The 122,775-nt window shown below is 41.9% G+C and overlaps 2 protein-coding genes across 3 annotated transcripts; one reads left to right on the top strand and one right to left on the bottom strand.

Annotated features, from left to right (window-relative positions):
* Positions 1-15,907: 15,907 nt before the first annotated feature.
* Positions 15,908-98,338, top strand: nfatc1 (nuclear factor of activated T cells 1). Of its 2 annotated transcripts, XM_075449549.1 has the most exons (10): positions 15,908-16,198; positions 18,100-19,144; positions 20,418-20,577; positions 30,681-30,883; positions 34,541-34,713; positions 38,643-38,783; positions 65,178-65,233; positions 74,932-75,064; positions 79,703-80,293; positions 93,612-98,338. In XM_075449549.1, the coding sequence occupies exons 1-10, from the start codon at positions 16,180-16,182 to the stop codon at positions 93,665-93,667; spliced, it is 2,577 nt and encodes an 858-aa protein (XP_075305664.1). In that variant the 5' UTR covers positions 15,908-16,179; the 3' UTR covers positions 93,668-98,338. The 2 variants fall into 2 exon arrangements, with proteins under 2 accessions (XP_075305664.1, XP_075305665.1); XM_075449550.1 differs by lacking the exon at positions 79,703-80,293.
* A 14,340-nt stretch (positions 98,339-112,678) lies between these two features.
* slc52a3-2a (solute carrier family 52 member 3-2a) lies at positions 112,679-119,812 on the bottom strand. The gene is made up of 3 exons (XM_075449774.1): positions 118,809-119,812; positions 112,983-113,106; positions 112,679-112,888 (listed from the first exon to the last, which is right to left on the bottom strand). Exons 1-3 carry the CDS (start codon positions 119,810-119,812, stop codon positions 112,679-112,681), a joined length of 1,338 nt encoding a protein of 445 aa, XP_075305889.1.
* Positions 119,813-122,775: the final 2,963 nt, after the last annotated feature.

The following is a 122,775-nucleotide window of genomic DNA, read 5'->3' as shown; positions in this document are numbered from 1 at the left end:
GCAGTTTGTGGGTGACGCAGTGATGAATGTGATGGTCCGCTGGCTTCAGCGTGTTGGGGAAAAGTTCTCTTTCATGTCCAGCGTTTCGCTGTGGAGCTGCAGAGGAGCAGAGATGCTGCTCCCCATGTCGCCTCCGACTCCTCCTGCAGCACCGGCCGGGTTCGGGTTTGACCCTCCGTAGAGTTAATGCGCCGCGTGAGGAGCTCGGAAGGACCGGATAATGTGATTTTTATTGTGCAGACAGAGAGCCGTTTGTCTTAGAGGGTCTTCCTGATGATGCTAAATCTGTTTAAATGTTCTTTTTCTGGAGTCTGTGCAGAACTTTAAACATTTCAAAGTGCTTCACTGGAAAAAATCTAAATCTTACCAAGTATATTTGTCTCATTGAGTAGCTCATTACACTTAATATAAGACACAACTGCCTAACAAGTACCATTTCAGACAGATATAGGGACTTGTTTTAATACAATACATCGTGAATATCTTGTTAAGTGAAAAAGTCTTGAAAACATCTCGTTTTGAGTCATATTTCATATGAAACAAGCTTTTTTTTTTCATTTGAAGAGGTTTTTAAGCTAATTTCAAGATCACTTTTAACTCAAAAGTCCTAAATATCACATCTTATTTCAAGAAATCTTGACAAGCCGATTTTCACTAGTTCCATTGGCAGATTTTGTTGCTTATTTCAAGCAAAAACGTCTTTTATTTGTTGTTTTTTTTACTTATTTTTGGAGGGACATTTTTTCCAGTGCAGACACAATTAAAATGGAGCTAATCTGACATTTAAAGGCACATAATCACCCACAGAATCATCCGTTTTTCTGCTGGTCTAAAGTTGCTTCGAGGACGATGAAATTCGGGGATGTTTGTTGTACTTTTGGATTTGTTTTTCTCTGATTTTCTTCTTTTTATTTTTCAGATGCGGTCGCTGTGACAAGGCCGTACACGAGAGATTTCCATCGAAAGGCCCAAAGCTGTTTGAAACGAGGCAAGAGAAAGAAAATGCAGACGCACTCCGAGCTGCTGCTCGATGAAGTACTTGGATGTGAAAAAGAACGATGAAACTAAGTGCTCAGGTAGTCTCCCATGAAGCCGGTCGGGAGCATTAAAGTGCTTTTGACAATGAAATGTCGGCTGGAAAAGTTTGAGTTTGAGCAATTGTTGTTGATATTCAGACCAGACGAGTACATTGTGGAGCATTTAAATGTTGTAGAATTCTTTAGTTGTATTCAAAGCTTTCCGTCTGAAGGACCCGAAGAGCTTTGAGCGAGGCAGGAAAACGACAGAAATAGGTTTCTGAATGTTTTTATCGAGAGAAAAATGACCAGAAGTGCTTTTGGTGACGTCCAGGGAACATTGAAGTGCTTTTTGAGAATCTGCTCACAGTTGTAGCCACTGAGCTCAGAGGTGGGAATTATGTCACCCGTGTTGACCGTGTTCCAGTTTGCGAGTCAGAAAACCAGCAGGATTTACAACAGATGCAAACCAATAACAACACAACACTGTGTGTGCAACTGATTTAATGAGATTAAACAGTTTATTACTGCAGCTTTCTGGGATTCACTCTGATCTGGGCTTCACAACAAACGTTTCCAGCTGGAAGGAGAAAAGGGAAGAGGAGGCATTCAGACCCCCAACAGTTTGACAGAAGTCCCAAATCTTAATCAGTTGAGGACACAAATTCCTCCGGCCATTTTGTGAGCAGATACCAGGGCGTCTGAGGTCACCAAAAACACAACCCTGGGCTGTGTTCGAAACCGCCTACTACATACTACATACTTCCATACTTCCATACTTCCATACTACATACTCATCGATTAGACAGTATACAGATCGTTTACCCAAAATGCATTTCGCTCCTGCCCGAGCCGAAATCAGCCGGCCTGAAGCTGATTTCGCTTAAGCTCTAAACTCTGTAAACTTTAGCAACATTTGAAACATTTTCAGGCGAGAAAGTAGTCGTTTAGATCCCCAACGTGTTGAAAATCTGACAAAATACCGGCTATTTACAATTTTGTTCCCACGAATTCGGCGCTACTAAAGCTAGCCGTAGTGAGAAACGCACTTCCGGTTATTTTCACAAAATAAAATACCCGTTGCTTTTTATCATAGGGAAAGCTATAGAGCTTGAAAGTCCCGCCTCCTTGACGTCATTCAACTTCCTCCCCTCGGGACCACGGAAGTGTAATAATTTGCAATTCAAGTCAATGACGGAGCCAAGACGGAATAAAACTATTTTTTGCGCTTGATGGAATTGAGTCTTGCATTTCACATATGTTGTGTAGGACATTTTTTAATATTTTTTCATACCAGTAGTGTAACAGTTTAGCGGGCATAAGTGCTTCATTGTTAAGTTATTTTTCTGAGCATTTCTCGAACTACAGCATGTAGCGTTTGGCACGGAAAATAAACGTCATCACGTTTGGGCGCGCGGAGGAGTGGAAGAATGGCGCTGTCGTTGGCCAGTTTCACTCAGTTTTTCGAGGGCGAACGAAAACTTGTGAGCCGAGGAGAGAACCACTACCAGTCGGGGCACGTGGAGAGCTTCTGCTATGCTGGTGGTGATATGTCTGGCTTCGTCCATGCCAGCCAGCGAGACCGCCGGTATACAGTTAATGTGGGATCAGTGACGTAGCATATGCGACGCAATGTAGTCTTTTTACCCTAACTTTTTTTTACAACGTTTAACCAGGCACTCCTACGACAAATCGCCAATGTTTTTGCATGAACTCATCCATATTTAACCCCAGAACATCATGCGTGTACTGTAAAAAGGCATATAATGACTGGGAACAGAAGACATCATCCTGCCCATGTCAATAGATCCAGGCATGAGGTCCCATGGGGACGACGGAAGTAGGAAGAAGAAGCAAAAAAGGGGGCGGGACTTTCAAGCTCTATTAGGATACAATTGGTGCTTTTGTTTTGAAAACAGGAAGTGAACCTACCCTCGTTGTAGCTAGCTTGAAACTGGAAATGTTCTGCTGTCAGCTCCTCTGAGGAGCATGCATCTTCCATCCAGCAGCAGCCTCAGAGGATATCAGAGCCCAGTGGATAAACTCTGAGGCTAATGTTCCAGCAGAGTTAGCTAAAGACTGTGGATGTGCAGCAGCCACTTTTCATCCCACAGTTTTAACAACTTGGTCCAGTTCAACGCTGGACTGAAGAAGCTGAGCCACAAAGAGGGATCAGCTCCAACTCTCAGAGCCTGAACTTCAGAGCAGGGAAATGGAAGCATCTGAGAAATAACTCCTCATGGTTTATTTACTGATTTATTTTCTCCTTTAGCAGCAGCTAACGCTAACAGCTTAGCTAATGAAGGTGACGTACACCAGCTTCTAAGGAGTTATTGCTGTTCCTTTAGCAGCAGCTAACGCTAACAGCTTAACTAATGAAGGTGACGTACACCAACTTCTAAGGAGTTGTTGCTGCTCCTTTCTGAAAGATGAACATCATTGTTCCCACATTACTTTGTTAACTCTTTGTTAAATCTTGTTAACTGTTAAAAAGGACAGAATATGTCATCTTTAAAGGAGCAATCCAGATGTGGAGGTTGGAAACTCTTTTCTTTTAGTTGTTTGGTTTGGTTTGGTTTAGGCATTAGAAACTACTTGGTTAGGATTAGAAAAGCACATCTTGTGTTGAAACAGACACTTGTACCGTGTAAATAATCTGGTTTTGTTACTGGCTATGTGGCATGTTCTGCCTCTTTATAAATAAACAGTAAATTTGTTGGAACCCTAAACATAACCGCCCATTTCTTGTTGTTTTTTTTTTGTTTAAGGAAATTCTCTTTTTAAGTGGGAGGTTTTGTTCGTGGCTCCAACAAATCTTGTTAAGTGTTAAAAAGGGCAGAATATGTCATCTTAAAGGAGGAATCCAGATGTGGAGGTTGGAAACTCTTTTCTTTTAGTTGATGTTTGGTTTGGTTTGGTTTAGGCATTAGAAACTACTTGGTTAGGATTAGAAACAGACACTTGTACCGTGTAAATAATCTGGTTTTGTCTCTGACTATGTGGCACGTTCTGCCTCTTTAGAAATAAACAGTAAATTTGTTGGAACCACGAACAAAACCTCCCACTTAAAAAGAGAATTTCCTGTCCTTAAACATAAAAAAAACAGGCTTTTGTCAGTCTTCCACACTAATGCAACTCGAACTTTAGAAAATGAACAACAAAAAAACCCAGAAATGGGCGGTTATGTTTAGGCTCAGATGTGTGGTGAACTCATCGCAGCTCAGTGCTTTGTGTTGTCAGCCTCTGCTGCACTTTGACAGTCAAATGTGGTTTAAATGCCGTCGACTTCTCCATGTAAAACATACGGAGATGAGACTGAACCTCTCAGCCTCTCAGGATTTAATTATGGGAGTGCACAAACATGACAACAGGGCTGCTACACTGCGAGAATGGGATCGTGTGATCTAATGTTATGTCTCCGCTTCAACAATTGTCATAAAAAGTGACTCCATAACTTAATTTCAGGCTAAGCAGGATGAGGCGTTTTTGCAAAACACTTCTTCTCTAAACTCAATTTCATCCAGCCCATAATGGGAGATGAAACACTCACGCAGCACAAACTTCTGGCTCGGGGAACATTTGTCAAATCAGTTGTATTTTTGCACAATTTTTTCAGCTTTCTTTTTTTTGTGCTGGAGGGGTAGACCTGCTATTATGCCATTATGCTATCCTGTTACCGAGCGGCTAAGTGGCTTCTGAAGCCAGCGTCTGAGCTTGTTATAAAATTCCACAGCACCATGTTTGAATTAAGAAGCAACCAGCAGAGATAAAGTTACCATTAATGATATCGACCGACTGGCTCGGTGAGGAGTTTAGACGAAGACGAGACCGTTCCACACTCTTAGGGTCAAACTGGGAAAACATTCCTAACATTTAATTATTTATTCCTCCATCAAACGGAATCCTTTTCACATCTTTTCTCTTGTTTGTGATGCTAGCTGTCGCTGGTTTAGGCCAAGAAACACCCCAGACACCCCACAGAAGCGGCTCGGTGCCCAAACGGTCCGACTGTGGCCGAACTGGGCAGCGTCCATATGTGAGAGCGGCATCTGTTTTTTACACAGCAGCTACACTGGAAAAAATGCCCCTCCAAAAATAAGTAAAAAAACAACAAATACAAGACATTTTTTGCTTGAAATAAGCAAAAAAATTGCCAATGGAACTAGTGAAAATCGGCTTGTCAAGATTTCTTGAAATAAGATGTGATATTTAGGACTTTTGAGTTAAAAGTGATCTTGAAATGAGCTTAAAAACCTCTTCAAATGAAAAAAAAAAAGCTTGTTTCATATGAAATATGACTAAAAACCAGATGTTTTCAAGACTTTTTCACTTAAGATATTCCAGATGTATTGTATTAAAACAAGTCCCTATATCTTGCTGAAATGGTACTTGTTAGGCAGTTGTGTCTTATATTAAGTGTAATGAGATACTCAATGAGACAAATATACTTGGTAAATTTTGATTTTTTTCCAGTGTATGAGCAGTGTGCAGACTTCAGCTGCAGTTTCAGTAGCTGTTTGTGTGTTTGTTTATCCTGTTTACTCATACAATTCAAATCGTTGACAATTAGGACACTTCAGAAACCACCATTACAAAACAGAAAGAAATAACTTAAAATCGTCAGGACACTAAGCTACGTATGATAAAAGCCTTTAAGTAACCACTATCTGATAACAGATAGAATTACAAAACAACTATAATCCTCCATTTCTTAAATATGTTCCACAACCAAACGTTAGCACCGACGCTATCTTAGCTAGGTCTGTCGCAGCCATGTAAACAAAGGGGAGATTTCAACATGACAAGCCAAAAGCCCAAGTTTTCAATCCTAAAATGAAACATAACAGCTGGAATCAGTCAAATATTACTTTCTTGAAGGCGTTTAGTTTACTTTCAGGGCACGAATCTGCGGTTATCGACGTATCCATGTTCACGTGTCATGGGCCTTGATTTCTGATCATGAAATCATTTTTCTCTCATTTTTTCAGTCATTTTTTACCTTGATTCACAAAATTAAAGGAGGAGCTTAAACATCCAAAATGGAGAGAACGGGATGAATTGGGTTTGGGTAGAAGTTTTAATTAGGGATGCAACGATACCACTTTTTTTCCAACCGATACAATACTTGGATCTGAGTACCGATGCCGATACTTCTACTGCAAAAAAATGCAATGAATTGGAAGATGGGTTTCGGTCTTACTAGCATCACCACACTGTTCCTGATTAGCTCGACATCTCCACGAGCCGCCAATCTAAAAAAAATACGACAAAAATGACAAGCCACCCTCTGATCACAGTCTTCATGCAATAAATCAGTATCTGTTCATGGTATCGGTTAACTTTAAAGGGATAGTTCGCCTCTTTTGACATGAAGCTGTATGACAATGGCGATTGTGAGGTCTGACTTTTTCCTGGAGAACGATTTTGTGATGCAAATGTATTACTCTTTTGAACGCATATTGTTTTGAGAAGCAAAACACTTTATGTTTTAAACCCCAGCCAACTAGCCGGAACTACCTTCATCAACACCAAAACGAGGCTGGAACTCTGCTCACAGGACGCAGCAGGGGGTAAGGACATGTTCAGAAATGATGTTGCTGATATGGGATGTCATACAGCTTCATGTCAAAAGAGGCGAACTATCCCTTTAAGGAGTGTATCAGAATAGTATCGGCCTGATATCGGTATCGGTGCATCTCTAGTTTTAATGGCTCCATTTGTTAGATTCACCCGGCTGATCAGTTTGCTGATGATCCTTTTGGAGAACAAGCCCACAATTTAATAGATAATAGGCTCGAATTCAGATATATCCTTTTGTCCAAATATAGTCGCAACATTCGGTGACGACAGCTCATCATACCGTCACTACATCGCATCCAAACTGGTCCAAATGGCTGAAGGGATTCCATTTGAACATGTTTTCGGTTCTGAAATCAAGTGATTCTAAACTGTTTTGAGCCCTTTGCTTTATCTTCAACTCAACATCTGGCACGTCGGTCGCATTTTGGGACATTTTGTCCCACTTTTTTTTTTTTTCCAGCTGTAATTTTGTGTGTTTGTGATCAAACCTCTTTCTGCTGGCTTTAATAGAAGAGATTGCTGTTCGCATTCATCAGTGTCACTCAACCAGCGCCCGTAAGACTGTAAACATGGAGAGCCAAGACAAACCAACAATTTAACTCCACGATGTGTAACCGGCACAGCACGGCGGTTTCACCAAATAAGGCTTAAAAAACGGTCAAATTCTGACACTTTGTTGGCTTTAAAAAAGGTTGCTGCCTGCGTCTGTCTCTGAAAATGTCACAGAAGTGAGGCTGCACAACCAGCCTATAGTTGGGATATTTCACCTTTAAAAATGCTGATAAGTAGGTAGAAGGGCTGAATGGTTTGAGTCCCATCTTACCCGATAAACTTTGGAAGTCTTTTGCCCTGGAGGCAGCAGCTCTGGATATCCTGCGTCCTACTTTGCGTCTTCTGGAGCTTTTTTTCTCTGAAAACACAGATTTCTGAGCTGCTGGAAGGACTTTTGTCATGACCGATTACCGTGGTAACGGGGATGTTGTTTGCATTTTATTAATTTATTATTATTTATTTATTTTTATTTAGTCATTTATTATTAGTTAGTAGTAGTAACAGCGGGGATGTTGTTTGCATTTTTTTAATTTATTATTATTTATCTATTTATTTTTATTTTTATTTAGTCATTTATTATTATTATTATTAGTTAGTAGTAGTATTTTTATTAGAATTGGTATTATTATTGTTTTTGTTAATATACAATCATTGTAAATATTAATAATTTTTTGAGCTACTTGACTAATTTGAATTTCCCCCATTGGGGGATGAATAAAGTATTTTTCTATTCTATTTTATTCTATGTTGGAGCAGCTGATTGAGCTTTAAAAGCTCAGGCGTTGCCTGGGATAAGAGTTTTGAATCGAGATGAGATGAAGAGGAGAACAAAATGGAGAAAATTTCCGGAATATCAGGAAGGCAGAAGCAGCTCTGGGACAGAGAGATGCTGGCTGTGAGCTTCTATCCATGTCGTCTGCTGAGAGAGTTCACCTGAGTTACCTGCTGACGCTGTGAGTGACATCATCAGCTCAGCTGTTGCTAAGCTACAGAAACAACAGCCCAACCCACTGATGGAGACCTCTGAAGGTTTCTACCACACCTTCCTCTCTGCTACACTTATATTTAATTTGGTTATTTATCTGTAACAGCAGCTGATTTTTAATCATAATTAGGGCTGGGCCACGATTAAAGTTTTAATCTAATTATCTTATTATCACATGATTTCCCTGATTAATCACGATTAATCGCATTTGTATGCAGAATCCAAAAATGAATCTAAAAGTAGCGTATAGCTTTTAGCATTAGACAGACTTTTACAATAATAAAAGCATGTGAGCGACAGACTTTTACAAAATAAAAGCATGTGAGCGACAAGACTTTTACAAAATAAAAGCATGTGAGCGACAAGACTTTTACAAAATAAAAGCCTGTGATCAACAGACTTTTACGAAATAAAAGCCTGTGAGCAGCAGACTTTTACAAAATAAAAGCCTGTGAGCAACAGACTTTTACAATAATAAAAGCCTGCGAGCAACAGACTTTTACAAAATAAAAGCCTGTGAGCGACAGACTTTTGCAAAAATAAAAGCCTGTGAGCAACAGACTTTTACGAAATAAAAGCCTGTGAGCAGCAGACTTTTACAAAATAAAAGCCTGTGAGCAACAGACTTTTACAATAATAAAAGCCTGCGAGCAACAGACTTTTACAAAATAAAAGCCTGTGAGCAGCAGACTTTTACAAAATAAAACCCTGTGAGCAAGAGACTTTTACAATAATAAAAGCCTGCGAGCAACAGACTTTTACAAAATAAAAGCCTGTGAGCAAGAGACTTTTACAAAATAAAAGCCTGTGAGCAACAGACTTTTACAAAATAAAAGCCTGTGAGCGACAGACTTTTGCAAAATAAAACCCTGTGAGCAAGAGACTTTTACAAAATAAAAGCCTGTGAGCGACAGACTTTTACAAAATAAAAGCCTGTGAGCAGCAGACTTTTACAAAATAAAAGCCTGTGAGTAACAGAATTTTACAATAATAAAATCAATAATAAAACAGGGGTGCTGCGTGTTGTTCCCCCTCTCTCTGCCCCCTGCTTCCTGTCTCTCTGAACTTTCCATTAAAGGCACAAAAGCCCCAAAAAATAATTATAATAAAAAAATATATATATTTTTTTTAAACTGCGTTAATGCGAGATAAAATATTTATCGGCATTAAATAGTTAAGGAGTTAAAGTGATAATAACGAGTTAACTCGCCCAGCCCTAATCATAATTAACACTGCAGGGATATAATTTACCTTCAGGGATTCATAAAATACTAAAGAACTGAGTTTTAAACATGTGGATAAAGGTTTTCTCTTTAAGTTTAAAACAGACTCTCTACTTTCTGTCCTCTTTCTGTCTCTTTTCCTTCAGAAAAAGCTGAACTGCAGCTTGTTGTTATCACAGCAAACACTTCCAGGCCGCCGGCGAGCCGGCCTGGAAGCCAGACTTCCCTGCGTGTTACACAAGCTCCATTCTTCTGTAAGAGGAGGCTGAGACAGTGACGCGCTGTGTGAAGCCTCCGGGGAAGCGTTGCTCAGCGCCGGCCTCAGGGACCGTTAGAGTGGACCTCCCTCCACTCTGACCACGCCTCCCCTTGCCGGTAACCAGGCAACCGGCCTTCACAACAGGAAACAGAGCCGGGGATTCCGTCACAGCGGCCCGAGGAAAAAGGAGAACATTGATGGGAGACAGGAAGTCTGTAAGAAAGAGCGGGGATGGTGTGTGGTGGGGTCACCTCTGAGACGGGCCGAATAACACACTGGAAGAAATGCCCCTACGAAAATAAGTACAAAAAAAACAACAAATAAAAGACGTTTCTGCTTGAAATAGGCCTAAGCAAAAAAATCTGCCAATGGAACTAGTGAAAATCGGCTTGTCAAGATTTCTTGAAATAAGATGTGATATTTAGGACTTTTGAGATAAAAGTGATCTTGAAATTAGCTTAAAAACCTCTTCAAATGTAAAAAAAAAAGCTTGTTTCATATGATACTCAAAACAATTTGTTTTCAAGACTTTTTCATTTAACAAGATATTCCAGATGTATTGTCTTCAAACAAGTCCCTATATCTGGCTGAAATGGTACTTATTAGGCAGTTGTGTCTGATATTAAGAGTAATGAGATATATTGACTTGAAATGAGACAAATATACTTGGTAAAACTTTGATTTTTTTTTCAGTGAAGATGGCTTTCTCAAGGTCATGACGACTTAAAAACATTTTAACTTTGGCCAGGAAACGCAGCTGGAAAAAAAACTAGTCCTGACGACATTGTTGATTTGTTTGTCCAACCTCAGATCAAAGGTCAAAGGTCACTTCCAGATTTCTGACGGTTGAACTAAGCTTTGAAGACGAGTCTCATTTCTAGTCAAAATATCTCATTACACTTAATATAAGACACAATTGCCCAACAAGTTCTATTTCAGCCAGATATAGGGACTTGTTTGAAGACAATACATCTGGAATATCTTGTTAAATGAAAAAGTCTTGAAAACAAATTGTTTTGAGTCAGATATATATGAAACAAGCTTTTTTTTTTTTACATTTGAAGAGGTTTTTAAGCTAATTTCAAGATCACTTTTATCTCAAAAGTCCTAAATATCACATCTTATTTCAAGAAATCTTGACAAGCCGATTTTCACTAGTTCCATTGGCAGATTTTTTTTGCTTATTTCAAGCAAAAACCTCTTTTATTTGTTGTTTTTTTATTTATTTTTGGAGGGGCATTTTTTCCAGTGCTTTTATTGTTTTTATTAGTTTTTACGTCTTCTTCTCTTTATTTATTACCTGCTGTAAAGCATTTTGGTACACCGTAAGGATCGTCTGTAAAGGGATGTAGAAATAAAGCACATTTACATAAATAGAGCTGATTGGTGACTCACCAGGTGGATGGTTGGCGTGGTGATGATGTCATACCTCATGACTTTTCACCCCCCTTCTGTCTCTCAGCTGCGTCCCCTGAAGCCAGTTTTCTGGTCCCAGTCAGAAGTTAATTTGCAGCTATTTTCTTATTTCTCTTCCAGAAACACTTTATAAAGCAGCGGTTCTGGGTGGGGGTGGGGGGCGTGTTCGCAGGCTCACAAAGACGCAGTCAGGATTCTTGGGTTTAGTTTTTTTCCAAAACAAACAGGTGATTCAGCAGCGAGGAGGCCAGCTTTTCTCCGGATAACTCGCATCGCTGTCCAACGTTTCCATCGTGTTTTTCTTCAGACCCAAATAAAGCCAGCCCATGGCTTCTTTTTTTTTAGGGTTTGAGCTGTGGAAAGAGCAGCGAAGTTGAGGTCTTTTCCACCTTTTCTGCATCCAAACCACGTCATGCCGGGCTGAGTGCTCGCAGAGTTTGGCAGCGGCCACACAAGGGGAGGCGGACAACAAAAATGTGTGGGTTTGTGACGAGGGAGACCACCCCCAGCCCCAGATCCTTAACCCCTCCAGGGCTCAGGAAATTCTGATTAACAGGCAGAACTCTGGGAAACGCAGCCAGCAGCCATGAGGCGCGCGGGTTCAGACGTGTTTAAAAGTTTCCTGGACACAGAACGATTAAATCAGCAGTGAGATTGTGTCACTCATCAGCAGAAGAGATGTTCAGTGTGTCGTTGGGGGTTCAGCTCACACCGAATACATCACACATAAACGTTTCCCTTCCTTAAGAACGGCTTCCTGACAGCCACCCTTCCATGGAGCCCATTTCTGATGAGGCTTGGGCCAACAGCAGATGGATCAGCTGAAGGTCCAGATGCATCTCTCAGCTCCTGTGTCAGGTCTTTGCTGGATTTTTTCCTCTTTCTTAAGGACATCACTTTCAGATCCTGTTCATCTGATGTAGATAGTTCTTTAGGCCTCACACTTCTTCTTTTGTCCTCCACTTGTCCAGTTTCCTCAAATGTTTTAAGGACACACTGCACACCATGCTGAGGTATGCCAAGTTTTCAGCTAACAGCTCTTTGGGAATCACCTTGTTGCTGCAGAAATCCTGTTTTCTGTCTGTCAGACTGTGTTATCTTTGCTGTTTTTCACACATGCAGCTAAAGAAATGGGAACAAATCTTAATTCCAGTCTAAAACCCACAAAGAGCTTCTAGATTATTCATTTCTGGTGGCATAAAACAGTTTAATCATTTCATTTATATTAATTGTTCCATAATTAGTCATTAGATTATATCTTATATTCCTTTTTTAAGCTTTAAATTGAATCTTATTTACTTTTTCTTGATGTTGAATAACATATAATTCTTATTATTGTCTGTTTTTTTTCCTACTTTCCTACTTTTAGACGTGATAACGTACATTATTTTGGGATTAGGATTTTTTTAAACTGAATTTGTTATATTAATTTGACTCTTTTGGTAACTGAAAGCAGTTTTAACGTAAATGTACAAAAAAGTTGAAACTATGAAGCTGTTTTTCACAGTTGCAGCTAAAGAAATGGGAACAAATGATGCGTCTCTGTGACAGGCTGCTGGGAACAAAGTGCCTAAAGATCCAGTTTAAAATGGCTTCTTTGCTGAGTTGTCTGTTCTGTGTGGACACAACACTGGTTCATCCCTTGAGTTAGGAGCCTTTTTCCTGCCTGAATGCTTCATAGCTCAGAGTTCAGTGGTTAAACAAAGAAAAAACACATTCGTCTTGGTGAAGAAACAGTTTTAAATTTTATATTGAAGTACTTTGAAAGACCTTCAGACAGTCTGGAGAACTCCTGTCTGGCTGCTTGGAAGGAAACAGAAAGAAATGAGGGCTGGATCAGGAGTTTTGCACAGTACATAAGACAAAAACATTGGCAACCGAGGCTCTAAACTCATAAGAAAATGTTTACTGGGCTCACAAATTAAATGAAAATATATTACTTTCTAACACTTTATTAATCACTTAAGAGTTAAGTGGCTTAACAAAGAAAAGAAACATTCCTCTGAAGATGCTCAGGTACAAGGACTGGACTGAAGATGAGGGAAGAAGCAGAAAATGTCCAAAGAGAAACTCTGAAAGAGCTTCAGAAAGCTGCAGAACTGTTGATCAGGACACTTTAAAGGTTACAGGAAAGTCTGGCTGCTTGGAGGTAAAAAGTAGATTTAAAAGGTTTTGTAATTTAAAAGTGCCACAGGTGGAGTTATAAACGGCTCCATTGTGTTTCTGTAATTATTATTCAGCAGACAGGAGATGCAGCTCCTGTGAATGAGGCAGTGATACGAAGGGAGAGAAAATAGGGCCAAGCGATTGTGAGGTCTGACTTTTTCCTGGAGAACGATTTTGTGATGCAAATGTATTACTCTGTTGCACGCATATTGTTTTGAGAAGCAAAATGCTTTATTTTTTAAACCCCAGCCAACTAGCCGGACTACCTTCATCAACACCAAAACGAGGCTGGAACTCTGCTCACAGGACGCAGCAGGGGGTAAGAAAATGTTCATAAATGATGTTGCTGATATGGGATGTCATACAGCTTCATGTCAAAAGAGGCGAACTATCCCTTTAATCCACATTTGTCTCCGTTGTGCAACAGCACGGCGTGCGTGCCCCCGGTTCCCTCCTCACCCACTGGGAAGTGACGGCTCTTGTGAAACCCGAGCTGAGTGTTTCATCAGTGAGCTGATTTAAAGAGCCCGTCTTGTTTCTTTGACCTCATGGAAATCTCTGGCGCTGGTGGGCCTGAGCCGGGGCGGAGGTGCCGCTCCACAGGTATGTGTAACTGAATAAACTGCTGTATGTGCGCTGCATAAACGCTTCCACCCCGTCTGAAGGTAATAAATAGCTGAGCTACTGATTGACTCGTACGTCAGGGAGCTGGTGGGGCTCGTAGTTTTTCCAGCTGGGCCCGATGCTGCTGGGGCCTGGTACTGATCCAGAACCTGATCCAGAACCTGATCCAGAACCTGAAGCAGTGTGTGATCATGTTGGCAGAGAACGGAACAAAAGGCAGCCCACATCCAAAGAAGAGCTTTGGGATGTCCTTCAAGAAGCCTGGAGAACTATTCCTGAAGACTCCTTAAAGAAAGGACAGAAAGCTCGTCTGAGAGGGTTCAGGCTGTGTTGGAGGAGAAAGGAGCTCAGAGCAGATATTCACTTTAAAGCTGCTCAGAACTGAACTAACTCTGGTTCTGACTCAGATTCTGGGTTTATGTTCATGTTGGAACACGTTTCAGTGAATCTCTGCAGCTGTTACCATGGAAACATCTGCAGATATTCACCTTAAAGCTGCTCAGAACTGAACTAACTCTGGGTCTGCCTCAGATTCTGGGTTTATGTTCATGTTGGAACATGTTTCAGTGAATCTCTGCAGCTGTTTCCAAATAAGTTTTCAAATTATTCAGCCTTGGAGACACTGAATACACTGGAAAAAATCTAAATCTTCCCAAGTATATTTGTCTCATTGAGTATCTCATTACACTTAATATAAGACACAACTGCCTAACAAGCACCATTTCAGCCAGATATAGGGACTTTTTTGAAGACAATACATCTTGAATATCTTGTTAAGGGAAAAAGTCTTGAAAACAAATTGTTTTGAGTCATATTTCACATGAAACAAGCTTTTTTTTTCATTTGAAGAGGTTTTTAAGCTAATTTCAAGATCACTTTTATCTCAAAAGTCCTAAATATCACATCTTATTTCAAGAAATCTTGACAAGCCGATTTTCACTAGTTCCATTGGCAGATTTATTTTGCTTATTTCAAGCAAAAACGTCTTTTATTTGTTGTTTTTCTGACTTATTTTTGGAGGGGCATTTTTTCCAGTGTAGAAACATGTTTAAAGAAACAGAAACATTCTTAAAGCTGTTAAGTTCAGATGGAAATGTGGAGCGAGCTTCAGATGAAGACGCATTTTAACACTTCAGGGTCAGCTGATTGGCGGCTGCTGCTGTCCTGTGAAGCAGCTTCCCAGTTTTCATGTGACCATTGTCATCACAGAAATACCAGGGGCCTGCTGCCAGCAGCTGGAAGCTCCAGACTCTCCAAAGATAGAAGCAACCCGCCTGCATGCGCTGAGGAGACGAGCCCAACAAGTGCGCAGCGCCCGCAGAGCTCGGCCGACGGAAAACTCTGTGAAGAATCCCAGTTCAGCGTGTCAAATGACTGGGTGCACGACCCGATTTTTATATCATGACAGTATGGATAATTATGGCTTGCAGGGGGAAGTGGAAAAGCAGTTATTTGCCTGCGCGACTACTTGAAAAAAAACAAAAAAAAAAAACAATTTGAGATCTGAAGGATTTGAATGTCTCGTGTCCTCTGGAGCGGCTTCATGTTTCTGGCATGTCCACATGCACGAGCATCCAGCTGCAGCCAGCTGATGGATGGTTCTGTGAGGGTGAAAGTGGCAGGAGTTTGATGTAAAATGCTCGTGAGGATTTGTCAGCACATAAATCTTGATTTGCACGCGCAGTCTTGCAGAACTGTGATGACTGCCGCGTAAATGATGACATTTAGGCTACTGCGTAAAAGAAGAACAGATCCCGCAGATTAAGCGGCTGGAAGCTGCAGACTCATGTTATTCCTGCTCATTAGGCTGGTGATGGATGGTGGTGGTGGGGGGGTTATGCTGTCATCCAAGCTGAAGCAGTTCCAGAGGCGCGTTAGCTTTCCCTCTCCCGGCTTATTTCCCTCTACCGGACCCTCCGGGCTTCCCTGATTGGCCTCCCTTTTGCCTCCGGTGTGAGGCAGGATCTCCACTGGAACCCATATGGTGGTCGGATATGCGGATGCGTCAGAGCGCGAGGGGGCGGCGCGTCGCAGCCGGGGTGATCCCCGGGTTTAAAAGCGTCGGACTTCTCAGTGCGCCGGATCAGTGCGTCACGGCGACCTAGCGGAGCCAGGATCCCCAGCAGCCGAAATAACTCACTTCTCTGAGGGCAGAACGTCCGCTCAGTCCTGCGCGCTTTCGCGTTTTTTCTTCATCTGGAATATATACCAAATAAAAACAGCAGCTGAGCGCTTTTTTGTTGTTACTTTAATATTTCTCACAGCGGTGGAGGACAGAGGGAGGACCCTGCGCAACAGCTGGGGGGTATATGGAGAAGGAACCGCGGCCGTCTGCAGCTGCACTCCCAGTTTGAAGAAATGAAATCTGCAGAAGAAGGTGAGCTTCACATTAAAGTCTGTTTTGTTTTTGTTTTGTTTTTAATCTCGGGGGCATTTATTCACCCCCTCCCGTCAGGGTTTGACACCTCACACCCGCACGCGATACTCTGTACAGTTATGATAGTTTTTTATTCGTGTCTCGGCTCCATCTGGAACTGGCTAACTTGTCTGGAGCTCAGTTTTTAGAGGCTGTTTCAGAGGGAACATCTTTGCGCGCGCCCCTCCCTGCTGATTTGGACTGGGAGTGGGCGTGGCTCAGCTGGGGCTGAAAAGTGAGCCCAAAAATAGTCCAAATTGAACCTGCTAATGGCCGACTTGTGGGTGATACTGAGAGTGATTCACAGAACAGTATTGAGTTGCTGCCCGTCGGGATGTCGGCTGATTCAAAGCGGCTAATTTTAGTCCCATTTCGGGGCATCACGCACCGCAAGTTGCGATTTAAAAGCGGGCATCATTTTCTTTTATTACAAAGAGTCACACTGAGCCTCCCTGATGTCATAGTCTTTATGGCGGGGCCCCTAATTCTCCCTAATTTACAGCAGACGGGAGCTGAGGCGGCTGCGTGTGTCTGTCTCCATCTGCGCGCCCCGCTGTGGTCTCGGTCACGCAGCTCCACGCAGCGTCACGCTCACGCAGTTCCACGCAGCTTCACGCAGCCCCCCATCTCCTCCTTTGAACTTAATTGTGACCTCAGCAGAGTTTCACGTGACCCAGCGGGGCGCGTTTGGCACGCAACCGCGAGCATCCCCGGCTGCGCGCATGCCGCCAGCAGCTTTACGGCGCGCAGATAAACGCGCGCGGTGTCCCCGCCGCGTTTATTTTCAGTGGCTGCTGGAACATGAGACCCGGCCAGCCCAAAGCGTGGCTGTGTTTTCAGACTGCTGCAGTTTACAGGCACCATGTGCGCGAGGTGGGAGAAGTGTGGCAGCGCGCGGCGGAAAAAAGTACCTGGTCTTTCTTTCTTTCTCGTGGTTATATTTAGACTCGGGTTATTTTTGGCCGCTCTGCTATTGAGTCCCACCCACCCCGGCTGCTGTGCACACTTTGAGCCTTTCAGAGCGGGTTTGCATCGCTCAGGGATCCCAGCCAGATGAGGCATAGCTCACTCTGTTGTACCACCAGAGCACAGTTTTCCATCAAATATAAAGGTGTAACTTTATGGAACAAGCATATTCAGGAAATTAAAAGATCAAGTGTACTCTATGGGACTGTCTTAATACTTTTTCTTCTCTTTTTTTGTTTATAGTTGCCGCATTGCTATTTAGTCTTTTGATTTATTGTAATTTATTTCTTGATTCATTGCTTGATTATTGATTTTTGTGATGTTATTTTTATTCTTATTCTCTCTCATTAATCCATTTTGTATTTTTTTTCCTGATAATACACATTTAATTTTGTTAATTTATCTTAATGGTGAGGTTCTGGATAAGCCCTCCCAGGGTTTCTGACCTCTCCAGCACCGATTCACTGCAGCTTATCATTTATTATCTATATGTAGGAGCTATTTGTCATAAGTTAGTTTTTGTTTTTTGGTTCCTCAAGTGGTAAAAGGTACATATATGTATCTTTTTGAGGGTCCAAAAGGTACATATATGTCCTCAAGTGGTAAAAGGTACCTATATGTACCTTTTTTCTACATGTTGGGGTACAATAGACAGTCTGTGTTAGGCTACTTCAGTATAAGGGTACAAAATTGCCACCAGAGGTACAAGATTGGTCTCTGTAAGGTACAAACCACAAGGGTACAAACCTATACCTTCTGAGGGTACTGCCCCAGTGACAAGCCATCGTACCCCTAAAGGTACAATTCTGTACTTTATTTTCTGAGAGTGCAGGCAGCTGAGTCGGTGAATGTTTGTCTGATTCTCGCTGTAACGTCTCGTCCTGCTTCCCCTCCAGATGCTTATGGCTACACGCCAAATGTCAGCCTCTCCCTCCCGCTTGGAAACCCTTGCCTCCCCTCCCAGTACCACGGGCTCCAGTCCAGCCCCTCCATATCCGTCTCGGTCACGGAGCCTCATGGCTATGATTCCCAGGACGACATGAGGGCGGCCGGATACTTCTCGTCCTCCGGCGTCCGGCCGAATGGGGCCCCGACCTTGGAGAGTCCTCGCATCGAGATCACAGCCTACGGCCAGTTTCCTGAGGATGAGGTGGAGGAGAGCAACCTTCCTGTGGGCAAGCGGGTCAACTCCATCGTGACGCTGACCCTCCCCAGCGCCGACGGTTACCGCGACCCGAGCTGCCTGAGCCCGGCCAGCAGCATCTCGTCCCGCAGCGGCCTCTCCGACGCCTCCTACGAGTCCAGCTTCTCCTACAACTACGACAACTCCCCCCAGAACTCGCCCTGGCAGTCGCCCTCGGTGTCCCCGAAGGGCTCCACCCTCGCCCTGCCGGGTGAGGGCGGCGCCGGCGGCGGCTCCCCTCGCCACTCCCCCTCCACCTCGCCACGCACGAGCGTCTCGGACGACACCTGGATGGGTCAGCGTGGCTCCAGGCCCAATTCCCCGTGCGGAGCCAAGAGGAAGTACAGCTTCAACGGCGGCGGGGCGGCGCACAAACACTTCCCGTATTCGCCTAATCACTCCCCGGGACCGTCTCCTCAGACCTCCCCCCGCCTCAGCATCACGGAGGAGAGCTGGCTGCCCAACACCAACCAGTACACCAACTCCGCCATCCTGGCCGCCATCAACGCCCTGACCACGGACGGCGTGACCGACCTGGGAGAGGGGATCCCCATGAAGGCCCGTAAGACCAGCATGGAGCACAGCCCGACGGTGAGCCTGAAGGTGGAGCCCGGCGGCGAGGAGCCGAGTCCCAGGGAGCTGAGCCAGGACGAGCACCCCGCCGGCCGCCTGAGCCTGAAGAAGGAGAGCTACTGCGGAGGCTTCCTGGACGTGCCTCAGCACCCGTACTCCTGGTCCAAGCCCAAGCCGTATATGAGGTGAGGATATTTTAAGCTTTGAAGAGTCATATGAAAGCATTAAACTGAAAGTAAATTAGAAGTTGTTTCAGTTTTTGAACGTGGATAAACTGTAGAGGAATGTTTCCTTCTGGGAAGTATGTTAAAGCATATTTACGAGCTTCATCCCGAGGTCTAGCACATCCCTGCCTTCGCATTCTTCACATTCTACCTTGATAAGTGTCTCTAAAATAAGCCCTCCTGCCTCCACGTTAAAGGGATAGTTCGCCTCTTTTGACATGAAGCTGTATGACATCCCATACTAGCAACATCATTTATGAACATCTTCTTACCCCCTGCTGCGTCCTGTGAGCCGAGTTCCAGCCTCGTTTTGGTGTTGACGAAGGTAGTTCGGCTAGTTGGCTGGGGCCACAAAAATAAAGCGTTTTGCTTCTCAAAACAATATGCGTTCAACAGAGTAATACATTTGCATCACAAAATCGTTCTCCAGGAAAAAGTCAGACCTCACAATCTCTTGGCCCTATTTTCTCTCCCTTCGTATCACTGCCTGCTGCCGCCTGCCGACAGCCGCGCCTGTTACGGTGTTTGCTGCTCGGAAGCAGGGACTGCTCGGTCTGCACGGTCTACACAGCACATAAACAAAAGAAAAGGAAACGAAACGAAAGGAAAAGAGAAGGAAAGGAAAGGAAAGGAAAAGAAAAGAAAAGAAAAGGAAAGGAAAGAAAAGAGAAGGAAAGGAAAAAAAGGTAAGGAAACATAAGGAAAGGAAACCAAACGAAAGCAAAGGAAAGGGAAGGACATGAAACAAAAGGAAAGGAAAGGAAGGAAAGGAAACTAAACGAAAGCAAAGGGAAGGAAAGGAAAGGAAACTAAACGAAAGGAAAGGAAACAAAACAAAAGGAAAGGAAAGGAAACTAAACGAAAGGAAAGGAAAGGAAACAAAACAAAAGGAAAGGAAAGGAAAGGAAAGGAAAGAAAATGGAAGAAAAGAGAAGGAAAGGAAAGGTCTGACTTTTTCCTGGAGAACGATTTTGTGATGCAAATGTATTACTCTGTTGAACGCATATTGTTTTGAGAAGCAAAACGCTTTATTTTTTAAACCCCAGCCAACTAGCCGGACTACCTTCATCAACGCCAAAACGAGGCTGGAACTCTGCTCACAGGACGCAGCAGGGGGTAAGAAAATGTTCATAAATGATGTTGCTGATATGGGATGTCATACAGCTTCATGTCAGAAGAGGCGAACTATCCCTTTAAGCTGACATGTTGGACGTGTTTTTTCTGCCTCCGACAGCCCGTCTCTGCCAGCTCTGGACTGGCAGCTGGCCTCCAGCTCGGGTCCGTACAGCCTGCAGATCGAGGTGCAGCCCAAGTCCCACCACCGGGCCCACTATGAGACGGAGGGCAGCCGGGGGGCCGTGAAGGCGCTGGCGGGAGGACACCCAGTCGTTCAGGTCTGCCAGAGCCGCCTTTTTATTGTCTCTACTCTGGTTTCAGGCTCCTCAGGTTGTGTCACATGACTGTCTACAGCAGAGATACTCATTGCGCGGCTCGCACTCGCATAGTAGCTTATAACAATATGCTAACAATAACAATACATTTTTTCAAATAACACACAGCGAATACTGCACAGTATTAAGTATTTTCAGTAAGTTTGCGTTTTTGTAGTATTAAGTATTTTTATTAAGTATTAATTAAGGCTTAATGGTGTTTCCTTAAACCTGGCAACGCAGCCCGCTTAAACCACCTCACACTTGACCGCAGAGCACGCTAGCTCCTTTAGCCAGTGTGAGATGCAGGCACAATGGATCAGTTTTTAATTAAAAAAGGGCAAAAACCAGCACAAAAAACATGCTCATCCTGAATGTCTCACTATGATTACAACAACAAACTACAAATACAACATGAAGAAAGTCGAGGACATGCACGCCAGCTTCCGCTCATCCCAGTATTAAGGTAAATGTGGTCTGAATTGAAAATGTATTGGCTGTGTCGTTTCTTTTTTTGTGGGATGTTTTATATGTAGAAATGCATATTTGCAAAAGGGGACTTTAGTATGTTGCCGTAAAAGTGGCTCTTCCCTTGATTTTGCTCTGCCAACGTGGCTCTTGTGAAAAAAATAGTGAGTATTGATTGATATATTTTTATTTTCGAACATGTATAAAAAAAAGAATATGTATGTAAGTATTTGTACATACAAAAGAAAGAAAAAGAGATCACATAAAGTGCTAATACGTAACAAAACAGCGCACATTGTTCGAAAAAGGAATGGGAAGAAGTACAAAACTTTTTTTAGTTTCCCACCCCTTTTCAACTACTCTTCAGTTTGTAAATATCCTAACTACAATAAACCTATATAAATATATGCCATATATACACTTCCTAAATATCTAAATAAATATATAATCACAAAACTAATATATACTACACACATATCCTTGTAAATATAAATGTAAATATGAATACATATATATATATATATATATATATATATATATATATATATATATATACATATATCAGAATGCCTTTATTGTCATTATACGTGGTATAACGAAACTTAAAGCCACCAAAAACAGTGCAAAGAGTGCAAATATAAAAAATATAAAAATATATAAGTAATGTAAAAAAAAAGGGGGGGGTGTAAGGTGCACAGTTTTTTACGGTAATAAAATAAATAGAATCAAATATGGTGTTAGTGGTAACATATAGAATAAAATAAAATACGATGTTAGTAGGTTCAAGTATGTGAATATATTGCACACAACAGAGTCTGGTCATAATTTGAATATTGCACAAGAATAGGGAATTGTCCAAAGGGATGATCAGTGTGTGTCAGAGTTTAGACTGGTTATGGCTTTAGGGAAAAAGCTGTTTTTAAATCTGCTTGTCCTCGTCCTGATGCACCTGTAGCGCCGCCCTGCGGGCAACAGGTCAAACAGGGCAGAGCCAGGGTGGGAGCTGTCTTTGGAGATTGCCTTGGCTCTGCTGAGGCAGCGGGAGGTGTAAATATCCATCAGGGAGGGGAGAGGGCAGCCGATGATCTTCTGTGCTGCCTTGACGACTCTCTGCAGCCTCCCCCGGTCAGCGGCGGTGGAGCTGCCGAACCATAGTGTGATACAGTATGTCAGCAGGCTCTCGATGGATGAAGGGTAGAAGGTCAGCAGCAGGTTGGAGTTGAGGTTGGGCTTCCTGAGAACTCTCAGGAAGTGTAGCCGCTGCCGAGCCCTCTTGATGATGGCTGTGATGTTCTCTGACCAGGAAATGTTTTTCACTTAACAAGATATTCAAGATGTATTGTCTTCAAACAAGTCCCTATATCTGGCTGAAATGGTACTTGTTAGGCAGTTGTGTCTTATATTAAGTGTAATGAGATACTCAATGAGACAAATATACTTGGTAAGATTTAGATTTTTTCCAGTGTATATTTATCCCTCATCGTCCTCCGTTAACACGCCAACGCTGGTCTACATGGATAAAACACTCCAGCAGGTTTTTAAACAAACACAAATGTTTCTCACCTCCCGACCCCCTGGTGGGCCTGAACCTCGTGTTGGGCCACAGCTTCCTGTGATGTTTGAAGCAACACAACGGGGCAGCCATCGGGCTCCTTTTCGCTCCTGCTCGCCACCTCGTCACTTCTCGCCTCACGTCTTTTGGCTCATGTGGGTTTGGTGACCCGGCTGTTATGTTATTGGGATGTGTCACATTTCTGAATGGAATACCACGGGCAGGCTGTGAGACGGGCCGCTTCCCGTCCAGACGAGGGGTGACTCAGGCTTTTTCCATTGCGTCCACCAGCGCAGAGCAGACGGTTACAGAGTAATGTAGCACGGCCGGTAAGAGCTTAGTCATGAGCTTTAACCACAGGAGCTCTGGTGGTCGAAACGTGGACGGCGGCAGATGTTTTCGCCATCAGCCCGTCTGGTTACCTCAGGTTCTGGATGAATAAAGGCTCTGGGCGTCATTAGAGCTGCATCACAATAAGTGTGTGAGACACATGGAGCAGATCTCACTGTGTTTGGTTAAAACTTAGTCGGCTCACTGTGTCTTACAGTTAGATAATCAAAATCAAATCAAATCAAATTAAATTTATCTGCAGCACATTTCATGTACAAACAGTTCAAACTGCTTCACATAAAATAAAAGCATTGCAGCAGGGAGTGGAAGAAGCTTTAAAAATACACACTGGGAAAAATCTAAATCTTACCAAGTATATTTGTCTCATTGAGTATCTCATTACACTTAATATAAGACACAACTGCCTAACAAGTACTATTTCAGCCAGATATAGGGACTTGTTTTAATACAATAAATCTGGAATATCTTGTTAAGTGAAAAAGTCTTGAAAACAAATTGTTTTGAGTCATATTTCACATGAAACAAGCTTTTTTTTTCATTTGAAGAGGTTTTTAAGCTAATTTCAAGATCACTTTTAACTCAAAAGTCCTAAATATCACATTTTATTTCAAGAAATCTTGTCAAGCCAATTTTCACTAGTTCCATTGGCAGATTTTTTTGCTTATTTCAAGCAAAAACGTCTCATATTTGTTGTTTTTTTTAACTTATTTTTGGAGGGGCATTTTTTCCAGTGCATGAAAGAACATAAAGAGAAACAAATAAAATAATTCAAATGAATTTAAAAACAAGCAACAGTCCAGATAAGTTCAAAGATATCGTGCAGATTTCATTCATAGACACATGAGAAAAGAAACAGTATCAGTGTTGGTCAAGTTACTTTAAAAAAGTAATTAGTTACAGTTACTAGTTACTGCTCACAAAAAGTAATTGAGTTAGTAACTCAGTTACCACATTGTAAAAGTAATTAGTTACTCAGCAAAAGTAACTGTGGCGTTATTTTTTACGTTCTATAACATCTTTAACATCAAATATGTTTAAACACTAGAAAAAATCTAAATCTTACCAAGTATATTTGTCTCATTTCTAGTTAAAATATCTCATTACACTTAATATAAGACACAATTGCCTAACAAGTGCCATTTCAGCCAGATATAGGGACTTGTTTTAATACAATACATCTGGAATATCTTGTTAAATGAAAAAGTCTTGAAAACAAATTGTTTTGAGTCACATATCATATGAAACAAGCTTTTTTTTTTCATTTGAAGAGGTTTTTAAGCTAATTTCAAGATCACTTTTATCTCAAAAGTCCTAAATATCACATCTTATTTCAAGAAATCTCGACAAGCCGATTTTCACTAGTTCCATTGGCAGATTTTTTTTTGCTTATTTCAAGCAAAAACGTCTTGTATTTGTTGTTTTTTTAACTTATTTTTGGAGGGGCATTTTTTCCAGTGTATTAACTGATTGAAGAATAAAAACACTATATGCAGTCATTTAGAACATTCGGTATTTATTTGAACTCAATATATTGCAGCCTGCCATATGATGCATAGCAATAAAAAACATAAATATTGAATATAAAATTCAAGTGCAAAATTAAGACACACAAATGTAAACTTGGGTAAAAAGAACCAAAGGAAAATCTGGCCATTAAGTAGTGCAATTCTCTGTGTATTTTAGGCCTACTGCACAATAAACAGAACACTAAACCTACTCACTGGTCACCTGTTTCTGACCCGAAAAATCGAGAGTTGTTTGTTTTTCGAGTGGCTCCGTCTCCTTCGCTGGGGCTCATGCTAGCTGCATTTGGGCCTGGGGTTGGGTTAGTGTCATATTCGCATGGGTTGATGTAAGGTGTTTCATTAGATTTGAGTTACTTGAGGCAAAAAGTAATTAATTAGATTACTCCGTTACTAGAAAAATAACACCGTTAGTAACGCCGTTATACAAAACAGGGTCCTGAGGTGCCGTGCTGGTTTTAAACAGGCTCGTTCAGGCTGATTCTGCATCTCAGACGCTAACACAAACACTGATATTTGGGCCTAAACAACAGAATAAGAGAGCTCTTCTACTGTCTGATGGCCAACGTCAACATTCAGCAACCGCACCTCTGACATATGTGTGTTGTGTCAGAGTTTTTGAGGTTGTGGTCGCCCCCCCGAAACCCAAATATATGCTCTCAGACACAGAGAAAGTTTGGTTTATGTTTGGTAAAGAGTCTGACTCGCACACAGTCATATTTACAGTGTTTGATTGAAGGAATAACGCATTTCTACTTGTTTCTGTCACATAAAGGTGTCAGTTTGTGAATTACGGCACACTTGTTGCTCCACAACTTCTCTTATTCATCAGCAGACATTTTTGTTTTAGTGGAAACAGCTGTATGACATCCCATATTAGCAACATCATTTATGAACATTTTCTTACCCCCTGCTGCGTCCTGTGAGCAGAGTTCCAGCCTCGTTTTGGTGTTGATGAAGGTAGTCCGGCTAGTTGGCTGGGGTTTAAAAAATAAAGCGGGACAGGTTGGACACATTGGCCAATGATGTTTACTCACAGTTACTTATATCTTGTCTTTTCACTTTATTAAGATCAGATTCTGCAGGTAAAATTGCAATAATAAGGTGACTTGACTTTGACTTGACTTGACTTGCCCAAGAAAAAATTACTTGGGACTTACTTGAGACTTTAAAGCTAATACTTGAGACTTACTTGAGACTTGAAAGCTAAGACTCGAGACTTACTTGAGACTTGAAAGCTAAGACTTGAGACTTACTTGAGACTTGAAAGCTAAGACTTGAGACTTACTTGAGACTTGAAAGCTAAGACTCGAGACTTACTTGAGACTTGAAAGCTAAGACTTGAGACTTACTTGAGACTTGAAAGCTAAGACTCGAGACTTACTTGAGACTTGAAAGCTAAGACTTGGGACTTACTTGAGACTTGAAAGCTAAGACTCGAGACTTACTTGAGACTTGAAAGCTAAGACTCGAGACTTACTTGAGACTTGAAAGCTAAGACTTGAGACTTACTTGAGACTTGAAAGCTAAGACTTGGGACTTACTTGAGACTTGAAAGCTAAGACTTGAGATTTACTTGAGACTTGCACATGTGTGACTTGGTCCCATCTCTGCTAATATGGGATGTCATAGAGCTTCATGTCAAAAGAGGCGAAGTATCCCTTTAAAGCCAAACCCAAACCTCCCCTCCAGACTTTTTTTCTGCCAGCTCCCGCCCCAACCGCACAGACTTCCCTTTGTTTAGGAAAGTTCCTGTGTGTACGGCTGACATCATCGCGTCCTGCGGAGGCGGCAGCCGTTAACCACACACGTTTCTGGCAGGCTGTGCTGGAGATGTCGGAGGCAGCCTCAGACGAGGCAGCCCCATCTCTGCCACTTCCTGATTACACGGTGCATGCTGCGCAGCAGCGTCCCTCCGCCCCTCCGACTGTAACCGGGATCTGAGTTTATTCTGGAAGCTGCTGGTCGTGCTTTCTCTCCTCGCCCAGCATCGGCCCAGCTAAGCTGGCTGTTTTCTGTCCTGCTTCCATGCCACGGCTGCTGCCTGGCTCGACCACAGCCGCCCTCACGCCAGCAGCAGAATGAAGTATGCGCCTCTGAAGTCTCCTGACTGTGGCGCAGTGCTCACCGCAGTCACTGCTAAGAGCTTCATGCTGTTCTTTGGTGTTCACATCTGTGAGGTCCTCTGTTTCACTCCCTTCGTCATCTGCCCTTTTGCTTGAGAACTCAACCAACTTCTGTTTCAGAGCTGCTTTTCTTAGATTTAAATGTCGTCATCTTGGGGTCGTGTGTCGTTTCTCGGATTTCTAGACTAAGGCTGTGTTCGAAACCGCATACTTCTCCCACTACTCCTACTAACTTTTTGAGTTAGTATGCGAGTTTGAGTAAGCGAGAAGTTCCCTGATGCATACTAGATTCTCCGAAATGTTGAGTATGCATCATTGCTGTGTTTGAAACCGCATACTACATACTACATACTCATCGATCAGACAGTATGCAGAGCATTTACCCACAATGCATTTCGCTCCTGCCCGAGCCGAAATCAGCCGGCCTGAAGCTGATTTCACTTAAGCTCTAAACTCTGTAAACTTTAGCAACATTTGAAACATTTTCAGGCAAGAAAGTAGTCGTTGAGATCCCCAACGTGTTGAAAACCTGACAAAATACCGGCTATTTACCATTTTGTTCCCACGAATTCGGCGCTACTAAAGCTAGCCGCAGTGAGCAACGCACTTCCGGTTATTTTCACAAAATAAAATACCCGTTGCCTTTTATCATAGGGAAAGCCATTACTATACAATTGGTGCTTTTGTTTTGAAAACAGGAAGTGAACCTACCCTCATTGTAGCTAGCTTGAAACTGCCGTTTTGACAGGAAATAAAGATCGGCGACGTCACGTTACGTTGCATCTTGGGTAGTTTGAGTATGAGTAGTAACCTCATGATGCATACCCAACATTTCGGAGAATCTAGTATGCATCCGGGAAAAAAGTCAGTATGAGTAGTAGGAGAAGTGTGCGGTTTCGAACACAGCCAAAGTGTAAACGAACAACTATGGTGTGAAAGGAACAGCGTGACAGGATGAGGCTCCTTTATGGAAGTTTTTTTGTGCCATCAGAGTTTGAATACGAATTTCTAATATTGAATTTTTACAGCATCAAAATCAGACTTTGAATTTGAAAAACCAACAGTGTAAAAAAAAAAATCTATTTCTAAAAACAAAAATCACAGGAAAAAAATTCAATGGAAAAAAATTCTTCAACTTCAAAAAATTCAGTGGAAAAAGAACCAGACTCAACATCTGGGTAAACAGGGAGAAGCAATCGATCCCTGTCTCAATTCATTCATCAGATCAGCCATGTCCACCAACGCGGGTGATGGTGCTTCAGTGAGTGAGTTTACTTTATTTGCCATTTGTGTTCATAAAATTGAGTAATAGATATTACTAATATCTATTGAGCTGATCTGTCCAATGGAGCGTAACTTGATTGGCTGCCGTTGGATGAATTGAGACAGGGATCGATTGCTTCTCCCTGTTTACCCGGATGTTGAGTCTGGTTCTTTTTCCACTGAATTTTTTTCCACTGAATTTTTTGAAGTTGAATTTTTTTCCACTGAATTTTTTTAATTTGAATTTTTTTACACTGATTTTTGTTTTTAGAAATGGATATTTTTTTTACACTGTTGGTTTTTCAAATTCAATATTAGAAATTCGTATTTAAACTGATGGCACAGAAAAACTTCCATACTCCTTGTGAAAGTGACACAGACAACTCCATATTTGTACGTGCTGTCAGGCTGCTGCGGCCCTCCGTGCAGCGGGAGCCCCCGCCGGCTGCTTTCTCCTCCTCGGGTTGAGCCTCACGCAGCCGGAGTCTCGGCATTCCTCTCGTGGGTGATAATATGAACGAGGGCGGGAGGCTGCAAGCTGCCAGGGTGGAGGAGCGGCGCATTTACATGACGGTGTTATCTAACTGCACCAACAGATCATCAGTGTTTGCTTCGGCTTCTGGATGAAACATACGATTCAAATCAAAGAGCAAAAAACAGCAACAACAGGACATGTTTCTCAGTTTTAGGATCGCAGTTTAGACGGTTTGATCTGGAGTGATTGATGAGACACAAACTGACACGAGACACAGATGTTTCCGTGCATGCTTTGTGATTAAACCAAACGATAACATCAGGTTCTGATACGTCTATTTGTCTAGACTCTATTTCTGATAATAATTCAATGCAGATCATCAGTAATCTGTAAGTAATTAGATTTTGTGAGTAACGTTGGGAGCAGGCGGCCTCACTTCATGGCGCTCTCCTTCCTGCTCCCTGAATAAACAGCATTGCTAGGCAGCAACCCATTTCCTTACACAAATACACAGGCCCTTAACCCTGACAGGGATCCTCCTCCAAATCACATGTTGTGCCTCCCCGGTCTGAGCCTTTCACTCTCGCTGTGGGCGCTGCTCGCCTCGAGTGCTCCCATTATGTAAGCGAAAGCTGCGGTCTTCGTTTCAACATTTCCACACAGATTGTTTCAGCCAGCTCTCCTTCTCAGAGTGGCTTATAATTAAGTGGGTATGAGTGTCTCCCTCTGACACTTTAACAAGGATGGTGAGACGCACGTATCCTTCATTTTGAGGTATTTCGTCTGCCAACTCGATGCCAGTTTGTCTCCTACAGATTTGGGTTAATTTGTTGCAATTTAGTCCGAACACTGGAAAAAAATCAAAGTCTTACCAAGTATATTTGTCTCATTTCTACTCAAAATATCTCATTACACTTGATAAAAGACACAACTGTCTAACAAGTACCATTTCAGCCAGATATAGGGACTTGTTTGAAGACAATACATCTGGAATATCTTGTTAAATGAAAAAGTCTTGAAAACAAATTGTTTTGAGTCACATATCATATGAAACAAGCTTTTTTTCTACATTTGAAGAGGTTTTTAAGCTAATTTCAAGATCACTTTTATCTCAAAAGTCCTAAATATCACATCTTATTTCAAGAAATCTGGACAAGCCGATTTTCACTAGTTCCATTGGCAGATTTTTTTTGCTTATTTCAAGCAAAAACGTCTTTTATTTGTTGTTTTTTTTACTTATTTTTGGAGGGGCATTTTTTCCAGTGAATAAGTCCACAAAGCGACAATAATCGGTACGTTGGACGCTGCTTTGATTCGTGCCTCATAGCTGGAGACGTTTAGGTTTGCTTTTATGAATTAAAAAGAGAAAATCCAGTTGTGTTTTTGAGTTGTTTGGCTAAAGAAAAGGAGATAAAATGGCTTTAAATTTGAATTGAAGGAAAAACTTTGAGCTGCACTACAACAGCTAAATAATAAATGATGTTGCTAATATGGGATGTCATACAGCTTCATGTCAAAAGGGGCGAACTGTCCCTTTAAGAAAGAGGAAAAAATCCTGAAGACTACTTTAAGATTAGAATTGTCCGAACTCTGTCCCTGCCTTATTTACTGTATTTACAGTTATGTTTGACCGTGTTTCAGTGAATCACTGCAACTAGTTCCTGATTTCCTGGAAACATTAAGTCTGCAGAAACTTTTCTTTCAGGAATGCAAACTTCTGATATATTAATATCCAAATTATTTAGACTCTGTAAAAATGTAAAAATAATCTGGATTATTCAGGCTGTTGCACAGTTCTGCAGATATTTTCATTGCAGTTAGGCTAAGATGTGTTTTCATCGATCTGGGATGATATGCGCCGAAGTTGATTATTAATTAAAAGAACATTTTCCCAGCTGAAAGCAGTCGAAGCGCTGTCGAATGTCGGTTTCAGTCAAATATTTGCGTTAAATCTAAGAACAAACAAACTTTTTAAGAACATTTTCGAATTGAACATGAACATTTTGTTCATTATTACTCCGTATGATGTGTTGGAGGGTCAGGCTGTGCATATTAAAGTCCCTTCAGTATGCATACGTAACTCTATGATGACGTGTCGGTTGTAGCATAGCACCATTTCAGCAGGTCTCACAGGAACTGACGGGGCTCGTGCACACAGACCGCTGCTGGTGAATAAAAAAATTTCCAAAATGGCGACGATTACAAGCTCCAAAATGTGTATTTTCCTCACAAAGCCTGACCTCCCAAAGACCCGCATTTGATTGGCTGCATTGGAGTGACCACAAGCGTTTCCTCTCCCCTTCTCTTAGCTCCATGGCTACATGGAGAGCGAGCCTCTGACCCTGCAGCTGTTCATCGGCACGGCCGACGACCGGCTGCTGAGGCCCCACGCCTTCTACCAGGTGCACCGCATCACGGGCAAGACGGTGTCCACCCCGAGCCACGAGGCCCTGCACAACAACACCAAGGTGCTGGAGATCCCCCTGCTGCCGGAGAACAACATGCGGGCCATGTGAGTTGTGTCAGGGGGATGAGATGGCTCTGAAGTTGGCTTTTCCTGCGAGACTTCAGACTTTTAGGTCACTTTTAAAGACCAAAGACAAAGTCCACGTGAAACCTAAAGTAATTTCAGACAAGTTTGCATCAAGTCGAAGAAATGGTGTTAGAAACCGCATACTTCTCCTACTACTAATACTAACTTTTTGAGTTAGTATGCGAGTTTGAGTAAGCGAGAAGTTCCTGGATGCAGATTCTCCAAAATGTTGGGTATGCATCATGAGGTTACTACTCATACTCAAACTACCCAAGATGCAACGTAACGTGACGTCGCCGATCGTCATTTCCTGTCAAAACGGCAGTTTCAAGCTAGCTACAACGGGGGTAGGTTCACTTCCTGTTTTCAAAACAAAAGCACCAATTGTATCGTAATGGCTTTCCCTATGATAAAAGGCAACGGGTATTTTATTTTGTGAAAATAACCGGAAGTGCGTTGCTCACTGCGGCTAGCTTTAGTAGCGCCGAATTCGTGGGAACAAAATTGTAAATAGCCGGTATTTTGTCAGGTTTTCAACACGTTGGGGATCTAAACGACTACTTTCTCGCCTGAAAATGTTTCAAATGTTGCTAAAGTTTACAGAGTTTAGAGCTTAAGCGAAATCAGCTTCAGGCCGGCTGATTTCAGCTCGGGCAGGAGCGAAATGCATTGTGGGTAAACGCTCTGCATACTTTCTGATCGATGAGTATGCAGTATGTAGTATGCGGTTTCGAACACAGCCTTAGAAAGGAAGAAAATCCCAAGAACAAGGGCAGTTGCTTACATTCCCACCCCAGCAGTTATCAATCCCCTAAAACTGCCATGAATTCGCCATTCATCCTCTGCAGATTCAGAGCAGAAACGCCCTGCAACAGCATTGATGTGACTTAACATAACATCTTAAGGATGTCAACTAGGATAAAATAAAATTAAAATAAGATCTTTAGCAGAAGGGGACTTCCCACCTTCCCCCTAAATCATCATAAGCAGCCACTTCTGTAACATAATGAAGCCTACATCGTCCACTGCTTTATAAAAACATGTACATGTCACACTGAAGCACATGTAAAAATGATTAAAAGCACCACAAACTTCTCACCGTCTGTAAGAAAACAGAAACCATATCCTGAGCTGAAGTGGCTGCATAAAGGAGCTCAGTTTGTGTTACATCCATTAAAAGTCAGAAAGCGCTGATGCTAGCAGGCTGCTGCAGAACCCCCCCCCCCCCCAGTCCCTGTTAGCAGCCCTGCGCTTCCTCAGGAATCTGATCCGAGATGCTTATAAAACTGGAACGTCTGAGCACAGAGGGCAACACTTCCACATCCCGAGGAGTGTGGCGCTCTACATGCTGCGTTGCATCCAGCAGCACAAAGGGAACAAAGTCGGCGTTGACGTTTTAATGTGACAATGAAACACATTTCCTCAGAGCAGCTGGTGTTTACGAGCTGCAGCACGATTTCTGTGTAAATCTATAAGAATAAGCACGTAATTAAGAGGAAGAAGACGTGCAGGCCAACATCCTGACATGCAGAATGGCTGTGTTCCAAACCGCATACTACATACTTCCATACTACATACGCATACTACATACTTCCATACTACATACTGCATACTACATACTCATCGATCAGACGGTATGCAGAGCATTTACCCACAATGCATTTCGCTCCTGCCCGACCCGAAATCAGCCGGCCTGAAGCTGATTTCACTTAAGCTCTAAACTCTGTAAACTTTAGCAACATTTGAAACATTTTCAGGCGAGAAAGTAGTCGTTGAGATCCCCAACGTGTTGAAAACCTGACAAAATACCGGCTATTTACAATTTTGTTCCCACGAATTCGGCGCTACTAAAGCTAGCCGCAGTGAGCAACGCACTTCCGGTTATTTTCACCAAAATAAAATACCCATTGCCTTTTATCATAGGGAAAGCCATTACCGTACAATTGGTGCTTTTGTTTTGAAAACAGGAAGTGAACCTACCCTCTTTAGTTTGAGTATGAGTAGTGACCTCATGATGCATACCCAACATTTCAGAGAATCTAGTATGCATCCGGGAACTTCTCGCTTACTCAAACTCGCATACTAACTCAAAAAGTTAGTAGAAGTAGTAGTAGAAGTAGGAGAAGTATGTAGTTTCTGCATGGGCAGCCGAACAGCTGGGGTCTTTAGCATCCGCACCTGATTGCTTCACCAGTGGGGCAGACCACAGCGTCTGCAGGGAAGAATGTTTGGGAGTGTTCAGATGTGTGCAAAAGTTGACATTAACTGGGCTTCGAGGAATGCGGCGTCGAGGAGCAAAGAGATGGAAAAGCCAGAAACCGATTGGAAAGGCTCAAAGTCAGACAGAGAGGGTCTGGTGAAAACATCTTAGTTCTGGGGGCTTAGATGAGTATCACAGGAACCATTAAAAACAAACTGTTGATCTAATGATTGTTTGCAGCGGGTCGTTTCTGTGCAGTTTTACCCACAGCTGCTCTGAGGTGTGAAAGCTCAGTTCATGGCGTTTATCTTCTGCTGACATGACGGCAGCCTTCATCAGGATCACGCTGATGTATCCCAGAGAGGCTGATCGACTTTTCATTTGCTCCGTTTAATTCCGCAGCCCGATCACATCTGTCATAAATGTGTGCATGGCAGGCTTCAGCACACTCTTTTTGGTGCAATCTGTTGGTTTCCTTAGCTAGGAAATCGTTTTTGAATTGGCTCTGCACTGGAAAAAATGCCTCTCCAAAAATAAGTAAGAAAAACAGCAAATACAAGACGTTTTTGCTTGAAATAAGCAAAAAATCTGCCAATGGAACTAGTGAAAATCGGCTTGTCCAGATTTCTTGAAATAAAATGTGATATTTAGGACTTTTGAGATAAAAGTGATCTTGAAATTAGCTTAAAAACCTCTTCAAATGTAGAAAAAAAAAGCTTGTTTCATATGATATGTGACTCAAAACAATTTGTTTTCAAGACTTTTTCATTTAACAAGATATTCCAGATGGATTGTCTTCAAACAAGTCCCTATATCTGTCTGAAATGGTACTTGTTAGGCAGTTGTGTCTGATATTAAGTGTAATGAGATATTTTGACTAGAAATGAGACAAATATACTTGGTAAGACTTTGATTTTTTCCAGTGTATATGAATGAATTGGATTATTTTATAAATAATTATGTAATTTCAGCCAGATATAGGGACTTGTTTGAAGACAATACATCTGGAATATCTTGTTAAATGAAAAAAGTCTTGAAAACAAATTGTTTTGAGTCGGATTGCATATGAAACAAGCTTTTTTTGACATTTGAAGAGGTTTTTAAGCTAATTTCAAGATCACTTTTATCTCAAAAGTCCTAAATGTCACATTTTATTTCAAGAAATCTTGACAAGCCGATTTTCACTAGTTCCATTGGCAGATTTTTTTGCTTATTTCAAGCAAAAACGTCTTGTATTTGTTGTTTTTCTTACTTAATTTTGCATAAGTAAGCATAAGCATTTTTTACAGTGTGATTGCAATGAATTGAATTCCAATTGGCTTGAATTGGACTTTATTATTTAAGTGCCTTGAGATGACATTTGTTGTATTTGGCGCTGTATAAATAAAAATTAATTGAATGGAATTGAACTCTTCCTCTGGTGTCTCCACAAACAGAATCGACTGCGCGGGAATCCTGAAGCTGCGTAACTCCGACATAGAGCTGAGGAAGGGCGAGACGGACATCGGACGGAAGAACACGCGTGTGCGGATGGTTTTCAGAGTTCACATCAACCCGGCCAGTGGCAGAACCGTGTCTTTGCAGGCTGCTTCTAATCCAATCGAGTGCTGTAAGTCCCCCCCCCAAACACACACACACACACACACACTTAAACACAGCTTTAATGGTTAAATTAGTTATCTCATGAGAACAAATATGGTTATCAAGTCAAAAGACTGGGAACCGGATTAATCCATTAATCCTTGAAGTTTAAAAATATACACTTGAAAAAATGCCCCTCCAAAAATAAGTAAAAAAAACAACAAATTTAAGACGTTTTTGCTTGAAATAAGCAAATAAATCTGCCAATGGAACTAGTGAAAATCGGCTTGTCAAGATTTCTTGAAATAAAATGTGATATTTAGGACTTTTGAGTTAAAAGTGATCTTGAAATTAGCTTAAAAACCTTTTCAAATGAAAGAAAAAGCTTGTTTCATATGAAATATGACTCAAAACAATTTGTTTTCAAGACTTTTTCATTTAACAAGATATTCAAGATGTATCGTATTAAAACTAGTCCCTATATCTGGCTGAAATGGTACTTGTTAGGCAATTGTCTCTTATATCAAGTGTAATGAGATACTCAATGAGACAAATATACTTGGTAAGATTTAGAGTTTTTCCAGTGTAGATATTGATTATGTTTCATAAAACAAAAATCCTGAATATCAGGACAAGAAGCTTTTTTCTTTGGTAATCACATGAAAATGAAATTCTATAAATGAAGGCGATAATCATAAGATGAAGCCGAGCTAAATGTGGTTCATGTGACATTTTGATTTGCCAGTATTTCACTGAGTAAAAGCTATTTAGCTTCACTCAATAAACTCCATTGACTCTGTGCGCTGCACTTGAGCTGACCTTCCAGCGGGCCGGGATAAACTCCGGCACGTCCACCGCTTCATGTGGTTCTGGCGCTGAGGGGTGCCATGGAGATTAAGCCCTGTGAGGTAAATTGAAGACAGTAGTTAAACCATGATCTCAACCCCCTGAAATAAAGCATTGTTAGGCTGCCACAAAACAAAAGTTTTTGACCAGAATTCAGTCTGTGTGCGAGTGAAGCAGAACGACAGAGAAATAGAGAGATGTGGGAACGGCTGATTGTTTCCAAAGACGAGAGAATCAGAGTTTTATCTTCATCAGAGAGCAGCAGAAGAAGCTAAAGCTAAAGCAGAAGCAGCTAAAGAAGCAGCTAAAGCAGCAGCTAAAGAAGCAGCTAAAGAAGCAGCTAAAGAAGCAGCTGAAGCAACAGCTAAAGAAGCAGCAAAAGTAGCAGCTAAAGAAGAAGCTGAAGCAGCAGCAACAGCTAAAGCAGCAGCTAAAGAAGCAGCAACAGCTAAAGAAGCAACAACAGCTAAAAAGGCAGCTAAAGCAACAGCTAAAGAAGCAACAGCTAAAGAAGCAACAGCTAAAGAAGCAGCAGCTAAAGCAGCAGCAGCTAAAGCAGCAGCAGCTAAAGAAGCAGCTGAAGCAACAGCTAAAGAAGCAGCAAAAGTAGCAGCTAAAGAAGAAGCTGAAGCAGCAGCAACAGCTAAAGCAGCAGCTAAAGAAGCAGCAACAGCTAAAGAAGCAACAACAGCTAAAGAAGCAGCTGAAGCAGCAGCTAAAGCAGCAGCAGCTAAAGCAGAAGCAGCCAAAGAAGCAGCTAAAACAGCAGCAGCTAAAGCAGACGCAGCTAAAGCAGCAGCAGCTAAAGCAGCAGCAGCTAAAGCAGCAGCAGCTAAAGAAGCAGCTAACTGAAACAAGATGATCCCAGTGGTTAGAAAAAAAGGTTTTATTAAAACTGTCCAAACTGGTTCCACAGAGAGGGGCCTGATAACCGAAAGCTCTGCCTCCCAAACTGGCAGCTGGTTCCACAGAGAGGGGCCTGATAACTGAAGGCTCTGCCTCCCAAACTGGCAGCTGGTTCCACAGAGAGGGGCCTGATAACTGAAGGCTCTGCCTCCCAAACTGGCAGCTGGTTCCACAGAGAGGGGCCTGATAACTGAAGGCTCTGCCTCTCAAACTGGCAGCTGGTTCCACAGAGAGGGGCCTGATAACTGAAGGCTCTGCCTCCCAAACTGGCAGCTGGTTCCACAGAGAGGGGGAGTAATTGTAGATTACAACTCATTATTTATTATTTATTATCTCATTATTTTGAGATGCAAACAGTTTATTTTGTGGAACTAACTCCTAACTTTCAGATAACCTATTTTTAAACGCTAACTCATTATTTTTGTTTGTCATTAAATCAAATTCGGAACTCGTAATTAGAAAAAAACATCATTATTTATTTTCAGATATCATATAAGTCTTTAATTGGACTTTTATGAACTTTTTCTCCATCACATTCGTTGAAATGAGATTCCATACTTTATGCATCATAGTTGGTTTCAGTGAAATTCCAGATGTCTCTCACAAGACGCACCTGGCCAAGTAATCAGCATCTAGTTGAACGTTTAGTTGAAAAGATGAGATTTGTTTGTCTTTTTATGCTAAGAGATCATTCTGTAAAAACTAAGAGAAAGCAGGGAATGAGAGGAACCTGCCAAAAGCTCAGTGAGGAGTAAGAAAGATAGGGAGATTAAATATGGGAGACAAAACAACCCCCATCATTTAGAGAAAGCACGAGTAAATACAACACGAAGCCTCTGCCTGCTTCCTGCCAAACACAGACTTTGATTTGGACATGAAAAGTGGAGTGTTGCTCTGCACTGGAAAAAATGCCCCTCCGAAATTAAGTAAAAAAACAACAAATAAAAGATGTTTTTGCTTGAAATAAGCAAAAAAATCTGCCAATGGAACTAGTGAAAATCGGCTTGTCAAGATTTCTTGAAATAAGATGTGATATTTAGGACTTTTGAGTTAAACGTTATCTTGAAATTAGCTTAAAAACCTCTTCAAATGTAAAAAAGCTTGTTTCATATGATATGTGACTAAAATAATTTGTTTTCAAGACTTTCCACTTAACAAGATATTCAAGATGTATTGTATTAAAACAAGTCCCTATAACTGGCTGAAATGGTACTTGTTAGGCAGTTGTGTCTCATATCAAGTGTAATGAGATACTCAATGAGACAAATATACTTGGTAAGATTTAGATTTTTTTCCAGTGTGCAATATCAAGTAATACTCACTTGCCATTATCAAGTAAATTTTACTTACCATAAAACATAACAGTTTTGAAGATATTAAGTAACATTTACTTAATTACATATAAGTTTTAAGTTATATTCATTTAAACACATTAAGTAAAGTCTACACTAGAAAAAAATGCCCCTCCAAAAATAAATAAAAAAAACAACAAATACAAGACGTTTTTGCTTGAAATAATAAAACAAAAAAATCTGCCAATGGAACTAGTGAAAATCGGCTTGTCAAGATTTCTTGAAATAAAATGTGATATTTAGGACTTTTGAGTTAAAAGTGATCTTGAAATTAGCTTAAAAACCTCTTCAAATGAAAAAAAAAGCTTGTTTCATATGATATGTGACTCAAAACAATTTGTTTTCAGGACTTTTTCACTTGTTTTAATACAATACATCTTGAATATCTTGTTAAGGGAAAAAGTCTTGAAAACAAATTGTTTTGAGTCATATTTCACATGAAACAAGCTTTTTTTTTCATTTGAAGAGGTTTTTAAGCTAATTTCAAGATCACTTTTATCTCAAAAGTCCCAAATATCACATCTTATTTCAAGAAATCTTGACAAGCTGATTTTCACTAGTTCCATTGGCAGATTGTTTTGCTTATTTCAAGCAAAAACATCTTTTGTTTATTGTTTTTTTTACTTATTTTTGGAGGGGCATTTTTTCCAGTGTAGGCAGTTGTCTTATTTTTTTGTAATGAGATATTTTGACTAGAAATGAGACAAATATACTTGGTAAGACTTTGATTTTTTCCAGTGTGTGGAAGCTGCCTGGGTAGTAACTCAGCCTCGGCCTGGATGCTCAGGTCTGCATGGGGAGTGGGTGTGTATTAGCTGAGCAATGAGGCCGGTTTCTGGTTTCCCTCCCGCAGCCCAGAGATCGGCCCAGGAGCTGCCGCTGGTGGATAAGCAGAGCCTGGAGACCAGCCCCGCCCCCGGGGGCGAGAGGATGCTCCTGGATGGACACAACTTCCAGCACGACTCCAAAGTGGTGTTTGTGGAAAAGGCTCAAGGTATTTGAGCCTTTTATATTCGAGGCGTTTGGTGCATGTGTGTGTTTCCCTCTCTGCTGCTGGAGAAAACCCCAGGACCGTTCCCTCCTCCTCCTCCATCTAAATACCCTCCGCTCTGCCAGAGTGCCACATGTGGTGCACATTAATGCTGTATTTTTAACCCAGTTGATTTACATTTGCAGAAGTTTCCATTGCCTGTTCAGCAGAGGAATGGATCACAAATGCAGCATGTGTTTTGTGTGTGTGTGTGTGTGTGTGGCTGTGCACGTGATGGATGCAAGCGCTTTGTGTGCACTGAAAAAAACAACTCATAAGATTTACTTACGCTGGAAAAAAATGCCCCTCCAAAAATAAATAATAAAACAACAAATAAAAGACGTTTTTGCTTGAAATAAACAAAAAAATCTGCCAATGGAACTAGTGAAAATCGGCTTGTCAAGATTTCTTGAAATAAAATGTGATATTTAGGACTTTTGAGTTAAAAGTGATCTTGAAATTAGCTTAAAAACCTCTTCAAATGTCAAAAAAATCTTGTTTCAACTGATATGTGACTCAAAACAATTTGTTTTCAAGACTTTTTCACTTAACAAGATATTCCAGATGTATTATCTTCATACAAGTCCCTATATCTGGCTGAAATGGAACTTGTTAGGCAATTGTGCCGTATTTCAAGTGTAATGAGATACTCAATGAGACAAATATACTTGGTAAGATTTAGATTTTTTCCAGTGTAAAAAACCCTTTGTAAGTATTTGCACTCAAATGATTTAAGTAATATTTAATGCTGCAATATCAAGTAACACTCACTTGCCAGTATCAAGTAAATTTTAATTACCATAAAACAGTTTCAAAACTGATATTAAGTAACATTTACTTAATTACATCTAAGTTTTAAGTTATATTTATTTAAGCAAATTAAGTAAAGTCTACTTGTTTTTCATAGGCAAGAACATCATTTTACTTAAAATTTTAAGTAAATTTGATATATCTGTAGTATTTGCTGTTATGAAGTAACTTAGTAGATAACGATACACTTTCAGAGTAAAGTTTATGTAGTATTTCTAGGTTTATGTACATACAACTATTAAATATTTAAATTGTATGAGGAAACCTAAGTAAAACTTACTCTTCCCCCATAATTCATGTATTACAGTAATAAAATGTTTAATTTTACTTAAGGCGAGACACTACAGGTGAATAGGGTAATATTTTAAAATAATAGATATCACCATGAAACTTCCTCAGTTGATTACTTATACAAATATGAGAAAAAAATGTATTACAAGTTTTAGAAATGTGTATGTTTAATTATGCAAATTAGGCATTGTCTCATTAAATATGCACACATTTGCATATATTTACGGAAGATAGATCTGAACATATGATAAAGCCAGGTGCAAAATTCGTTTTTCATTTTGTTTACACACAAAATGAAAAGAAAATTATGGAGGGATTTCAGGATATCTGCTTTAATTTCCTAGGAAATCAAAATATACTGTCCATAGCCTAAAAAAATATCGATTTTCGCCATATTGTTTTATAATAATGTCACATAAATCAGGCCAGGAATGATCCATCAACAAATCCTTCTGTAAATATCTTCAGAATACTGCTAAGTGTATAACTGGAAAGTTTGGTATTAGTAGGTGCTCCATAGGCTGAGATATTGATACTGGAAAAATACAAAAAAATGATTTTGAGAAAACAGCATTTAAAGATTTAAATGGGGGGGATTCATTTTGGTAAATTTGGGCGAAACGCACTGCCGCGATTAAACAAAATGTGATGAAATAAACATTTTAATATATGTTTGGAAATAACACATATTGAAGGAGTAGACTGGCCCAAAATCTAAAAATTGACCACTGCATGAAAAGTCCCTGTTTTTGCCTGCCGTGCACTGGAAAAAATGCCCCTCCAAAAATAAGTTAAAAAAAACAACAAATACAAGACGTTTTTGCTTGAAATAAGCAAAAAAAATCTGCCAATGGAACTAGTGAAAATCAGCTTGTCAAGATTTCTTGAAATAAAATGTGATATTTAGGACTTTTGAGTTAAAAGTGATCTTGAAATTAGCTTGAAAACCTCTTTAAATGTTAAAAAAAAAGCTTGTTTAATGTAAAATATGACTCAAAACAAGATGTTTTCAAGACTTTTTCGATTAACAAGATATTCAAGATGTATTGTCTTCAAACAAGTCCCTATATCTGGCTGAAATGGTACTTGTTAGGCAGTTGTGTCTTATATCAAGTGTAATGAGATACTCAATGAGACAAATATACTTGGTAAGATTTAGATTTTTTCCAGTGTGTCTCGTCTTAAGAAGCTCTAGTTCTTACTGAATCTTAAAAATACAAGGTAAAAATGATGACAGTTACTCTAATAGAGTTTACTTCACCAACTAGTCACTTTTTTCAGTGTGAGTGTGTCTCAGTATTCGTCTTTTTCTTGCTCGAAGCTGCTTGGGTTTTTGAGGCTGAGGCGACTGCTCCCAGATGTTGATACGAGGTTTACAAACAGCAATTTCCTTGATTAGCTTTAGCAAAGCAACGTGAGGTGCAGCCGGGGCCAAGGCTGAGCAATGTAAACACGTGTGATACTATCAGACCGGTGACTCATTCAGAAGAAGAGGGAAGCCTTTTCATTGTTCCATCTGTGAAAGGAGGAATTCGAGGCAGGCTGCCACCGGCACCGCACAATGGAGCACTTAGATTGTTTATCACAACAAGACGTTGACCTTTTGGCCCGCTTCACAAACTTTGTTTAGGGCGGGTATCTTCAGAGTCATTAGTAAAATCAGTGGTTGAAATAAATCTGACACAGAACCACTTTTTGAACCTCTGAACATCTGGCAAAAGTTAAGTCTGAGCAAAAAAAAAAGAAAAATGCTTTCTCTGTTGGCTGAAACTCGGAGGGACAGAAGTGGAGATGCAGCAGTTTCCTCTCTAAGAACTTTAATCAACAGTGTACAGGATGTTTTTTTTCTGTTTTAATTTTAAATCTAATTTTGAGTTCACTTTAAAAAAAAAAAACGCTGACTTTAACAAGCTGGAAATAATGTGATGTTTGTACTAATGAAGTCTATCTGAAAAGGACTTTATTTGAGCTACGACGTCCCCCAAATACACTGAATACACTGTTGTAGTTTAACATCTTAGATAATCAGATTTTGTGCTTTCAGAGCCATGAAAAGAACATGTCAGGTCTGTACACTTAACACTAATACACTTTATTTTCAGTTCAGTAAATTAAAGCCCAACTTCACCGTTTAGCAAACTGCTGGAGAAAAAAAATGCATTCAATGTCAGCTGTTATTGAAATGAAGAGATGATTTCCTACAAAAGTTTATCTAATCAAAGAGGCAATCAAAAGGAGTGAAGAAATAAACAAAAAAAGACCATTTCTTCATTGCAAAAAAATCCCTGCCATGCTGTAATTGTTGATACAACCGAGCATCTTCATCTGATTACACCTGATAACCTGTTTGAAGAACTTCTTCCACAGATTACATCAAGCCTCATATTCGCCCTTTTTAAACCAACTTCAATTTTAGATTTATTTTAAACCTTTTTCGGTTGGTTTGTTACTTCCCTAAAAAACTAGTCAGTTACGCAGTGGCAGCTGCTAACACACGTGTTATCATCTTCTGAACACGGATAGCGAGTTTTATTAGTTCCACTTATTATAAAACTAATAAAAATCATAAATCATGTTTTCATTGTTCATGGCATTTTGAAATCTCAAAACGTTTTATGGTTCTGCTTTTGCTGTCTTCTCCACCTAGCTTGTGCTAACGTCTCCTGTAGCTTGTGCTAGCTTTTCATGTAGCTTGTGCTAATGTCTCCTGTAACTTTTCATGAAACTTCTGCTAATGTCTCATGTAGCTTGTGCTAGTTTTCATGTAGCTTCTGCTAGCTTTTAATGCAGCTTGTGCTTGCTTTTCATGTAGCTTGTGCTAACGTCTCATGTTGCTTGTGCTAACGTCTCCTGTAGCTTGTGCTAGCTTTTCATGGAACTTGTGCTAACGTCTCATGTAACTTGTGTTAGCTTTTCATGTAGCTTCTGCTAACGTCTCATGTAGCTTGTGCTAATGTTTTATGTTGCTTGTGCTAACGTCTCCTGTAGCTTGTGCTAGCTTTTCATGGAACTTGTGCTAACGTCTCCTGTAGCTTGTGCTAATGTCTTATGTTGCTTGTGCTAACGTCTCCTGTAGCTTGTGCTAGCTTTTCATGGAACTTGTGGTAACGTCTCCTGTAGCTTGTGCTTTCTTTTCATGGAACTTGTGCTAACGTCTCATGTAACTTGTGTTAGCTTTTCATGTAGCTTCTGCTAACGTCTCATGTAGCTTGTGCTAATGTTTTATGTTGCTTGTGCTAACGTCTCCTGTAGCTTGTGCTAGCTTTTCATGGAACTTGTGCTAACATCTCCTGTAGCTTGTGCTAATGTCTTATGTTGCTTGTGCTAACGCCTCCTGTAGCTTGTGCTAGCTTTTCATGGAACTTGTGGTAACGTCTCCTGTAGCTTGTGCTAGCTTTTCATGGAACTTGTGCTAACGTCTCATGTAGCTTGTGCCAGCTTTTCCTGTAGCTTGTGCTAGCTTCTCATGTAGCTTGTGCTAACGTCTTATGTAGCTTCTCATGTAGCTTGTGCTAGCTTCTCGTGTTATTAGTTCCTCACAGCTCTTAAAAATGAGCTGAAACGCGCCCCCAACTATGTGAACAGGCTTGGTTCTTTCAGTGTTCTTCGCTGAACATTCGTGCAGTCTAATTCCATCTTTTTGAGACTGTAGGTCGTGCTCTACAGGTTCACATCAGAAATCCTCAGTTATAAAATGTATGGCCGGTTTTGCTCACGATAGGATTTGTAGCACATAGAAAACTTCTTATAAACAGGTTAAATAACATAAATTTTACAACTTTAAGAAAAAAAGTACAGCTATAGGCTACTTTAGTTCCATCCTCTGTAGTTAATGTGCGAAACTTTATGCTGTTTGTGTTGATCTTACAAGTTATTTCGTCCCACATGGCCTTATCCTATGTGTTTTTGAAAAATAAATCTCATAGCTGAAAATGAAATGGTGCTCAATATGAGCAAATACTAATCATTTAAACAACACAAAACAAAAAGTATAACTATTCTCCAGCTATGTTTGTGTAAAACTACTGTTTCCAAGTTTATTCTTTTGTACCACCGATCCCAAAAGTGCAGATATTGGATTATTTGTTCACCCCCCTCTCCAGTGTGTCCAGTTTTTCCCGCCCAGTTTTTTGTTAAATCAAAGTGAGAATTTTTTACCTCCAGAGCTGCTCTGACCTGAAAAAGCTTCACATCAACAAAACTTGTGATCTTAAAGGGATAGTTCGCCTCTTTTGACATGAAGCTGTATGACATCCCATACTAGAAATGTCATTTATGAACATTTTCTTACCCCCTGCTGCGTCCTGTGAGCCGAGTTCCAGCCTCGTTTTGGCGTTGACGAAGGTAGTCCGGCTAGTTTGCTAGGGTCCTGAAAATAAAGTGTCTTGCTTCTCAAAACAATATGCGTTCAAAAGAGTAATACATTTGCATCACAAAATCGTTCTCCAGGAAAAAGTCAGACCTCACAATCGCTTGGCCCTATTTTCTCTCCCTTCGTATCACTGCCTGTTGTGTAGACCGTGTTAGACCGAAGCGCAGACCGAAGTGCAGACCGAGCAGTAAACACCGTAACAGGTGCGGCTGTCGCTAGGTGGCTGAACGCATTGATATGAAAGGAGAGAAAATAGGGCCAAGCGATTCTGAGGTCTGATTTTTTTCTGGCTAACGATTTTGTGATGCAAATGTATTACTCTTTTGAACACATATTGTTTTGAGACGCAAAACGCTTTATTTTTTAAACCCCAGCCAACTAGCCGGACTACCTTTATCAACACCAAAACAACACTGGAACTCTGGTCACAGGACGCACCTGGGGGTAAGAAAATGTTCATAAATGATGTTGCTGATATGGGATGTCATACAGCTTCATGTCAAAAGAGGCGAACTATCCCTTTAATGCAAATCCTGGCAGCTGGTTATTTTTGTTTTGTGGTAACAAAGGAAAAGGCAGATGCTCCGGTTCTGTTTGAGCTCTGAATTCGACCTTCTTTAGGGCCATGTGCAGCTCTGAACGGGTGCTTATGGGTGTTGCTCCCTTGTTTTTGATGAGGGTTTCCCCGCGTCTGGCACCAGCTTCGGATTCCTGGGCAATCCTACCATAGAAACACCCTCCAGCCAGGCTTCCACAGAACTGCCCCCCCCTCCTCCTCTTTCCTCCATCCTTCCACCTCTCTATCCAAGTTGCCTGTGTGCCACCAGCTCTCAGTTCATTAACTCCATGAGCTGCAGGTTCCCTACGGATCAGACTGAGTCTTCTTCACAGCTGCTCTCTCTATAAACAGATAGGTAAACAGATACAGTTGAGGCATCATTACTCTCTGGGGTGAAGTCATTCTTCTAATAAGAGGCAATGAGATCAAGCAATGAAATAAAGGAAAATGTTAAACATCAAACTAGAAAGAGCTGTTCCTGTGAAACAGCAGTGAGAATGCTTATGAGCTGAATGGGGACAGCTGACCATGCTAAAAAAGCTGAAAATAGTCCAATTTTAGCAGTAAAAACTGTTGCTAAGGTATTGATTGAAGGGATTTTGTTATTTTTGTGTACTACCAAACTTAACATTGGAGTTAGTCAGAGAATTTGAGAGGTTGATCTCGGTTCAAGGCTCATAGCTGAAATTCTGTAAATGTGAGCTCTTTAGTAGTTACATTGGCTGAAAGAGGACAATTTTTCCTACATTTTGAGGTAAAATTTGTTTCTCTAAGTTAAACTTTATGAAAGTTAGAGGTATTTGTTTGAAAAAAATGAAAAATTTGAAACTGATCCGCACGCACTCAACTGTGTGCTCATTCATAAAAATCAAGAAGGAGCAAAATGTTCATGTTTTTGAAACTGTCATATTTCAAAATTGTCTGAAGATTTGAAAAAGCTGAAATAATTGGTAATAGCTGAATGTCTTGTGAACATTTTAAAGTTTAAATGCTGTCTCTAGCTGAAAGCATGCAGAAATAGTTAAGTTGTAAAGAGGAAGATGATTTGGAAGAGCTGAAAGCAGTTTCCATTCATTTGAATGACGGGAAAATTTGAATAAAAGTTGAATATCTTAAAAAGTGTAAAGGTTAAAAACACCAAAAATGATAGAAGGAATCTGCTGAAAGAGCTGAACGTTTTGATACCAAAATTGTAGAAATAGCTGAAAGTATGCAGGAGTAGTTAGGTGCCGAAAATTGGCGGAATAATAATAATAATAATGATAAAGAGAAACAGGAACTTATTTCGTGTGTTTTCGATGTGTTTTCAGATGAGCTCTGGGCTCCAGAATGTAACAGAATATGTGGGCACTGACGGCTGCAAATATCCCCCAGAGTGGTGCGTTTGCATGCATGAGAAATGTGCGTGTTTGCAGATGACAGAGGACGGGTCGGCCCGCCTGAACACGCTGCCAGGTTCTGCAAACACACTTGTGTTTGGGTGTGTTTGAAAGAGAGGAAGAGTTATTTTAGTTCAGTTTCATATTCCTGTTTTCGAGCATGTTTTTGTTGCCGTTCATGAGTCATGTGGAAGGAAATCCCTGTTTCCAATAGAGACGCACGCTGTCACCTGCAAAAATCTGCTTTGCTTTATCTCGCCCTCCTGTTTCCTGCCTCAGAACCACCTCAGTACCAAATGACCAACGATAGCATCGGTTCAGCTGTCACTCCTGGTTGCAGCCAATCAATCATGAGAGATTACTGTATGGCCTCGGCGCTGCTGACATCAGTCTGTAATCTAAAGCTAACTCCGTCTCACCTTTCTTTCATGTGGCCTGCTCAGGAGATGCCGTGCCTGATAACAAACACTCAGTCCATTTGGGAAATTAGGGCCCCGCTGACCCGCTTTCACCTGTTTCTGTGGATTAATGCTCAGACAGAAATTTACTGCCTTGGACTTTGTTTTTTCCAGGACTCTCTAATTCAGCTGAGCTAATGGAAGAGAAAGTTTGACCAAAACAGTCACATGTATCAGCATATAAAAAGAGAAACAGAGTTAAAGTGTCATCTGGCCCTTCAACTTTTTCGTCTTACTTCACTGGTCACTTTATATTTTCAAACTGTTTTTTAAACTGTTTTTAAAATTCTTAGATTGTCTATCTATCTATCTATCGATCTATCGATCGATGTCATTTGGACGGCTACACGATCACTTCTACTTGATCCCCAAGAGAAAAAGGGCATTTTATCCTCATTAAACAGAGGGGTTAGACCAATGATAGGATTGAGTTTAAGGTTAATTGGGACAGTTTTAACTTTCCAGTGAATGTCCAAAATTTCAAGGGCAGTAAGAGTTCAGCCAATCATTTGTTAAGTTTTCCATTGTAGTATTTTACAGAGATGGGACCAAGTCACACATGTGCAAGTCTCAAGTAAGTCCCAAGTCTTAGCTTTCAAGTCTCAAATTAGTCCCAAGTAATTTTTTCTTGGGCAAGTCAAGTCACCTTATTATTGCAATTTTACCTGCAGAATCTGATCTTTATAAAGTAAAAAAGTCAAGATATAAGTATCTGTCAGTAAACATCATTGGCCAATGTGTCCAACCTGTCCACCCCGTAGCATATCAAGCTAACGTTAGCTAACTACCATCTAGGCTAACAGGATAATATTAGCTAATTTGACAAGCACTTATTGGTCAGAATGGATCTTCAAATGACGAACAAAGTTTGAAGTTATGCTAAATGCTTAACACTCAAGTCATTCAAGTTATCGTGTCTCAAGTCAAGTGCCAAGTCTTTAACTTCCAAGTCCGAGTCGAGTCTCAAGTCTTTTATTTTTTGTCAAGTCAAGTCACAAGTCATCAAAACAGCAACTCGAGTCGACTTGAGTCCAAGTCACAGTGACTTGAGTCCCCATCTATGGTATTTTACCATGAAACATGCATGATATATATTGACTGTAAGCTCAGAAATTAAAGTATTGAAACTAAATCTATATAACACTCATGGAAGGCAACCTCCACCAAATGCTCTTGTCATTTTAAAGGTGACATATTCTGCCCTTTTTATAACAAGTTGACACAGTTTTCTGAGGTTTTATTGAGATGTTTGAGACGGTCTTTGGTACCTGTACCTGTTGGTTTAACCACAGCGGCTCATCTCAGCCTGTTTTGAGAGGTGGAGTTCAACCCATACTCTGCCCTTTCGGTGAAGTTAGCAGCTACTTAAACATTTTGTATATATTAATATCAACATCTTTATCAGAAACATGCCGATAATGTAACGTTAGCACACCGAGAGTGAGGAGAGGGCCGGTGTTGTGTTGGAAACACACCTTATCCACACAGCTGCAGGTTGATGAGTTACAGAACGGAACCGTTCAGCTAGAAAGCTTCAGCTAACAAAGTAATATGGGAACAATGGTGTTAATCTTTCAGAAAGGAACAGCAATAACTCCTTAGAAGCTGGTGTATGTCACCTTCATTAGCTAAGCTGTTAGCGTTAGCTGCTGCTAATGGAACAGCAATAACTCCTTACAAGCTGGTGTACATCACCTTCATTAGCTAAGCTGTTAGCGTTAGCTTCTGCTAATGGAACAGCAATAACTCCTTAGAAGCTGGTGTACGTCACCTTCATTAGCTAAGCTGTTAGCGTTAGCTGCTGCTAAAGGAGAAAATAAATCAATAAATAAACCATGAGGAGTTATTTCTCAGATGCTTCCATTTCCCTGCTCTGAAGTTCAGGCTCTGAGAGTTGGAGCTGATCCCTCTTTGTGGCTCAGCTTCTTCAGTCCAGCGTTGAACTGGACCAAGTTGTTAAAACAGTGGGATGAAAAGTGGCTGCTGCACATCCACAGTCTTTAGCTAACTCTGCTGGAACATTAGCCTCAGATAGTGTTTATCCACTGGGCTCTGATATCCTCTGAGGCTGCTGCTGGATGGAAGATGCATGCTCCTCAGAGGAGCTGACAGCAGAACATTTCCACCAGAAGCTGGCTTAATCCGTAGGGTGGATGTGAGTGGGCGGGGCTTAGCAGAGGAGGCGGAGTCAACGTAAGGAGGCTCGTTAAATGAGGAACTTTCAAACAAAGGGGAACTAAATAAATACCAGGGTTGTGTTTTTGGCGAGTTGGTTAATGATACTGTGTTATGAACATAAAGTACCCATCTTACCCCGATTTAACAATAAAATACATGTAAAATTTCAGTAATGGAGGAGTTTTATGAACTGTTTATAGTTTGCTTGGAGCTGCATTTGGTCGGGGGTGGGGGAAGCCTGGCCACACATACACATGAGGAAAAGAAGCAAATCCTTTTTTCCTCACGGGCTGTTACCGTGGCCCCATACTGTGTCAGACTGTGCTGTTTCCTGTTGTTTTCTCCACCGAGTTCTTGCCAGAGGAAGAAAAGCTACATATCGACAGCGTTTTAACAGAAATTCTGGCAGAACTGATCTTGTGGTGGGAATAGTTCAAAGGTTAGCTTCATTGCCTTGTGGGCAAGACCTTGCATGTTCAAGCCCACTTTGATTTCTTTATTTACACATTGATTATAATTGATTTTTATTCATATTTACACTGGAAAAAATCTAAATCTTACCAAGTATATTTATCTCATTGAGACACAATTGCCTAACAAGTACCATTTCAGCCAGATATAGGGACTTGTTTTAATACAATACATCTTGAATATCTTGTTAAGTGAAAAAGTCTTGAAAACATCTTGTTTTGAGTCATATTTCACATGAAACAAGCTTATTTTTTTTCATTTGAAGAGGTTTTTAAGCTTATTTCAAGATCACTTTTAACTCAAAATTCCTAAATATCACATCTTATTTCAAGAAATTTGGACAAGCCGATTTTCACTAGTTCCTTTGGCAGATTTTTTTTGCTTATTTCAAGCAAAAACGTCTTGTATTTGTTGTTTTTTTACTTGTTTTTTGGAGGGGCATTTTTTCCAGTCTAGCTTGAGCTTAATTTTCAGTGGACTGAGTGACACCAAAGTTCCTTGTTTTCTCCTCTTAAACAGGTAAAGGTGCAGTTCGCTGCTCCATAGTGACAGTATTTGAGATGCTGCTATTTCCAACTTGACCTCTAGATGTCAGTAATTAATGAACCCCCCCCTTATTGCTCTTACAGTTGGATTATTTTTCTTGCTCTCGACCTCTGACGGAATCAGCCGGCCTACGTCAGGGTGCTCCTGATCAAACAAGCAGAGCTTTGACAACTCCTACCGCAGAAATAAGATTTTTTCCGAAATTTTGACTCGTTCGTTTTCCAACATACGGCAGAAAGTCCAGACTTTGCCATCGGACTTGGCCTGACGCCCAACCAGCAACATTAACCCAGCAGCCCTCCCGCCTTGGCTTCGGAGCCTCAAAGTTCCCGACCTCTGTTCAGTTTACTTACTTCGGAACATTTCTTCCATGCCGACACCATGCCAAATGGAAAGCATGGGAAATTAGTAGTAAAATAACCCAAAATATGCAACACTTGGCAATTCATCCATGGCAAAGTAAGAAAGGGATTCAAAGTGCCCTCAAGTAAAGTCTTTCTGACAGCGGAAGGGAAGTTTAATTCATCTGTTCGCCTCGCTTTGCACCACGTTGGCATTAACCAGCTTCTGCTGAGAACACATGACACAGGTAACCAGTTTTTCTCTTTCCTTTAACCCTTTAACCTGAAAATAACCGGAGTCGACGGGTTTAGTTTAGTCACGAATGTTTCGTGGGACACTTTATGGTAAAAGTGATGTCATGAAACGGACCCAAACCAGGTTTTAGTGATGTTCAGTTCCACTTGTCTTTGAGACGGAGTACAGTAGAGCGGGATCTGAAGGGTTAATGGGACACTTCGCCTCTTTTGACATGAAGCTGTATGACATCCCATATCAGCAACATCATTTATGAACATGTTCTTACCCCCTGCTGCGTCCTGTGAGCAGAGTTCCAGCCTCGTTTTGGTGTTGATGAAGGTAGTCCGGCTAGTTGGCTGGGGTTTAAAAAATAAAGCGTTTTGCTTCTCAGAACAATATGCGTTCAACAGAGTAATACATTTGCTTCACAAAATGGTTCTCCAGGAAAAAGTCAGACCTCACAATCTCTTGGCGCTGTGTCGCGGCCTTCTGAGTTTCCAAACTACATTTTCTAAGAAAGGCCGTGGGGGGCAACAGGTGGTTTGATTCTTGCACTTCCGACTTGATTGTTTAAAAAATATATGGAGTTTATTTCCAACAAAACAATAACTAAAATCTCTTACAAGTTAGATGAAATATGAAAGTTAACTTAATCTGATTTTACAAGCTCAAAAAGTGGTCAAAAAATCATTTTACCAAAACCTCCCGTCTTCACAGCGGACATCTGACCAACAAAAAGCTCCTCCAACACGCCCCCCCGGTGTGTTCTTAATCTCTCTGATTAATGGGAGGGTCTGAAAGTTACCAAAATAATCTAAACAACTTCAAATATAAAAATGAATTACAGATTTTGATTCCAAACTAACTAAAGTATTTTCTAACTGCCCAAAGAAAACTAAATTGATCGAACCTTATACACCTTATACTAAGGTGGAGGCTGAAAGAAGGTGGAGGCTGAAGGAAGGTGGAGACTAAGGTGGAGGCTGAAGGAAGGTGGCTGGTGGGAGGTGGAGACTAAATGAAGATGGAGGCTAAAGGAAGGTGGAGGCTAAGGTGGAGGTTAAAGGAAGATGGAGGCTAAGGTGGAGGCTAAAGAAAGGCGGAGGCTGAAGGAAGGTGGAGGCTAAAGGAAGGTGGTGACTAAGGTGGAGACTGAAGGAAGGTGGAGGCTAAAGGAAGGTGGTGACTAAGGTGGAGGCTGAAAGAAGGTGGAGACTAAGGTGGAGGCTAAAGGAAGGTGGAGGCTAAAGAAAGGCGGAGGCTGAAGGAAGGTGGAGGCTAAAAGAAGGTGGAGACTAACGTGGAGGCTGAAAGAAGGTGGAGACTAAGGTGGAGGCTAAAGGAAGGCGGCTGGTGGGAGGTGGAGACTAAATGAAGATGGAGGCTAAAGGAAGGTGGAGGCTGAAGGAAGGTGGCTGGTGGGAGGTGGAGACTAAATGAAGATGGAGGCTAAAGGAAGGTGGAGGCTAAGGTGGAGGCTAAAGAAAGGCGGAGGCTGAAGGAAGGTGGAGGCTAAAGGAAGGTGGTGACTAAGGTGGAGACTGAAGGAAGGTGGAGACTAAGGTGGAGGCTGAAGGAAGGTGGAGGCTGAAAGAAGGTGGAGACTAAGGTGGAGGCTAAAGGAAGGAGGCCGTTGGGAGGTGGAGACTAAATGAAGATGGAGGCTAAGGTGGAGGTTAAAGGAAGGTGGAGGCTGAAGGAAGGTGGAGGCTAAAGGAAGGTGGTGACTAAAGGAAGGTGGAGACTAAGGTGGAGGCTGAAGGAAGGTGGAGGCTAAAGGAAGGCGGCTGGTGGGAGGTGGAGACTAAATGAAGATGGAGGCTAAAGGAAGGTGGAGGCTGAAGGAAGGTGGAGACAAAGGTGGAGGCTGAAGGAAGGTGGCTGGTGGGAGGTGGAGACTAAATGAAGATGGAGGCTAAAGGAAGGTGGAGGCTGAAGGAAGGTGGCTGGTGGGAGGTGGAGACTAAATGAAGGTGGAGGCTAAAGGAAGGTGGAGGCTGAAGGAAGGTGGTGACTAAGGTGGAGACTAAGGTGGAAGCTGAAAGAAGGTGGAGACTAAGGGGGAGGCTAAAGGAAGGCGGCTGGTGGGAGGTGGAGACTAAATGAAGATGGAGGCTAAAGGAAGGTGGAGGCTGAAGGAAGGTGGAGACTAAGGTGGAGGCTGAAGGAAGGTGGCTGGTGGGAGGTGGAGACTAAATGAAGATGGAGGCTAAAGGAAGGTGGAGGCTAAGGTGGAGGTTAAAGGAAGATGGAGGCTAAGGTGGAGGCTAAAGAAAGACGGAGGCTGAAGGAAGGTGGAGGCTAAAGGAAGGTGGTGACTAAGGTGGAGACTGAAGGAAGGTGGAGGCTAAAGGAAGGTGGTGACTAAGGTGAAGACTGAAGGAAGGTGGAGACTAAGGTGGAGGCTGAAAGAAGGTGGAGACTAAGGTGGAGGCTAAAGGAAGGTGGAGGCTAAGGTGGAGGCTAAAGAAAGGCGGAGGGTGAAGGAAAGTGGAGGCTAAAGGAAGGTGGTGACTAAGGTGGAGACTGAAGGAAGGTGGAGGCTAAAGGAAGGTGGTGACTAAGGTGGAGACTGAAGGAAGGTGGAGACTAAGGTGGAGGCTGAAGGAAGGCGGCTGGTGGGAGGTGGAAACTAAATGAAGATGGAGGCTAAAGGAAGGTGGAGGCTGAAGGAAGGTGGAGACTAAGGTGGAGGCTGAAGGAAGGTGGCTGGTGGGAGGTGGAGACTAAATGAAGATGGAGGCTAAAGGAAGGTGGAGGCTAAGGTGGAGGCTAAAGAAAGGCGGAGGCTGAAGGAAGGTGGAGGCTAAAGGAAGGTGGTGACTAAGGTGGAGACTGAAGGAAGGTGGAGACTAAGGTGGAGGCTGAAAGAAGGTGGAGACTAAGGTGGAGGCTAAAGGAAGGCGGCTGTTGGGAGGTGGAGACTAAATGAAGATGGAGGCTAAGGTGGAGGTTAAAGGAAGGTGGAGGCTAAGGTGGAGGCTGAAGGAAGGTGGAGGCTAAAGGAAGGTGGAGGCTAAAAGAAGGTGGAGACTAAGGTTGAGGCTAAAGGAAGGTGGCTGGTGGGAGGTGGAGACTAAAGGAAGATGGAGGCTAAAGGAAGGTGGAGGCTGAAGGAAGGTGGAGACTAAGGTGGAGGCTGAAGGAAGGTGGCTGGTGGGAGGTGGAGACTAAATGAAGATGGAGGCTAAAGGAAGGTGGAGACTAAGGTGGAGGCTGAAGGAAGGTGGCTGGTGGGAGGTGGAGACTAAATGAAGATGGAGGCTAAAGGAAGGTGGAGGCTAAGGTGGAGGCTAAAGAAAGGCAGAGGCTGAAGGAAGGTGGAGGCTAAAGGAAGGTGGTGACTAAGCTGGAGACTGAAGGAAGGTGGAGACTAAGGTGGAGGCTGAAAGAAGGTGGAGACTAAGGTGGAGGCTAAAGGAAGGCGGAGGCTAAAGGAAGGTGGAGGCTAAAAGAAGGTGGAGACTAAGGTGGAGGCTAAAGGAAGGTGGCTGGTGGGAGGTGGAGACTAAAGGAAGATGGAGGCTAAAGGAAGGTGGAGGCTGAAGGAAGGTGGCTGGTGGGAGGTGGAGACTAAATGAAGGTGGAGGCTAAAGGAAGGTGGTGACTAAGGTGGAGACTAAGGTGGAAGCTGAAAGAAGGTGGAGACTAAGGGGGAGGCTAAAGGAAGGCGGCTGGTGGGAGGTGGAGACTAAATGAAGATGGAGGCTAAAGGAAGGTGGAGGCTGAAGGAAGGTGGAGACTAAGGTGGAGGCTGAAGGAAGGTGGCTGGTGGGAGGTGGAGACTAAATGAAGATGGAGGCTAAAGGAAGGTGGAGGCTAAGGTGGAGGTTAAAGGAAGATGGAGGCTAAGGTAGAGGCTAAAGAAAGGCGGAGGCTGAAGGAAGGTGGAGGCTAAAGGAAGGTGGTGACTAAGGTGGAGACTGAAGGAAGGTGGAGGCTAAAGGAAGGTGGTGACTAAGGTGAAGACTGAAGGAAGGTGGAGACTAAGGTGGAGGCTAAAGGAAGGTGGAGGCTAAGGTGGAGGCTAAAGAAAGGCGGAGGGTGAAGGAAGGTGGAGGCTAAAGGAAGGTGGTGACTAAGGTGGAGACTGAAGGAAGATGGAGGCTAAAGGAAGGTGGAGGCTAAAGGAAGGTGGATACTAAGGTGGAGGCTGAAGGAAGGTGGAGGCTAAAGGAAGGCGGCTGGTGGGAGGTGGAGACTAAATGAAGATGGAGGCTAAAGGAAGGTGGAGGCTGAAGGAAGGTGGCTGGTGGGAGGTGAAGACTAAATGAAGATGGAGGCTAAAGGAAGGTGGAGGCTGAAGGAAGGTGGCTGGTGGGGACTAAAGGAAGGTGGAGGCTAAAGGAAGGTGGAGGCTAAAGGAAGGTGGAGGCTGAAGGAAGGTGGTGACTAAGGTGGAGACTGAAGGAAGGTGGAGACTAAGGTGGAGGCTGAAAGAAGGTGGAGACTAAGGTGGAGGCTAAAGGAAGGCGGCTGTTGGGAGGTGGAGACTAAATTAAGATGGAGGCTAAGGTGGAGGTTAAAGGAAGGTGGAGGCTAAGGTGGAGGCTGAAGGAAGGTGGAGGCTAAAGGAAGGTGGAGGCTAAAAGAAGGTGGAGACTAAGGTTGAGGCTAAAGGAAGGTGGCTGGTGGGAGGTGGAGACTAAAGGAAGATGGAGGCTAAAGGAAGGTGGAGGCTGAAGGAAGGTGGCTGGTGGGAGGTGGAGACTAAAGGAAGATGGAGGCTAAAGGAAGGTGGAGGCTGAAGGAAGGTGGAGACTAAGGTGGAGGCTGAAGGAAGGTGGCTGGTGGGAGGTGGAGACTAAATGAAGATGGAGGCTAAAGGAAGGTGGAGACTAAGGTGGAGGCTGAAGGAAGGTGGCTGGTGGGAGGTGGAGACTAAATGAAGATGGAGGCTAAAGGAAGGTGGAGGCTAAGGTGGAGGCTAAAGAAAGGCAGAGGCTGAAGGAAGGTGGAGGCTAAAGGAAGGTGGTGACTAAGGTGGAGACTGAAGGAAGGTGGAGACTAAGGTGGAGGCTGAAAGAAGGTGGAGACTAAGGTGGAGGCTAAAGGAAGGCGGAGGCTAAAGGAAGGTGGAGGCTAAAAGAAGGTGGAGACTAAGGTGGAGGCTAAAGGAAGGTGGCTGGTGGGAGGTGGAGACTAAAGGAAGATGGAGGCTAAAGGAAGGTGGAGGCTGAAGGAAGGTGGCTGGTGGGAGGTGGAGACTAAATGAAGGTGGAGGCTAAAGGAAGGTGGTGACTAAGGTGGAGACTAAGGTGGAAGCTGAAAGAAGGTGGAGACTAAGGGGGAGGCTAAAGGAAGGCGGCTGGTGGGAGGTGGAGACTAAATGAAGATGGAGGCTAAAGGAAGGTGGAGGCTGAAGGAAGGTGGAGACTAAGGTGGAGGCTGAAGGAAGGTGGCTGCTGGGAGGTGGAGACTAAATGAAGATGGAGGCTAAAGGAAGGTGGAGGCTAAGGTGGAGGTTAAAGAAAGGCGGAGGCTGAAGGAAGGTGGAGGCTAAAGGAAGGTGGTGACTAAGGTGGAGACTGAAGGAAGGTGGAGGCTAAAGGAAGGTGGTGACTAAGGTGAAGACTGAAGGAAGGTGGAGACTAAGGTGGAGGCTAAAGGAAGGTGGAGGCTAAGGTGGAGGCTAAAGAAAGGCGGAGGGTGAAGGAAGGTGGAGGCTAAAGGAAGGTGGTGACTAAGGTGGAGACTGAAGGAAGATGGAGGCTAAAGGAAGGTGGAGGCTAAAGGAAGGTGGATACTAAGGTGGAGGCTGAAGGAAGGTGGAGGCTAAAGGAAGGCGGCTGGTGGGAGGTGGAGACTAAATGAAGATGGAGGCTAAAGGAAGGTGGAGGCTGAAGGAAGGTGGCTGGTGGGAGGTGAAGACTAAATGAAGATGGAGGCTAAAGGAAGGTGGAGGCTGAAGGAAGGTGGCTGGTGGGGACTAAAGGAAGGTGGAGGCTAAAGGAAGGTGGAGGCTAAAGGAAGGTGGAGGCTGAAGGAAGGTGGTGACTAAGGTGGAGACTGAAGGAAGGTGGATACTAAGATGGAGGCTGAAAGAAGGTGGAGACTAAGGTGGAGGCTAAAGGAAGGCGGCTGTTGGGAGGTGGAGACTAAATTAAGATGGAGGCTAAGGTGGAGGTTAAAGGAAGGTGGAGGCTAAGGTGGAGACTGAAGGAAGGTGGAGGCTAAAGGAAGGTGGAGGCTAAAAGAAGGTGGAGACTAAGGTTGAGGCTAAAGGAAGGTGGCTGGTGGGAGGTGGAGACTAAAGGAAGATGGAGGCTAAAGGAAGGTGGAGGCTGAAGGAAGGTGGCTGGTGGGAGGTGGAGACTAAATGAAGATGGAGGCTAAAGGAAGGTGGAGACTAAGGTGGAGGCTGAAGGAAGGTGGCTGGTGGGAGGTGGAGACTAAATGAAGATGGAGGCTAAAGGAAGGTGGAGGCTAAGGTGGAGGCTAAAGAAAGGCAGAGGCTGAAGGAAGGTGGAGGCTAAAGGAAGGTGGTGACTAAGGTGGAGACTGAAGGAAGGTGGAGACTAAGGTGGAGGCTGAAAGAAGGTGGAGACTAAGGTGGAGGCTAAAGGAAGGTGGAGGCTAAAGGAAGGTGGAGGTTGAAGGAAGGTGGAGGCTAAAAGAAGGTGGAGACTAAGGTGGAGGCTAAAGGAAGGTGGCTGGTGGGAGGTGGAGACTAAAGGAAGGTGGAGGCTGAAGGAAGGTGGAGGCTGAAGGAAGGTGGAGGCTGAAGGAAGGTGGCTGGTGGGAGGTGGAGACTAAAAGAAGATGGAGGCTAAAGGAAGGTGGAGGCTGAAGGAAGGTGGGGGCTAAAGGAAGGCGACTGTTGGGAGGTGGAGACTAAATGAAGATGGAGGCTAAAGGAAGGTGGAGGCTGAAGGAAGGTGGAGACTAAGGTGGAGGCTGAAGGAAGGTGGCTGGTGGGAGGTGGAGACTAAATGAAGATGGAGGCTAAAGGAAGGTGGAGGCTAAGGTGGAGGCTGAAGGAAGGTGGCTGGTGGGAGGTGGAGACTAAATGAAGATGGAGGCTGAAGGAAGGTGGAGACTAAGGTGGAGGCTGAAGGAAGGTGGCTGGTGGGAGGTGGAGACTAAATGAAGATGGAGGCTAAAGGAAGGTGGAGACTAAGGTGGAGGCTGAAGGAAGGTGTCTGGTGGGAGGTGGAGACTAAATGAAGGTGGAGGTTAAAGGAAGGTGGAGGCTGAAGGAAGGTGGAGGCTAAGGTGGAGGCTAAAGGAAGGCGGCTGGTGGGAGGTGGAGACTAAATGAAGATGGAGGCTGAAGGAAGGTGGAGGCTAAAGGGATTGATTTTAAGCTAATCTATCAGCAAAGCACTGATTTATTAAATTAAATGTTTTTGAAATTGCGTCTTTTAAACCTTTTTGTGTGTATTTTAAGTGGTTTTTCTGCGTTTCCCCCATCATGGCTGATAACAGCTCAATTTCAGCGAGAGATCCTGGAGGAAATCCTTCCAGAAGAAAAAAAAGCACTTTCCCATCTGGCCCGCCGCTCTGGAAGCCTGCCTGCTCTGCTGCAGTTAGACTCGCTGTGAAACTCCCTGATCCATCAAACTCCGCAGCTGTGGACATAGCTGTGTTTTCGCTCAGCTATTCTTTCACCTGTCCTTGTTTCTGTAAGCTGATTAGTTGGGGTTACAGTCCAGTGAAGACGGAGCTCTCCCTCCGCATGTGACGTGCTTTTGATTAAATTGTTCTCGGGCAGAGCAGCGAGTAAGACGAGCTGAAAATTGGGCTTTGAGGAGCTGCTGGGCTGCGTCTGGAAGTCTCGTTAGAAAACGAGACGAGCGTCCATCTCTCTCTGAATGGTCCAGGACCAGAATGCATCAGTGACCTCCTGACCCAGTATGAACCTTCCAGACCCATCAGTTCCTCTGGATCCGGTCTTCTATCAGTTCCCAGAGTCAGAACCAGACATGGAGAAGCTGCATTCAGCTTCTATGCTCCACATGTCTGGAACAAACTCCCAGAAAGCCTAACTTTTTGAGTTAGTATGCAAGTTTTAGTAAGCGAGAAGTTCCCAGATGCATACTAGATTCGCCGAAATGTTGGGTATGCATCATGAGGTCACTACTCACACTCAAACTACCCATGATGCACACTGGAAGAAATGCCCCTCCAAAAATAGTAGTAAAAAGTAAAAAAACAACAAATACAAAACGTTTTTGCTTGAAATAAGCAAAAAAAATCTGCCAATGGAACTAGTGAAAATCAGCTTGTCAAGATTTCTTGAAATAAAATGTGATATTTAGGACTTTTGAGTTAAAAGTAATCTTGAAATTAGCTTAAAAACCTCTTCAAATGAAAAAAACAAAGCTTGTTTCATATGAAATATGACTCAAAACAATTTGTTTTCAAGACTTTTTCACTTAACAAGATATTCAAGATGTATTGTCTTCAAACAAGTCCCTATATCTGGCTGAAATGGTACTTGTTAGGCAGTTGTGTCTTATATCAAGTGTAATGAGATACTCAATGAGACGAATATACTTGGTAAGATTTAGAGTTTTTCCAGTGTGAAGCTTGAGTTTCAAAACTTATTCACATTTTAACTCCTGATTTTATCTGATTCTATCTCTTATTTCTTTCTTTTTTGTTTAAGATTTAAATCATGCTTTTTATTTTTACTGTTTTAATGTATCTGTAAAGCACTTTGAATCGCCTTGTAGTTGAATTGTGCTGTACAAATAAACAGAGATGGGACCAAGTCACACATGTGCAAGTCCCAAGTCTTAGCTTTCAAGTCTCAAGTAAGTCCCAAGTAATTTTTTCTTGGGCAAGTCAAGTCAGGTCACCTTATTATTGCAGTTTTACCTGCAGAATCTGATCTTAATAAAGTGAAAACACAAAGATATAAGTAACTGTCAGTAAACATCATTGGCCAATGTGTCCAACCTGTCCACCCCGTATCGTATCAAGCTAACGTTAGCTAACTACCGACTAGGCTACAGGATAATATTAGCTAATTTGACGAGCACTTACTGGTCAGAATGGATCTTCAAATGACGAACAAAGTTGGAAGTTGTCGTCTGGCTGTCTGAGATGTTGATGCCGCATGTCTTGCACTGTGCTGTTCGTCTTTTGCCGTCAAAATGGTGATTACGAAAGCCGAAGATAACGTCTCTCGGTCCCGCTGACATGTTGATGCATATCTGATATGAGTTTATTCCCTCATAAACACGTAAGTTAGGGCATGACTGATTGACAGGGTAGGGATCCAATCATGACGCCATTCTCAGCCTGCGCTCCTACCGGGTAATCCATATTATTTTTTAAAGTAATTCATTAATTTTATATTCAAACTGAAAACATGAACTGAATAACTCTCAAGTCATTCAAGTCATCGTGTCTCAAGTCAAGTCAAGTGCCGAGTCTTTAACTTCCATGTCCGAGTCGAGTCTCAAGTCTTTTAATTTTTTTTCATGTCAAGTCACAAGTCATCAAAACAGCAACTCGAGTCCCCATCTCTGGCAATAAACTTGCTTTGCCTAAACCCTTGAAAGCTGTGAGCGAGACCGTTTTTTAACAGGCTGAGTTCGCTCAGCTCGGCCAGAGGTTTTGTTTGGAAGAAGCTCTGCTTTTCCTCGGTGGTGCACATGGTCAGCAGGCTTTTTGGTTTCTCTGCATTCACAGAACAATGACTTCCACTTGAAGCAGTTCGGCGGTTTGGCTGCCTCTGACACTTCTCAGAACAATGGCTGTTTTCATAAACAAATCAATTACAGCCTCGTAAACAGCGGGGATTATGTTTTCATAAGTCTCAGAGAGTCGGCAGCCCTTCAGAGGAAGCCCGCAGATGGATTTCTCCACGCGTGGACGTCAGCTGACGTTTAAAACTTGTGAAATCCGTGTGTTTTCGGGGGGCCGGAAGGGGTTTCGGTCGTCGGCACCGAGGACAAGGCAGCCCTTTCAGAGCTCTCAGAGCTGCCACATGGGCCCGGGCTGAGCATGTGTTTATATTTACTGTACGTTCTAAGAGCTTGGGCACATGCCATCCCGCTGTTTCACTCTGGGCACCAAAGTCTCACTCCACCCAGTTCCAATTAGGGAGCACAAGGAGCCGTTTTATTCCATTTATAAACACAACTTGACAAATAACTGAGCTGTATATTGTTTGATCCCCCCGGCTGCCACCACCGCCGTGTCATCGACAGCTCTGTGTTATGTCTGTCCTGAGAAAGCAGTGATTTGTGTAGAGCGTTGCACTTCTGAGGGGCTGGGACGCCGCCACAGCTGGAGGAGTCGTGGAGGGACGCCTGGGTTTATACGCTGGGACGGCTTTAGGTTGAGCTGTTTTTAACTCCGCTAATCAAATCAAATCAAATTTATTTGTACACTGGAAAAAATGGCCCTCCAAAAATAAGTAAAAAAACAACAAATACAAGACGTTTTTGCTTGAAATAAGCAAAAAAAATCTGCCAATGGAACTAGTGAAAACCGGCTTGTCAAGATTTCTTGAAATAAGATGTGATATTTAGGACTTTTGAGTTAAAAGTGATCTTGAAATTAGCTTAAAAACCTCTTCAAATTAAAAAAAAAAAAAAGCTTGTTTCATGTGAAATGTGACTGAAAACAAGATGTTTTCAAGACTTTTTCACTTAACAAGATATTCTAGATGTATTGTATTAAAACAAGTCCCTATATCTGGCTGAAATGGTACTTGTTAGACAGTTATGTCTTATATTAGGTGTAATGAGATATTTTGAGTAGAAATGAGACAAATATACTTGGTAAGTTTTAGATTTTTTCCAGTGTAGCACATTTCATGTACAGAACAATTCAAAGTGCTTTACATAAAATAAAAGCATTGCAGCAGGGAGTGGAAGAAGCATTAAAAATACATAAAAGAATATAAAGAGAAACAAATAAAACAATTTAAATTAATTTAAAAACGAGCAACAGTCCAGATAAGTTCAAAGATAGCGTGCAGATTTCATGCATAGACACATGAGAAAAGAAATGTTTTTAACCTGGATTTAAAAATGTCTCCATTTGGTGAAAGTTTAATCTCCACTGGCAGTTTGTTCCACTTGTTTGCAGCATAACAGCTAAGTGCTGCTTCTCCATGTTTAGTCTGGACTCTGGACTGGACCAGCTGACCTGAGTCCTTGGATATAAGAGCTCTGCTGGCTTTATATTCTCTGAACAGATCACAGATTGTAAACCATCAGCAGGCTTTTAAAATCTATTCTGTGACTGACTGGAAGCCAGAGTAAAGATTTTAAAGCTCCTGTGATGTGTTCAGATCTCTGAGTCCGGGTTAAAACTCTAGCTGTTTAACTCCGCTAATGTTGGACGGCGTCCAGCACAGTGGGCCAGCAGGCAGCCTGAAACTAAATTGTGCTTTTGCTGCAGATTGGTGGGAGGGGGAGCTGGGAGAGTATCTGCAGCCGAAGTTTTTTCATTGGATCGGCGCAAGCGTCGAGCAGATGTTTCTCTATAACTCTGGAACATTCTGTGGTTATCAATTATGTGGTTGCACTTTACAAACAAAGGCATCCCACATATTCAGCTTTTCAAAAAGCTCTTGAGAAATTTCCTGGCAAAAGGTGGACGGGCACAGAAAAAGCAGCTTTAGTTTTTCTATCTCTGCACCGATGTGAAAAATGATGTGCGAGTGAGTCAGAAAACAGATGGATGGAGAGAGCTGAAAAACAAGTTTGCCTCCTGTGGATCGAGGCTTCCCTTCTGGAGACGCTCCTAATGTAAATGTATTTTATTTATACAGCCCTTTACAAACAATCCTTACGGTGTACCAAAGTGCTTTACAGTAGATACAGTAGGGTACACACGATACCCTTTACATACATACGTGGTCGTCAGGGTGGACGTGTGTGCCAAGTTTCATGACCTTGCGATGATGATAAGGCTTTCAAACCACAAACGCCATCACACGATTTTCACCGCCTGGCCACGCCCACACCGTTCAGAGTTCGGAAAAGTTTCTCCATCATTTCTTCCCCCCATGTCTTGAGAGTAACCTGGCCAAGTTTAAAGCTTGTAGCATTAAATCTGTAGGAGGAGTTTGTTCAAATTTGAGGTGTGGAAAAAAACAAAACGTTTCCAACCACCAGCAGGTGGCGCTATAGGTGGATGTCACTATGATAATATGTACGCGTTCAGGCTGGGTCCAGCATTCACCGTATGAAGTTTGGGACAGATTGGATAATGTATGTGGGAGTTATAAGCGACTTCAATTTTTGTGGCGAGTGATGGCGAGTTATCGAACTTTGAGGCATCGCCACGCCCTTTAAGTTTTGAAAAAGTTTCTCTATGAATTCCCCCCCCCATGTCTTAAGAGTAACCTGGCCAAGTTTGAAGTCTGTAGCATTAAATCTGTAGGACGAGTTCGATCATATGCAAGGCGTGGAATCGGTCAAAAATGGCACCAAAACTCACCTTCCATTCAAAATGGCCGCCTTCCTGTGGACGTGGGACCATGGCGGCATGAGACTTTTTTGTGCATCTGGGCATGATGAATGAGTGTACCGAATTTTGTTGTCGTAAATTTCAACAGTTTCACACCCGCTTTGGAGGATTTACTTTCCCATAATGCAATGCTCCCACTGGACGAATTAAACGAGAAGAACTTTAGTTATATAGATAAAAAAAAAATGAAGCTATAACATTCGGTGCTTTATCTTCCCGCTGTACGGTTTCCTGTTTGACAAGACGTTTTCCTTCCTCTTCACAGGGAGGTTTTCCTGCCACATGGTTTACAAATCTTACTTTGATTTATGAAACCACACATGGGTGTGTTTGTGTGTGTGCACACCCCACATGTCTCATGCCTCTGTTACTCTTAACGCTCTTTGTGGATTCATCTCAGGCTCAGAGTGAATGTTGAGTTAATGGAGATTTTTCTAATGTTTTCCACCTTTTCTTTTGGTAAGTCACAGTTATCCGCTTTGCATACACAGAATGCATGAAAAAGAACTCGTGGCTGTGTGCTCTGAGGCCTTTGGAGGTCACCATTTTGGTCTCATGAAAACAATCGTGACGATTGGTTGATCTGACAGAGATCTTTGGAAACTAAGCGCTCCCAGTACATAGCATCTTATTGATCAAAAGGTAGTTTTAATATAATTCTTTTATCATCTATATAATACTAAATAAGTCAACATCATACAGGTTTAAAACTAGCAGCTGAGACCATAAACTTTAGGTTTAAGTTGGAAGCAGCTTTACGTTAAGCACCAGGTCTCGCCCCCTGCTGGTCATTCGATAGAATGCAAGCTCAAGGATATAGAGCCGCGTCATTAAAACGTCACTTTAAACGTTTCTTCTGACATATGCTTGAACGTTTTCTCATGAAAACAATCGTGACGATTGGTTGATCTCACTGAGATCTTTTGAAACTAAGTGCTCCCAATTCGTGGGAACAAAATTGTAAATAGCCGGTATTTTGTCAGGTTTTCAACACGTTGGGGATCTAAACGACTACTTTCTCGCCTGAAAATGTTTCAAATGTTGCTAAAGTTTACAAAGTTTAGAGCTTAAGCGAAATCAGCTTCAGGCCGGCTGATTTCGGCTCGGGCAGGAGCAAAATGCATTGTGGGTAAACGCTCTGCATACTGTCTGATCGATGAGTATGTAGTATGGAAGTATGTAGTATGTAGTATGCGGTTTCGAACACAGCGTTAGTCTTGCCTCCTGGAGGTGTCGTGGGCCCAACTCGACGAAACACTGATGAAAGGAGGTTCCCACCTGATGGGCCCAATGACATGTTGGTCAGCACTGCTCACTGATCTATATTTTAGGGATAATAGGGAATTATTCACTGAGTCTGGTCCATTTTTTCTTTCTTTAGCACAAGTTTTTTGTGTTTACCTTAAATCTGGTAAGCAGTGACTAAGATTTCTAAAGGAATCTGATCAGATCAGAAGGCTGTCGGCATCTAACTGCAGCTTATTCATCTCTGTCACCTCCACACAAACGGTTCAAATCCCATACGTCCACTTTCACCCTGCTCTTAGCTCACTTCATGCTTATCAAAACTGCCTGTTGAGCAATGGCACAAAACTTGAAGGAATTGCCCACAGCTGCTCTTTTTTTTTTTCTTGAAAAATGCACTTTACTTCCCACATAAACTCATTTCACAGTACTTAAATGTCTTTTCAGGGCTTCGTTAATGAGTCAGGGGTTTCCCTCCGTGTCTGATAAATTGGTTGCAGATACAGTTTCACTCGCACCTCATTGGGCACCGTGACAAATCAAACTCAACTTTTCAGCAGGCCTGTGTTTCCCGCAGCTTTGTGCGATGCCTCGTTTTTTATAGCCCGATGGGAAAACGTCTTTATTGTGGCAACAAAAAGAATAAGAAAAATACCGTTTAACAATCATCGCATGGGAACAACAGAGAGAGAGAGTCCTGTGAGAACACAAAAAGCAGGAGGTTTCCAGTTGCTGTGCGTTAACGAGTCGGCCAGCTGCTCCAGCGTGTCGGGATTCCTCGCCTCCACCAAGTCGAGCTTTCTCCCGTCCACCAAAGACGAGGCTCATCCCTTTGGAATGACTGGAGTGTTTTCAGGCCTGCGTCAGTTTTCTGTCGCTCAGGAGATGAGCTCATGTGCTGCAGCTCAGACGGAATGACGTTTGCAAAGCTCTCTCTGTTTTATAGATCACTGATGTAACAGATAAAGAGAAAACCCTGCAGTTTCTGTCGGATCTGTAATTCTCTCTCTCTTTTTTTTCTTAATCTTTCAGACGGCCACCACCTCTGGGAAACTGAGGCCAAGGTTGAGAGAGACGCCTCGAAGCCTGTAAGTGATACACGAGACACAATCATCGTGACGAGTCTGGTCTCATTTCAGGATTTTTTTAAGTCGAATGCATAAAACAGCTGTTCTCAATAATGGAACTGAACTCTGTGCCAAAACGTTGACATTTGGAAAGCGAACTGACGTCTGAATCGAGTAAACCAAGAGGGAACGGCGTCTGGGTGAAGACTGACGCACAATAACAGCTTTTTTATACAAATCTCAGTCTGCAGTTAGCTGCCTCACATTCTGAGAGATGCCCAGGTCAGCTAACACAAACCCCCCTGGCAAAACATCTGGAGCCGCCCCTCTGCTAATTGGTTTTTATTTAACAGAAGAACACTGTGGCTTTGTTGCACCAAAAAGAGGATAAAACTGTCGTAATTAATGGCACTTTTCCTTAGATCGAGTAAAGGAAATAATCAGCCCGTAATGTGAGTTTCTGTAACGATTACCTGCACAAGTGTAAATATGCAAACGAGTCTGCAGTTAAAAGAGAGTTCGTTCAGAGTTTAATGAGGAAACATGACAGGAAACATGGGCTGTGTTCGAAACCGCCTACTTCTCCTACTACTCATACTAACTTTAACTTTTTTTAAGTTCCCGGATGCATACTAGATTCTCCGAAATGTTGGGTATGCATCATGAGGTTACTACTCATACTCAAACTACCCAAGATGCAACGTAACGTGACGTCGCCGATCATCATTTCCTGTCAAAACGGCAGTTTCAAGCTAGCTGCAACGAGGGTCGGTTCACTTCCTGTTTTCAAAACAAAAGCACCAATTGTATGGTAATGGCTTTCCCTATGATAAAAGGCAACGGGTATTTTATTTTGTGAAAATAAACGGAAGTGCGTCGCTCACTGCGGCTAGCTTTAGTAGCGCCGAATTCGTCGGGAACAAAATTGTAAATAGCTGGTATTTTATCAGGTTTTCAACACGTTGGGGATCTAAACGACTACTTTCTCACCTGAAAATGTTTCAAATGTTGCTAAAGTTTACAGAGTTTAGAGCTGAAGCGAAATCAGCTTCAGGCCGGCTGATTTCGGCTCTGGCAGGAGCGAAATGCATTGTGGGTAAACGCTCTGCATACTGTCTGATCGATGAGTATGCAGTATGTAGTATGAAGTAGGTGGTTTTGAACACAGCCATGGTCCCAACAAGGGAGCTGTCAGTGGAAACAGTGGAAAGGATTATAAAACTCCTCCAGGAAGGTAACTCGGCTCAGAGAGAGGCAGAAGATGCTGGTTGGTCCCAGTCAGCTGGTCGGAAATCAGGAGAAAGAACAAACAAAACGGGAAGGCTGTAAAAAGGAAACATACAGGTCAAAGAGTCAGAAAGAGGGACAGAAACCTCAAAGTGTCTGAAAACAGAAACAGGAGCAAACTGTGAGAAAGCAGCTGAAGGAAAATGGGATTTCCATCCAGAGAAGCCAAACTTAAAGCATCAGTAACACCTGAAGAGAAGAAAAGCAGGTCTGAAGAGAAGCAACCATGGACTGTGGATAGTTGGATGGAGGTGAGACTCAGAGATGGATCACCAAGGAGACGATGCTGGAACTTTGGTTTGGTCCAATGAAACACAGAAAGATGACCGGCTGAAGGAAACCAGCACATTTCCACCATCAGTCAGTGGGGTCACATGGCCCTGAAAGGGTCGGATAATTGGCTAAATTACAATAAGAATGAGTTATAAGGGTAATTCTCCTTGGATATATGGCGGTGAATGAATGGGATCAGAGGCACAAAGCGTGTCATACCCCGGTATGATAGGTGGCGCTGTACCCATTCCAACTGTTGCTAATAGAGCCACTTCCTGTTGACCTCTTCACCACCACCAACAACAACAAACTCAGGCATTGGAGAAAGATGGAGAACGCAGAGCAAGATGAAGCTACGTCCCTCTACATTTGGTCTGTGATGAGCTGCTTGTTGCACAAACGCGATGCCCAACGGAGCATTCTCCATCGCGTTGTTTGTTTCTTTCTGACGGCGACAACAACAGGAATATCGTCTCCTTTGACTTCCGGGTCACGACCCCGGGAAAACATCTGGAGCACGCGCAGAACGCAAAGTCTAATTCACCACGTGCTTCAGCGTCTACAAGAAGGTTTAGAGTGACTTTCAACCCAGTTATCTCGGGGTCTTAATCCGATCCGATCTAATTCTTAGTCAGATTAAGGTGTCTACATGCACTTAATAACTCAGTCTGATTGTAATTTAGCCAATAATCCGATCCTTTCAGTGCCATGTGACCCCAAACAGTCCAGATCTCAGTCTGAGTTCAGATTTCTAATGAAAACTGCAGAAAATGCTCCCTGGTGAGGCTCCATCCTTTAGAGCTGCTGAACAGCAAAGCTGGAACCGGACTGATGAAGAATAATGTTTTTAATGAGTGAAATCTGACAGAGGAGCTAAAACAAAGTGCTGTCTGTGATGTGTTTATTCATTTCTGGTTCATGGCTCCACACATCTTCCTGTTTTTAATCTGAAAATATTGCCATTAATCAAAGCACTTGTTTTTTTAAAGGTCTGTTTTTGAAGAAACAACAAAAGTCGATGTCCAGCTGATAAATGAAATAGTTTTGTGTTTATTTTCTGCTACAAAATAAAACTGAATGAACATCCTCCAACAGCGAGAGCTCCGTGTATTCTGCCAGAGGTTGTGTTTTCTGCTGGCTGTGAAAACTAGAAACATGTTGAATATTAAGCCATGATTGAGCCCGTTCTGCTGCCGTGTCCGTGAAGCCTCCCGGCAGTTATTTCCTGACGTATGTCAGGAAATAAGGTCTCGTTTAAAGTGTTGTGAGGAAAGAAATTTCAACCTTACAAAGTAGTAAAAGCCTTTTTTTTGTTTGGATTGTGTTGCTAAATCTGGATGCAGGAACGGATGTTTGCTGACGGATTAATTTCCCCTTCAGGATGTTTTCGGTTTATCTGTCTTCAGTTAAATAAAAGTCAAAGTAAATGGGAAGATCCCTTGTTAGGGGGGGTTGAACATTAAAGAAAATAATAAAAATAGTAATAAAAATACCCAGATGTTTTAAAGGTAAAAATAGTTAAGCGTTTATTGTTTAGTTTTCTTTTTCGTGGAATTTAAGCTGAAATTTTACAATAATCCACAAGTCAAATGAGGGTCTTAAAACAATACCATAAATAAAACAAAAATCTCCAAAACAAATACTTACATCTTAAAGTTAGAGAGGTAATTTCAAAACTCCAAACAAAACCAAAATGAAGCCAAAACAAAATCAAACAAACCAAGAGGCTTCAAAACCGGTTTTAGTCAAAATAACATAAAACCAAAACACAGGACTCTAGTAGCGCCTTCAGAACATACAAAAAACATAAGAAAAGTCACAGTCCAGCACAAGCTAATAAAGCTAATAAATCTATCCAAATATCAGACAAACACCCAGCAAAGAGGCACGCTGTTCACACAAAGGAACACAGCCTTCTGGTAGGAAGTGGCGGTTTAAATAGGGAGTGATTAGCTGTGTTCGAAACCGCGTACTACATACTACATACTTCCATACTGCATACTCATCGATCAGACAGTATACAGAGCGTTTACCCACAATGCATTTCGCTCCTATCCGAGCCAAAATCAGCCGGCCTGAAGCTGATTTAACTTGAGCTCTAAACTCTGTAAACTTTAGCAACATTTGAAACATTTTCAGGCGAGAAAGTAGTCGTTTAGATCCCCAACGTGTTGGAAACCTGACAAAATACCGGCTATTTACAATTTTGTTCCCACAAATTCGGCGCTACTAAAGCTAGCTGCAGTGAGCAACACACTTCCGGTTATTTTCACAAAATAAAATACCCGTTGCCTTTTATCACAGGGACAGCCATTATGATACAATTGGTGCTTTTGTTTTGAAAACAGGAAGTGAACCTACCTATTTTTACTGCATCAAAATTAGACTTTGAATTTGAAAAACCAACAGTGTAAAAAAAAAAATCAATTTCTAAAAAAAAATTCAACTTTAAAACTTTTTCCATTGATTTTTTTTTTTTTCCACTGAATTTTTTTTAGATGTTTAATTTTTTTACACTGATTTTTGGTTTTAGAAATTGATTTTTTTTTTACACTGTTTTTTTACAAGGTTTTTCAAATTCAAAGTCTGATTTTGATGCTGTAAAAATTCAATATTAGAAATTCGTATTCAAACTCTAATGGCACAGAAAAACTTCCATACAGCAGCATTTGCGTGTGAATCGTGTGGAAAAGGTGTTCTGAAGTTCAGCCTTCAACCTGTGGGAGTTTGTGCTCGACAGCTGAGAGTCTGGGAGATGGAGGAGGGGATTAGAGGGCGTCTGTCTGTGAGGTGCTGCACCTGCTCCCAGTCTCTTCCCATTGCACAACACACACTCCCACAGTGACTGCTGGGACACATCTGTCTGCCTGAATAGACAAAGGGCCTCCTGCTCGGCTCCGTCTGCTGGATCGGTCCCATTTTAAACAAATTTTAACCTCCGTAGCAACACAGACCAGACCACAAATTCCTAATACCTGACCACCTCTGTCACCTGAACACACTGAACTTCCTCCCGAGGAGCGCAGCTTTGGAAGAGCGGGGAGGATTTGATGTTCACGTTTGGAATTATTTATAGACGGACACAGATCGCTCGTATAAGCTGAAATGGATGGTCCTGCTGCTTCCACTTTGGGAGTCCAAAAATGCTCCTCCGTGCTCCGTTTCTTCCTTCCACATGTTGGAGAGAAATCATTTTGTCATGTTAAACACTTCAGAACAAGTGGTTGAGATTTGTATTTTGTTTTTTTCATGAAAACTGAACCCTCTTTCAATGCTGAAGGACAAAAATTCATCATTAACAGGGTTTAAAATCATGTAAATCCCCCATCAGAGTAACATCAACTGTTAGCTTATTACCAAATAAGCCAAGAGTTGTAACCCAAGAGCTACATCTCAGACTCTGCAGGCCTCAGTTAGCATGTTAAAGGTTAAAGGTCACCCCAAGGTCAGAAACCCAAGAGCTACATCTCAGACTCTGCAGGCCTCAGTTAGCATGTTAAAGGTTAAAGGTCACCCCAAGGTCAGAAACCCAAGAGCTACATCTCAGACTCTGCAGGCCTCAGTTAGCATGTTAAAGGTTAAAGGTCACCCCAAGGTCAGAAACCCAAGAGCTACATCTCAGACTCTGCAGGCCTCAGTTAGCATGTTAAAGGTTAAAGGTCACCCCAAGGTCACAAACCCAAAGAGCTACATCTCAGACTCTTGCAGGCCTCTGTTAGCAGGTTAAAGGTCACCCCAAGGTCACAAACCCAAGAGCTACATCTCAGACTCTGCAGGCCTCAGTTAGCATGTTAAAGGTTAAAGGTCACCCCAAGGTCAGAAACCCAAGAGCTACATCTCAGACTCTGCAGGCCTCAGTCAGCATGTTAAAGGTTAAAGGTCATGACAGCACAGTTAGAAACAGACTGAACAAGTATGGCTTGTGTGGAAGGGCTGCAGGAGAAAGCCTCTCCTCTCTAAAAAGAAGATGGCAGCACAGCTTAGGTTTGCAAAGCTGCATCTGAACAAACCACAAGACTTCTGGAACAATGTCCTTTGGACAGAGCAGACCAAAGTGGAGATGTTTGCTCATAATGCACAGCAGCACGTTTGGAGGAAACCAAACACAGCATATCAGCACAAACACCTCACACCAGCTGTCAAGCACGGTGGTGGAGGGCTGATGATCTGGGCTGGTTCTGCAGCCACAGGACCTGGGCACCTCGCAGTAACTGAGTCCACCTCGAACTCCTCTGGATACCAAAGTGTTCTAGAGTCAGATGTGAGGCCGTCTGTCCGACAGCTAAAGCTGGGCTGAAACTGGCTCATCAACAGGACAAAGATCCCAAACACAGCAGCAGATCTACAGCAGAATGTGTGAAGAAGAGAAGAATCGAGGTGTTGCAACGGCCTAGTCAGAGTCCAGACCTCAGCCTGACTGAGATACTGTGGTGGGACCTTCAGAGAACTGTGCAGAAACCAGAGCTGCAAACCTCAATGAGCTGAAGCAGCTCTGGAGAGAAGAGTGGGCCGAGATTCCTCCTCAGAGACTGGGGTCGCCTGAGGTTGTTTTTACCTTAATTTTTAAAATCTGTTAAGAACCAGATGATTTTCATTCCGTCCTGACGTGTTTAACCTTAAAGTGGAAAGAGAAAGTACTTTCTTTTTCACGTGTTTCTGATTTATTTCAGGATTATTTTGTAAGACGAGCTCTGAAGTGAGATAATGAACAACAACGTCGGGTCAAAGCTGGACGCAGTTACAGAACAGTTTCCAGAGCATTTTCTAAAATGCAGATGGATCGGCCGTGAAGTAGAAAAAAAAAAAAAAAAGCCTCATCTGGCTCCACTTGGCTTTATGACTGTAGTGATTTAATATAACGTGTCTGCTTTCACCTGAGCATATCACCACTGCTTGTCCTTAAAGGCTCAGTTTAGTAGACAGATGACTCCCTTTCTGGCTACTGAGCAGCACCTCTAACATACTCAGTCATTTATATTCACACGTGCACAGAAATGCGTAGGACTGAACCCAGGAACGTGGTTGCTCCAGGCCTTCACTCTCAGCAGGAAGCTCTGCTGGGGAAATAAACTATCTGGACACTCCCGACTTCAGTTTATTCACATCACTTGAGTTATTCACTGTGCAAACAACCAGAGTTCTCCCTACCCTGACTTCATGGTCTCTTTGAGGCTCTTTCATTCAAAATAACAACCAGATTTTTCGGATTTTTATTCAACGTGTCCTCGCTTAAAGCTACAAATTTCAAGAAAAAGGATCTGACCCCACCAAAGCAAAGGCAAAAATGTGAGAAAATGAATCCAGGAAAGCAAATAATCAACTGAAAGGAATGTGATGGTTCTCCACCTTAAACTAGAATATTCTCATAGGTTGCTGCAGATATAAGAACATAAGTCTGGACTCTTGTAGTTGCAGTCAAACCCATAAAAAACATAAAAACTAACTCTTCTGAGCATTGATTTGAAATATTTAGACATATTTTCCATGAAAATATTCCCTTCATTCCTTAAAATGACTCAACTTTGCCTCATTTAGGCCCAAATATACAAAACTGGGTAAATTGCAAATCAGATGAAGCACAATTGGGCGTTTCCAGCTCTCCAGGTCAGGTCCTAAAACTAGATTATGAGTGTCATTGGACATCACTCTTTGGTTAAACTGCATTCAAATGATTCATTGTTTTCTATGGGTCAGGATCAGACGGCACAAATGCATCAAGTCCTCCAATCAAAGTGACCATAAAGGTCAGATACGACCCATAAGGGTGTTCTGTAAGTTAAGTCCCGCCCCTACAAGCAGCAGGAGGGAAACGCAAGTCATATTTTTTTGAATGACGTAAACATCATCTAAAATCTTAAGATAACGCTCCTGAGTTACCTCGTCTAATACTTGGTTAAAGTTACTGAAAACTACTTTGTTAGAAAATGTAATAAAAGTCGTAGTTTTTAAAGTTGCTAAAATACATTCTTTTTACAATGCGACCTACAGTGCAAACAACCAGAGTTCTCCCTAACCTGACTTCATGGTCTCTTTGAGGCTCTTTCATTCAAAATAACAACCAGATTTTTTGGATTTTTATTCAACGTGTCCTCGCTTAAAGCTACAAATTTCAAGAAAAAGAATCTGACCCCACCAAAGCAAAGGCAAAAACGTGAGAAAATGAATCCAGGAAAGCAAATAATCAACTGAAAGGAATGTGATGGTTCTCCACCTTAAACTAGAATATTCTCATAGGTTGCTGCAGATATAAGAACATAAGTCTCTTCTGGTTGAAGTCAAACCCATAAAAAACATAAAAACTAACTCTTCTGAGCATCGATTTGAAATATTTAGACATATTTTCCATGAAAATATTCCCTTCATTCCTTAAAATGACTCAACTTTGCCTCATTTAGGCCCAAATTTACAAAACTGGGTAAATTGCAAATCAGATGAAGCACAATCGGGCGTTTCCAGCTCTCCAGGTCAGGTCCTAAAACTAGATTACCGGTATGAGTGTCATTGGACATCACTCTTTGGTTAAACTGCATTCAAATTATGCATTGGTTTTTTTTTATGGGTCAGGATCAGATGGCACAAATGCAGCATACCTTGTCTAATACTTGGTTAAAGTTACTGAAAACTACTTTGTTAGAAAATGTAATAAAAGTCGTAGTTTTTAAAGTTGCTAAAGTATATTCTTTTCACTATGCAACCTTCAAAATTCACATGCAGTTGCTCTTATGGCAAAAACGCCACATGGATTCGTCTATAGGAGGAGGACGGTCTCCACACGAGTGAGAAAGGGTTATTAAAGCCTAACTTTCTGCCAAATAACCACAGAAAGAAGAATCCTTTGGACTCACAGCCTGCTGTTAACTTCCAGATATCGAAATACAAACCTGTGGTGCATCACTGCGTCTTATGGACGAAGACTTCGCAGCCGCATACCGTAGGAAGTGTCCATTTTTATTTAATTCAAACAAGAACAAAACAAGAAAAGTCTGGTGCTGCTCATATCTGCCGACTCCTTCCAGTTTGCATTAAATTTTTCACATTTAATTAAGACGATGTGGCTTGGCAGTAGAGCTGAGCAATTTTATCGATATTGCGATATATATCGATATTTTGTTTCCCGATAAAGTATCGATATTTCAGCCCCGAGTATCGATTTTTTTAAATTTATTTTTTAATTAATTAATTTTCTATTTTTTTTTATTTTTTTTAAAGCCAACTTTATTGAAAAGTCAGACGTTACAATTCGTGAAAACAGAACATTAATATAATACAATACAATGCCAGGGGTCACATGATATAAAGTGCACAGTTCTCACGTTTGTGACATGTTTTTTTGTTTCTGTTTGTCTGGCGGTGTTCTTCCGGGTCAAAGGTCGGGCCACCAGTCCAATCAGCGACGATTCATGTCAAATCACACAGTCCTTTTTTTTTTTTTTAGAAAATGATGTAAGTGTATCGTATCGAATCGAATCGTTGGCTGAATATTGTGTATCGTATCGTGAGATTAGTGTATCGCTACAGCCCTGCTTGGCAGTCGATATGTTTTGATCGCTTCTCCTTCTGGCCTCACGGAATCCGACTTCAAACACTCGCAGCAGCCAAAGCTGCCACATCGAAAACAACATTTACAAAAACGTACTTTTTTTTGGCATTAAATATTTGCCGCAATCAGCAGTTAATTGCTTAGCGGTAGCTTACTCAAACACTCATATTAAAGGGATAGTTCGCCTCTTTTGACATGAAGCTGTATGACATCCCATATTAGCAATATTATTTATGAACATCTGCTGCGTCCTGTGAGCCGAGTTCCAGCCTCGTTTTGGTGTTGATGAAGGTATTCCGTCTAGTTTGCGAGGGTCCCGAAAATAAAGCGTCTTGCTTCTCAAAACAATATGCGTTCAAAAGAGTAATACATTTGCATCACAAAATCGTCCCTCCAGAAAAAGTCAGACCTCACAATCTCTCGGCCCTATTTTCTCTCCCTTCGTATCACTGCCTGCTGTGTAAACTGTGCAGACCGAAGTGCAGACCGAGCAGTCCCCTGCTTCCGAGCAGTAAACACTGTAACAGGCGCGGCTGTCGCTAGGTGGCCGGACGCCGATGCATCGTCCTTTTTGTCTGCACAAAACACAACTTTAAGTTATTCTCTTTCTCTGTTGCAGAATTCGCTGCTGGTTGAAATCCCCCCATACCGGAATCAAAGGCTCTCGACTCCCGTCCACGTTAACTTCTACGTCTGCAACGGAAAGAGGAAAAGGAGCCAGTACCAGCGCTTCACCTACGTCCCTGCTAGTGGTAAACTTCTCCTCTTTCTACCTTCTGCTTACCCGATAACCCCGGGGAGCAGTTCCTCTACTAAACTATAAGATTCTGTAGTCTGAGGGGAGATTTTTACAGACAGTTAAACCATTAATTCCAGAGATGGGGACTCAAGTCGACTCGAGTCGCTGTTTTGATGACTTGTGACTTGACTTGACAAAAAATAAAAGACTTGAGTCTCGACTCGGACTTGGAAGTTAAAGACTCGGCACTTGACTTGAGACACGATGACTTGAATGACTTGAGTGTTAAGCATCTAGCATAACTTCCAACTTTGTTCGTCATTTGAAGATCCATTCTGACCAGTAAGTGCTCGTCAAATTAGCTAATATTATCCTGTTAGCCTAGTCTGTAGTTAGCTAACGTTAGCTTGAAATGATACGGGGTGGACGGGTTGGACACATTGGCCAATGATGTTTACTGACAGATACTTATATCTTGTCTTTTAACTTTATTAAGATCAGATTCTGCAGGTAAAATTGCAAAAATAAGGTGACTTGACTTGACTTGCCCAAGAAAAAATTTGTTGGGACTTACTTGATTAAACTTAATCTCTGATTAATTCACATGAATAAAATGACCAAAATGCATCATTAATTGTATTAAACTGCAGGTTGTTTGGGAAAAAAAGAGATTTTAAATGTTTAAAGAAGAAAACAATGAAACGTGAGGTTTAGGCGTTGAAATAAGCGAAGTTTTGAACAAAGCGTTGGAGGATTCGGCCTCACAGACCTGGTTCCAGTTTTCAGAGGGAAAGCTGTTTAGTTTCAACAAAAACAACAAGGTTCTGAGTGTTGCCTGATGTCAGATAGGAAGTGTTCTGCGGACTGATCAACACCCCCTCCACAGATGTTGTAAAAATGCAAACAGTTCGGCTAAATAAAGCGAGTGGATCCTTCGTGTTTTCCAGTAATCATAACATACGTCAACAGGATTGTCCACATTGAGAATTTTCTTTATGTTCTCTCCACTTCTGTTTGTTTCCTCTGTTTCCACAGAGGTGATTGGCTCTCAGGTGGTCTAAACGTGTCATAAGAAACGTGCTTTCAGCTGGAATTTGCTTTAGTTTTACAACCTGAAACAAACAGATGAGTTTAGGGTAGTTTTTAGGTGTGATGTGTGAAGGTCGGTGCTGACAGAATAACCCCAAAAGGTTAGTTTAGTTTGGAGCTGAACCCAAAAAGCTGCCTCCAGCAAAGGTTACAAGTGGTTAAAAACATCCTCCCGTCACCCTTCGACCTTTCTGCCCTTTTTTATTGTTTCTTACCATCTTGTCATCAGCCAGAACTTCCCTTTTCTCAGTCTGCTCTTTGTCTTTCGTATCCCAGACTAATTAGAAACACTTTTGCCAGGATTTTTTACATCTGAGGACGAGAACAAACGATTTGTACACTGGAAAAAATGCCCCTCCAAAAATAAGTAAGAAAAACAACAAATTCAAGACGTTTTTGCTTGAAATAAGCAAAAAAATCTGCCAATGGAACTAGTGAAAATCGTCTCGTCGAGATTTCTTGAAATAAAATGTGATATTTGGGACTTTTGAGATAAAAGTGATCTTGAAATTAGCTTAAAAACCTCTTCAAATGTCAAAAAAAAGCTTGTTTCATATGATATGTGACTCAAAACAATTTATTTTCAAGACTTTTTCATTTAACAAGATATTCCAGATGTATTGTCTTCAAACAAGTCCCTATATCTGTCTGAAATGGTACTTGTTAGGCAGTTGTGTCTTATATTAAGTGTAATGAGATATTTTGACTAGAAATGAGACAAATATACTTGGTAAGACTTTGATTTTTTTTCCAGTGTATTCCGTTTGTCTGGTGGTTTTGCTTGGGAGGAACAAAGCAACGCTATTATCCCGCCATTGTAAAAAAAAGAAATCCATAAAATCTGTTCTTTTCCGTACCTGTAGCCTGCACGAAGGCAGCTGGGCTGGTCGGGGTGGGGAAGGGGGCATGGGAAAAGCATGTTATTTGAATAGAGAACCTTTTTGCCAAGCTAAATATAAACGCTGACCCACCAACTGAAATGCAGAAACCGCTGCTAATTGAACTCCAGCCTTGGAGCGAAAATCCAGTGGGTGGTTCAAAGCTGCGATTCAGCTGGAGCGGCCCAGCCCAGTGCGTGGGCGGCGGAGTGCCCCGCTGTGAAAGTGGAGCATTGTCCTCGGGACGCTGACTGTGAGGGAGGGGACGGCCAGCCGGGTCATAAGTCGGCAGGCTGAACAATACGACCTGCTGGAATTTAAGAAAAGAGTCGGAAAAGCTTAAAGCCAGTGAAAAGAATCAGCAAAATCTCAAAAAAACCAAAAAAACCAAAACATTTTTCACCTCTTTTCATGCAGCAGGTGTTGCAACAGCTCATTCAAAAACCGAATTTCTTTTTTTTTTTTTTTTACATTCCGGAAACCCAGTTGCAGCGAGACAAACATTTGCACTTCTTCTGCTTTTTTTCTGTGCATGCTGTCACCTCCACATGCAAAGACGACTTCCTGCAAACGGGCTCAAAATAGGGCCGTGTCAGCTATTTTAGTCCTGCGGTCGCTGCAACCATCTCTGCACAGTTCCTCCTTTATGTGCTGTTGACAGCGGAGGCTTCAGTGAGACGTGACGCATCGCTGCTTCGCTCCAATTAGCCTTTGATAAATAAATTAAATGAGCTTTTTAGCTGTAGTTTAAGGGGCCGGGGCTGCAGTGATGGTGCTCAGGGTCAGTCGTGCTTCTGATTACACTCAGCGGCGTCAATTCAGCCAAAGCTAAGGTACGGCAAGCTCACTATAGTCACATGACTACAGTATCAATCAATAAATATACATGCCCAGCAAATAATCACCACAAAAGTCTGCTATGTAGCTTATCTGTGTGCAAATGCAGTCTCACTCACATAGCCGCTAGCATAACAATGGACTCGTCTCCGTCTCCCTGTTAGCATTAGCATTAGCGGCTAACAGCCTGAATCCCGCCTTCACTACCTGGTCCTCCTTCCTCCGCCGCTGGGGCAACATTGGACACCTTTTTTTGGTGATAAATAAATCTAAAGTTTTCTGCTTCCTTTTCATATTTTACATTAATTAGCAAACAACAAATCCCGCTAATAACAGCAGCTTTGACCTCCGGGCTCCGTAATCTCGTGGGGAGGGGGCTGGGAGATACCACATTTCAAAAGGGGATACAAGTGTTGGGGAAGATGATACTTAGATAAATTGAATGTGTTGTTCAGAATTTCAATTGTAGTTCATTTATATGTATTAAATAATAGAATAATCAATACAAATTGACACAAAGTAATTCCATAAATTCATTTTTTTTTTTTAAAGAAAAAAGGAAAAACAAACATTTACATTTTCCCCTGGAGCCAAGGTGTGGCAGCTGCCATACCCAATTGACGCCCATGATTACACTGAAACACTTTCTCACGTTCACTCAGAAGTATTCATTAATTGAGGTATATTAAGACATATTCTGCCTTTATTTTTTAACAATTCAACATAATTTGGTGACACATCTGTGACCGGTTTTGGTTAAAATCACCCAGAGATGCAGACAGCAGCTCCCTTCTCAGCTGTAACTTCACAGCTCTGTTCATAGCACCTGGTTGAAGGTAACCAGAGAAGCGACTGCTTCTGTTTCACAAATGTTTGGTTCTGGTCGGGCGCTCGTGCCTTCTGATGCTGTCAGCTTTCCTGGAAGGGAACTTGTATATTTGCTATTCTTGAGCTAAGAAAACATCAGGCAATGAGCCGAATTGTGTATTTTCAGCCCTGAGTATGTCCCTTTTTAAAGTGTTTTCTCAGGAAAAGAAGTGTTCGCTGTATTTTGAGAGGCCAAACGTATGACTGACACTTGAATTTAAACTATTTAACAGTTTTAAAGTTCATCTGAATCCACATTAACTGCTTACACTGGAAAAAAATGCCCCTCCAAAAATAAGTTAAAAAAACAGCAAATAAAAGACGTTCTTCCTTGAAATAAGCAAAAAAATCTGCCAATGGAACTAGTGAAAATCGGCTTGTCAAGATTTCTTGAAATAAGATGTGATATTTAGGACTTTTGATATAAAAGTGATCTTGAAATTAGCTTAAAAACCTCTTCAAATGTAAAAAAAAGCTTGTTTCATATGATATGTGACTCAAAACAAGATGTTTTCAAGACTTTTTCATTTAACAAGATATTCCAGATGTATTGTCTTCAAACAAGTCTCTATATCTGGCTGAAATAGTACTTGTTAGGCAGTTGTGTCTTAAGTATTAAGTGTAATGAGATATTTTGAATAGAAATGAGACAAATATACTTGGTAAGACTTTGATTTTTTTCCAGTGTAACCGCTCAGTTTCACAGCAGATTTACAGAGCATAATCCAGACTTTTTTATTACCGGAGCTGTCAGATTTTTCTCGTATTAATGAGTCATCTCCGTTTCACCGTCCTTTTTTTTTTTCGTCTACTTTTCCGGGTATGTTTGGAGGGGTGGGGGGGGAGCTCGGGCTGGAACAGAGACGCTCATTGATGAGAGTGTTTGTGTAACAGTGACTCCGAGTCCCGAACCGACTCACTCACACTTTCAGGAAGCTGGAATATGTTTGCTCATGTAGCTTTTCCTCCTCTTCTCTCAGTCCCGACAATAAAGACGGAGCCGCACGACGACTACGACGCCCCCCTGCTGTGCGCCCAGCGCGGCTCCGGCCTGTCCTTGCACCCAAAGCCGTTCTACCCCCCACAGGCCACGACCCCCATGATCTCCGACCTCAGGCCGTGCGTGGTGGGCGGGGCTTACTCTGTCAGCCCGCAGAGACCGGCGGCCAAGCCTTCCTCCTCGCCGAGCGACAGCCCCAAACTGCACGATCTCTCAGTGTCACCTTTCTCCAAGTGCCTCCAAGTTTCTCCAGGCTCCCCGATCCCCCACATCTCCATAATCCAGGAGACCCCCGGGCGCTACCATTCTCCCAACCTCTACCCGCCCAGCAGCTCCTCCTCCTCCTCTCCGACCTCGCAGCCCTCCACCCCGACCGACGCCCACTTCTCTCCGACCCAGGCCGGGACGCCGGCCCAGCCGGTCGGCGGCAGCCCCGGCCCGGGCGGCCAGCAGCTCCCCAAGGTGGCGGAGAGGGGCCGGGCCTCTCTGCAGGGGGACGGCAGCCCCCCGACGCTGGCCGTCAGCATCAAACAAGAACCACAAGAGCTGGACCAGATGTACCTTGATGATGGTGAGAAGACAAAGTTCCTTTTGTTGAAAGGTCCAGTTCAGAATTATCAGAATGTCTCTAAAGGTGCTGAAGCACAGAAAAAGATGTGTCTTTAATTATGGTCATGAAGCTTCTAGACCCCTTCTCCAGAGCTTTCTCTAATGGCGCTTTTCCACTAGCTCGGCTCGGCTCGGTTTGGTTGCGTTTTCATTACAAACGAGTATACTTGGTGCCTCCTCGACGTGGGCGGGGTCGTCGTAACACGGCTGCGCGTGTTGCTGCTCACCCTGTGGCTTTTTGTCGCACAGAAGGCAAGAGAAGACTCCTGGCCGCCAGACAAAACAGTATTGAAAAGTACCGGAGAGTTTTGTTACGAGCTTCAAAAAGACGACGTTTGGAGGTAAGCTAACGGTTGCTAAACGCTAGCTTTTATTATCCGCGTCATGACGCTTCCAGTGACGACACTCATCGCCCAATCAGTCGAAGGCAGTCGGCTGACGTCACGTTTTAGTAACGCTTCGGCCCGCTTGGAACCAGCGCTGAGGTGATACGGAAAATCGTGCCGGTTGCAGGTACGGCGTGCTAGTGGAAACATGCAATAACACGAGCCGAGCCGAGCCGAAGCAAGCTAGTGGAAAAGCGCCATAACTCATGTCTTCCACAGCCGGTGTCCTTTGAGCATCATTTCCTTTGCACATTTTAGTCAAGTAAATATTAAGCTAAAGCAAACAGGCAACAAGCAGCTTATATTCATATAAAAACTGTAAACAGTTCATCTGGATCTGTTAAAAAAAAAGGACAAATTAGAGCTTCCTTTCACACCCCAAACCTTGAAAATTGGTTGAATTTGTTGTTATTGATCCAGTTTTGCACATCAGGTCTGCAACATATTCCAAAAAGTTGGGATGGGACCAATTTGAAGTAAAATAATAAACTATAATCCTTTTTTTTTTTTTTTGGTCCTAAAATTGGCCTCTGAGGAGCAGATGTTCAGAGGATCTCCGGTTTGTCAACAAATGTGTTTAAAACAATGTTCCTCAGAGACGGAGTTGAAGGGATCTGCATATTTCAGAATATCATTAAAGCATTCGAGGAATCTGGAGGAGTTTCAGTGAGTAAAGGACAAGAGAGCAAGCCTAAGCTGGACCCCTGTGACCTCTGACCCCTCAGACCGAATGTTCAGTGGAAATCTGCTTTGTTGTTGCAATGCGAAGACGGATGAGAAATTAAGTTAACGAGACGTGAAATATGTCGGATTCGTGCCGCCAGCTGTGAATTAAAAGTCCAACTAAATGCAGGAATCTCTGTTTTTTTTGTTTTTTTTTTGTGATTTGAGATTCTATAAACAGGATGATAACTAAAACATCCTGAAAGAGATGCTTAAAGCTCACCGAAAGATCTTTTAAATCTTTTTCACGACACCCTAAAAAGAGCCTGAATGATCTCACCGCTCTGACACCTCTGAGGTTTGGGGGGGGGCGGCGTACTGTTGAATAAGTGATCTTCATCCAAGTGAGAAAGGCAGTCTGTGGCTTTGTGTGAGCTCAGGACTTCAGGAGATGTAGAAGCGCTGAGCGTCAGCTATCGGCACGCAGGGCGGCGGCGCTCTGATCCGTCACCAGAGCTCCGGCCGAACCGTCTGGGTGAGCTTCCCGATGACGGGGGAAGGAGCCGCTGTTGTTGGCATCGGGCTGCTCCCGCTCCACTTCCTCTGAACAGTCTGGGTAAATACATTAACACTTCTCAGCCCCAGTCTGGGATAATATCTGGCTGCAGCCACAGATCTGGATGGAATTAGGTCTCTGCAGGATTCTAAGGTTCCAACCAGGTGTGGTAACGTAAATCAAAGCTTTTAAGAAAGCTTTCGTGTGATGTTGCTCACATTTAGTTTGTTAAAACTCAAACGGCTCCATCTGAGCCTTCAAAGTATCCCTGAACTGTCCCTGATATCAGTTCAAAGACCCTTTGACCACAGTGTTTATTTAGCTGAATGTGGTGCAGGTGGTTTAAAATTCCCTGATTTTATGTTAATTTTAGGGCTGGGCGAGTTAACTCGTTGATTATTTAACACCGATAAATATTCTATTGCGCATAAACGCAAGTTTTTTTATTTATTTTTTATTATTTTTTGGGGGCTTTTGTGCCTTTAATGGATAGGAAAGTTCAGAGAGACAGGAAGCAGAGGGCAGAGAGAGGGGGAACGACACGCAGCACAGGACCGTCCGATGTGGGACTCGAACCGGGGCCAGCTGCAGCGAGGACTATAGCCTCTGTACATGGGGCGCCTGCTCAGCCCACTACGCCACGGACCACCCCTGTTTTATTATTTATTTTATTATTGTAAAATTATGTTCCTCACAGGCTTTTATTTTGTAAATGTCTGTTGCTGTCTGCTGCGGAACCGGAAAAGAAAGTAATCGGCGGATCCACCAAACATGGACAAGGGTACGGAACTTTTACTCGGCCATTTTCATTTTAAAGTTCTTCCAGACGGCAGAGTCGACAGAACCAAAGTCATCTGTAAACACTGCCAAGTTGAATTGTCTTCTCACCGTAGTTCCAGTCTAAAATATCACTTAAAGGCAAAATACACAACTTATAGCTGCAAGTCATTCAAGGAAACAGACAGTGGAGCGAGGCTTCTACATAAAAACTACAGAAAGATGCTGATGTTAAAAGTGTGTTTGCACAACAAATTTTATGGCACTTTCATTCATATGGCAGCACATTTAAAATAAAACTAAATGCTAAAAGCTATACACTACTTTTGGATTCATTTTTGGATTTTGCTTACAAATGCGATTAATCGGGATTAATCAGGGAAATCATGCGATTAATTAGATTAAACATTTTAATCGTTGCCCAGCCCTAGTTAATTTAAATGTAATTTAACCAGGAAAAAGACTTGTGACATTGTACTGAGCATTAAAGCTCAGATCAGCAGGTTTAATACAGCAAAACACACGTTTGCATCTTTTTTTAAAGAGACGAAACCGTCATGAAACACGGTGCTAGAAAAGCCTTGCAAAGGCGGATGCATGTAGACGACGTAGCAGATAGAAACAGCAGAGAAAAGTGTTCCAGCTTCAGTTTTCTGTGGTTAAAAGCGAGAAGGAGTCAACACTCAAAGGTTGACCCAGTTTCAAACCTCAGAGAAATGCGGAATGATGGAAGCTTCAGTGGCTTTGATTTCGAATTCTTTGTGTTCGGAACACATTTAAAAATCACACAGTGTACACTGGATGTGTTGGATGAAAATGAGCTAAATGTGAGAGGATTTGATCGGTAGTTTCTAAAAAGAAGCAGTGGTCCCAGGATGGATCCCTGGAGAACGCCTTTGGTGTCTGCGGTTTTGCGGTATTTGAAACCGCAGATATTTACCTGATACCTGATGTTTGCTAACACAGTTGTGCACTGACAGCCTCAGTTTTGCATGATTAACTATGTCAAAAGGGTGTAGATAAATCGATGGAAAGGACTGCACAAAGCTGCCATTGTTCAAAGAGGACGTGGAGTCTGTGGCTGTTCAGATCTGCAGGCTCACACCTTCATTTATAGGGGCTGGCCTCTTTTTTATTTTTTATCCCCGTTTGTGCAGCTCTTTAGTATTTATCTGGATCCTCCTTTGTCATGGATTCCTTCTCGCTGTCCCCTGAGAGGTTACAGCTCCGTCTGCTTATGGAAAGTCTGAGCCACGCTGTCCAGCTCTGAGCTGGAGCTGCAGGACTCCACCACAGCTGAGGCTGAGGGGGACGGAGGAGGCCGCGCCGCCATTAAAACTCGCTGACTGGAGACGTTTTCATGCTTCCCTTTGGCTCGCACCGAGTCTGGAAGTGGTAGCAGCGGCCATAGATTACGCTGAGTGCAACTTTTTGTCAGCGGTGAGGTAGCATTAGCGAAACATGTGCGCGCTGCAGTCACATCTGAGCCAAAAGCATTATGACATGCTTTTTTTATTGCATGTTGTGGCCATGTTAGATGTCAGAATGTTACAACTGATGGCCAGATGCTGCTGATCATAAGAAAAATATGTGAAATTCATGATTGGCTTCCAGCTGTGTTGAATCTGTAACATGCAGCATCACACAACCTGACACGTGGAGGCTTTTTGAAGAAATTAGCACCTCTTAGTTTCACTCATTTATGCTCAGAAATGTGTTTTACTTCTTTATTTCATCCTCACTGACATCCACATCCGCTTCAAATTACTTACCGACAATTCTTGCTTGATACAATGAGTGCCTAGAAAGGACATTTTTTTAAAAAAGAAATCCGGTATGACCTGACTGACAGTGTTCAGGACTGTTTAACTTTTTTTTAAAGTCTTTTTCAAGTCGTGTAGGACATACAAGAAAAATAAGGATAATAAGGATAAGGATAATAGTAACAAAAAATGAATATGCCTATATAAAAAAATAAAGAAATAAATTTAAAGAAAAATAATAAATAATAATAAAAAAATAAAAATAAAATTAACAAAACAACAGCACAAACTGAACACTGGAACACTGGAAAAAATCTAAATCTTATCAAGTATATTTGTCTCATTGAGTATCTCATTACACTTAATATAAGACACAACTGCCTAACAAGCACCATTTCAGCCAGATATAGGGACTTGTTTTAATACAATACATCTGGAATAACTTGTTAAGTGAAAAAGTCTTGAAAACATCTTGTTTTGAGTCATATTTCACATGAAACAAGCTTTTTTTTTTATTTGAAGAGGTTTTTCAGCTAATTTCAAGATCACTATTAACTCAAAAGTTCTAAATATCACATTTTATTTCAAGAAATCTGGACAAGCCGATTTTCACTAGTTCCATTGGCAGATTTTTTTGCTTATTTCAAGCAAAAATGTCTTTTATTTGTTGTTTTTCGTACTTATTTTTGGAGGGGCATTTTCTCCAGTGTGAATGAGTATTCTCATGGTTAATCCTCCGATTTAAATGTAGAGACATGTCCTAATGTTTAAAATACATTTAAATCCTTTATTTTATGACGATAATGCGGTATGAAAAGTTAAGAATTAGCTCAGTTATTCTTATTACGGGACCCCCAACGGTCGACATCAGGGTGTTACTTTTGTGTCTTTATGATGCAGTAAAACATGAGATTTCAAGCTAATTCTGCACCGACTGCTCTGCTGCTGACCCCGAATCCATCAGCTCTTCAGCTGTGACGAGTGAAGTTCAGATTTCACACGCTCTGTGACTCGTAACAGCTTCAGCTGAAGTGGCTCCGGTGCCGGTTCGGAGCTGTCATGTGACTACTTTTGTGTTTATTGAGCCTTTCTTTAACGTTCCATACATGCACACTGAGGGATGATCGATATCACAGCGTTACAAATTGGAATCAGTTTATTTATAGTACAAAACATTGAAGGTCCGGTGGTGGTCAGTATTTTGGAAAGACGGAATATCGTACACACAGAGGTGGGCAGAGCAGCCAAAAATTGTACTCAAGTAAAAGTACTGTTACTTCAGAATAATATGACTCAAGTAAAAGTAAAAAGTACTCATCCAAATAATTACTTGAGTAAGAGTAAAAAAGTGCTTGGTGAAAAAAACTACTCAAGTACTGAGTAACTGTTGAGTAACGTCTGATTTATTTGTTAACACAAGCATTCAATCAGACAGACAAAAATACTAAATAATCATCTTTAGGCCAATTAGAGTTCATCCAGTTGATAAAATAAACTAAAATGAATTAATGCATTACAAAATAGCTTAAAGCTGCAGTCTGCAGGATTTGTTGTTGTCATACGTAAAGTCCTACTTTTTGGCATTTTAAGAGTTTACATGATCTATCAGAACGCTTGAAGTTGAAAACGGTGACCTCCGTAGTCGCAAAATGCAAGAAATGCTTATTTTTTAACCGAAAAATAAAAAGTTATTCAACTTCCTGTCCCGCCCCATCAAAACACATGAGAACTCGTGCACGTCTACGTGCACGCCAGATGCGCGTACACGACTCCTCATTCATCAACTCACCTGTCATTTGCGATCATGGAAGACACAGTAAGTAGACTAGCCCATAATGAAGTTCAATAGTCCAGATAAATAAGCGTGGGGACGAGCCTACCTTGTATCGCGCGTGCACAATCGGTGATTAACAGGCAGCAGAGCCCAGCTTGTAACCTGATTGGTTACCTTTTACCGGTCCGGTCTGCAATTTTGTAAACAAACCTGCTGGCTTTGGAGGGACCTAGCGGGACATATAGGGGACCTAGAGAACTCATTTTTTTTTGTATTGGGGTATTTAATGTACTACTTTCAGAATCCCCGGACAGTTCCAGGCATTATGCTTGAAAAAGAGTTGTAGACTGCAGCTTTAAATTAAAATAATCCAGGTAAATTCAAGAACTTCAATAAAAAATGAAAGAGACTTAGGAAATGTGTAAAACATATGGAACCCATATATAACCTAAAAAACAAACATTCACCTATCCATGGGGGAAAAAAACGAGTTTAGGAAACTTACCGCTACATGTTTCCTCAAGTTAGATGTTGAGTTTCTGCTGAAATGTGCGTTTGTTTTGGTTGACACAGAAGACACATAATGTAGCTGCTGTTTCTCACTCTTTGTAAGGTAAACATGCTTTCAGTATGAGGCCTCGTCTGCGTCTTCATTTCCCACCGTTGATTCTGACATTTTTCATCTGTTTCTTTGTTTGTTTGCTACGACTGTAAACTGTAAAGCTAACCCGTCCCGCCGCTGAGATTGAGTATGGTCACGTGACCAGACTGCACGGCTACGTCTGATTGGTGAAACAGTCAGGTGGTAGAGCCTTTGGCGGAAGTCTCTCTCTCTGTCAGAATAAAACATGAAAATGAAGCGTACGCTTAAAATAATGAGGTGTAGAATACCAGAGAGGTAAGAAGAGAAGTAACCAGCTCCCATTTTTTATGTAGCAAACAGTCACATGACATGAAAGAATAGCCTCTCCATGTGAGCACCTCTCAGTTTATTACAGCCATGTGGAACGTGCTTATGAACAAGCTAAAGAGCCTTTATTCCGCAGTGGGATTCACAGCTCGGTGGTGTTTTCTGCCTGTGCTACTGGTATTTCAGCTGCTCAGCGCTGAATATCTCCCCCCCGATCAGTTCCTCTGTGGCGTTGTGTTATTACAGGCTGAATCGTGTTTCAGCCTTTTTAATGAGGCAAACAGCAGTGCCGCCCTGCTAATTGTTTGGAGTTCCTCGCTCGTCGAGAGCTTCCTGTCCAGGAGAGCCGGGGCTCCATCAGTCAGCGCCAGCGTCCGCCAGCCTCCGTGGGACAGGAAGTCCGTTCCTGGATGACCTCACATCGGATCCCACCTTCGCCGCTCGGTAACGACCGCAAACCAAAGTAACCCCCCCCCAGCGTCTCGACTTACATCACCACTTAGACGGTTGTTTTTAACTTTTTAATGAGACCATCTTCACCTGCAGAAGTCGTTGTTATAAATGGCCACAACGCACTACTTTCTCTCCATTCGTACCACTGCCTGCTGCCGCAGGCCATATATTAATATTTTTTTCAGAAATTGCCGTTTACGTCAAACCAATATTTAAAGGGTTAATTTTTTGAAAATAATTGAAAACTTGGTAGTAATGATCAGAACCGAAGTGGAATAAATGATTTATGAAAAAAAAGTGGAAAAAATATTAATATATGATGTTTTTAGGTCGTTTTAAAAGGGGACAAAAACATCCCTTTTCAGAAATTAAGTTGTGTTTTAAATCAGGCAAAAAATTAAAAATTAAAAATCCCTAAAAATCAATGTTGTTGCTAATTATTGACATATCCCAGACCATAATTATTCCTGCTCAACAATTCCACTTTGCATTCCATATATTGAAAGTATAGCAGTTTTTGTGGGTTTTTTACATATCATATAAACCAGTATCTAAAAGGTTAAATTTTTGAAAATAATTGAAAACTTGGTAGTTATGATCAGAACTGAAGTGGAATAAAAGATTTATGGAAAAAAAAAGCGGGAAAAAATATTAACATAGGAAGTTTTTAGGTCGTTTTAAAAGGGTTAAAAACAAAAATGTCCCTTTTCAGAAATTAAGTTGTGTTTTAAATCAGGTATGAGGGTTAAGAAACGCCAACAAAGTGTGAGAAAGTGAAACTTCTGGACCTGAAACGGACCTCATCTCCGTCCTCCTGGTGGAGATTACGTCTGAAAACATTTTGCTCTCATAAAAAACCACAGACGGGCAAGAAAAACCAGGACAGCCCGCATCGTTGCCTCATTGAACCTCTGTCGAACGAGTCGATATGACCCACATGACACAGCTGTCACACTGGTGCCGGGTCTATTTTCAGGGTTTCGTTGTAAGCCCCCACTTAGAGATCAATAGATTGACTTTTTTTTTTTTTTTTTTCAATTAGATCCTCCTCATCAAATGTGACGGCCCAATGAAAAGTGGGCCATGGCAACGGACGCACAAACAGTAAACGCCGAGGCCTCGCTGGGGCTGAGGATAGCACGTCGATGGCTGCCTGCCTCTGATTTATGTCCCAACCGAACCCGATCCAACCCAATTCTGTCTTTTTTACCGCTCCATAGCTGCATGGAAGTTATTCCAGCCAATATTCCCTCTAATTTTTCATGTGTCTGGGCATGCACTGGAAAAAATGCCCCTCCAAAAATAAGTAAAAAAAAAAACAAATACAAGACGTTTTTGCTTGAAATAAGCAAAATAAATCTGCCAATGGAACTAAAATGTGATATTTGTCACTTTTGAGATAAAAGTGATCTTGAAATTAGCTGAAAAACCTCTTCAAATGTCAAAAAAAGCTTGTTTCATATGAAATCCGACTCAAAACAATTTGTTTTCAAGACTTTTTCCCATTTAACAAGATATTCAAGATGTATCGTATTAAAACTAGTCCCTATAGCTTGCTGAAATGGTACTTGTTAGGCAGTTGTGTCTTATATCAAATGTAATGAGATACTCAATGAGACAAATATACGTGGTAAGATTTAGATTTTTTCCAGTGCACTGGAATAAATGCCCCTCCAAAAATAAGTAAAAAAACAACAAATACAAGACGTTTTTGCTTGAATTAAGCAAAAAAATCTGCCAATGGAACTAGTGAAAATCAGCTTGTCAAGATTTCTTGAAATAAAATGTGATATTTAGGACTTTTGAGTTAAAAGTGATCTTGAAATCAGCTTAAAAACCTCTTCAAATGAAAAAAAAAGCTTGTTTCATGTTTAATATGAGCTGGAATTTTTCACTTAACAAGATATTCCAGATGTATTGTCTTCAAACAAGTCCCTGAAATGGTATTTGTTAGGCAGTTGTGTCTTATATTAAGTGTAATGAGATACTCAATGAGACAAATATACTTGGTAAGATTTAGATTTTTTTCCATGAAGTGAAGCGAGAAGTTCCCGGATGCATACTAGATTCTCCGAAATGTTGGGTATGCATCATGAGGTCACTACTCATACTCAAACTACCCAAGATGCAACGCAACGTGACGTTGCCGATCGTCATTTCCTGTCAAAACGGCAGTTTCAAGCTAGCTACAACGAGGCTAGGTTCACTTCCTGTTTTCAAAACAAAAGCACCAATTGAATCGTAATGGCTTTCCCTATGATAAAAGGCAACGGGTATTTTGTGAAAATAACCGGAAGTGCGTTGCTCACTGCGGCTAGCTTTAGTAGCGCCGAATTCGTGGGAACAAAATTGTAAATAGCCGGTATTTTGTCAGGTTTTCAACACGTTGGGGATCTAAACGACTACTTTCTCACCTTTAAAATGTTTCAAATGTTGCTAAAGTTTACAGAGTTTAGAGCTTAAGAGAAATCAGCTTCAGGCCGGCAGTGAGTGAGAAGCTAAGTGAACCCCTGATCCAGCAGCTGGTAGCAGCAGTGAGTGAGAAACTAAGTGAACCCCTGATCCAGCAGCTGGCAGCAGCAGTGAGTGAGAAGCTAAGTGAACCCCTGATCCAGCAGCTGGTAGCAGCAGTGAGTGAGAAACTAAGTGAACCCCTGATCCAGCAGCTGGTAGCAGCAGTGAGAAACTAAGTGAACCCCTGATCCAGCAGCTGGCAGCAGCAGTGAGTGAGAAACTAAGTGAACCCCTGATCCAGCAGCTGGTAGCAGCAGTGAGTGAGAAACTAAGTGAACCCCTGATCCAGCAGCTGGCAGCAGCAGTGAGTGAGAAACTAAGTGAACCCCTGATCCAGCAGCTGGTTTCCTGTGGGACGTTCTCAGTCTCTCTCCTGGTTAAAGGAGGAATCTCGGCCCACTCTTCTCTCCAGCGCTGCTTCAGCTCATTGAGGTTTGCAGCTCTGGTTTCTGCTCAGCTCTCTGAAGGTCCCACCACAGCATCTCAGGCAGGCTGAGGTCTTTGTTCAGCAGATAATAACTCAGCTGTACGTCATGTGTTGCTGTTGGTCCGACGTTGGTTTTTTACCTCGTTTTAGGAGCTGATAACGGGCCGGTGATGAACTCCTCTGCTCTGGGAACAGATTCAGTTTCTGTGACTCACTCTTTTAATATCACTGCTGCAGATATGAGTCCTCCTGGGATCTCTGTGATCCTTCATTAATTCGGGCCCAGCTTGTTTACTTCACATGTGCATGAGTGGAACACTGTGAAGAGCTTTTTCTTTTTCATTTTTCTGCCACCTGAAGGAGACGATGACACACTTTTACCCTTTAGTTCCTCACTGCTGCAGCCTGTTTTCTCTCCGGTGAGGCTGGTACAATCCTTCTTATTTATGTCGGGGAATCAGCAGTGTCGGCAGGAGTCAGATAAGTAGATGTTTTTAAGGGAATCTCAGGGTTCCACGCTGTTTTTCCAGCATCGGTCCGTCAGAGGGAACTCCTTCCTTGGCGTTTTGGTGGCTGCAGATCAAACTGGCCCTCAAGGACGATAAAGTTCAACCTGCCGTATGGTTGAATAGTCAGAAAATGTCTATCATTTAGCTCTTTCCTGAATGCTCCAGGGTTTCCTGTGCAAAAGGAGATGATAAAAGAAGAATTTTCCAGCTGTTATCGCTTCCTTTCAGGTGAATTCACTCTGTGGGGAACTTTCCTCGGATAAAAAGACAGTTAGAGGGACCCCCTTAAACACTAGAATAACTTAAGTAAAGAACAGAAAAAAAGCCGTAGATTACATACAGCATTTATATCATTAGAATTAACTTGGATTTGATTCAATGCTACGTTTATTGGTACGTTTCTCTTGTGCTTAAAGCAATACTATGTAACATTTCTACCTTAAAATAACAGCTTGAAAAAAATTGTGCGGCTAGAATGAGTTTTAATATTACGATTGGCCTGTCTCCTATGCCCTTCGGGGGTCTGAGTTGGAAAAACTGCGCTATGTAACTTTGCTGGACCGGCCCGGGAGCTGAGCGGAAGTACTTCGACTTGCTTTCTGGCACACCTACCGCAAAAACAAATAGAGCCCTCTCACGCTCCCAGGTACATTTGATTACTCTTACCTTCTGGGTCGACATAGCTTGCACCTTCTGACTCCTCGCCGGTTCGTCAACAAACGTGAAACGTGAAAGCGAAAGGGTGTTGTATTTACGACAGTGTAACCGTACATTACCTCCAAGCCCGTAGGGGGAGCTCCATAGTGGGCTTTTTGAGAAGTTACATTGTATCGCTTTAACATAAAAATACAACAGAATAGTTCAAGTCAAATTTATTTGTAGCACATTTCATGTACAGAACAATTCAAAGTGCTTCACATAAAATAAAAGCATTTCAGCAGGGAGTGTAAGAAGCATTAAAAATACATAAAAGAACATAAAGAGAAACAAATAAAATCATTTAAATGAATTTAAAAACAATCAACAGTCCAGATAAGTTCAAAGATAGTGTGCAGATTTCATGCATAGACACATGAGAACAGAAATGTTTTTAACCTGGATTTAAAAATGTCTCCGTTTGGTGAAAGTTTAATCTCCACTGGCAGTTTGTTCCACTTGTTTGCAGCATAACAGCTAAATGCTGCTTCTCCATGTTTAGTCTGGACTCTGGACTGGACCAGCTGACCTGAGTCCTTGGATCTAAGAGCTCAGCTGGCTTTATATTCTAAACCAGTCCGTCAGAGGGAACTCCTTCCTCTGCACTTTGGTTCCCTTTCAGACAGACAGCTTAGAGGGTGTTCCCCTTCCTCTTCCTCTTCCTCATAAAGGCCCGACAGGCGCCTGAATGTAAAGCCTGACTAAAAACGGTGAGCAGCAGCCTGTGGAGATGTCGTCTTTCACAGAAATAACGAGTTCATCCCGGTTTCTCTGTTATCTGTGCTTTGATATCTGCTCTGCGTTGGCTCCACTCGGCCTCCCCGGCTCGTCCCCGCTGATAACAACAGATAAACAAGTGCACCTGGATCCTGCACAGACAGCAGGAGCTTGCATCATCTCTCTTGATAAAAAAAAAAGATATCTGGGGATTTATTTATTTTTTTTGTAATAAAGCCCATTCTATTAGGCTGACGCAGAGGAAATAACAGGATCTCCAAGGCCCTGAGAATGTACTCTCAGTGGGAGAAAAGGAGAGTCGTTAAGTTTCAATTAACGAGGTAAAAGTAGGAGCTTCTCAGCCGCTGGCAGCAGGTTATGTTTTGGTCCTGCTGCCTTATCAGGGCGGCCTCCAGCTGCAGCAGGCAGCTGTTTTCAGTCAGAAAAGCCTCCAGGAAACCTTTCGCTCACTCTCTGCTCAGCGCTAACAAACGTTAGCGACGAGCCGGTGAACACAAGTTGAGCTTTGGTTGCTGTGAGCGTGGTGCGGTCATCAGCTGCCAGAGCTCAGCCGTCAGCTCATCTGTTGCAGCAGCAGCCTGATGTTTGGCGCCACATCTGTCGGCTCTCTGTTCTCACTGCATCTGTCCATGTTAGCATGTCGCTGAGCAGCTGAAAGAGATGAAAACACAACCGTTCCCTTTCAAACATTACCGGTGATTTATTTTGTGTTTAAAAGACGAAGAAGCGGGTTCACCTTTTTTTTTTTCTTTTTTTTTTTTTCCAACACGTTGGGGATCTAAACGACTACTTTCTCAAGAAAACGATCACTGTTTTCTTGATATAACGAGTTACTTATCTCGTTATCACGGGAAAACAGAGGAAGATTATCACGTAATCACGACAAAACTAGTTAATTATCTCGTTATCACGAGAAAACAGATGGAATAAAATGTATGTATCTATGGCCGTTTAGGGCTTCCGTAATTTAACATTAAGGAGTAGTTACATTTATTTTACATTGCATTTAGTTACATTTATAAGTTACATCTGGCCCTTTGAGGGCAACGATAGCGCTGATGTGGCCCTCTGTGAAAATGAGTTTGTATACTGACCTTTCTCTCCTTCTTTTCAGTCAATGAGATCATCAGGAACGACCTGTCGAGCATCTCCGTGCACAGCCACGCATAGCCGCCCTCCACGGAAAATAATAAAAAAGGGAAACTATTCTGACACGATGCTTCGCACGCTTGGACTGCAGCGTGCACGGAAGCAGCAAGAGGAGAAACGTGAGGAGAAGGATTGTAAATGTGTTGTCCAGGCGAGCAGGGTCCAACGCGTCGTGCCTTGTGCTTCGTATGTAACGCCTTTCAGTAGAAATGATGCCCGGAGTGACACGTAGCATCCAAAGCTGCCACCCCGACCCTCACAGCAAAGGGAGCTTTCAGAGGACCAAAGCTTGTTTTCTACGTCTTTTGTGCTGCAGTTTGTAAATGAGTCGGTGCCTATGGATGATGTTATGTGTATATAGAGCATGTGTTAGTGCTTCGGTTTGCATATCTGACTTCACATAAGAAGAAGAAGAAGAAGTGCCTTTTTTGACTGGAAACAAAAAGATGTATCCTGAGTTTAGCTTTATGGGTTCCTCACAATATAAAAATGAGGATTTTTTTTTTTTTTTTTTTGGCTCCAACTGTCAAACGTGTAACTAACTGTCACAGAAGTGATAAAAGTTTCCAAAGTTTAGTCACCGAAACCAAAGAAAGTTTGGATGTAAAACTCCAAACTCCTGAATGCACTGGACTGATTCTCCCAGGTTCAAGATGTCTGACTGTCTGAAGGATCATTGCAGTGCAGAGATATTTTTAAACTGTTCCCCATGTGCATCCAGTGGGTTTAAGCCAGAAAAGAGATGTACTTTCACTGGCGTGTCAATCACAGCGTAGCTCCACCCCAGTGCAAACCCTGATATTCTTAGATTTTACCCAAAAACTGTGCACAAGTCTTGGTCCAGCCTAAATATTTCCAGGAAGCAGCTGCAGAGATTCACTGAAACATGTTCCAACATGAACATAAACCCAGAATCTGAGGCAGAACCAGAGTTAGTTCAGTTCTGAGCAGCTTTAAAGTGAATATCTGCTCTGAGCTCCTTTCTCCTCCAACACAGCCTGAACCCTCTCAGACGAGCTTTCTGTCCTTTCTTTAAGGAGTCTTCAGGAATAGTTCTCCAGGCTTCTTGAAGGACATCCCAAAGCTCTTCTTTGGATGTGGGCTGCCTTTTGTTCCGTTCTCTGCCAACATGATCCCACCCTGCTTCAGTAATGTTGAGCTCCGGGCTCTGGGGAGGATTCATCCCTCCATCAGACCTGCTGCCACTGATTTTCAGCCCACTTCTTGTGTCCTTTGGCACAGCTCAGCCTTTTCTCCCTGTTTCCCTTCCTTAAGAACGGCTTCCTGACAGCCACCCTTCCATGGAGCCCATTTCTGATGAGGCTTGGGCCAACAGCAGATGGATCAGCTGAAGGTCCAGATGCATCTCTCAGCTCCTGTGTCAGGTCTTTGCTGGATTTTTTTCCTCTTTCTTAAGGACATCACTTTCAGATCCTGTTCATCTGATGTAGATAGTTCTTTAGGCCTGACACTTCTTCTTTTGTCCTCCACTTGTCCAGTTTCCTCAAATGTTTTAAGGACACACTGCACACCATGCTGAGATATGCCGAGTTTTCAGCTAACAGCTCTTTGGGAATCAGCTTGTTGCTGCAGAAATCCTGTTTTCTGTCTGTCAGACTGTGTTATCTTTGCTGTTTTTCACAGATGCAACTAAAGAAATGGGAACACATTATGTCTCTGTGACAGGCTGCTGGGAACAAAGTTCCTAAAGATCCAGTTTAAAATGGCTTCTTTGCTAAGTTGTCTGTTCTGTGTGGACACAACACTGGTTCATCCCTTGAGTTAGGAGCCTTTTTCCTGCCTGAATGCTTCATAGCTCAGAGTTCAGTGGTTAAACAAAGAAAAAACATTCCTCTTGGCGAAGAACCAGTTTTAAATTTTATATTGAAGTACTTTGAAAGACCTTCAGACAGTCTGGAGAACTCCTGTCTGGCTGCTCAGAAAGAAATGAGGGCTGGATCAGGAGTTTTGCACAGTACATAAGACAAAAACATTGGCAACCGAGGCTCTAAACTCATAAGAAAATGTTTACTGGGCTCACAAATTAAATGAAAATATATTACTTTCTAACACTTTATTAATCCCAAAGAGGAAATTATGCAGTACATAAAAAAATCAAGTGACCAATGGTTATTTTCTCAGACTTCTATGCAAAATGACTTCTTTTTAAAAACGACAGGAGTCGCCCCCTGCTGGCCATTCAATAGAGTACGGCTTTAATGTACTGAAGCACCAGCTTTTCTTTTTTATACCGTCTTTGATTCATAACTAACAATATGCACTTAACCACAGTGGTCAGAAAAAGTTCAGCTTGCTGCAAATCAGTAAAAAAAAAAATGGTAATAAATTTGACAACACGTGCACTTACAATAATACAGAAACACGCTGCAAACTGGTTGGATGACACAAAGAAGTGAAGGACCAATTAGGCGATGCCCACTGAGAAAAACATTTTTTTGATTTATGCAAAATAAGAAACTACTTTTTTAAATGGGAAAGATTTTTATTTTATTGTATTTGTTCATTATTTTCATTTGGTCAGGGTTGTGGGTTTATAAGTGTTTAGTGAGAGACCCTGGGTGGGTTTATAATGCGTTTATAACAACATCAGCATCATACTGAATATACCGTGGTGGATTTACACCTGAGGTTGGCTATTTCACACAAAAATACAGGATGGGAGAGTTCTTGAAAAAGCATCTGTGCAGATGTGGTAGTTGTTGTCTTGTGTTTCTGAACAGATTTTCACTTTATGCCGTAATTACAGACTTTGTACAATGTTTTTATCAACTTCTTCAGACCTGATGCAGCAGACGCACGCTTTCACACTTCAGATCTTACATTCAAAACAAATTTTATTTGACTTACATAAGTTAAAGCGCTACAACAAAACTCCAATGTTTCAATTCTCTTTGTTTTAATATGGGTTTTTAGTTCCTTCAGAGGCTGAGAAGTGAAAGGTTTTTACGGTTTGAAACTCAGGTTTTAGAGGGTTGTTTTAAAATAAAGCCTTAGGTGTGAAGGGTTTTAATGGGAGCCAGACAGGATGTGATTTCTCCTGAACAGACTGAAGTTCTGCTGACGACTGTCTGATGCTGCTGCAGCTCTTTGTCTCCACCTGCTGCACGTAATCTGATCATTTAAAATCAAAACCTCCCTCATAAGTTAAATCATCCATGCCACTGATCAACGATATTAACCATTCATCGCAGTGGGGTCATCTATTTGTAGCATAGCTGCTGTCAAACCGACTAAAATGTTTACTAATTTGCAGTGTTTTTTTGCATCAACTTGTTTGGTTTGTTGAGCTCTCTCAGCCACCGTACTCAACTTGTGTTTAATTAAGTTAACAATGGCTGTGTTCGAAACCGCATACTACATACTACATACTACATACTACATACTGCATACTACATACTGCATACTGCAAACTACATACTACATACTGCATACTCATCGACCAGACAGTATGCAGAGCGTTTACCCACAATGCATTTCGCTCCTGCCCGAGCCGAAATCAGCCGGCCTGAAGCTGATTTCTCTTAAGCTCTAAACTGTAAACTTTAGCAACATTTGAAACATTTTCAGGCGAGAAAGTAGTCGTTTAGATCCCCAACGTGTTGAAAACCTGATAAAATACCGGCTATTTACAATTTTGTTCCCACGAATTCGGCGCTACTAAAGCTAGCCGCAGTGAGCAACGCACTTCCGGTTATTTTCACAAAATAAAATACCCGTTGCCTTTTATCATGGGGAAAGCCATTACCATACAACTGGTGCTTTTGTTTTGAAAACAGGAAGTGAACCTACCCTCGTTGTAGTTGGCTTGAAACTGCCGTTTTGACAGGAAATGACGATCGGCGACGTCACGTTACGTTGCATCTTGGGTAGTTTGAGTATTAGTATTGACCTCATGATGCATACCCAACATTTCGGGGAATCTAGTATGCATCCGGGAACTTCTCGCATACTAACTCAAAAAGTTAGTATGAGTAGTAGGAGAAGTATGCGGTTTCGAACACAGCCAATCTGTTCTCACTTGCACTTACACGATGATAGCGAAATGTTCCCAAAGTGCAAACTAGGTTCTTGTATATTTAGGCATTTGTAAAGTGAGTAATCTTTTGAAGAGGATTCAGTTTAACCCGACTGTAAGAAGAGCTTCAGAGTTAAACTGCTGGCTGCAGGAAAAACTGGTCAGACTTTTATCAAATCATCTCGGTTTTGACGAAGCTCGACTTTTAACTCTCCCTGGAAGCTATGCAACATGCGTTACGTGGCTTTAGTCTTTCAAAGAATGTAAAGATTCACTGTTGTAGCCAAGAATCCAAAGAATATTCACAACCGAGAAGAGCAATACAATTATGTATACGGTTTGTTTTTATATTTTCATATTTATTCTCTTAGCATGTGCTCTGTTTATTCTTTTTTTATCAAACAGCTTCTGTCACACGGTTACCAACATGCTGTAGTTTATCGACTAATTCGTCTGCATCCTTAAGAGTTGTTGGGCTTACGCGTTTGTTCCCAGTTTTATACTGCGTGTATTTATGAGTCTTAATCTGTGTAACTGAAGAGCATGAGAAGCCATACTGAAATGTTTACCGAGGAATTTTTTTTGAAATACAGCAAGTCATAACTGCTTTGTGATACTTTCTGTATTTGTCAATAAATATGCCTTCATCTCTGTCATCTGCACAGATTCCGTCTTACTGTGGACGAGACTTTTGTGTACCGTCTACACACTGAAAGAGGCCCATTGCTGGTGTGATGTGTTTAGATTAGAGTAGTATGGAAGTCACAATGAAGAGAAAACACACTTTGAGTCGTTTGTTGCTTTTTCCTGGACTTCAAAATAAATTCATACTGATCATAACTGGGCACGACTTCAAGTTAAAGAACCATCCTAGTGGACTTTTTCACATTTGACTCAACTATTTCCAGTACAACTTTACTTTTCAAGTGCTTTTCATGCAAAAAAACAACACAAAGAGCAGATGCAACACAATTAAGAACATCAATAAAAGCAAAAAACAAATAAAAGTTAAGAAGCATATTGAAACTAGTAACTAGGGATGCACCGATACCACTTTTTTTCAAACCGATACGATACTGATACTTGGATCTGAGTACATTACATTACATTGCGGTCATTTTGCAGACGCTTTTATCCAAAGCGACTTACAATAAGTGTGTTCCACATCGGTAGGCAAAAGACCTTCAGGTCACAAGAAATCATAAGTGCATTTCCTTCCAAAACTAAACAGCTAAGAGCATAACTAGTGCTAGAGTAAGTGCGGTAAGTTAGGTACATAGACAAATGGGAAGACAATTTAGAAAACAAATAAGTGCGTAAGGAGCTGGGACGAAACGGATGATGTCCTAAGAGGGCGGATCTGGGTAGTGTTTCGACATCTCCCCTAGCCGCCAATCTAAAGAAATACAACAAAAATGACAAGCCACCCTCTGATCGCGGTCTTCATGCAATAAATTGGTATCGGTTCATGATATCGGTTAACTTTAACTGGTACGAGTATATTAGAATAGTATCGGTGCATCCCTACTAGTAACGGTCTGCCAACTGATGTCCGTATTTTAAACAGATGAACATACAACAAAGGCTGCCTGGAATTGTATCAATTAACTGATAATGTATAACTACTATTTTTTTATGTGAAATACGAAAACATTAGAAAATGCTCAGAAGTTGATTGGTTTGCACTGATCTGGAACTGGAACCATACGATTGTATAACTTAAGACTGGTCATCGGGAAATGTGAACAAAACAAGAATCATGTTGTGTGACGAGTATCCCCATGATCCTTAGAGCTGTGTTGTCTGGGGTGTTAACACCTGGTAGCGTCTCCCATGGCAAACTGGGCTCAGGAAAGGGGTAAGATTAGGAGCAATTCAAGGACCTCAAGGGAGCAGCACCAAAAAATGACAGTCACCTCTCCCTGAAAAGGGAAACCGGGGCACCTCCGTGGAGCCAGGTTTGGGGGGGGAGCTTGCCAGCGAATACCTGGTGGCCAAGCCTTGGCACCTGGGGCTAGATTGGGCTCAGCCTGAAGATGAGTCAGGGAGCCACCTCCATGTGGGCCCACCACTCGCGGGGAAGAGATTCGAGGTCAGGGGCAATGTGAGCTGAACGGTAAGTGAAGGCCTGGGTGTGCCGATCCCTGGCGTTGCAAACTGGCTCTAGGGACCTGGACCCTCACTTCGCTGGCGGGAAAGAGCCTGAGCTGGTGTATGAGGTGGAGCGGTACCAACTAAATATAGTTGGGCTCATCTCCACACACAGTGTTGGCTCTGGAACCAAACTCCTGGAGAAGGGCTGGACTATCTCATACTCTGGAATTGCCCATGGACAGAGGCATCAGGCAGTTGTGGGGATACTCACCAACCCCCCGGCCTCCGCGTTGGAGTTCTCCCCGGTAAACAAAATTGTCGCCTCACTGTGGCTGCAAGTCGCAGGGGGTATAGTTCTCAGATTACCTGGCCTTCTTGGCGGGGTTTCACCTGTGGATTCCATTGATATTCCGGGGTACTTCAGACCTGGTAAGCCCAAACGTGTATTGAGGGTGAACTGGGAACGTCTGGTGGGGCCCCCTGTCCACAAGGTCTTTAACTCGCACCTCCGGGAGAGTTTTTCTCTCATACTTGGGGGACACTTGGGGTATCTGAAAGGACCATGTTCAGGACCTCCATTGTGGATGCAGTTTGTGGATGAACTGTGGTCTGAGGGTTGTAGGTGCCGGTCATGGCAGAAACTGGAGGAGCCACTGGTGGAGGAGCCCAGCGATGAGGGAAGCCGTCAAGCTGAAGTAGGTCTGTCGGCCTTGGTTGTCCCAGGCGTCACCTGAAGTATCTGAGAGGTACAGTGGCAGTGGAGTACAGTGGGTGTAGCAGGAATTTTGGGAGACGATGGAGAAATACACTAAAAATCTCCTCAATCCAGCTAGCATGTTCTCCACTGGGGAGGTACACTCTGAGGACTTGAGGGAACTCGACCATCACCTTGGCGGAAGTCTTTGAAGTAGTAAAAAAGCTTCCCAGTGGCAAAGCTCCTGGGTTGAACGAGATTCGCCCTGAGTTGCTTAAGGCACTGGACATGGTTGGGTTGTCTTAGCTCACACGCCTCTTCAATGTCACATGGAGGTCTGGGTAAACGCCTGTGGAGCGGCAGACTGGGGTGGTGGTTCCCATTCTTAAGAAAGGGGGCCGAAGAGTGTGTTCCAACTACGGGGGGATCACACTACTCAGCCTCCGGGGAAAATTTACTCCAGGGTGTTGGAAACGAGGCTCCGTCCGATTGTTGAACCTCAGATTCAGGAGAAGCAGTGTGGTTTTTTCCCAGGTCATGGAACAGTGGACTATATCTTTACCCCCACAGAGTTATTGAGGGGATCATGGGAGTTTGACCATCCACTCTATATGTGTTTTGTAGACTTGGAAAAGGCTTTCGACCGTGTTTTCCCTGAGGGATTCCGTGGGGGTTGCTGAGGGGAGCATGGTGCACCAGAATTGCTTTTACAAGCAATCCGATCCCTGTATAACCAAAGCAGGAGCTGTGTCTGGATTCTTGGCACTAAGTCGAAATCGTTTACATTGTGTGTTGGACTCTGCCAGGGCTGCCCCTTGTCATCAATCCTGTTTTTGATTTTCACGGACAGGATCTCAAGGCGTAGATGGGGAGAAGAGGGTGTCTGGTTTGTGTGTGAAGATGCTGGAATGAAAGCCAGCTCTTCCAAATCCAAGGCCATGGTTCTCAACTGGAAAAAGACTGTTCTGAGTCCTTGCATCAGGCGGAAGAGTTTCTAAGTACCTTGTTCAAGAGTGATGGCAGGTTGGAGTGAGAGATGGACATTCGGATTGGGGCTTCGTCAGCAGTAATGAGGGCGCTGCTCCGATCGGTTGTGGAGAAGCGGGAGCTGAGCCGGAAGGAGATGCTTTCAGTTTACTGCTCCATCTTTGTTCCAACCCTCACCTGTGATCACAGATCTGGGTAGAGACCCAAAGAACGAGATTGTGGATATTAGCGACTTAAATGGGTTTCCTCAGGAGGGTGGCTGCCTTAGAGATGGGGTGAGGAGTTCTACCATCCGGAGGGAACTTGGAGTAGAGCCGCTGCTCCTCTGCAGCGAAAGGAGTCAGCTGAGATGGTTCGGGCATCTGGTTAGAATGCCTCCTGGCCACCTCCCTTTGGAGGTTGTCCGGGCACAACTTACTAGGAGGAGGCCTCAGGGCTGACCCAGGACTCGCTGGAGGGATTATGTACCTTCCAGCATAGGAACTCCTCGCGGATCCCCCAGATGAGCAGGAGAGTGTCGCTGGTGAGAGCGATGTCTGGGTTTCACTCCTGGACCTGTTGCCTCCGCGACCCAACCTTGGATAAGCAGATGAAAATGGATGGATAGAGTAAGTCATATTTTTCTTTGATTTACCCTTCTTCTCCTCATTGTGAAATTCTAAATCAATCTGGACGTGTATGCGTGGGTTCTCTCCGGGTCGTCCAGCTTCTTCCCATTGCCCAAAAACATGCATATTAGGTTAATTGGTGTCTAAAATTGACCCTAGGAGTGTGTTTGAATGTGGATGGTTGTTTATCCTGTGATGGACTGGTGCCCTGTCCAGGTCCCAGTCAGCATGTCCATGTGGGGCCCATAAGGTTTAAATTTGGGCTGCAGATAAGGGTCCCAAGTGGGTTTGTCTGCAGTTTCCATGGTGGCCTCACCTGTGTTTGCCCATATGGGTTTCAAAGTGCAACTTGAAGGGTTAGGGGTTAGGGTTACCCTAAGCCTTAAATTATTCCAAAGGCAATACAGATAAACATATCACACAAGGTAAAAGAATGTTCACGTTCAAATTGGCTAAATGCAAAGTCCAACTAAAGCCAAACAGCAACTTGAAACCCATATGGGCAAACACAGGTGGGGCCACCGTGGAAACAGCAGACCAACCCACTTGGGACCCTTATCTGCAGCCCAAATTTAAACCTTATGGGCCCCACATGGACATGCTGGCTGGGCGTGTACCCTGCCTCTCGCCCAGTGACAGTTGGGGTAGGCTCCAGCCCCCCCACAACCCTGATTTGAATTCAGTGCGTATAGAAAATTGATGGATGAATGATTTCAGGCTGCCATTGCTGTCAGAGATGCTTTAAAAGGAACCCCGGCTATGATGACTTTCAGTTCTTAAAAGATACATATTAGTATCAGTTATAATAAAGTGATATGAAAAACATTGTTGATGTCTTCGTTTTCTAAAATTATTCAAAAAATAGTTAAACACGTAAGTCGCCATTGTTCGCAATGCTGGACAGTGACGTCACGAAGTTTTACGGCCGGCTTCGAACCGTGTTCGGATGACGGCGCAGCAAAATGTCATCTGTTCAGCCTTTTCAATTTGAACCTGAGCGAAACATTAATGAGGCGATGAACACGGATGATGAGTCACCACATGAGGAAGAAAGACATGAGTCAAGAATGGGTCAAAATCAGTGGTGTTTGTGTGGTAACTGGGAGAGTCTTTGCTGTAAAGAGCTTCAATTTTTGTCAGAAGATGTTCAGCGTAAGTAGACTAGTGTGTGATCAAACTTCTACCAATCAATAATGTCAGAAATGATTAGCCCCTCGATAGCTGTGTAGAAACAAGGTTTTCATATTTTTTCCAGATACACCGTGCATCACAGCACATGAAAACTTCGGAGCGGTCTGTCTCAACCGAGATGTGTTGTGGGCTGCCCTCGTCAGCCTCCACGACCGAGAGAGTGCTGCTCTTCCCGGTCGGAACAAAGTCTCCAATAGGTTTTCATAATATCCGACATCTATAGCTAAAAAGACAGAAACCGAATGCAAGCACTTAAATTCCTTGACAACTAAATAGGCTATTTGTTGTGTCGTAAATAAACACACGTAGTCAAATAACTACTTTTATTTAACCAAAATGAAACGCATGCACGAGAGCATAAACATTGCGTGCCTTCATCTCCAGTACAGTACTTCTACTCTGGTCCTCCTACTGTACACCACGCATGTTGTCCTACTAACAGGCTCCACCTAGTGGAGGGGGTGAATGTAACACATTGCATATACCACATATTCCCCATAATAATTCTAGCGACCTGTAATGGCTTGATCAGGCTACTTTACTTTGGTAGCATACACCTCTGTAACACTCACCTGGCTTTGAATTGGCTGGATTTTGGACTATTACTTGACCATAGGGAAGCCACAATCAAATTTTTTTATATATAGTTTAGGCAAACCGCTTGTAGCATTATTTCATAGATTAATAGTAACATGATTTTTAAAAAAAATTAATACTCTGGTTGCAGGTCTTACAGATATGCCGCATATCGGCAATTCACCTGGTGGATGCATGGAAGACTTGGAAGATTAATCCGAAGAGTCGTTCCTGCGTGTGCAGTGAACAAAATAAGAAGCGTCTTCCCAGAGCCAAGTGGGATTTATACAGGGTTTAGAGACACAGATAATCAAGATACGGAAGTAGATGCATCTTGGAGAAACTTCAATTATTTTTAATAATTTGTTTTGAATGCATGTCAGCAGGACCACTGTAATTTCTTTTTTAAAAATTAACTACAAAAAAAAAGTTATTTGTTTACAAGAAAATGAGTGGGCTCTTCTTCTCTGGTCACTAGACAATAGGCCCTACGTGTGTGTGTGTTAATGTACAATATAACAAAATAATGACCCCTTTCAAAATTAGGCCTACACAAATTATTTAATCTAACAAGTTTTAAGTAAATGTGAGTGAAATAGCTTTAGTATGTACATAATTGTACATTTGAACTACTTGAAACGTGAGAACTGCTGTGTTTGAGCAATGATCTGTGATCTGTGATCTGGGCCGTCTGTCTTGTGGAGCCATGACATGAGTTTGAGTCTCTCTCATCTCCAGGTTTGCATCTGACACAGAGGAGAGAACATCTTCTATCATAGCCTTCATGTATCCATAGTCCTTCTGAACAGCGACTGGTCTTGCTCTGAATCTCTTGTGGACTTTGCTCCATGAAATTTTGAATTTGGGTTCACCGACACTCTCCCCATCCTGGTAAACAGCCTATTCAAAAACACAAACACAAAAATAGGTTAAAAAAACGTATATGGACATTATGAAATTTCTTGCGGCACTGAAAACAGCCATCCCAAACCGGTATCATTGTATTTTTCCCAAATTGCAAAGCCTGTCCCTAGAGGAGCTTTAATAAAATAATAATAGGATGATAAAAAGTGAAAGATAAAAAGAAGGATGAACTTGGTAAGGAGACACTACAGTAAAACGAACATATTCACAGACTCCTATCGTGTGTGTGTGTGAGAGAGAGCAGGCAGAGGGCTGTGTGTGAATGTGTGTGTGTGAGAGGGTAGGGGTCTGTGTGTGTGTTGCAGTGGTAAAGTGGTTAAGATTGCCATTTGATAATGTAGTGAAATCCAATATTTTATAATTGGATAATTAATTAATAATTAATATCCAGTGACACAAAGGAGAGAGCTCACCCACCTGTTCCCTGTTTGCATTGTTGTTATGATCTAGAGCAGCAAGCATGGAGGCATGGACCATCACGTCGTGTCCGAAATGTGTTCGCTTAGGAAGGTACTTGAGGTACATGGAGTGGTATACCTGAAACAAATTTGAATAAACAAAAATCGCTAAGTGAGTCATATCCTGCCTTAAAATTACTTACAAATTACGTTAAGGTGAAACCTTTTGCAACATTTTGGCATTTGAACATACCTCTAGTGATGTTGTGTGGAAGCACTTTGTCAGATGATCCAGATCTTTCAAAAGCCTCTTGGCTTTCACAGTCTTAACAAGTGCTTGGTGGCCTTCGGATCCCGGCTGTAACCAGAGCTTGCTTCTCTGGCTAGTCTCATCAAGGGGCTCGTGAGCACAGCGGTGGTAGTGTCTGTTCCCTGGCCAGTCGTGTCTGTTGGTAACGTGGTGTATCACTGACACCCACTTCTCTTTCAGGACCTCTGCATCACCCCCACAGGTTTGTGCACTCCACCACAAATGGTTCATGATGGATGGGATCCACTCTCCTAGGCCTTCACATTCCCTTCTTTTAGCTGCAGCAGCCAGCTTTTTTGACACTCCCTTTGCTACATGCCAGGGATCAAATTCGTGACATTTTTCTGGATGGGAGACACGCATTTCCTTCACAATTTGTAGATGTCTGTCTGTGGAGAGTGTTGACACATTTACTCCATTTCCTTTGATGGTTGTGAGCGCTTCCTTAAAGCCTCTAATCTCCATGGTATTAGAGCTTGAAACCTGGGTGCAGCTCACTACCTTGAAGTCCACAACCTTTTGACTATGCGCATCTAAAAAATGTGCAGTACTTGGCTGAGTGGCCAGGTGAGTCGCAGCGGCCATCTCCACAGAGTACAACTCCTTCTTCTTGTGATTTCATGTTAGTCAAGACTGCACTCTGCTCTTTTGCCCATGTTTTTTCAACAGCAGGAAACACAAATCTCTTTCTCAGTGTTGTGTATGTGTCTTCACATATTGTTTGGAGGTTCATGTTAATACAAAAACGTTTAAATTTAGCAAAATGGATGCCACTGAAGAAAACAGATGCTGCCAAAAGCAGGTTGCCTTTCCCCTTTGTCTTGCTAAGAGTAGGCTAGGACTGCCATATGTAGCAACAACCATTTGCACATGTGAGCTCTAATGTCAACTGTTATCCTTCATTCTGCAGCTCTTTCACATCTTGCCCGAGCAATCAGGGAGCCACACTTTAAACAGCGCTGAAGTAGTTGTTTTAACTGTTCCTCAAAAACTAGAAAAACTCTGTTTTCTTGATCAGCCACAGTTGAAGCATGAGATTCCTGGCTGCTTTGAGAGGGCTCAAATTCACTCAAGATGTAATCAGGATCGTGAGGATCAGGGTCTTTGTACAGTGGACTGTCATCGCTAAAATCATCCTCTAAAGGGAACAGATCTAGGGACCCAGTGTCCTCTTCTTGACCCCAATCACGCATATCAACAGTATAAGCGTGGTCTAGGGCAACAACCTCTTGCACATCAGCTGGCCACTGTACCGCTGCATCTGAAGTCAGTGAATCCGTCTGAGTGGCCGCATCAATCATTTTTGGACAACACATCGTGCCAACACTTACTGCGGTGTGAAGACGTGAGGTGAGGTCGTCGTCTGTGATGAGTGGCGGGTCCGATGTTTCGCCTGACGTTGCCGTAGCAGAAACAGGTTGTCTGCTCAGGATAGCACCCACCATCTCCTTTCGGTTTCGTTTTTTAGCGCGCAGTTCACTCGCTTCCCTGGAACTTTTAGACATAGACACCTTGTGGGGGAAAATCGTCGGGAAAGCATCGGGTTTTAGCTTACGCTTATAGCCAGTCGCTCCGGCGAGCTCTTTCATCAATTGCGGGCGACAAAAGTCCTCGAACGCCTCAGGAGAAAAGTGACGGGAACACAGCCACGGAGTTTTGGGAAGCTGTGTCCGTCCACAAGCATCTTCCCACTTTTTTCTCCTCCTCTTGTCCTTTGGAAATGAGTGTATGCTGACATCACTCCCCTTGTTGCCTTTTGATTGAAAACGACAACCAAAAGCAGCACAGTGTGGCATTTTACCACAAACCTGCGTCATGCTAATAAGAAGTGCAGTGGTAAAAACAAAGATTTTGAGTTCTACAACTACATTACGTCATCGCCCCCAGAGTGCATTGCGCGCAGAAAACATGGCGTCTTACGTTGGTCAAAATTGTACGAAATATTGTAGCTTTTTAAAATAATGCCAATATATTAAGACTTGCTATTCTTTTTCTTTTTTGGAGTACCTTTCATCCTTTCTTAAAGTTTCTTCTCATACCTACTAACATCTAAAACAAATACCCAAATACCTAAAATCTTGCCGGATGTCTTCTAACAGACGGCAGAGCCTCCAGTGTGAGGTGTTCAAACATTCCTGTTACTGTGAATAGTTAGGAGATGGATTTATGACACATTTTTCAAATACAATGACCTGAGATTATTATGTTTTCTTTAATAGTTTCAGTGTTTCTCTTTCTCAGCTAACAACAAAAAGCAGATTCGTGTTCTTGTCCATCTTGCTGTCATGTTCTTGGAGGTCTTCCCACAGATGTTTTGATGCTCTTCAACTCTTCTTGATGAGCTTCATCGTGGATTCTGAGGAGCATTTAGGATCTTCATCCTAATGTAAAAGCCATTCTTTTGTGTCTTTTCACCTTTTATGAAAATCAGGGCTTCTGTTGTTGACTCTGCTCGGCTGCCTCTCACCTGCTGGGCACCTGTTAGGAAAATAAGGTGCTATTTACGCTGCTCCTGTGCGTTACGTTCGTCATTCTTTGGTCACACCCGAGCAGTGGCTGAACACGCTGGGTAAGCTGAAATTCAAACTGCCTTCTTTTCTACGCAAATGTTTAAAACCAAAATTTACACCTTTAAAGAAGTTAGAACAAGTGTATTTAACAATAACAATTGCATAAATGTCATGTCAAGTGAAACATTTTGTATTTTTTTTAAAGAAACTTGTCTCAATTCTATCTCAAAATTTGCTTTATTCTATTGTGCAGAATATGTCAAAGTGTGTTGGAAACACTGCGCCTTTAAAAAAAGACTGAACCATGTATAATTATCAGTAAAAATCAAATGTTCACTGGAAAAACTGCCCTTCCAAAAATAAGTAAGAAAAACAACAAATACAAGACATTTTTTGCTTGAAATAAGCAAAACAATCTGCCAATGGAACTAGTGAAAATCGGCTTGTCAAGATTTCTTGAAATAAGATGTGATGTTTAGGACTTTTGAGATAAAAGTGATCTTGAAATTAGCTTAAAAACCTCTTCAAATGTAATGAAAAAAAGCTTGCTTCATATGATATGTGACTCAAAACAATTTGTTTTCAAGACTTTTTCATTTAACAAGATATTCCAGATGTATTGTATTAAAACAAGTCCCTATATCTGGCTGAAATAGAACTTGTTAGGCAGTTGTGTCTGATATTAAGTGCAATGAGATATTTTGACTAGAAATGAGACAAATATACTTGGTAAGACTGATTTTTTCCAGTGTTTTGTCTGAATTTTACATTGAGAATACTATTTATCTATTATCACTTTTATTTTACGTCTCCATCAGCAGCTTCCCATTCATTTTCCAGTCTGGTAAGATGGAGGAGTCCCTCAGTTATGTCGCTCCGAACTCCAGCAGAGATCAAGCCTGTCATTATGAACCTGGAACCGTGGAAGGTCTCGCTCTGATCGACATCCTTACTTTCGTCACCGGGCAGCCAGTCACAGCCAGACTGTTGTGGATCGCTTTAACGTCCAAGAAGTCCAAAGATATCCTTAACTGTAATCTAGCTCTCTTCCACAACTTCTTATACTTGATCTGTTTAGTGCACTTCTTTTTGTTGCTTTTAAGCCCCCACAAATCTTTTGAAATCTTACAGATGTTGTTAATTTACGCACAAATTGGGGGCCCAATGAGTTTGTCTTTCATATGCATGGGGAGATATTTCGCTGTGATTCACCCCACATCTTATCCGCTGCTGAAGAAATACCGATGCAGGGAGGTGTGTGCTTTCACAGTGTGGCCTCTCTCTCTGTCGGTTGTTTTGATAACTGTTCGTTGCACAGAGGACGTGTCCCCGTTAGCGAAGACGTTGATAAAAACGATCCCTTTGTGTGTGATGGTGCTCATGATGACACAGATGGTGTGGTGCAGCTTCTGCATCGCCAGGGCACTGAAAAGGTCCGGACCGGGACGAGATGAGCTGCATCCTGTCAAGAGAAAAGCCTTCAGAATCGTCTGTGCTACTTTATTTATGAATTTATTGTTTTACATTCCAGTGACCATGATGCAGAAGTTCAAGTTCATGGATGAAAATTCATTCCAGTGTAAACTTATGTCTTTGTGTGTGTTGCTTTTGTCTGTTGCGAGTGTTGTACACAATATTTTCCTGGGCTTGTTCTGTTGTTGCAAAGCGTCTGTTTGCTGTCTGAGTTTTGTTTAAGGTTTTAAAATAACATTTTCGTGATATTTATGTTGTGTTTTTCGTAATTTCGTCACGTCACGTCACAACAGGCTCCATCATGCTGAGAGGGTCCTGATTAATAACCTGTAGTGCTGACACTAAAACACGGTACTTCTGAGGTTCTGATGAGGTTTACGGGTTGATTCTGACTGTCGATAGAAAACAATAACCAGCATCTAAAACCCAACCCTGTGTGTATTATGTGTGTGTTTGAGTTGGTGGATGCAGCTGGAGCCTCCACAGCTGTTAGACCATTAGATGACAAATGAAGGTGACAAATGGTGGTGAGTTTCGTTTTGCATTGAAGAAAAATGTGCTTGTAATACTCCAGCATGATGATAACTATGTTGGAATATGGAAATAATGTGTTTGTTGTGTTTTAGAAAACCCATAAATTTCCATTTAAAGAATAAGGAGGATAGTTGTTGCTTTAGTGATGTCAGAAATGGATCTTTATGGCAGTCACACAGCAAACAAAATGATGAACTATAGACATTTACATGATTGCAGAACCATTAGAGCATGATTACATGAATATATAAAAAAGGTTTTTCTACAAACTGAACCTTTAGATCAGTTTCATATAAACAGAAACCCTTTGGACCGATTAGCTGACAAATAAAAGAGTAGAAATGAAAAGCTTGCTGTCGGTTTGTGACGCATTCACCTGCTCCTGAAGAGGGTTTGAAGTCAAACTCAAAGCTTCAAGTAAGACTTGCTATTCTTTTTCTTTTTTGGAGTACCTTTCATCCTTTCTTAAAGTTTCTTCTCATACCTACTAACATCTAAAACAAATACCCAAATACCTAAAATCTTGCCGGATGTCTTCTAACAGACGGCAGAGCCTCCAGTGTGAGGTGTTCAAACATTCCTGTTACTGTGAATAGTTAGGAGATGGATTTATGACACATTTTTCAAATGCAATGACCTGAGATTATTATATTTTCTTTAATAGTTTCAGTGTTTCTCTTTCTCAGCTAACAACAAAAAGCAGATTCGTGTTCTTGTCCATCTTGCTGTCATGTTCTTGGAGGTCTTCCCACAGATGTTTTGATGCTCTTCAACTCTTCTTGATGAGCTTCATCGTGGATTCTGAGGAGCATTTAGGATCTTCATCCTAATGTAAAAGCCATTCTTTTGTGTCTTTTCTTCTCTTCGGTGAACTGATGCGTAAAGGGGATAGAGAATCAAAATCGTCTTTTTCCCGTTTTTGGTGTTAGTCCTGAGTCTCCCCGCTGTGGGGAGTACACACGAAGTGCCAGCAAGCGTCAGAACCTCTGTTTCAAGTACTCCCCTTTTTAATATATATCCCCCTATCCGTTTTTGTGAAAAAGTGACGTCACTTTTTCAGAAATCGCCCCCCCCCCCTCACCCAAGTCCACAGCCACTCCGTTTCAGACACGCCCCTTCGGCGAGAAACAGGAACAGGTGTGCCTTCCAAGGCTGTGAAAGCGGACTACGATCGTTACATAGGCTATTCTTCCCCCGGAAAGCAATGTTCGCGATCAATGGCTTTTATTTATTTTTAACAGCATCCCCAGTACATACAACCGCCGACTTTTCCTTTGCGCTGCGCATTTCACGGACTACAGTTTCACAAAGCTCCGTTCCGAGCAGCTCATGGTCAGTTCCGACAGGGACAGACCCAGACTGCAGCGAGCGTCTCGCTGCAGTCTGGGTCTTGCTCCGGTGATCAGCTGCACCTCTCCAGGACTATGGGGCGAGCAGGTCGGATCACAGCTGACCCTTCTCACGCTGCACATGGACTATTTGCAGGAGGCTTCGGTCCATTCGGACCAGAACCTCCCGTCACAAAAACAGTTTTCCCCCCTTGCAGTTGGACTTATGAACACTTCATAATCACCTCATAACCTGCCCAGTCACTTTACCATCATTAAAATTGCACTAATGAAGCTGCACTGTTGTTGCTCTGAATATTGGATACTGTGTATTGTTGTACACACCTTGTACATTTTATATTCATAGATTTTTATTCTTTATTTTTTATCCTATGTTACATGTTTGAACCTTACGCCGCAGCAAATTCCTAGTTAGTGAACACTGTTCACTAACAATGGCAATAAAACGAATTCTGATTCTGATGAGCTTTCTTTTCAGTCAGTGTATTACTCTATAGCTCTGTTTTCAGTGAGAGCAAGGACAGCCAATCAAGCAACGGCAACCTGCATTTCATAATGAGGTTGCCAGATAAGTTCTGAAACGACGCCAATGAGGGAAAAAGAGCATTCTAAACCCAGCATAGTAACAGCTGTTTCAGAGAGCCTTTTAGGGAGGTTCTGAGCCATTACAGACCCAACCAATTTTTTTTGGGCTACATATCACATCACAGAACAAGGATTAATGCCCCATTCAACCATTCTCTATCACCTTTAATCAAAGGTTTTGCCTTAGTCACTGGTTGCAACACAAGTCAAAGTATGACCCGTCGCTCTCCTCTTTTAACAAAGTTCTACAGCCAGAAAGTTCAGTTTTAACTCCATCAGTCCGCAGGACTTGTTGCTTCTTTACATGTTAATTTGTGAACTTCTCCACCTCCAGAGTCTGATCAGTCGTATTTAAGGTTCTGCAGTCAAACGGGGGGGTTGATTTGCCGGATTTCTTCAGGACCACAGTTTGAAACTGATGAAAATGCTCCTGCTGCTCTGCAGAGGCAGCTGATCAGAGGCGTCAGGGTCAGGTTTAAGGAAGGTAGAGCATAAAATAATCTTTCAAAACCCGTGTCAACCTTTCCTCTCTTAATCATAGCTTTGAAAACCTAAGCTGAGGAAGGCAGGACAAGCCGCCTTTCCTTTTCGCCTTCTAAAACAGGAGAAGAATCATACAAATCGGGGTAAAAATGCTGACAAGATTAATGAAACGTCAGTCCTGATCTTTCACTCGTATCTACTCACAGGAACAGGAGATGTCAGAAGCACAAACTTAGACAAAGATTTGAAAAACTCTTCGCATCTTGACCTCTTCGTTTGTTCAGGGACACTTCGTGTTGCATGGGTCTCCTGATGAAAAGTAGTCGTACACGCTGACCAGAGGAAACATGGTCACAGCTCCCAGCAGAGAGCCTAACTGCACTACAGCTCCACACCACACGAGGGCGCTGTGGCCTTCATCTCGCAAGATCACCCCGATGATGACCTTCACATAGGACAGGGAGAGAATAAAGAAGATCCAGGCCAACACCTGTAGAGCAGAAGGATGTGGGAAGATGACAGCTTTAATAACACTCACTTTTTATGAATAATAATCAGAAGGAACAAACTCAGAGTGCACGTACTATGACTGCACCACCTGATGGATCATTAACCAGCAGTGGACATGGACTCAGCACCGCCATGGCCATAATGTAGGCTCCAAATGCACTGCCCACCACTGTGAGAGCTCCCATGAACACCAGAGATCTGTGGACGGACATTTTGTTTTGAGTTAAGACGACCTCACATCAAAAAGAGCTGAGATGTTGTGGCATAATTCAGAAAATACAGTTATATGCATGTATGTATGTAGGAAAAATATTCATGTAAAATATATATGTATGAATGTATGAAAAATATTCATGTAAAATATGTATGTATGAATGTATGAAAAATATTCATGTAAAATATGTATGTATGAATGTATGAAAAATATGCATGAATGTATGTATGTATGAAAAATATGAATGTATGTATGTATGAATGTCTGAAAAATATGCATCTATGTATGCATGAATGTATGTATGAATATATGAAAAATATGCATGAATGTATACATTCATACATACATACATACATACATTCATACTTATGAAAAATAAGTATGAATGTATGTATGAATGAATGTATGAAAAATATTCATGTAAAATATGTATGTATGAATGTCTGAAAAATATGCATCTATGTATGCATGAATGTATGTATGAATATATGAAAAATATGCATGAATGTATACATTCATACATACATACATACATTCATACTTATGAAAAATAAGTATGAATGTATGTATGTATGTATGTATGAAAAATATGCATGAATGTATGTATGAATGAATGTATGAAAAATAAGTATGAATGTATGTATGAAAAATATGCATGAATGTATGCATGAATGTATGTATGTATGTATGAAAAATATGCATGAATGTATGTATGTATGTATGAAAAATATGCATGAATGTATGAATGTATGAAAAATATGCATGAATGTATGTATGTATGTATGTATGAAAAATATGCATGAATGTATGAATGTATGAAAAATATGCATGAATGTATGTATGAAAAATATGCATGAATGTATGAAAAATATGCATGAATGTATGTATGTATGTATGTATGAAAAATATTCATGTAAAATATGTATGTATGAATGTATGAAAAATATGCATGAATGTATGTATGTATGTATGAAAAATATGAATGTATGTATGTATGAATGTCTGAAAAATATGCATCTATGTATGCATGAATGTATGTATGAATATATGAAAAATATGCATGAATGTATACATTCATACATACATACATACATACATACATACATACATTCATACTTATGAAAAATAAGTATGAATGTATGTATGTATGAATGTATGTATGAATGAATGTATGAAAAATAAGTATGAATGTATGTATGTATGTATGTATGAAAAATATGCATGAATGTATGAATGTATGAAAAATATGCATGAATGTATGTATGTATGAAAAATATGCATGAATGTATGTATGCATGTATGAAAAATATGCATGAATGTATGCATGAATGTATGAATGTATGTATGTATGTATGAAAAATATGCATGAATGTATGCATGAATGTATGTATGAAAAATATGCATGAATGTATGAATGTATGAAAAATATGCATGAATGTATGAATGTATGTATGAAAAATATGCATGAATGTATGTATGAAAAATATGCATGAATGTATGAATGTATGAAAAATATGCATGAATGTATGAATGTATGTATGAAAAATATGCATGAATGTATGTATGAAAAATATGCATGAATGTATGTATGTATGTATGTATGTATGTATGTATGTATGTATGTATGAAAAATATGCATGAATGTATGCATGAATGTATGTATGTATGTATGAAAAATATGCATGAATGTATGCATGAATGTATGTATGTATGTATGAAAAATATGCATGAATGTATGCATGAATGTATGAATGTATGTATGTATGTATGAAAAATATGCATGAATGTATGCATGAATGTATGTATGAAAAATATGCATGAATGTATGAATGTATGAAAAATATGCATGAATGTATGTATGTATGTATGAAAAATATGCATGAATGTATGTATGTATGAAAAATATGCATGAACGTATGAATGTATGTATGAAAAATATGCATGAATGTATGAATGTATGTATGAATGTATGTTTGAAAAATATGCATGAATGTATGTATGAAAAATATGCATGAATGTATGTATGAAAAATATGCATGAATGTATGAATGTATGAAAAATATGCATGAATGTATGTATGAAAAATATGCATGAATGTATGTATGTAAAATATGCATGAATGTATGTATGTATGTATGAAAAATATGCATGAATGTATGTATGAAAAATATGCATGAATGTATGAAAAATATGCATGAATGTATGTATGAAAAATATGCATGAATGTATGTATGTATGTATGAAAAATATGCATGAATGTATGTATGAATGTATGTATGAATGTATGTTTGAAAAATATGCATGAATGTATGTATGAATGTATGAAAAATATGCATCTATGTATGCGTGAATGCATTTATGAATGTCCATCCATCATCCATTATCTTCCGCTGGTCCGGGGATCGGGTCGCGGGGGCAGCAGCTTGAGCAGAGAGACCCAAACGTCCCTGTCCCCGGCCACTTCCTCCAGCTCTTCTGGGGGGACCCCGAGGCGTTCCCAGGCCAGCCGAGAGACATAGTCTCTCCAACGTGTCCTGGGTCTTCCCCGGGGCCTCCTCCCAGTGGGACGGGCCCGGAACACCTCACCGGGGAGGCGTCCAGGAGGCATTCTCACCAGATGCCCGAGCCACCTCATCTGACTCCTCTCGATGCGGAGGAGCAGCGGTTCTACTCCGAGCCCCTCCCGGATGACCGAGCTTCTCACCCTATCTCTAAGGGAGAGCCCAGACACCCTGCGGAGGAAACTCATTTCGGCCGCTTGTATTCGCGATCTCGTTCTTTCGGTCACTACCCACAGCTCGTGACCATAGGTGAGGGTAGGAACATAGATTGACCGGTAAATCAAGAGGTTCGCCTTCTGGCTCAGCTCCTTCTTCACCACGACGGGCCGGTGCAGAGCCCGCATCACTGCAGACGCCGCACCAATCCGTCTGTCAATCTCCTGTTCCATTCGTCCCTCACTCGTGAACAAGACCCCGAGATACTTGAACTCCTCCACTTGGGGAAGGATCTCATTCCCGACCCGAAGAGAGCATTCCACCCTTTTCCGGCCGAAGACCATGGTCTCAGATTATGTATAATGTATGCATGTATGAATGAAAAATGTGTATGAATGTATGTATGAATGAAAAATATGCATGAATGTATGTATGAAAAATATGCATGAATGTATGAATGAATGTATCTATGAATGTATGTATGAAAAATATGCATCTAAGTATGAATGAAAATTATTCATGTATTGTATATACATCTCTTCTTCCTGAGACGGCTCAGGTTCTTCAATGTCTGCAGTCACATGATGTGCATGTCTTATCACACTATCATTAGGAGTGCACTGTTCTATGCTTGTCTGCTGGGGGAGTTGCACTACACACAAAAACTGTAGGCGCCTGGTGAAAAAGGCACAGCCATAAGGCTTTTCAACAGTGTCTGCTGACATGTGCTTCTCAAATTTATTTATTTATTTAATCATTTATTATTATTATTATTATTATTATTATTAGAAGTAGTATTAATGTTGTTGTTGTTGTTGTCTAATACAGTGGTTTTCAAAGTGGGGGCCGCCAGGGGGCGCTAGGGGGGCCTCAGAAAATTGGAGTGAAGATAAGAAAAAAATGCAAAAATAAAAAAATAGAATTCAATTTTTTTTAAACATCATTGTAAAAAATTGTCAAATTTTTTCAATCAGTATTGTAAAATACAATTTATGATAATATATCATATCGAATTTGCCACGCTTGTCTTTCTGATTGGCTGCCAGTCAAAACATCGTAGACCTGGCGGTTTGCGCCTGTTCTGAAGCTGCTCTGCTCCTCAAGCTAGCGTGTAGGTAGCTCAGACAAAATGGACAGATTTTTGACTTGGAAGAGACTGAAAGAACTGGCCCACTAAAATCAGAAAGTATGAGGCAGCATACATTAAGTTTGGCTTTACAGCCATACAGAAAAATGGCCATGATTGCCCGAAATGCGTCCTCTGTCTGGAGACCCTCTCAAATGAGTGTTCAAAACCTTGGAAACTTCAGCGTCATACAATACAATACAAAAACATCCGGCAGAGTCTGACTTCTTCAGACGTAAAGAAGAGCATTTAGTCAGGCTGCATTCACACGGCAAGCTACTGTCCGTGAATAAAAGAAAGAAAATACATTCTAAAAGTGTATGTTTCTTTACATATTTTGTAGCATTGTCTGTGGTTTGCAAAGGGGGTCCCCGGCCAGAAGCTGATACTGTTTGGGGGGCCTTGGCATGGAAAAGTTTGGGAACCCCTGGTCTAATATACAATGATTGTAAATATTAAAAAAAAACATTTGAGCGACTCAACTAATTTGAATTTCCCCCACTGGGAAATTAACAGGGATAAATAAAGTATTTTTCTATTTTATGTATGTATGTATGTAGATACATTCATACATGCATATTTTTCATACATGCATATTTTCATACATATATACATACACATATTTCATACATTCTTACACATTTTTCATACATACATTCCTACATACGTGCACACTTTTCATGCATACATTCATGCATATTTTTTATACATGCATTCATACATACATTAATACGTGCACATTTTTCATACATACACTCATACATGCACATTTTTCATGCATACATTCATGCATATTTTTCATACATACATTCATACATACATTAATACGTGCACATTTTTCATACATACATGCATATTTTTCATACATACATTCATACATACATGCATATTTTTCACACATACATTCATACATACATTAATACGTGCACATTTTTCATACATACATGCATATTTTTCATACATACATGCATATTTTTCATACATACATACATTCATACATACATTCACACATACATTCATACACACATTCATACATAATTTTCATACATACAATCATACCGAAATACGTGCATATTTTTCATGCTTAAATACATGCATGCATATTTTCATTCGCTCATATTTTTCATATATACATTCATACATGCATGCATGCATATTTTTCATACGCGCATATTTTTCATTTATACATACATGCATAGAAAGAAACATACATAAACAGAAAAAACAGACATGTAAACATAGAACATCTATATACATATAGAGAAACATACATACATAATAAGACTTAATACATACATACATAAATATTATTTTGGCTCCATCTCATACAGTATAAGATTGTGTTTGCTTATAAGATGATGTGGAAGACATCTGAGAAAGTGGAGTGTTTCGAAAATAAAATGCCAACATATAAAGATCATTTATAGCAAATTTAAAGGAAATTTCATGAAGGAACATATTTTTTTAAGGTTAACCAATTCAGATTATTACTTTCCCCATTTTATCTGTGGCAGGTTTTGTCATTAACGTGACGTTTTTGTCATTAACAGTTCTATTTAGCTGTGCATATGACACCTGAAAGTATTTTATCTGCACTCTTCACTTTTAAATTAATTAATTAATGATTTTTTTTTTAAATGTATTATTTATTTATTTTTAATGATTTTATTGCATTCTTGTTATTTTATGTAGCTGTAAAGCACTTTGAATTACCTTGTGTACGAATTGTGCTCTACAAATAAAATTGTCTTGCCTTGCCTTTTTCACTAACTCAACTGATAAAATGTTATTTAATGAAATTAAGAATGTTGAAGTGTGAACAACATCTGATTTGGACACTGACCTGATTGGGACAAACATGGCGATGAAGCAGGCCAGCGGGTTGGACACAGCAGCCAGAGAGGCTGATAAGTGATAGGCGTTGTTTCCATACGGCAGGCAGGAGTAGGACTGCACTGAGGGTAGAACCGTGTTGGTCAGAGCGTTTACCCAGGCCAGAATGGCAAAGATGTAAAACACCTGCATCCAGCTATAATAGCCGGTGCCGAAGCTGCTTCTGCGCTTCGGGTTCTCAGGTCTGTACGGATCCATCATGGGCCTCTGCTCTGCCAACTTCCTCCGGTTCTCTTTCACTCCAGTGGTGTATCTGCCGTTGGGGTGCTCTCGGGCCACAGATGGGTGGTAGTTTAGCAGCAGGAAAGCCACCAGGCAGACCAGCATCATGGCACTGAGGAAGAAAAAGAACACCTCGGCGGAGAAGTTTGCAGGCTGATAATGGGCCTGCAGCTTGTGGGTCGCAGCTCTGTTCGAGGTGTCGAAGGTGTCATTCAGAGTCTGTGTGCCGTTGATGCAGTGGACGAGCCCTACACCCTGGACCAGAGCCACCAGAGCAGGCAGCAGACCACTCACACCCTCCCCGATGAAGTAGGTGGTCAGATATTGAGGCTTGAGGCGCATCATGAAGGGCAGGAAGGTGACGGAGGAAGTGCAGTCGACAGCGGCGAGGAAGAAGGTCAAAACAAAGAGAGCCACACTGCGAGGAACGCCTGCCACAACCACGGTCTCCTTCCAGAAGAAACCCAGCAGGAAACTCGCCACAGTGCCCAGGCCGATGATCACGTATATAACAGCCGTCTCATTCAGGGCATCCGGCCGGAAGCGATGCATCAGGGTGACGAAGAGAGGCCCGATGTTTGCCATCTGGATGAGGACTGAGAGGTACGAGGGCAGGTACCAGCCCTCCGGAATCTGGGGCACAATGAGAGGCAGCTCCACCCACAGGCCGTTGATGGAGACCCAGGAGCCGATACCAAACAGGCATGCCAAAAGGTGGGTGAGGAGCGACATGTTGGAGGTGTGTTTTCTGGAGGAAAACAAAGAGGCAAAGAGTTCAAGGTAAACACAAGAAACTTGAGCTAAAGAAAAATAATGGATCAGACTCAGTGAATAATTCCCTATAATATAGATCAATGAGCAGTGCTGACCAACATGTTATTGGGGTCATCAGGTGGGAACCTCCTTTAATCAGTGTTTCGTCTAGTAGGGTCCACGACACCTCCAGGAGGCTAGACAGTGGCTGTGTTCGAAACCGCCTACTTCTCCTACTACTCCCACTAACTTTAACTTTTTTTAAGTTCCCGGATGCATACTAGATTCTCCGAAATGTTGGGTATGCATCATGAGGTTACTACTCATACTCAAACTACCCAAGATGCAACGTAACGTGACGTCGCCGATCGTCATTTCCTGTCCAAATGGCAGTTTCAAGCTAGCTACAACGAGGGTAGGTTCACTTCCTGTTTTCAAAACAAAACCACCAATTGTATCGTAATGGCTTTCCCTATGATAAAAGGCAACGGGTATTTTATTTTGTGAAAATAATCAGAAGTGCGTTACTCACTGCGGCTAGCTTTAGTAGCGCCGAATTCGTGGGAACAAAACTGTAAATAGCCGGTATTTTGTCAGGTTTTCAACACGTTGGGGATCTAAACGACTACTTTCTTGCCTGAAAATGTTTCAAATGTTGCTAAAGTTTACAGAGTTTAGAGCTTAAGCGAAATCAGCTTCAGGCCGGCTGATTTCGGCTCGGGCAGGAGCGAAATGCATTGTGGGTAAACGCTCTGCATACTGTCTGATCGATGAGTATGCAGTATGGAAGTATGTAGTATGTAGTATGAAGTATGTAGTATGTAGTATGCAGTATGTAGTAGGCGGTTTCGAACACAGCCAGTGATCACTGGCGTCCCAGAGTCACCCCCCTAATGCCAGCCATCACTGCTCCTCACACCACAACAACCATCTTTTTTCCACAACCACAAGCTGCCCCAGCCTCTCACCAACTGCACACCAGTCACAGCGGGGTCGGGGTGCAAACCTTGGTTCGGGTAGGGGGTAATGAAAGTATAGAGGGTGCCAGAGGTGGAGGCAGGACAAGACACACTAGCAGATTCAGCAGACAAACTCACCTAAAAGTGGCTCTATTAGCAATAGTTGGAATGGGTACAGCGCCACCTATCATACCGGGGTATGACACGCTTTGTGCCTCTGATCCCATTCATTCACCTCCATATATCCAAGGAGAATTACCCTTGCTCAACTCATTCTTATTGTAATTTAGCCAATTATCCGATCTTTCTCCATATATACACACACACACACACACACACACACACACATACACACATACATACATACATACTTTCTCCATCTTTCTCTTCCACAACCAAGATAAAACACTTTGAATATTAATATCCAGGACTGGATAGTGTAGTGGTAAGATTGACACTTTTCGTGTAGGTGACCTGGGTTCAAATCCCCTGCATGAAAGGTACTACCTCCAGCAGGGGTTATTAGGCAAGACTCCCTTACCCTACCTGCCTACTTGTAATTCGCTTTGGACAAAAGCGTCTGCCAAATGCATAAACATTAACGGCTTCATTCCTAATGGTCGACTGAATGAAAGTTTGTTCTTTAAATTTCAAAAGCAGAACTATCTTTTCATGAATTTTTAAGTAAAATTAGAATTATTGTGTTTTTGTTTCCCTTAGAACAGTTTTTATCCTAAACGACTGTATATTACTACCGTAGCCCCAAGGTAACTGTTTGAATACGAACTCTATATCAGATCATCTGGGTTTTTTATGGCCATCATAATTTAGGAGTAGATTCAATTCAATTTCAATTCAATTAATTTTTATTTATATAGCGCCAAATACAACAAATGTCATCTCAAGGCACTTAGATAGTAAGTCCAATTCAAGCCAATTGGAATTCAATTAATTAAAAATAATCATAATTCATAAAATAATCCAATTCGTTCATATAGAGCCAATTCAAAAACAATTTCCTAGCTAAGAAAACCAACAGATTGCACTGAAAACTTTTTGTTTTTCGGTCCAATCTCCCGGCCTGAGCGTGCCTGAGGCGACTGTGGAGAGAAACGACTCCCTTTTAACAGGAAGAAACCTCTGGCAGAACCAGACTCAGGAAGGGTGGCCATCCGCCTCGACCAGCTGGGGTTTGAGAAGACAGAAAGGGGGGGAGGGGGCCGCGGCGGCAGCGGCACTGTAACACCATTCAAAGGATATCTGTTGGAACAGGGAAACACGAGTTAATGACCACAATAATATCACATATACATAAAGAGAGTAAAGTGAGGAAAGGTGTGACAGATGAGGCCCCCCAGCAGTCTAGGCCTATAGCAGCTTAACTATGGGATGTTTCAGGATTACCTGAGCCATCCCTATTCAAGGTAAACACAAGAAACTTGTGCTAACGAAAAAATAAATGAATAAATAAAGGACCAGACTCAGTGAGTAATTCCCTATACTCCCTATATAGATCTGCTCCTCACACCACAACAACCATCTTTTTACAGCCACAAGCTACCTCAGCCTCTCACCAACTGCACACCAGTCACAGCGGGGTGGGGATGCAAACCCTGGTTCGGGTAGGGGGAGAAATAAAAGAGGTAAGATAAGCGGGAATGGGATTCAAACCCTGGTTCGGGTAGGGGGTAATGAAAGTATAGAGGGTGCCAGAGGTGGAGGCAGGACAAGACACACTAGCAGATACACTATCAGATTCAACAGACCTAACTATAAGCTTTATAAAAAAGGAAAGTTTTAAGCCTGGTCTTAAAAGTGGAAAGGGTGTCTGCTTCCCGGACATTTACTGGCAGCTTATTCCACAATAGAGGGGCCTGATAACTGAAGGCTCTGCCTCCCATTCTACTTTTAGAAACTCTGGGAACCTCAAGTAAACCTGCAGTTTGGGAACGAAGTGCTCTGTTAGGAAAATATCTTACAATG

Source organism: Odontesthes bonariensis, chromosome 18 (genome assembly GCF_027942865.1).
Source record: "Odontesthes bonariensis isolate fOdoBon6 chromosome 18, fOdoBon6.hap1, whole genome shotgun sequence".
Taxonomy (NCBI): Eukaryota; Metazoa; Chordata; class Actinopteri; order Atheriniformes; family Atherinopsidae; genus Odontesthes; species Odontesthes bonariensis.
This window is presented reverse-complemented; position numbering and strand designations above follow the sequence as displayed.

Bases quoted from the DNA above. Each gene is read 5' to 3' on its own strand.
- nfatc1 (XM_075449549.1), top strand. The intron at 19,145-20,417 runs GTGAGGATATTT...TGCCTCCGACAG, and splicing joins AAGCCCAAGCCGTATATGAG to CCCGTCTCTGCCAGCTCTGG. The intron at 34,714-38,642 runs GTAAGTCCCCCC...TCCCTCCCGCAG, and splicing joins TTCTAATCCAATCGAGTGCT to CCCAGAGATCGGCCCAGGAG.
- slc52a3-2a (XM_075449774.1), bottom strand. From the start codon at position 119,812: ATGTCGCTCCTCACCCACCTTTTGGCATGCCTGTTTGGTATCGGCTCC. The intron at 113,107-118,808 runs GTCAGTGTCCAA...GTCCGTCCACAG, and splicing joins GCCATGTTTGTCCCAATCAG to ATCTCTGGTGTTCATGGGAG. The intron at 112,889-112,982 runs GTACGTGCACTC...TCTGCTCTACAG, and splicing joins CATCAGGTGGTGCAGTCATA to GTGTTGGCCTGGATCTTCTT.